Consider the following 132,051-nt stretch of genomic DNA (forward strand, 5'->3'; position numbering starts at 1 on the left):
TGTGTCTTTTCCTTTGCCACTGAATATAGCTCAGTCGGTAGAGCATGAGATGCTTAATTTCAGGGTTGTGGGTTTGATCCCCACATTGCAGGAGATTGGACTAGATGACTCTTGTGGTCTATGGACGTCTAATGGCCAAATACTTCATGTCACAAGTGTAACAAAGCCTTCATAAAGTCCCTCAGAGAGGCATGATCTGCATTATAAAGGACAAACTCTTATTCTGCCCATGGCTTCCCCTGTTACCCACTCACCCCTACCACTAATTTTATATCACCAGTGTGCTGGACTCCTGTTACTTTGGAATCTGCAACATTGTTGAAAGAATCACTCAAGTAATGCACTATGAAAACTCTCAATAAAGTCAGAATCCTATTGTTAGCATTTTATTTATACTGCAACTTGTTTCCTAGATTTCAGCTGTTGGTGTTAATTTTGTTTTTTGTTTTGTTTTAATGGAGGCGGAGTATTGGGAAATCAGAACAAAGAGCTAAACAAATGTCTAATCATTACAGCACTAGAATCATAGAATCATAGAGCTGGAAGAGACCACAAGGGCCATCGAGTCCAACCCCCTGCCAAGCAGGAAACACCATCAGAGCACTCCTGACATATGGTTGTCAAGCCTCTGCTTAAAGACCTCCAAAGAAGGAGACTCCACCACACTCCTTGGCAGCAAATTCCACTGTCGAACAGCCCTTACTGTCAGGAAGTTCTTCCTAATGTTTAGGTGGAATCTTCTTTCATGTAATTTGGATCCATTGCTCCGTGTCCGCTTCTCTGGAGCAGCAGAAAACAACCTTTCTCCCTCCTCTATGTGACATCCTTTTATATATTTGAACATGGCTATCATATCACCCCTTAACCTTATAAAATGCAAAAGGAGCAGATGGCTGCTCATTCTGGTGTGATGCTGATCTGTTTCAGATGGAACCAGTTCAAGGATCTGAATGAAGTTTCGTTTCCTCGTCATGAGACAGCATTATTTTCAGTTTCCTTTCTGTGTTCTGCAGCGAGGAAAACTGACACACTGTTGGGACCCTTGCGATATTGCTTTTGGTGTGGGATAATGCCATTGGTTAGATGCCTTTTTAAGTTTCGATTTCCCTGAACAGGAAAGGCGGAGCTGATGCTGACACAATAGAAACAAGAGCAGCAGGCAAGCAGCATTTCCCCCAGAGCAAGAGGTCAGAATCCTTCCACAGGACAGTCATACCTCGGGTTGCAGACGCTTCAGGTTGCGTTTTTTCAGGTTACGGACCTGCCGAAATCCGGAAGTACTGAAACGGGTTACTTCCGGGTTTTGGGGTTCACACATGCACAGAATCGCTACCCGCGTGTTCACAGACATGCCGCTGCAGATTGCCAACGTGCATCCCGCATGGATCATGTTCACAACCCAAGCATCCACAGTATAATCAGCCTGCAGGGTGGATTTCCATTTGGGGAGCGGGAAGGGAGAGCCTGGAAAGTAATGACTGGATTAAATGTCTGCAAGCAGAGGAGTCTCACTGGGTTGTAGGGGGAAGAGGGAATGTTGTTCACTGCCCCATTCAAGGGTAGCTAACGTGGTGTCCTCCAGAACCTGTTGGGTTACAGTTTCCATCATCCATAACGTTGTCCATGCTGGTTAGGAGTGGGATTGATGGGAGTTGTAGTCCAGCAACAACTGGAAGTCACCATGCTGGCTATTCTTGCAGAAGACCTACAGAAAGGACTAAACAGGGAAGAGCTGGTTTGTAGCATCCTGGCTGATACCTGGTCTGCTCTCCCAGCCAGCAGGTGTGTTTGTGTCTGTACAGATGTTTTTTGCCTGCATCACATTGTCTTGTGAGGTATCCGCCTGCTGGTATGAGAGTGTTCATGCTGATTGCAGTGTGGGCTATTATCTGATCACTGGCTGAGTGGACATGCCACACATACACATACACACACCAGGTCATGGGTTTGATCCCCACATCGGGCAAAAGATTTGTACATTGCAGGGAATTGGACTAGATGACTCTTGTGGTCCCTTGCAACTCTACGATTCCATCTCCTGTCAGGAGTGGAAAGATGAGAGCATAGTCATCTTATTATTTGCAGACTCTACTGACTCCAATTCGCTTTTGGACCCAATTCAAAATGCTGGCATCAAAACCCTGAACGGGTTGGAATTAAGCATATTTTAGGGACTGCGTCTATACATATGAATCCAATTATCCTTTATAATTATCAAGAGATGGCTTGACAACGGATTTGGACCTGTTGTAGTACATACAGGGCTTTTTCCGTGTTTGCTCCAAATATAGAACATGCTGTCTGCTCAAGGTTCCACATATCCTGAGCTTGTAGGCTATTAGATGTCAGTGAACAGCTTTTCTGGTTCTAGTGAGCTTTTAAGTATACTTCTTACTGAGAGCCAGAGAAGCACAGTAACTGAGTTGTTTCCAAGGCAGTTCTTGGTTCAATCTTGCCTGTGCCATTATTGATGGACGTCTAATGGCCAAATACTTCATGTCACAAGTGTAACAAAGCCCTGTCCCTCCATAAAGTCCCTCAGAGAGGCATGATTTGCATTATAAAGGACAAACTCTTATTCTGCCCATGGCTTCCCCTGTTACCCACTCGCCCCTACCACTAATTTTATGTCACCAGTGTGCTGGACTCCTGTTACTTTGGAATCTGCAACATTGTTGAAAGGATCACTCAAGTAATGCACTATTAAAACTCTCAATAAAGTCAGAATCCTGTTGTTAGCATTTTATTTATACTGCAACTTGTTTCCTAGATTTCAGCTGTTTGTGTTACGGTAATTTTGTTTTGTTTTTAATGGGAGCGGAGTATTGGAAAATCAGAACATAGTGCTAAACAAATGTGTAATCATTACAGCACTAGTGCATTATAAAATGCAAAAGGAGTAGATGGCTGCTCAGTCTAGTGTGATGCTGAGCAGTTTCAGATGCAACCAGTTCAGGGATCTGAATGAAGTTTCGTTTCCTCGTCATGAGACAGCATCATTTGCGGTTTCCTTTCTGTGTTCTACAGCGAGGAAAACTGACACACTGTTGGCACCCTTGCGAAATTGCTTTTGGTGTGGGATAATGCCATTGGTTAGATGCCTTTTTAAGTTGCGATTTCCCTGAACAGAAAAGGCGGAGCTGATGCTGACACAATAGAAACAAGAGCATCAGGAAAGCAGCATTTGCTCCCAGAGAAGAGGTAAGAATCCTTCCATAGAATAATCAGCCTGCAGGCAGGATTTCCATTTGGGGAACGGGAAGGGAGAGCCTGGAAAGTAATGACCTCACAGGGTGGATTAAATGTCTGCAAGCAGAGGAGTCTCACTGGGTAGGAGGGGGAAGAGGGAATGTTGTTCACTGCCCCATTCAAGGGTAGCTAGCGTGGTGTCCTCCAAAAGTTGTTGGGTTACAATTTCCATGCCAAATTGAATTCAGTGGTTTGGGAAACTTGTTTTTGGCATGTCAAAGCTAAATGCATTCTTAATTTACAAATAGATTCTTATGTGGCATTGAATTATATATTGCTAAATATTTGGGGGGGTCAGTATGGATGATACCCAGGGATCTCTTTGAAAGCTGCAGTCCAGTTTATGAGAACGTAACATCTATAAGGGGATGTGGGTGGTGCTGTGGGTTAAACCACAGAGCCTAGGACTTGCCAATCAGAAGTTTGGTGGTTTGAATCCCGTGACAGGGTGAGCTCCCTTTGCTCAGTCCCTGCTCCTGCAAACCCAGCAGTTCGAAAGCACGTCAAAGTGCAAGTAGATAAATAGGTACTGCTCTGGCAGGAAGGTAAACAGCATTTCTGTGTGCTGCTCTGGTTCACCAGAAGCGGCTTAGTCATGCTGGACACATGACCCAGAAGCAGTACACCGGCTCCCTCGGCCAATAAAGCGAGATGAGTGCCGCAACCCCAGAGTCGGCCATGACTGGACCTAATGGTCAGAGGTCCCTTTACCTTTAACATCTATAAAAGGAAACTTGCTGAACCAGTCAAACTACTTCCTTTGTCAAGGTAATTGCCCTAGCCAAATACCCATCATCTGCATCTTGAAGAGTGAGCACTGTTGCCATAGAGATGAATGGGTGAGCTTGTCCCCACCTCATCCTAGGAAGAGGAACAGTCAGCCAGAGGGTGCAGGGGGGCTGTGTGTGAGTGACCTGGAAGCTGGAGATGCTGTCTTGCTCTATGCTGACCTCTGCGTTGTGGCTTGAGGCTTCCCTGGAAACCTAATGGGGAAGCAAGAACTTGTTGAGGGCTAATGCTGCTCCAGTCCCTTCTTAGGTTGTGTGTAGAAAAGCAACTTAGGTTGTAAAGAAAACCATATAGACTAATGACAGCACAGGCTCTACAGAACTTCATTCTAAGGAAGCCAAACCCTGGGATACTGCAGGTACATGTGGACTCTCTTGCTGCTCAGGTATTGGGGTGCATGCAATAGTACAGTATTTCGGTTTTCAGGAATGGTGTAGCCCAATTCTGACTGGGTAGATCAGGGAGGTATGGCTAATGCTAGGAGCCTTGGATGGGGAGGGGGATAAGGATTGACACCAATGTAGAGTCAATAGCTAGGGATTTGCTTTGCAAATACTTAGGGCATCATGCAGTTCAGTGGCACCCTTTAACTTTTTTGTATGGATCGCTGAGTGTCTGACTCATTATTTTGAATGGGAGGCCAGTAAACTTACTACCAGTCTTCATGGTTCTTTAAAATATATCCCCCCAAAACCCCAAGAGATATGTAACAAGCTTATATATATTCAGTGGTACCTTGGGTTACATACACTTCAGGTTACATACGCTTAGGGTACAGACTCCGCTAACCCAGAAATAGTGCTTCAGGTTAAGAACTTTGCTTCAGGATGAGAACAGAAATTGTGCCGGTGGTGCGGCAGCAGCAGGAGGCCCCATTAGCTAAAGTGGTGCTTCAGGTTAAGAACAGTTTCAGGTTAAGTACGGGCCTCCAGAACGAATTAAGTACTTAACCCGAGGTACCAGTGTATTCTGTTTTAACTTTGCTATCATGGATCGTTTTCCAACGGGAAATACAAACCACTGAGTCTGGTGTGGGAGAAGGGGTGGCTCAGGCTTTAATAGTTCAAGAGCAATTTACTTCCACCAAAGATACCGGCCTTAGAATTTCTCTCAGAAGCAGCCTGCACATCAGAATAAAATCAAAATATTTTTTCTTCCTAAGACCAGGCAAACTGATTTTCCAATCTACGAAAATATTTTAATTCCGAGGGAGCAACATGTCGGTCAAATGTGAAACGGAAAATGACTCCTCTCCACTGAAGAGTAAACTTACAGAGGTACTATCAGAAATGCACAGCTATGAATCAACAACTGTAAGGGCAAATTATTTTTTAATTTCGTGGGATACCTCTTAAATACTATGATGCAGACCTCGATACCCCAATAAGGATTCTGGGTGCAAGGAAACCATTCATATTTAAGGTTTGAATCATCCCTCTTATAATGCTAGAGCCTGGGGCATGGGGTGGGAAGGTTATCCAATAAAGCTGAATTTTGGAAGATTCCGGGCAGACCAAAGGTAGTATTTCTTCAAACAACACATAGTTAATCTTTGGAGTTCACTCCCACAAGATGTGGTGATAGGTCACTAACTTGGATGGATTTGAAAGAGGATTAGACAAAATTTTGGAGGAACAGGCTATCTTGATGGCTAAGTTCTATCTCCACTGTCAGACGCAGTATGTCTCTGTATTCCAGATTCTGGGAATCACAAGCAGAGAGAGCACAGTTGCTCTCAAGTTATGCTTGCGAGTTTCCTATAGGCAACTGGTTGGCCACTATGAGAAGAAGATGCTGGACTAGCTGAGCCTTTGGCTTGCTCCAGCTTGCCTCTCCTTATAGTGATGCCCCTGATAAGGATGTGTAGGAAGTACCCATATATTATTGCAGGTATGTGCAAATATGAGCAGGTGGAAGGGACCTGAGAAGCTTACACTTAAGAAAACAGTTGCTGCTCCACATCACTAACATTTATTGGTAAAAATGGTTTATTGGACTTGATAACTAATTCTAGTTCTGGTCACAGGTGCCCTTTTGTTTTGTTTTTCTTTCAGAGTACAGGTGTCCTGAGCACCCAGTATGAAGAGAAAGTCCGTCCATGTATTGACCTTATTGATTCTCTGAGAACCCTCGGAGTGGAGAAGGACTTGGCATTGCCAGCAATTGCTGTGATTGGAGATCAAAGCTCAGGGAAAAGCTCAGTTCTGGAAGCTCTTTCTGGAGTCTCTCTTCCAAGGGGCAGTGGTGAGAATCCCCCACCCCCTGCTTTTCCTCTTTTTTCTCCATGAGTCAATGTGATGCAATCATCAACCTCTATATTAAGATTGTCTTCAGAGTCTATCCCACCATCTGGGGCTCCCACCATCTGGTGTAAAGGGAGGTGGTTCTAAATGCAACCTGAAAAAAGAGACAATGCATGTATTTTTGTAAACATAAGAAATATTTTTTAAAAATATTTATTTTTTTAAAGAGAGGGCTTTCTTGGTGGTGGCACCCAGTTTATGACATGCTTTTCCTTGGGGAGATTCACCTGGCAACTCTTTTGCTACTTTGGGAGGACTTTTTATTTTTTCTGAGCCCTTTAAGTAACTTTCATTCCCATGAAATTGGTTTAATACTTTTTATTAGTCTTTTTCATCAGTTAATAGTTTTATATTGCTTGGTATCTATCCTCCCCTTTTGGTTGCTATCTGTTATAGGTGTCTTGGGAAATATTTTGTAATGCACAGGATATTACTCTCCCTATGACTAAACAGCTTTCTTTCCCTTCCTTCCTTCCTTCCTTCCGTCCTTCCTTCCTTCCTTCTTTCTTTCTTTCTGCCATTTGAAGGATGCAAAGACCCAACTATACTGATCATGGCACTTTCTTTGTGTCTAAAGACTTCAGTAGTGTTGTAATGTTATGGGCTATGTCTGCTGTCGGTGGCAGTATGCCTCTGAATAGCAGTTACTGAGAATCACAAGTAGGGAGAGGGCTGTTACACGCAGGTTCTGCTTACAGTCTTCCCATGGGCATCTGGTAGGCCACTGTGAGCGCTGGATGCTGGATTAGATGGGCCTTTGGCCTGAGCCAACAGGGCTCTTGCATTCTAAGTGTTCTACCTGCTGATACAACCAGTCTTTCCTTGGCCCACCCATGTTTTGGTGACATTCAAGATAGAGTAGGGCTCCCTTTGCCCTTCCCTGTCATCTTCCATTCCTTCATGCTTGCTTTTTCACTTTACAGGTATTGTTACAAGATGCCCCTTAGAGCTCAAGCTGAAGAAAACACACAACACGAAGGAATGGAAAGGGAAAATTTCATATCTGAACACAGTGGAAGAAATGAATAGCTCGAGACAAGTGGAAGAACAAATCATTAGAGGTAACTGTCGCTGACAGTGCAATCCTATAGATGTTAACACAGAAGCACGTCTCACTGTTCAGGAGAGCTAGTTTGCACATCGATGCACATAGAATTGCTATCTAAATTACTTTTTTGTATATCCTCTAGTGGGCAGCCAAACAGATATTAAATTGTTACTAGGGTTGGGCTATACATAAGGAGTTTTTCTGTGATGGTTTTTAGTGTCTTCCTTTGCACCAAGCAGAAATTCCAAATGCTTGTCTTTGTAATTAGTTTCCTTTTATGCCTAGTCTATTATAGAAGAACACATTTCTGCTGAAGTGTTCACTTTTTGGTCTGTAGGAAGAGATTTTCCCACAATATTCCTGTACTGTTACAGTGGTACCTTGGGTTAAGAATTTAATTCGTTGTGGAGGTCCGTTCTTAACCCGAAACTGTTCTTAACCTGAGGTACCACTTTAGCTTATAGGGCCTCCCGCTGCTGCCGCGCGATTTCTGTTCTCATCCTGAAGCAAAGTTCTTAACCCGAGGTACTACTTCCGGGTTAGCGGAGTCTGTAACCTGAAGCATCTGTAACCTGAAGTGTCTGTAACCTGAGGTCACACTGTACTTTGTTTTTCCTCCTATAATACAGCCCAGAATGCAATGGCTGGCTCAGGATCAGGCATTAGCTCAGAATTAATTAGCCTGGAAATCAGCTCCTCAGATGTTCCGGACCTGACTCTGATTGACCTGCCAGGAATTGCAAGAGTGGCTGTGGGTGATCAGCCAAAAGACATTGGACAGCAGGTAAAAAGAAGATTGTTTTCAGAACTGGTAGGATCCTGAAAATGAATTGGGTGGATACAGCAAGGTATGGGAGTGCCCACATGCTAAAGGTATGATGCCATTGGAGGTAAGGCTTGCATCTACAAGGGAGAAGGGATTTTATTGGTGGTGCTCCAGTTATGGAATCCTAGGGGCAGAAGTGGGTGGCATGGTGGAGCACTGGTGCTCCTCTGACCTCCTGAGAGCTGCTTACAGGAAAGAGAGAGGTGAGGTGGTGGGGAGGTCAGGAAGGTTGAAACACACTAGCAAAACCAATCTGGCACTTCTGCTGGTGCACTTGCACTCTCCATCCAGGTAAGCATCAGTGACACAGTTGTCAGGAGCTTGGGTGAACACTGGCTGGAAGGCATGCCTCGTACCACCATTGATATATTTTTAAACATTTTCTACCACAGTTAAAAAAAATACTAGCAGTTTTTTATTTGCTGCTTGCTTTGTTTGCTTTATCTGTTGTTTTAATTTTTGTAATTGTTTGTAAATTGCATTGAAATCCTTGGTAGACATTGGAATATAAATAACACTGTAACACAGCAGTAGGAAACCTGATGTTGCTGGACTCAGACTCCCATCATCCCATGCTGGTTGGGGCTGATGGGTGTTAAAGTACAACAATGCTGATCACTTCCAATTCCTTGATTAGTTCAATACAGCAGTTATGTTAATAAATCCACTGCTTTGGCACAACAGATTCTTGTATTGTTCCAGTTTTGTACAAAATTTTGGTTGGCTGTATTTACTCATTTTATAAGGTGCCATATAACACAGCTCTTATTGTCTGAATTTTGTTACAGATAATAAAGTTAATTAAGAAGTATATTAACAAACAAGAAACCATCAATTTGGTAGTGGTGCCAAGTAATGTAGACATTGCAACAACGGAGGCACTGAAAATGGCTCAAGAAGTAGATCCCACGGGGGAGAGAACACTTGGTAAGTTAAATAAACACTTTAAAAAGTGATGGTGGTGTTTTTAACTACGGGGAGGACAAGTTATCACTGCAGGAATCCTACCACCCTGTTTGATTTGCGTCATTCAGAATTTTATTTAGAGGTCTTACTGTAGCCTATTCACTTCTTAACATTTTGCCAAGCATCATTTCGCCAAGCATCTAATCAGTTTTTACCATGATTTTGTGTTAGCCCTCAAATCAACCCTCTTTCTGCTGTATTTACTCAAATGGTGACTTATCAGCTGTATATTCTGTGAATATTCTAGACCTGCAGGCTGAATTCTTCTGGCTGATTCTGTTGCGGCTCTTTGCTGTTGTGAACTGCACATCTGTACAGAGAAATAGAAGAATATTGGGGGTTGGGTGGGAAGGATGGACTCAGCATCAAGCAGTGTGGTCCAGAATCGGTGTGGGTCAAGGGCAGCAATTGTGGGTCCAAAGGAGCAGAGGCTGGTAACATGGTCCAAGACCATAGGTCAGGCTCCAGACAGCAGGCATGCTGAGGCAGCAGAAATCTGCATATCAGGCACTGACAGATTACACAGACTGGGGAGCCAAACCCAATATAGTACTTGTATTGGGCCAGCTGCCTTCCTATTGGTTCCACAGCTCATCTGATTCAGCTGGTCTGGCATTCTGCAGTCTGTTTCAGCGACCATCAGACTGCCCAATAGTCAGAGATGGTAGGACTTGGAAGTCTGAATGGCAACAGGCTAGTGAAGCTGTTCTGAAATCTTCTTGTTTGAGTGTTCCATGTGAACATTCTAAAACTGTTTTGTGAGAAAGAAAATCGCCCCCCCCCCCAATAAATACTTGAGATATAGGAGAAGAAAATGGTCTGTCCTCTTAAGTCATCTTTGGTAGGCAGGCCTCAAACGCACATGCTCTCACTTTGAAGTCCTCTGTTTCCTAATCCCAAAAATGTGGACAGTCACCATAATTTCACAGTGGTAAGGAGGTTCAGAGACACACTTTTCCCATACAGGTCCCATGGGTTCAAAGGTGACTTGATTCAGAATATGTACTACCTTTTCTCAAAATAAACCACCTAAAATAAGATACTTTTCTTCCTATGCATCTATTATTTCACAGGCATCCTGACCAAGCCTGACTTGGTCGACAAGGGAACAGAGGTAGAGGTGGTCGACATAATCCGGAATCAAAGAGTCCCCCTGAGAAAAGGATATATGATCGTTAAGTGTCGTGGGCAAAGTGACATCAACGACAAAGTGACTTTGGGAGATGCAATTGAGAAAGAGAGAGAATTTTTCGAAGAGCACGATTTTTTCAGGTAGGCTTATTTTTAAAAAGAAAGAAAGAAAAATCCATTCGTTGTGGTCTTTGTTGGTTGAAATATAATGCCAAATTAAGTGAACGTATGCAACCAATGCAAGCATCTGTTGGACACTTCAGCCTGCAGTACTCCACACACTGAGTCTGATCACTCCAAAGATTGTTTAAACCAGCCCCATTTGATTGAATATTGGGGCCTGCCTGCCTGCCTGTTTATCTGGATTATACTTGTGTCATACTTTTAAATTTAATTACTCACTCTTGTTTCCTGCTAGATCTCTTTTGGAGGAAGGCAGAGCTACCATCCCACTTTTGGCAGAAAGGCTTACACAGGAGCTGATAGAGCACATTAGCGTAAGAGAATACTGATTCATTTGAATAACTAAATTTGTCAGTGCTTTGAAATAATTGTATTTACCTTGTCTTTGCTGGGAAGCATTTGCTCTGTATCTATTTTTAATGTCCACAAAAAACTTACATGTTTAGGAAAGCCTGTCCAAACATGTAAGTTAATATGTATTTTAATCTGTAATTTTAGTACATAATGTATATTTTTAATGATTGATTTTATTTATATTTCATTTTTTTTAAAGAAAAAGAAAAATTGTTTTCAATCTTTGACTTCTATTGACAATTTTTTGCTTTAAAAAAAGAGTGGGAAAATGGCTGGAGGGGAAAGAGTTAAATAGCACCTTCTGCTTTCAATTCAAGATTTATACTGTAAAAAAAATACCAGCAGAGGAAAACTACATGTCGTTGGACATGTGACATGTCATTTTTAGTCCCAGGGCACAACTATATGTTGTATGCAAATGCATGTATCAGAAGTCCAATGATCTCCATTTCTCTAAAGAAAAACTATATGTGTATTACACACACACACACACACACACACACATATCTTGGTTGTCTAAATACATTCTGATTATAGGGTTGTGAATAAGACCTTCTGGCATGCTTTGGTGTGTTCCAAATACAAAGAAGTTGGTGGCTTCTATGTTTCACCACCAGTGTTAAGCAGCTGCAATAGCATTTATCTCAGTCAAGTGTCAGATTCTGTGAATGATTCTGTGAATTCACTCTGAAGAGGTGTTGAAACATTCTGAGACTGAATACTTTCCTTCTTGGTGCATGTCTGTCTTTCAGAAAACATTGCCAACTTTGCAAAAACAAATTAAGGAAAAGCTAGAGGTAACAAATGCAGAGCTGAAAAAATGTGGTCAAGATGTGCCTGAAAACACAGAAGAGATGACTTTCCTCATACAGGTAAATAAATGTGGGGTTTCCAATTTTATTTCTGGAATGCCTGAAAATTTTTAATATGTGTGTTTCTCAGGAAGCTGAAAACGAAGTACCTAAATATCAGTATCTAATTTTGGTAGAAGAGGTTTAGGCCTTGAACTCTGGCAGACATTTCCAAGTTTCAATGCAATAATGTACATTTAAAAAGAATGTTGATAATGAAAGACCAAATAAACAACAACCATCCGGTGAAAAACAGAGGGTGGGGAGCATGTCCCTCTCCAGATGTTGCTGGACTCCTGACTAATGGTCAAGGGTGATGGGAGGTGATTTTGCATTAAAAGATTGGACAGCCATATGCTTCAATTGGACCAAAAGCATTGGTACAATACTAAGTTCCAAGGGCCATTATTATTATTATTATCATCATCATCGTCGTCATCACAGTGGTACCTCGGGCTACAAATGCTTCGGGTTACATACACTTCAGGTTACTCTGCTAACCCGGAGGTAGTACCTCGGGTTGCGAACTTTGCCCCAGGATGAGAACGGAAATCATGTGCTGGCAGCGCAGCGGCAGTGGGAGGCCCCATTAGCTAAAGTGGTGCTTCAGGTTAAGAACGGATCTCCGGAACGAATTAAGTTCGTAACCCGAGGTACCACTATATAATGAATTAATTGATTGATTAATTAATTAATTAATTTTCTATACCGCCCTATACCCGAAGGTCCCATCGTCATCAGCTATCCTTTCCCATCAATTATCTCTTTTATTACCTTGTGCATAGTGAATCTAAGTCTAGGCAGACAATAGTTAGGAGAGTTGAAAGTTATGTACATTGCAAAACAGGTAGAAAGTCATGTAATGACTCTGCTGTGGGCTTCTCTTTAAATATTATGCCTCCTTCACCCTATATCATCTATTTGAAGGATATACTTTACTTAAGATGAGGATTGGCTACTTGTTGAAAAGTAACATCAGGGAACCACTTTAAGATTGTAAAGCTTATTTGCATGTGATTTGGGAAGCATTCTCTTTGTGCTGGTTTAGGAATGGTACTATGGAATATGAAAGGTGGTGCCTATCCTGAACATGATCCACTTCTCTTTTATTATTGTACTCTGCTCACTTGTATAAGCCATAAAGCTTAAGCCATCAAGTTCAAAGCCTAACGGGTTGACTGTCTGTGTCTTCTGCTGTCCCTTCATCCCCCACCCCGGTCCTTTTAATGGCTTGACATGGCTCCAGCATTTTGGTTTCTTCATTCTTTCCACAATCTATTCTCATTTCAGAGAGAAATTATCCTCACCTCATCTCCTATCCTATGTAAAACCTCATTTGCATGTAATGCTTGGTGGCGAGTCTTGATGCTTTCTGGATAATCAATTCTTTTTCAAAAGATGTACATTGTAGCTGGACAGACTGAATTTATATATAAATATTATTTTATATATATATATATATATATATATATATATATATATATATATACTTTTTACAGAAAATCAAGCTTTTTAATCAAGACATCTTAAATAATGTACAAGGAGAGGATTTAATGGATTTGAAAGAAACAAGATTGTTCACAAAAGTGCGAAATATCTTTAATCAATGGCAAGAGGAGATCAACAGCAATGCACTAAATGGTAAACTGTTTCAAATTTCTTATTTTTTTCCCTGCAAGTGAACACCCAGTTTTAACCTGAATTCTCATGCAGGCTGGGTACACGTCAGAGTGATAGCGTGCATGTAGTTTGCACAGACCCATTTTTCCCATATGCACTTTTGTGCATGTTTGTTCACACATGAGCATTTTCAGTTGAACTCTGATCTCAGTATTTCCTAGCCACACTTGTGGGTGGGTGCGGTACTTAATGGGATATATGCACATTATGTGCTGTTGTCCCTATCATCTCTGAATTCCAGAAACCTGTGGTTCATTTTGGGCATTGTCACAGATATTTGTTTACCTGTGCATGCAGCCCATTTTTATTTTGCTTTTGAGATAGACGTCTTCCAATATCAAACTTGCAGAAAAGAGCAGGTTAAAAAAATGTGTGTTCTATAATTCATGGAGTAGCCATGATTATTAACTTCATCAGTACTGGAGCCTCGAAAGCTGAGGGTGATTACTTAATGCAATTTTTTCAATGTTGCAGTAACAGATACTATGAAAGATGAAGTTCACAGCTATGAAAATATATATCGTGGTAAAGAACTCCCAGGGTTTATTAATTACAAGACCTTTGAGACCATTGTCAGACGACAAATTATGATGCTGAAATCGCCAGCTGTTGAAATGTTGGCGGATGTAGCAGGTACGTTTTACAGTAGCAACATGGTTTCTGTTTCTAATATCTGGTTTATGTAAAGGATTTCATGTGTGATTTTAGGAATATAATTTAGTCTGGAATATATCATTTCTGAATGTTGTTGACGTACTGTTAATATAGAAATAGCAGTTTTAAAACAGAATAGTTTTTTAATTTTAATACACATAAGTATTGTGAATATTTTGATTGACAAATGCAGGGTAATCAAAACACTTTAAAAGTCACTTGCAGAAAAACAAATTATTCTCTGTTAAGAGCACTACCTTCTATAGTGCAATCTTATGCATGTCCACTCAAAAGTAAATGTCACTAAATTTTATACCAGGTAATTAGGTATAGAATCGCAGCCTAAATGTTTAATTGGCTTTGTGAAAGTCAGTAACAGCTCATAATTTATTTGCATACACAATTTAACCCAATGATCTTCATGACTTGTGTCCTTTTTTATATCTGCATATTGCTTAGCATATATTGGCCTTGAAAGGAAAGAATATATATATATATATATATGCTTTCGTAGATTTTCACGGGTACAGGAATGCAGGTTTTGGTGTCCTCGGGTGTCTTCCCGTGTAAAAGTTGGGGTGTCTAGGCGACGTTTCGACGAGGTCTCACTCGTCATCTTCAGGCTGGTGCTTTCGGCTTCTTGTTACTGGAACAGAGCAGGATCTCAGTGTTTGAGTTCCTATAAATACTGTTGAGGAGGTGTGGTGTATAGCCTCCAATGTTCTGGGCAGAGAGGAGGTTCCCAGGCTAGTGTGCCTTTTCTTCTTTTGTTCCTTAATTACACAGATAAATTACAGACACCATCCAGTAGCCAAACCAGGGTGGCACCTCCGGATGCTGCACCCCCCTGCAATCCCTACACAGATCTGGCTGGCACAGGCCACAAAACCACAGCTCGCCCCTATACACGAAGCCAAGCCAGAGCACAACCAAGTGCAGTACAGCCATCTTCTCAGAAAAACTCTTCACAAAGTTCAAGAGTTCAAGACACGAAGGCTTTAGCAACTAATCCACACCTAATGACCCACCTAAGTGGGATTCAGGAAATCACTCAAGAAATCACTCAAGATATCCCTCAAGTAATTAAGGAACAAAAGAAGAAAAGGCACACTAGCCTGGGAACCTCCTCTCTGCCCAGAACATTGGAGGCTATACACCACACCTCCTCAACAGTATTTATAGGAACTCAAACACTGAGATCCTGCTCTGTTCCAGTAACAAGAAGCCGAAAGCACCAGCCTGAAGATGACGAGTGAGACCTCGTCGAAACGTCGCCTAGACACCCCAACTTTTACACGGGAAGACACCCGAGGACACCAAAACCTGCATATATATATGCATATCATATATATATGTGAAAATCTACGAAAGCATATATATATATATATATATATGAGATTGAGCACAGTAATAATTGATTATTATGCCACAATAATTGATTATTATGCCACAATCTTACATGTCTTCTGTCAGTTGATCATTCTGATCCTAATTCTAACAAAATACTTCCTAGGAAGCAATTCCCATTAATATTGTTTACTTGATTTTCCCAGTCTCTCTGTCTTTCTCAGCATATTGTACACACACAAGCACTCTAATCTGCATGCATGCCTCTGAGTAGAAGGTTGGGTTAACGGTAGACACAATAGCAAGAGTGGTCATTCTTTTCTGACATGTTGCACAATTTAACTGATGTGAACACATGTGTGTGCAGGGGCGCTGACTTGCTCCCCACATGTGGGGTGGGGGCAGCAGGCCAGTCTTGCCCAGCAGTGGTGGGGGACGGCGGCCCCCTAACTATTGGGGGGGCTCAGCCTCCTGCCCATAAATAGTGTTGGCACCCCTATGTGTGTGTGTTGGTAGAGGTGAAGGTGTGTAAAGACACAAGCCCAGGGCCCCAGTTTTTTCCAACAATACACAGGACAGTATATTATTTACTTTGGCCAGTTGCTTAGGAATTTTAGCCACAATTTTTCTCTTAAGATTTTGTGCCTTTAAATGGTTCTCCCCGTTTTCTAGAACTTGTGTGGGAAAATTTTATTCAAACTGCCTCCCAACACTTTGGTGCTTTCTACAATCTTCTGAGAGCTGCTCAGGTAAGAAGTGATGTATTTAGTTATAACCATGATTGTTAGACAAAAGGCAGACATGGAACCCTCTAATGAATCCATACAACCAGGATGGCTCTAGTGTGCTTGCTGACAATCAGGGCTTTAAAGCACAGTTTCTCGTGATATCACTATGAAGTCAGGTGATTGACAGGTGGGCAGAAAATTTAGACCTGGCCCATCTTTCTGAAAAGGTCTCCCCCTGACTCCCACTTCAGATGATGAGTGTTTTATGTGAGCTCTGCCCCCAGGTATGTAAAGGTCCTGCCTTGATCCTAGATTTAAAAAATAAATAAATAGTTTGACTTAATTTTAACTACTTCCTTGCCCCACCTAATATATATGAAGGAGATGATATGATGCAGGGATGGGGCTACTCTGCTGACGAGAGCCCATGCGTCATGGACTGGTTGCTCAGAGGCCAGGGAGTGGTGGTGGGACAAGGATGAGCCATCAGAGGGAGAAGACTGAGGTGTCAGAAACTGAAGAGGGAACAGGGCATAGTGAGCTGGGAGAGTCTGTGGCAGAGGGAAGTCCAGAATCAGAGGCAGACGCTGAAGCAGGGGAGGAGGCCAAGAGGCAGAGATGAGTCTGGCTGGAGAAGGTGTCTCTCCTTCCTGCTGTGACAAACTCCCTTCCCTGCTTGTCTCCCAGAACCAGAAGAAGTATGAAAAGAGCCAAGGAGAGATTAGTGAGGTGTAGATGCAGTCTCTTGCTTGGGGGGAAAAAAAACCCTGGAGAGGGGGGGGGGACTTATCTGTGGGGAGGTGGGGACCTTCAGTCTCAGCAACTGCTTTATGGGGGCAAGACCTACCAGAGATGAGTTGCGCTTTTTAGGCCCGACGCTCCTTTGCAGATAGTGTGCTTGCTGCTAAAGACTTAACCCTAACTTGCACAGTATGATTTACTGCTGGCTCGCTCTTGACACAATGGTAGCTTTATATTTTTAAAGTGGAAATATTATCCACTGATATTTCTGTGCAAGATGGTATTCTGTGGTTCTCTCAAAATGTAACTGTTCTTCTACCATCAATTGTGGAGTTCTGACGAGGCCTGCTCGTCTTTTTGGAATGAGACAGTCTCTCACCAGGTTAGCTTGAAAGGATCTCACACACCAAGATGGATTTTGAAGGGATCTCGCACAGCCTCCAAAGCTGCTGCCCGCCTTTATTGTAGTGTTCAGCAAAATGATACAACAATGTATCAGAAGCAAACAAAGAAAGCACAGTACATCACGCCTCTCTCAGACCATGTTACGTGGACCAATCACTAAATAGCATGGACTGATCACGCGTTGTCCATGCTTTTAAGCAGCATCTTGCTTTGCCCTGTAAGAAACTTCTGCCCATGCGCTTATGCATAAGCAACCATTTTCCTACAGAGTTCATGCATTTCAAATATTTGTACCTTTCCCAGCTCGCATGGAAGTGCTTTGTAACACCCTACCTTATTTATCTACACAATGCTACCCATCAAGGCTTGCGGAAGGGTCCAGTTTTTAAAAATCTCTGATAACACCTTTGCCTGAGACACTGGAACTGTCATTCAGGGTGGTGGGTGAAATGGACTAATGACCTATATTGGTAAAGCAGTTTTAAGTGTTATTTTCTGAGCCTTACTGATTATACTTGGGAACACTGAGTGTAGGGGTTCTCATAATGAATTACTGTGGAACAACAAAAGATAATATCTTTTGTCATGCAGATCAATATTGAAGATATAAAACTGAAGCAAGAAGAGGCTGCGGTATCCATGATCAATACTCAGTTTAAAATGGAACAAATAGTGTACTCCCAGGACAGTATTTATAGTGAAGATTTAAGTGGTATTAGAACGAAAGGTGTTGAAAATGCATCTACAGGATCAGTTGTAGTTCCTGCAAAGCTATGCTCCATGGAGGAAATGACTTACCACTTGAACGCTTACTTCAAAGTGAGTTTCAACTTCTTTTTTTAACACCTCAATCTCCCATTACTACACGGAACAACTCTAGTAGTAAAATAAAGAAACAGAGTATCCAAAACTTTGATCTGAATAGTTTTTCTCCTGGGCTGATATAGCCTTCCACCACCTTCCCGCTCCTCTCTTAGGAGAGCTGAACTCAGTTTTAAAGTTTTTAATCTGTTGCTTTGGAGCAGCTTGCTCTTAACATAAATGTCACATAATAACCTAAATAAAGAAGTACTTACACATGCACATACATCAGGTTATCTCTTAGAGCTCTCATTGTAAAAAAAAAAAAAAAAAGTGGGTGGGGCATGGATATGATGAGAGAAATTATTTGCTCTATTGTCTGGGCCCAGAAAAAAGAGAACCAAACTAATTTGTGAAATAAATAAGGCCCCATTATCCCTCTCTGGATTGATTGTTAGTGGGAGGGATTTAAGCCTTCTTCCAGTGACCTATGTTTAAGTGGATGACCTGTTGTAATGATAGTCTTTTGATAATGCTACCTTCCTGGTTTTGTCTGTCTGTTAATCAGTCTAAAAACCCAAACATTTCTCTTATTCTGTTTGCAGAGCGCAGGAACCCGTCTTGGAACCCAAATTCCCATGATTATTCGGACATATGTTCTCCAGGATTATGCTGACAAATTACAAAATGCAATGCTGCAACTCTTGCAAAACAAAGATCAGTTTGACATTCTCCTTCAGGAGAGGTACGATACTTCCAATGTGAGGAACACTCTGAAGGAGAAGATCAAGCGTCTCACCAAAGCACGACAGCATTTAGCAAAATTCCCCATGTAATCAAGAGGTGTCTCTGTGTTAATTCCCTCTTCCAGTTGCAGAAGGAAGGGATCCTATTCATTGCTTGTGTATACAGTGGTACCTTGGTTCTCAAACGCTTTGGTACTCAAACAACTTGGAACCCAAATGCTGCAAACCCGGAAGTAAGTGTTCTGGTTTGCGAACTTTCTTCGGAAGCCAAACATGCTCCGTTTTGAGTGTTAGGCTGACTATCTGAGTGCTACACTTCCGATTTGAGTGTAGTGGTTAAGAGCGGTAGTCGCGTAATCTGGGTAACCGGGTTCGCGTCTCCGCTCCTCCACATGCAGCTGCTGGGTGACCTTGGGCCAGTCACAGTCTCTCAGCCCCACTCACCTCACAGAGTGTTTGTTGTGGGGGAGGAAGGGAAAGGAGAATGTGAGCCGCTTTGAGACTCCTTAAAGGGAGTGAAAGGCGGGATATCAAATCCAAACTCTTCTTCTTCTTCTTCTAATCTGGCCTTTGCTCATTCCTTGTGATTTTGTTTGTACAGGGGGATGGAAGTGGTTAATGTAGATTGACCAATGAGAAAGCTCAGAGGCGGAGCCTACCTGGCTTTGAGGCTCAGCCCAGGGGTTTTACCATTGGGAGATAGAGGAGTCAGAGTCAGACAAAGCCAGTAAAAGACGAACACAGCAGTTGTGACAGCTAGAGTGAGAGACAGGGATAGAACTGAGAGAGAAGAGTGTGACAGTGTGAGGTAGTGCCACATCTAGTTAAGGGCGCGCATTTCAGAAACCGTTCTGAATATATTTAAAACTTGCTCTTCAATAAACTTTAATCTTCGTTGTTGACTTTACAACCTGACTGAGACTCAGTATTTCACCGGAAGAAACCTGCTTAGTGGCAGCGGAAGAATAAAGCACTGGTGTACAGGTCAATACAGGGGTACCTCAGGTTAAGAACTTAATTCATCCTGGAGGTCCGTTCTTAACCTGAAACTGTTTTTAACCTGAAGCACCACTTTAGCTAATGGGGCCTCCTGCTGCTGCCGCAAAGTTCTTACTATTTGTGGATTAGCAGAGTCTGTAACCTGAAGCATTTGTAACCTGAAGCGTATGTAACCCAAGGTACCACTGTAGTCCGTGAAACGACCGGGGGCTCTGTATGAAAGCCACAACCGCACTGCTGTTTTGAGTGTTACGCTGAGGTCTGTCTGTTTCTGCTATTGATTTTGCATTTTTGTGGCTCTTTTTTGTGTGTGACTGTGTGGAACCCAGTTCAGCTACTGACTGATTGATTGATTGACTGCAGTACATTGTTTATTGCTTTCATTTTAGGGATCAATGGTCTCATTAAATAGTAAAATTCATGTTAAATTGCTATTTTAGGGGTTGTTTTTAAAAGTCTAAAACGGATTAATCCATTTTGCATTATTTTCTATGGGAAAGCACACCTTGCTTTTGGAAAGCTTTAGTTTTGGAACGGACTTCCGGAACAGATTAAGTTTGAAAACCAAGGTACCACTGTATAAACAACTTAAGCTTTCATACCACCACCACCATCCTAGTAATAACTGATTTAAAAAATGCTAAATTCTAGACTTATGGTGGAAAACCTTGTTCTCCTTTTAAAATAAAGTATTTGTTGCTGAACTGGTCTCAAATTATTGCTTTCCCTCGTATTCTTTGTTTGAGATTTTAATGCTGTTTTTTTCTCCAGGTGAATTATTACTGGTTATTTGGAGTGATTTCATGGTCTACACAATCCTTGCAATTAAAACATAGATGAATACTTTCCACCTTGAAAATGAGAGTCCACCTAAACCTAGGAATGTGCAATCAGATCAGGAGCATGCATTGTCTAGATCAGTGGATCCCCTTTTTTTTGGCCATTACGCACCTCAGCATCTCTAAAATCCTGGTGCCCCCCCCCCCCATGACATACATTCAAAAAGTAAACTCCTTTTCATGTGGAGGAAGCCTAAAAGGCCATTAACTGTTAATAATTCCTTCTCAAATTGCCACCCTGTGGGTCGTGTGCCCCACATTGGCAACCAGGGGTCTAGATGTATCATGGACAATGGGAACTTGCAATGGAATGTCTGACTTTGCGGCTTCAACACTATGCCAGCATTTTCTCTCACACTCTATTTTTCTTGACAACTGATAAAGGCTGTAATCTTATACACACCAATTTAGGAGTAAACCCAATTAAGTCCAAGGGACTTATTTCTGCGTAGATCAGGGGTCGGCAAACTAAGGCCTGGGGGCCGGGTACAGCCCACCGGGCTCGTTAATGCGGCCTGCGAACCATGCTGACCCTGCCACCCCATGCTAAACCGATGCGGCACAGAGGCCTCACCACGTGGGGACTAACTTCCGCAACACTGATGTGGCTTCAGATTGGCTGCAGGAAGCTCCTGCAGCCAATCCGAAGCTGCGGACACCTCTGGGCAACACCCCTTCCTTCCCGCTGAGACAGCCGCGTATGGTCAAAAGCCAAGCAGGAGGAAACGGTGGCGGCGGGGAGGCTGCCTCCACAGCCCAGGCCGTTGGAATGGGCTCTGCACCCCGCAGACCCCTGGTCGAACCAGAGGACATTACCACCGCACAAAACATGGCATCAGTGGCTGTGGCGTGACTGGCAGGGGGCTCCTTTCGGGAGAGGGGGTGCTTTTGGCAGAGGGTGGGTCCGTCCCCCAAGGTCTGAGGGACAGTGGACCAGCCCCCTCCTGAAAAGGTTTGCTGACCCCTGGCATAGACATTGCACTAGAAGAGTTCTGAAGAACATGAAATCTTATTTATTGGTTTGTTGCTAGATTGGCTAGTTCTAAATACATAGCCCACAACTGTCTCTATTTGCTCTCCTGCAAAACCAATCAGTGATTGGTTTGGAGCTATGGAGTTCCCCAGAGAATTTATTAGCTGGTTCTAATTAAGCTATTATACAACTTAGTTTTGTACTGAGTTTTCATCTCTCAACTGAACCAGCACAGGCTACTTGCTACCTGTTTTCTGAGCTTGTCTCTGGCTAAGTCAAAACCCAGCTTTGTCTGTTCTGCTAGGGAGTGGCTGTGGTCAACCAGAGACAACAGGATTCACACAGAAAACAGGTAGCTTGTGGTCTGCCAATTTGCCTTCCCACCCCCCAAAAATGGCCCAAAATACCCCTCACCCTACCTTGAGATAACTGCAAGCTGCATTGTTTTAAATGTTGCTGGCTATTAGATATGAGAGTTAATAGTTTCAGTTGGTTTAATTTAGCCCTTGCTTGGCTCCTTGGCTGAAATGGAATGATTTATGTACATTAAGACTCCTCAGAACCTTTTAAAAAGTATAATAATAATCCAAAAAACAACATTCAAGGACAATGTGGTGGTTAACAGTAGGAAGTGGAGCAAAGACCGAATGGAACAGTCAAAAGGACAGCCCTGTGTGGGGTTGAGAAAGTGGTATATGAAGCGTGTGTAAGAGTGAGAGGCAGAGAAACAGACTATTAAGGGATGTTGCAAGAGAGTGAACAATGACGTAGGGGTGTGTGAAATCAACTTCCCTAAATCAGTGGAGATCTGATTTCGCAAGCTTGATGTTAGCTTAGTGACTTTTTTATAGTGACTTACCATTGAAACTCTTTAATTGGAATGTCTGTAAATGTTTTAAGATGTGAAGAAGCCATAAGATCCAGGGCAGCACACAGATACAACATTTAAAAGCAAAAACACAGTAAAAAAGTTTTAAAACTGAACAGTCCAAGAATAATTACAATTAAAGAGTTATAAAAATGGTCTTCTATCCAATGATGGGGTTGGCAGGCACAGTATTCTCCAGCCACCAAATGCCTGGCTGAACAGGAATGTTTTCAACTTCCTCCTGAAAGTTAATAATGACAGAGACAAACATACCATACAAGCAGGTGGGTTCGGCCCAGTCAGCCAGCACAACCCCAACCATACCTACTCAAGCAAGTCCTATTGAATTCAGTGGGGCTTCTTCTCAGCTGTGTGGTGTTAGGATTGCAGTCTTAAGGAAACTGAATTTAGGTACCATTGGAATCAATGGGAAATATTGTCATGTCTTAAATCCCATGGATTTCAGTGGGAATGAAGTGCAGTGAAGTTGGGCCTGCAGCCAACTCCATGCATCGAACCCCCATTGCATCTCTGTAACTGATTTATTTTAAAAATGCGGATTTGTTAAATATGAACTATATGATGCTTGGATTGAACTGTATCACTATTTAGCAGGCTATCCGAGGCTTCCCCTGCTCTTATAGTCGGCCCCACTCGGGTGGAGTGAGGAAGCATCTCTGCAGTGTTTGTGGGTTTTTCTTCCATCTGAGGCTCTTCCAGCTCAAGCGCGCAAGATATTTCCTCATCCAGAGCCTACTGCACTTACGTTCGGCGGGGCCAGCTTTCCTGCACCCCAAACCTACAAAGAAGGCGGGGGGGGGGATAAGAAGGTAAAGATGCAGGGATCGGGCGTAAGGCCCGCTTCGTCCGGCATCCGGCCCCAAGGTGCCTTCTGGGAAGCTCGCCAGCAGGATCCGACCACAGCTGCGCCCTCCCCGCTGGCGATCCAGGGAACTTAGTTGCTACGCCGGGCACCATCCTCTCCGCTCCCCGCCCCTTCCCGCTTTCCTTTCTGCCCAGATTTTACTTTTAAGTTTCATTTCCCCAGATTTTGTCCCGGGGAAGAGGCGGGGCGAGGGATGCTGCTAAATTGCCGGCCCGGAGATCCAGAGGAGACTGGCTCGGAGTCGCTTCGGTGGACGCAACAGCCAGAGATCCGGCAGCGGGACAGATCGCCACCCAAGATCTCCGCTCCGTAAAGGTAACGTTTCCCCTCGACCCTTTCGACGCCTTGCTGTTAATCGAGTGATAGGCAAACAACCTTCTAGGAGAGATTTCATTTTATGCCGCAAGAGGGCGAGCGACGCTGGTTGCGGCTCCGCCTTCCCTCCTGGAAGAGCCGAAAGGTCTCGCTCGGTCCTTGGAGGCGCTTCAGCCTTTCCATTTAATGGGGCGAATAAAGGCTTCGTGGGGCGGGAGGGAGGGGCCATGTTCTCGGGCCCCTGGCTTGGGGAGGAAGGGCGGCGTTGATTGGCCCCCATTGCGCTCTGCCTTCGCGCCCCAGGACGCAGCAGGTGGGAAGCGTCCCGCCCGAAGTCCTGCTGGATACGGGGGTGGGAGGGTTAGTCTCGAGAAGTGAAGTTGGGATTAATAAAGGGGGCGTGGGATTTTGGTTAGGAGGCGCAGACCCTCGGATTCGTATTGCTTTTTATTGATGGGGGGAACTGCCCCCTTGGCTACGCCAGGGAAGGGGGCTCAGTTCCCTCAGGCAGGCACGCGAAGTGCCACAAAACAGCCTGAGGGACGCAGTCGGGTTGTCGTTCTTTCACGGTCCTGTAGCACCAGCCCAGAAGTGATGCTCCGCTCCGGGCTAGTCAGGCTGTCCGGTGTAGAGAGGCGGTGTTTTCTGAGGGAAGACTGCTGGCGCCCCTTGTGGCAGAAGCGAATAGCGCTGAAGCCCTTTTGTCACCTGATATGAACGCTCCTTGTAGTTTTGGGCGTTGGCTGGTTCTTGTTTGGAGCCGCGCTAAAAGGTTCCTGTTCCAGGCAGATGCAGAGCTTGATGCCCCCTTGGTGTGGGGAAGAGCTAAGGATGGAAGTGTCAGGTGTGGGTGAACGCTCCAGAATATTATTATTATAATTATTATTATCATTATCATTTCTGCTGTTGTTATTCATTTCTATTGTTAGGTTTATATACCACTCTTCATCAAAAGATCTCAGGGGGGTTCACTTTCAGGTGGCCCCCAGGCTTTTAAAGGTTCTCTAAAAGGGATGCAGGTGGCACTGTGGGTTAAACCACAGAGCCTAGGACTTGCCGATCAGAAGGTTGGCGGTTCGAATCCCCGTGACAGGGTGAGCTCCTGTTGTTTGGTCCCTGCTCCTGCCAACCTAGCAGTTCGAAAGCACAGCAAAGTGCAAGTAGATCCATAGGCACTGCTCCGGTGGGAAGGTAAATGGCGTTTCCGTGCGCTGCTCTGGTTCTCCAGAAGCGGCTCAGTCATGCTGGCCACATGACCCGGAAGCTGTACGCCGGCTCCCTCAGCCAATAAAGCAAGATGAGCGCTGCAACCCCAGAGTCGGTCACGACTGGACCTAATGGTCAGGGGTCCCTTTACCTTTAACCATGTTTTAATAGAAAGTAATAATCTGAGCAATCCTGCTTGTAGTTGTGTATAGGACCACAAACTAAATATAAAGCAGGAGATTTGCAATCAGGACCTCCCATGTTTGTCCCCACAGCTGCTGTAATGAAAACAATCAGATTAAAAACTGCAGCTTTAGGAAGAGGGTAAGATATTCTTTCCCACAGTTCTCTCAGTTAAAATCCCCCCTCCAGCAAAGTTGCTGTGTTTACCCCTGTAGGGCAGACAGCAGCCGTGTATGTAAAATTGGAGAAAGGGGCAGGGGGGAGGGGAATTAAAGCCCCTCCACCAGTGTCATGATCTTGATCTGATTCCCCTCTCCCTCCTACACACATGACTGGTTTTCTGTCTAAACATTTGTTTTCTAAAGCATGGGAGAACTTCCTTAGTGTAAGAATGGCACAAGAAAACCTGGGAACATTGCCATTTTATCAGATTTCGCTTACTGTAAATGGGAGGATGCATCACAGACAACAGATAAATGGGATAAAAATCGAATTTTATACAATGACCAGGAACAACAAAATATATTATACTATTCAGCTGCTTATCTTATGTTACTACAGTTACGTCATATGTGTTATGGATAATCATGCTGTGTTTTTGTTTTGTTTTTCAACTTTGAATTAAATGTTGCAGAAATCAGACCATAAGATAATCATTTGAAACACATGCCAGGACATCTTTTATTTTCCTGATACGTATGTCAGGAGAGTCAGCTTGCACCTTTGTGTCATAGACATTATGAACATGATACAAAGTGCAAAATATTTATACAGTAGCCGACAAAAAAAAACCCAGGCGCACGCGTTTATTCCTCAAACACACTGGAAAATGACAAAAGTTGGAAGAGGATTTTGGCAAGTTACTAAAATAGGGTTGCCTTTTAAATATCAGCTTGTCTAGCAGCTTTCTTTGCATTACATGGAAGTCTGCCATTACACATATTAGAGCATTTTTGCACAACTCTGTTCTTGTGGTTAGAGCAGAATATGAATCAAACACTTCCGTCCTTTGTTTCACACACAGTCAGCTGTCAATTATTTAGAAGTCTAGGCCTCATTGATTTCGTTAACATTTTTTTAAAGTGTGAGAGAACATCATCACTTAGCAATGAGCAAATTCTTGAGAGAACTGGCTAGGAAACAGAGTGAAAATGATGTATTGAGAAGAAGGTAGGAACCTGCCATCTAGTGGACAAAGATTGAATTATTGACATTGCCTTTAAAACCGTACACAAAATCTACAGTAGGACAATACAGTGGTACCTTGGTTCCCGAACGGCATAGTGGGCGAACAAATCGGCTCCCAAACGCCGCAAACCTGGAAGTAAGTGTTCCGGTTTGCAAATGTTTTTTGGAAGCTGAACATCCATTTCAGCTGTCGGCATTGTTTCTTGGGCCAATCAGCCAATCAGAAGCTGCGTCTTGGTTTTCGAACATTTTGGAAGTTGAGCGGACTTCCAAAATGGATTGAATTCAAGAACCATGGTACCACTGTACCTTTACTAAGCCTACCAGGTATTGGATATTCCCCTAAAGTGGATTTAGGATTTTTTTTTTCTTATTGGCCAACATGTTTATTTTTGCTTTTTCAAATACCAGGAGCTCTTTACACAAGTGGGTTCCCTGCCTTTTCTGCAGGGCACACAATGTGTGTGGTTTGTACAAAGAGGGTTCTAGAAGGTTTCTTCTCGTTGTGATCAAAGGTTTATTTCTATGTGAAAGAAACAGGAAGAAGGTTTTGGATGTTTGGGTTATTTCTCTGGGAATCTGAGTACAGCTGGTTTCAACTGGTTTTGTTGTTCGTTCTGTCAAGGTCATACTGACTAATATAGTAAGGCCAGGAGGAGCCTGGGTCTCACTCACTTTCACTTCTGCCTTTGTTCTAGTGTTCTGTTTCTTTATGCTGTAGTGTTAAGGTTTAGTCTTACAAAGTTTGTAAGTTTTGTTGTAAGTGCTGCAACTGGATTTTTATGGACTGTGCCAATCCCAATTGTTTTGGATTTGTGACCATTTATGCTCATTTGCTTTACCAGTAAAACTCTGCTGGATGATGTACAATTGCCCCTGGTCTGTTTTTTGGAAACTCTGCTGCACGTGTTTAAGTTTTTTCCTCCAGTGCTAATGCGACAGTGACCACCTGGTTGATACCCTCAGCCTTGGAGCAGGTGCTTCGTCACAATCTGAAATCCTGTGGGCGCTGGCCAGCTGACAAGAGTAGCAGTGAGTGAAGACAGGACTTCTTTGCTATCTTCTGCTACTTCAGAGTAGTGGTAGTGGTGGTAGTGAACACAGCTGGCTTTGAATTTCCATTTGTATTTATACTTTATGCTTATGGGTTAAGAGCCGAAACCTGGAAATTCTTCATTTGCATCTCTACTCCTTTCTTCTTCTTCTGATGCCTTAAAGACTTAATACATTTATTGTGGCATAAGCTTTCAAGGACTGCAGTCCTCTGTATCAGATACACAAAGTGCTGTCTTGACTAGGAGGACAGATAGCACTTCACACACCTGCTGTTGACTGCAGTCTGTGAAGCTTATGCCATAATACACTTATTTATTTATATTTATGGTGCAACAGGAACGCTTGTTGTTGCTGCAAAAGACTTAACATGCCTAGCCCTCAAGAAAAGGGAAAAATACATTATTGCAGACAGGCACATGGTGAGGAAAAAAAAATACACACGGTGGCATTTTTTTAAAAAAAATCCAATTTATTTAAATGAAAGGATATGGATATGCAAGCTTGCAAAAGCAGAACTTGTTTGCACAGGACTCTTCCTTTTGAACTTTCCCTTTTGTCTGGATCTGAGAGAGCAGAGTTTTATAGTTCTAGCCTTAGAGTTTTTTCATTCAGCTTGTATAGCATTCTGACCTTACCTGGAAGTAAACCCTATGGTATACAGTGGGACTTGCTTCCAAGTAAACCACATAGGATTGCACTGGAAGTGTATTAAATATTGAACCATTGTTGGATAAAGATATTATGCAGATTGACAGCTATCTTGCATTAAGATGGAATGTAAAATGCTGTGCAGATGTTTTCCTTTCCTTCTGCTTCTTTAGATAGTTAAGTTGAGAATAGTGGAGGCAAACATTCTAATGTATCTCCTGCTTCCAGATCTCCATAAACATGTGCCTGCGCCATTTTCACCCACCCACATCCACAGTTCCAATCCAGCCCCCATCACTGCTTTGAGCTTTTCTTATTCTTGACAAAATGTCTAATATCATTTCAGGAATCAATAAAAGAAAGTCCCAGATAACTAAATGTTGAAGTCCTCTTTCTGGCGTGAGTCTCCATCTGACCGGCGCACTCGGAAAATTAGGAGCAGGCGCTCTTCAGTTGAGGAGATGGATAACCCATGGAATCTGCAACGAAATGGGACTATAGGCACCATCCCATCACTGTTGCCAGAAGAAGCTAAATCTATACAATATTTTGCTACACCAAATGTATTTGCTCCATCAAAAATGGAAGGCTTTGTGTTCAGTCCCATAAAACAAGAGGATGTGGATCAACTGGGAAAACAAAACCAACCTAATAAAGTAAGTCTTTTGAGTTAATATGCACCTTGTTAGCACTGAAATACTGCAATTTAGAGCCAACTTTTTAGTCAAGGTTGTGCATTCTTGACACTAAACAAATCTAGGATTGTATGCCTCAGAAATCCAGATTACTGGCCAAGAAAATCTGAAATTATGTGGGTCTGCATAATTACTCTTATTTTCTGAAATTTATCCTGCTGCTTCTCCCTTGAGCCCTGCTTGTAACTAAAGTCATACCTTGGAAGCAGAACGCCTTGCAAGTCGAGCGTTTTGGCTCCCGAATGCTGCAAACCCAGTGAGTGTTCCGGTTTGCGAACATTCTTTGGAACCCAAACATCCAGTGCGGCCTCCGATTAGCTGCAGGAGCTCCCTTGGTTTCCAAATGTTTTGGAAGTCGAATGGACTTCCGGAACGGATCCTGTTCGACTTTCGAGGTATGACTGTACTGGATATCTTACTCAGCCACCCCTCTGGCTTTGGAGAGCTTAACAGGTGTTGCCCACACACTCTCAAGAGTATAGGCTCCTAGCCATAAGAGCCTGTGTGAGGGTTCAGGGAGCAGATGTTGGAACAGGACCCATTACAAGACTAGTAGGGGAAGGAAGGATGGATGGAGAGGGGAAACCACAAGGGAGGCCACTGTCTTCCTCTCTAGATGGCCAGTTGTCTTGAGTGAGAGGGAATCTTTCTCATGGGAACTAACCTGCCTGGTGTGTTGTCTTTTTCTGGAAGGAGACTGGTTATGAATCAACTATGTTAGTGATGTTTGAGAATGATAACGAACACAAATTCTGCTCATGGTCCTGTTGGAATATTCTAGTTGCTAGGCAATGGAAAATTTCTCCAGCAACAGGTGTCCTTATCAGGGAAGTCTGGGTCAGTGTAAATGACTACAGTCATACCTCAGAAGTCGAAAGGAATCTGTTCTGGAAGTCTGTTTGACTTCCAAAATGTTCTGAAACCAAAGTGTGGCTTCTAATTGGCTGCAGGAAGCTCCTGCAGCCAATCAGAAGCTGCGGAAACCCTGTCGGACGTTCGACTTCTAAAAATAGTTCGCAAACCAGAATACTCACTTCCGAGTTTATGGTGTTCGGGAGCCAAAAAATCCAAGATCTAAGCTGTTCAAAAACCAATGTTCAATTGTATGTGAATGAGTCAGCATTAGGTATCTGGCCTGATGGCTAAAAAGAGAAAAAGATTATGTTGCCTTATTTGCTTTGCTCATTAATGACCAGTGGAAAGTTTTGTAAATAACATATACTCTGAGAAACAGGACCAGATGATGTTTATTCCTGTAATGGGAATTTCACTAAGAGATAGCTGGAATGCTGCTGATGCTATAAAGAAGTAAAAGATGCAGAAAAGCCTTTCTGTAAAAAGGAACTCTTTTGCAGAAAGAAATGAAAACCCAAGAGTAAGATGCTCACACACCAAAAAGACGTGCCTAGCCTGGTCTAGAACCAATGCTACTTTTTGTGCATGTTCAGTGATCTTTTTGATCCAAGCTGCTCCTTTGAGTGTCACTCAGTGTTTGAAATACAATTCTGGCTTAGCTTTACATCTGACCCAAGGGCGGTTCTTTTGTTTCTTCATCGTAATTTGTTCGAATGAAACAAGCCCCCAGTTTAGACATAACTTCAGAGATTGTGTTTTGTGGTCCCATTTGCGCAAAGCAGGAGTTTTCTCCCTATTCAAAGCAAACCATTAACCACGGCTCAGATGATGTATGAATAGAGCCACATACTAAAATGGAAGTGAACTGTGTATTTGTGTGTTTTTAACCAGAAACCAGAAAACACCTTATTCAACCAATACGAGGAGAAGATCCGCCCTTGTATTGACCTCATTGATACCCTGAGAGCCCTCGGAGTGGAGAAGGACTTGGCATTGCCAGCAATTGCTGTGATTGGAGATCAAAGCTCAGGGAAAAGCTCAGTTCTGGAAGCTCTTTCTGGAGTCGCTCTTCCAAGGGGCAGTGGTGAGAAATCCCGCCGGCTTTTCCTTCTGGGAAGCTTTGAGGATGTGCAAGTTCAGAGATTTTTTAACTTCAGTGTTCCTACTTTATAAGAGGCATCTTTATTTTCTAAAGTTACCTTCTCTTTGGTGTCTTTGCCTGCATTATTTTAACATCTCAGAGGGTTGGATACACTTCAAAGAAAGCAATGTTACCAGTTAGAAGTCTCTCATTTATGAGAAACTAAATTGATTTTAAAAAAATCTTTTTGTAATATTATCGGGGGGGGGAGGGGAATGGCACTGTTCACCTATAAGGTTAAGTGCAAAGATTTTAAGATAGCTGCCTACATCTGCAGTATTGCTCAGATTATTTATGGAGGTCCATTTTAGGAGCTGATTTTGCCCTAGAACTAGGTGTCGTTTCATCATAATCCATGGGATTCTGCCTGTTTTTAGCAATCTTTAGGAAGTTTCTGTGAATCTGAATAACCTATACTTTTAATGAATTGGATTCTCTTCATGAACAGGCATTGTCACCAGATGTCCCTTAGAACTCAGGCTAAAAAAGCTGCAGCCTGGTGAAAAATGGAATGGGAAAATCAGTTACCTGGGAAAATATATGGAACTTGCAAATCCTTCAATGGTAGAAATAGAAATAAGAAAAGGTGAGTGTTGTGGTTTCCATTATAGTCAATAACAGATCATTATTTTCTTTCTTAATTTCCTTCTATTATAAATGAGAATATTTCTTCAACCAAATTCTATGTATAGTCCCAAAACCAGTGATGAGGTTTACCAGAAAATTTAGGGTAATTTTGCACTGGATTTTTTAAAATTAAAATAAGGTTTCTTATAAAATCTTATCCAATTTAGTGTATTTATTTTACTTTTATTTAGCAAACAAAGCTTAACACTTGATAACAATGAAGCTTCTCTCACGTTGTATTTGACATTGATTGTCACAAATGAACTTATGAACTCATCAAAAACACACTGGATTTTTTTCCATTCTACATTGCTGGCCAAATATCTTCGATGGCTAAAGTTTGCAAGATGTGGAGGCTAATGCATTGCTGAAATCAAATGATGGCTCTTACGTGGCTTCTATAGTATTCTTCTAACCTTTCCCAGCTTTCCCAATTGCTGTCCTCCAGCAGGTTGGGTTTTTTTTAGGTTGGGGGGGAGAGTCTTGTGGGCATTGTGGTGTCACAGATGCCCCATGAAGGGGTCCCAGGTCTGCAATGATTGGCAGCTGCTATTTAGAAGATTCAGGCAGAGATGTTTCCCCCACTCCTGTCTCCCTGGAGATGGTTCAGAGATTGAACCATGGGAAATTCTGTATGCAAAAAACAACAGCCCTTGAAAATAAAACTGCACCATTGGAAACCAGAATTAACTTTTACAAGAAAATTTATAACGGTTCCGTTAACACTGTTTGATAAACATAGCCATATTAACCTTTCCAGTCTCAGAACTTCATTAATTATAAGAAGATACAGTCATACCTCGGGTTGAAGTTGCTTCAGGTTGAGTGCTTTTGGGTTGTGCTCCGCAGCGACCCGGAAGTAACGTAACGCGCTACTTCTGGGTTTCGCCGCTCGCGCATGCGCAGACAGTCAAAATGACGTCACACGCATGCGCGGAAGTGGCGAATCGCGGCACGCGCAGTCACAGGTTGCATTCGCTTCCGGATGTGAACGGGGCTCCGGAACGGATCCCGTTCACATCCTGAGATACCACTGTACTGATTTTCTAAAGAGTTTTTCTTCCTTCCAAGTTTGGCACCTGTGTTGTATAACAAATGGTAGCCAGAAGAGGCTGCCAGTCCTATGACATGATATTCTGAAATGCTGATGTTAAACTTTTTCTTGTTTCTTCATTCCAGCTCAGAACATAATAGCTGGTGATGGAGTGGGCATTAGTGATAAACTAATTACCCTTGAAATTAGATCTCCTGAAGTTCCAGACTTGACTCTGATTGATCTGCCAGGGATTGCAAGAGTGGCTGTGGGTAATCAGCCAGTAAATATTGGAGATCAGGTAAAACACTAAATATCTTGGCCAAGATAAGTGTACTGCATTCCTTACTAGGTTTCTGCTCCTTTCCTGCTGCTTCTTGCAAGCTCCCAGTCCTGGTGCTTTCTGCCTACCCCCTAAACTGGCAACCCCAGTCCTCTTTCAGCCTTGCATCTTGCCCAGTATATTATCCTGCCTTGATTCCTGTACTAGCTTCAACTTGGCTTAGGTAACTTTCTATCAGACAGTGAAATAACTATACAGTAGCTCTAACAGCAGTTCTGTTTGTCTTCATTGCAGATCAAAAAGCTGATTAAAACATTTATTGATAAACAAGAGACAATAAATTTAGTGGTGGTTCCAAGTAATGTTGATATTGCCACAACAGAGGCGCTGAAAATGGCCCAGGAGGTGGATCCAAATGGAGAGAGAACTCTTGGTAAGGAGGCAAAATAATTCTCCTTAACTTTGATAATCTTGCACTGTTGAAATGAGTACATGCTTTTCAGATCCCAGAATGTCGGTATTTGTAGGTTGTTGTTGCTTTAAATGGTTCATGGTCACTGTTTGTTTAGTTCCTTAAATATTCTTTATTTATCTCACTAACCCACATGAAAACATGCGTTTCCTCTCTTCCTCATCATGAAGACAAGCAAAAGGTCCCCAATTCTATATAGGGAGTTTTGCTGGAGTGGCAGCTGGACTTTATTCAGCACTGGCAATGGGACAACATACTTCATCGTACCTGAAAGTTAGCTTAGGGAATTCAGGGGAAGTGGTGGTTTCTCTATAATGTTTCAGTTGGCCCTGGTTCAAAGACACAATATTTTGCTTAATTCAACTGCAAGAAAGTAGAACTCTTTGGCCTGCATGATGGTTTTTGAGCCCTTGATTTTGCCAATGCAGGCAAGATGATTTCTATACAAGTGTGAATAGTCCTTCAATTATGCGTCACCTTTGCCATTTTGTATTATGTTGGGTTTTTTCCTAATGTTTTTCCGTATTTCATCCCAAGGGATCGTGACAAAGCCTGACCTGATGGACAGAGGAACTGAGGGGACAGTTGTGAACATAGTGAGAAACCAAGTTATTCCCTTGAAAAAGGGATATATGATTGTGAAATGTCGTGGGCAGCAAGATATCCAGTCCAGCATGACCTTGGCCTCTGCACTCAAGGAAGAAAGAGCATTTTTCGAGAAACATAAATGCTTTAGGTACTCATGGACTGGAGAGTGATTTTTAAAACAATAGTATAATTACAGTTACTTAAACGGCCTCGGTCCTGTATACCTGAAGGAGCATCTCCACCCCCATCGTTCAGCCCGGACACTGAGGTCCAGCACCGAGGGCCTTCTGGCAGTTCCCTTATTGCGAGAAGTGAGGTTACATGGAACCAGACAAAGGGCCTTCTCGGTAGTGGTGCCTGCTCTGTGGAATGCCCTCCTATCAGATGTCAAGGAAATAAGCAGCTATCCTATTTTTAAAAGACATCTGAAGGCAGCCCTGTTTAGGGAAGCTTTTAATATTTAATGCTGTATTGTTTTTAATACTCGATTGGGAGCCACCCAGAGTGGCTGGAGAAACTCAGCCAGATGGGCGGGGTATAAATTATTATTATTATTATTATTATTATTATTATTAATTTATAAACCACACTTTTCACAAGAAGCAAAGTAATATTGTGTAAAACGTAATGCAACACTAAAAACATCAGTGAGTTTAACTTCAATTGTTAGCATCAGATTTTCTAGTAAACATTTTCTTTGTTCCCATACAGTATCCTTCTACAGGAAAAAAAGGCCACAGTCCCCTTACTAGCCGAGAAACTGACAAGCGAGCTTGTGGAACACATTTCCGTAAGTTAGCAAAATGACACTTTAAAAACACCGAAACATCAACCCCAAAGTTTGTTTCTTTACTCATTACAAGTTTTTTCCCCCCAGCACCATATACGTCCTTTCTTTCTTTCTTTTTTTCTTTTTAGAAATCTTTGCCCACTTTAGAAGAGCAAATAAGATTTCAACTCCAAAAAACATATACTGAAATGCAGAGATATGGCAAAGCTGTGCCAAAAACCGATGGCGAGAAACAATATTTTTTAGCAGAGGTAAGTATACTGATGAAGACTCACGCTAAACTTTTCTAGTCTTAATAGTGTTATGCAGACAACATATGTCAGTGTAAGAGTATGTGAGCCTTGGAGGCATCCAGAACCAGCAGCCAATGTAAGATAAGTCATGAACCTGTCTTTGCTGTAAATCAAAGATGCTTTTTGTCATTTGAGTTTCTGACCTATCTCACTCTGTGTACAACACATTTAGCTACTTTTCTGTTCTGCCTACTGGAAAGCTATGTAAAGAGTTCATAAGGAGGAGAAAACGTAGCATAGTTATACACCAACAAAAACTGAAGTTAGTTTGTAACTCTATTCCCACTTACCTGGGAAGAAGCTTGATTGAACTCAGTGGTACTTCCTTCATAATGGTTGCCCATTTGCATTCTTACATACTTTGTCTCTTACATATTCTCAATTATTTTCTGGGATGAATACTTCCAGTGATTACATTCAACTAATCTTAGGCCTCCAGTTTATTAATTAGTCATCCTGATTTGCTTGCACAAAGTTTACATGGTGGTTAGATGTTGTCTAGTCTTCGCTGAGCAGTCATTCAGATTTGTTGGTTGTTTATCCCACACTTTTGGGGCATTTTCCCATCACTATCCAAAGTGGATTGTGCTTTAATTCACTTTCATTGCACAAACATAAATTTCCAGTATTCTGTTTACTTTATCCCACAAAATACTGACAATCTGGAGTCAACTAAGACATACGCATTCTTTCTAATATGAGCCATTCAGTTCCAAAATGATTACATTGCTCATAGCTTTATGGAGGCAAGTTCTGGAACAAATTTTGGATGCTTTTTTAAAAAAGATTGGATGTGTTTGTCTGCTTGGACACATTGCCAGTCAATTTGCTTGATCATTTTAACATTATGGACTTGCTGTCTGAGTTGAATTGATGTCTGCAACATAATTATTTATGTATTTCATAAAATTTATATACTGCTTGATTGTAGGGGGGGTACTCAAATTAGTTTACAAAAAGATAACAAAAAAAATCTCTAAAAAAAAGTGCACCATAATTAAAAACATACAAAAAGTTAAAGCCACAATAGAATAGACTAAAATAAATTAAAACTCATCAGAGCAGGACTTTCTAAATATTGCTAACATTGCAACAAAAATAATCACTCATTTTCATTGCTGAAAAAACACTTTGTTCAGATTTGAAACATGCACAAAACAAATTGTCTTTATAATCAACAAACCTCATTGCATCTCTTTAAATTGTTTGCTTTCACAGAAAATCGAGCACTTTATTGCAGATGTTGGAAGCACAGTACAAGGAGAAGAAAGTGTGTCTGAAAATGAAGCCAGACTGTTTACCAAAGTTCGTAAAGAATTTCAGAAATGGGGCGAAGGAGTTGCTAGTAGTGGCTTTAAAAGTAAGTACAGACTGTTAGGATATTTCCGTTCTACCTTAAAAGAGAGCAGGCTTTGTGAGTCACAGAGTCTGCGTATTTCCTGTTCACAGAAAGTTTCTGTTTGTGAATAGCTTTCGATTTCTCTCTGTGCCTGAGACATCGAAGCAGGCAGTCATGTTTTCTCTTTGTTCTGAGCAACGCTGAATAAAGTTGTAAATATACTCTCCTGAGTGCATCTTTCGCTGTACAAACTCTGCTGATAGAGCGTGCACCAGCTCTGGAATGTGGCAAGCTATTTCTGAAGCTCGTGTCGCTAATTGAGTGATACTGTATCTACGGGAGATCGATGGATCGTCCGGAATCGACGTGGGGTCATGATGGCTTTTGTCTCCCTGGCAGTATCCCAACACAGACTACTCTGTGTCTAGAATAGCTCCTGTTTTAATAGCATCACATGTCCCTTCTAAACTGAGTCTCCAGGATTAGAAATGGCTACCTTAAAATAAAAAGGTGTGTGCATTTAAAAGAAATGCTGTACAAAGAACTTTGTTTTGAGGTAAGATGTTAAGTCCAGCTTATCCTTGTCTGGAGATTTTATCAACCTTAAATGGAAGGGGCGATGGAGTAACAGACATGATTAGGTTTAAGCAGGATGCATCCTAAGATTTTGTGTTATCAGGCACCTGGGAGAAGCAGTGGATGATCTTTGGTTGCTTTTAAACCAACTGCGAAGGGAAAGTCCAATGCTGTAAAGAGAAATATTGCATAGGAACCGGAAATGTAAGAACCATGAACCTGGGTAAGTTGGATGTGGTCAAAAATGAGATGGCAAGAATAAATATTGACATCCTGGGCATCAGTGAACTAAAATGGACAGGAATGGGCGAATTCAGTTCGGATGACTATCATATCTACTACTGTGGGCAAGAAACCCGTAAAAGAAATGGAGTGGCCCTCATAGTCAACAAAAGAGTGGCAAAAGCTGTACTGGGATGCAATCCCAAAAATGATAGAATGATCTCGATACGAATCCAAAGCAGACCTTTTAACATCACAGTAATCCAAGTTTATGCACCAACTACTGGTGCTGAAGAAACTGAAATTGACCAATTTTATGAAGACTTAAAACACCTTATAGAAGTGACACCGAAGAAGGATGTTCTTCTCATTATAGGGGACTGGAATGCTAAAGTAGGGAATCGAGATAAAAGGAACAACTGGCAAGTTTGGCCTTGGAGATCAAAACGAAGCAGAGCAAAGGCTAATAGAGTACTGTCAAGAGAACAAGCTGGTCATCACAAACACTCTTTTCCAACAACACAGGAGTCGACTCTACACATGGACATCACCAGATGGGCAGTATCAAAATCAGATTGATTATATTCTCTGCAGCCAAAGATGGAGAAGCTCTATACAGTCAGCAAAAACAAGACCTGGAGCTGACTGTGGCTCAGATCATCAGCTTCTTATAGCAAAATTCAAGCTCAAACTGAAGAAAGTAGGAAAAACCACTGGGCCGGTAAGGTACAATCTAAACCAAATCCCTTATGAATACACAGTGGAAGTGAGGAACAGGTTTACGGATTTAGATTTGCTGGACAGAGTGCCTGAAGAACTATGGATGGAGGCTCGCAACATTATACAGGAGGCAGCAACGAAAACCATCCCAATGAAAAAGAAATGCAAGAAAGCAAAGTGGCTGTCCAATGAGGCCTTACAAATAGCGGGAGAGAGAAGGCAAGCAAAATGTGAGGGAGATAGTGAAAGATACAGGAAATTGAATGCAGATTTCCAAAAAATAGCAAGGAGAGACAAGAAGGCCTTCTTAAATGAGCAATGCAAAGAAATAGAGGAAAACAACAGAATGGGAAGAACCAGAGATCTGTTCAAGAAAATTGGAGATAAAAAGGAATATTTCGTACAAAGATTACCATAATAAAAGACAGAAGTGGTAAGGACCTAACAGAAGCAGAAGACATCAAGAAGAGGTGGCAAGAATACACAGAGGAATTATACCAGAAAGATACGGATGGCTTGTACACCCCAGGTAGTGTGGTTGCTGACCTTGAGCCAAACATCCTGGACAGTGAAGTCAAATGGGCCTTAGAAAGCACTGCAAATAACAAGGCCAGTGGAAGTGATGGTATTCCAGCTGAACTATTTAAAATTTTAAAAGATGATGCTGTTAAGGTGCTACACTCAATATGCCAGCAAGTTTGGAAAACTCAGCAGTGGCCAGAGGATTGGAGAAGATCAGTCTACATCCCAATCCCAAAGAAGGGCAGTGCCAAAGAATGCTCCAACTACCGCACAATTTCACTCATTTCACATGCTAGCAAGGTTATGCTTAAAATTCTACAAGACAGGCTTAAGCAGTATGTGGACCGAGAACTCCCAGAAGTGCAAGCTGGATTTCAAAAGGGCAGAGGAACCAGAGACCAAATTGCAAACATGCGCTGGATTATGGAGAAAGCTAGAGAGTTCCAGAAAGACATCTACTTCTGCTTCATTGACTGTGCAAAAGCCTTTGATTGTGTCGACCACAGCAAACTATGGCAAGTTCTTAAAGAAATGGGAGTGCCTGATCACCTCATCTGTCTCCTGAGAAATCTCTATGTGGGACAAGAACTGGATATGGAGCAACTGATTGGTTCAACATTGGGAAAGGAGTACGACAAGGCTGTATATTGTCTCCCTACTTATTTAACTTATATGCAGAATTCATCATGCAAAAGGCTGGGCTGGATGAATCCCAACCCGGAATTAAGATTGCCGGAAGAAATATCAACAACCTCAGATATGCAGATGACACAACCTTGATGGCAGAAAGTGAGGAGGAATTAAAGAACCTTTTAATGAGGGTGAAAGAGAAGAGTGCAAAATATGGTCTGAAGCTCAACATCAAAAAAAAGAAGATCATGGCCACTGGTCCCATCACCTCCTGGCAAATAGAAGGGGAAGAAATGGAGGCAGTGAGAGATTTTACTTTCTTGGGCTCCATGATCACTGCAGATGGTGACAGCAGCCACGAGATTAAAAGACACCTGCTTCTTGGGAGGAAGGCAGTGGCAAACCTAGACAGCGTCTTAAAAAGCAGAGACATCACCTTGCCAACAAAGGTCCGTATAGTAAAAGCTATGGTTTTCCCAGTAGTGATGTATGGAAGTGAAAGCTGGACCATAAAGAAGGCTGATCGCCAAAGAATTGATGCTTTTGAATTATGGTGCTGGAGGAGACTCTTGAGAGTCCCATGGACTGCAAGAAGATCCAACCTTTCCATTCTGAAGGAAATCAGACCAGAGTGCTCACTGGAAGGACAGATCCTGAAGCTGAGGCTCCAATACTTTGGCCACCTCATGAGAAGACTCCCTGGAAAAGACCCTGATGTTGGGGAAGATTGGGGGCACAAGGAGAAGGGGACGACAGAGGACGAGATGGTTGGATAGTGTTCTCGAAGCTACCAGCATGAGTTTGACTAAACTGCGGGAGGCAGTGGAAGACAGAAGTGCCTGGTGTGCTCTGGTCCATGGGGTCACAAAGAGTCGGACACGACTAAACGACTAAACAACAACAATAACAACAAACCAACTTCAAGGCTCCTAGTTCTATTAAAAACACATTGAATAGGAAGAAACCTTTCAACCTCTATTTGGAACACCTTAATAAAATACGTTACTGATGCTGAATTTTGTTGCTGGACAACAAATCCCTTCACCTCTGACTATTGACCATGCTAGCTGAAAATTAACAGTGGAGAGCACTGTGTTAGATAGGGACCCCTGACAGTTAAGTCCAGTCACAAACAACTCTGGGGTTGCGGCGCTCATCTTGCTTTACTGGCTGAGGGAGCTGACATTTGTCCGCAGACAGTTTTTCTGGGTCATGACTAAGCCACTTCTGGCAAAACCAGAGCAGCGCACGGAAATGCCGTTTACCTTCCCGCTGGAGAGGTACCTATTTATCTACTTGCAGTTTGACATGCTTTCGAACTGCTAGGTTGGCAGGAGCTGGGACCCCTGTGCTGATTTGGGGACTTCTGTAATGAAAAATGATGGTGTAAATTAAACAAACCTAAACCTATCCTGATTCCAACTAATGGTTCCCGGGGTGATTTACTGAGCTTTTTGTAAATCCGTGACAGGTTTTGGGGGTTTTAAAAAAATGTTCTTCTTCCTGCAGTTCAAGAATCCCTACTCCCCGAGAAGTGGAAATTTGAAAATCAGTATCGTGGCAGAGAGCTTCCTGGATTTCTCAATTACAAGACGTTTGAGATGATTACAAGGAAATATATCACCAATCTAGAAATACCAGCTGTTGATATTCTAACTAGAGTTACAGGCAAGTCCATTTATTAAATTTAGATTTCTGGCTACTGGGACAGTGTAAGTTGTTTTAAATCATTTTAAATGTTGCAGTTGTACCCGCCATAGGACTTTAGGGTGAAAGGTGTGTAATAAAGGAGATTGATTATACATAACATAAAAATATGAAAGGGGTTTTCAAATACTATCTATATATAATAAAAGCACATGCAATGTAAGTGATTTTGCTTGAGCTGTGAAACCTCCAACATTTATATTTTTGTAAAAGGGCTGTAGGAAAAAATGAATGGAATTGTTAATGGTTTGGGTGTGTGCAACATTTTTACCAAAATACATGTGAGAAAGCAAGAAATTATTTTTCTACACAGATTCTGATCATTTGGTGTATTCTCTCCCCCCCCCCTTTCAGAAATAGTGCGTCAAGGTTTTGTGGCGATTGCTAAAAGCCATTTTGAAGGATTTCATAATCTTCATTCGGAAGCCAAGGTAAGAACAACATGATGCAGATTTAAACTCTCTTGGATGTGTGGAGCTGCTGGCAGGCAGAGGATGCTTTCCTGAGCTCCCCATTCATAATCTAAACATGATCATCAGAAAGGAGTGTCCCTGCCTGAAACCATCCTACCATCTGCTGTTAGCCAGCCATGATTACATGTAATGATGGGCTAAACTATGGTTTTATTTTCGGGAAAATTATTGGAATTTGTCCCTTTTCTAAAGAAAAAGCAGCTGTGGAGCCCACATGCCCTGGGACTCATCACCAGTTTCCCGCTGAAGATTAGTCCCCTCCTTAGCAGTAAACAGTATGGAGGACAGAGTGCATCCCTCACCCAGTGGAAGAACACATTCTGGGTTGCTCACCCATGATTGCTTATTTTTCTTCAAAATAAACATGAGCAGATTTTAAAAAGTTACGATAATGTAACATTCAGTTGGCCCCAGGTACTGTCATAGTGGGACAATCCCCATTTGTTTTGTTTCTCTTATTTGTTGCGGATAGTTTCTTTTCTTTTCTTTTCTTTCTTTCTTTCTTTCTTTCTTTCTTTCTTTCTTTCTTTCTTTCTTTTTTTTTTTTTGGATCACATCTATTGTATTCCAGCATCATGCTAAACTACAGTTCAGTGAAACATGAATGATCCTCACTACCTCCAAGGCTGCTTTTGAGCAGCTGGGAGGATGAGTTCATAGTATTTCATTTTTCAGCCATCCCTACTTTCCCTGTGCTAATAACTTGCTTTACCCATTATTGATACCAGCTAGTGCCCAGTAATGCTTTGTTGGATATGGGCCCTAATTTCTGTGTAACTTGATATCAGCTTGCTGCTTCTTGTGATCTCTTGAACCATTGTTCAGAGGTTAGAATAAGTCTGCTATTTTCTGTCTTGTTTATTTCATCTCATTTATCTCACTCTATCTTGGATTGTGCCATCTAACATGTGCCATCTTCTGGGCCTCTTGGCCTGTGCCATTCAACTCACCGGGTCAGGATGGGACCAGGTTCCCCCCTACCCCCCCCCTCCTGATCATGAATTGCTTGCTGCTGTAATGAAAAAAGTTGTGCCCTAATTATTATCCACACACTGGTCTAGTCTGTGTCACTCCTTTGGTCCTTGGTGTGTGTCAAAATTGTGCATATACCACATGTTTGCATTTCTTCTTCTGCATCATTTTCCTTTTAATCTAGCTCTGCTGTTTGTAGAAACTGGATGGGCAGTGCTGAAAAAAATTTCAAAAGCTGCAGGAGGGGTGGAAGTTTAGTTTTTCGCAAGCAGCTATCAAAAGCAACAGAACTTGTATGCAGTGAAGCAGAGTATTTCAGAGTATGAAATAAATTCAGTTCACAGAACCGGGTTTCTCTTGGTGCCCTACTCCCCCTGAAATGGTCAAATGTTAGGCACATAGACGCTTCCATTTGTTGTACAGTGGTACCTCAGGTTAAGAACTTAATTTGTTCTGGAGGTCTGTTCTTAACCTGAAACTGTTCTTAACCTGAGGTACCACTTTAGCTAATGGGGCCTCCCGCTGCTGCGCTTCTGTTCTCATCCTGAAGTAAAGTTCTTAACCCGAGGTACTATTTCTGGGTTAGCGGAGTCTGTACCCTGAAGCGTCTGTAACCTGAAGCGTCTGTAACTCGAGGTACCACTGTAGTCTTTTACACTGGAGGAGAGGTTGCAGAATGAGTGGATTTAGGGAGCTTGAGTGCAATGTGTGGTAAAGGAAGGCAGTTTGAGATTAAAGGTCATGGGGAGTATGTGTGGGAGTGTTATGTCCAGTATCTCCATATGGAATAGTCAGGTGTGATTCCTTCTATGCTACATCACTGGGAATGTCTGTTATTTTTGCCTTTCACAGAATAGAATTGAAAGTATTATAGAGAAACAAGCAAAGGAAGCTGAAGCTATAGTCAAGATCCAATTTGCAATGGAGAAGACCTTATTCTGTCAGGACAGTCACTACCAGTTATGCTTAAGAGCTGTCAAGGAAGCTGCAAGAGGGGGGGAAACCCTAGCGATAGCTGAAGAAGGCACTGCAATCGCTGAAACAGCTTTTCATTTGGAGGCATACTTCACGGTGAGTTACATGGCATTCCTGAACATATTTACTCAGAAGTAAGTCGTGTTGAATTTGATGGGTCTTACTCCCAGGATCGCAGCCTCAAGTCACCAATATCATTTGTACCCGTTTGACTTTGATTATAATTGCTAACAATATTGCATAGCAAATCAGGTTGAACTGAGAGTTCATGATCACATTCATTCCAAGATACTCCTGGTTTATCATGAGCCTCATTTATAAATATGCTATTAAGTCAAAGGCTCCCACAAGGCGTGGGGACCGCATGGCATCTTCAGTGCTGTGAGGTTATAATGCTAGCCTTCCTTGCCTGGCCCCCATGAGGCTCAGATGCCATTGTCGCCACCCAATGTTTTATCTCCAGCAGTGGATATATTTTGCTCAGTCGCAATTTTTCTCCCCTGCCATTATTCCACACTTATTTCGCCCCTCAAGCAAGACAGTGCTGGGTGACTGCCCAAGTCTATCATTCTTTACCACTGCTCATTCAGAAACAGAATTACCAACATGTGGAAGTTACTAATTGCAGTGCATGCATCTTTTTTTCATTTCAGACTGTAATCAAACGTCTCTCCTCCCAAATCCCCCTCATTATCCAGTACTTCATCCTCAATAAATATGAAAACAGGCTGAAGAATGAAATGATGCTGCTCCTGAGTCAAAGGGAGAATTTGAGCCTTCTGATCCAGGAGCGCACAGATGCTGCTGAACAGAGGCAGTTCTTGTCTGACCGCATTGATCGTCTGGTTCAAGCTCGGGACCACTTAGCAAGATTACTTGGCTAAAAACGTGTGCTTCTGCTGCTGCTGCTTCTGGAAGGCTAGTGCGCTAGACAGCTATTTGGTAGATTACATCTCTGTTACTAAAAGATGTGGTTCGTCACTTGCAATTCGTGAAGCACCTGGAAGAACTTTGCTTACTCGCAAACAAGCCTTAGTGCCCTGCTATGTCTTATATGTTAAACTTCTCAAGGACAAACTGCCTCTCAGCCACTTTGACTTAGATGCCATCAGTTTGAATTGTTCAGGATAATGGAAGGGGGGAGCAATATATGCAGTATTTTTTAGTTTTTTTAAAGGAGTGTGCGTACTCATAAATTGATAAAAGTGGCAGCACAAAATGGTTGTAATGGGCAGCAAAAAACAGTGCTGTGTGGCTGAGGACTGTCACCCAAAAAGTGTTTATGCTTTTCAGCTCCATCAGAGGCAGATTTAGATTAGCTCAACCAGTTCCCCGCGCAGGGACCAAGGGGGTGCCTTCCCAAAGCCAGTAAGCGCTGGGGAGGCGGCATGAGGCTGATAGGGTTGTGGAGTCCTCCTGCCTCCTTCCCAGAAGCCTTTGGGAAGGGGGGGCAAGTCACATTTTGAGCTATTATTTTTACAAGATTGCCATGCTCTTCATGCAAAGAATAGCAACCACTTATCACATATCTGCTCTTGTGTGTGGGAGATAGGTGCATTAATTTCTGAATAGGGGATATCATGCAGTTTTATTGAAATCTATTGTGGCCAGAGCACTTGGAATGGGATGCAGCCTTGAAGCTGCTTGTTCATCTGCTAATTGTGTCCTTTTTTGCTGTTTTTGTCCTTCTCATGAGTATTTTATGGGGACTGCATCTTGTTTATTTCTGAATGTGCCTTGGGGGCCAAAAAATATGGGGCAGGGAAGATTACTTCGGATTCACTAAGCTGCTGTGGCTTCTGCATGGAAAGTACTGGAGGTGGGTGGTGCTTGTGGGTTGCAGTTTGTTTTCCGTGCAATGTCTGTATGAAGCCATGTAGGAATTTGGGTGACATTGAACTCTTGCACACACCAGTTGGTCAGCTCCATCTCCTTAGTCAGAAGATCACTAATGATCCTTTGTGACCCACTCTTGCCTTTTTGGCAGCAGGCACACACTTTTATTTTACCAGTGCTTCTTAAATGGTAGCGGAATTTGGTGTTCATGTGTAGGGCAGTAGTGTCTGCAGTTGGCTCTGTTGTATTTTTTTATTGTACAATAAAAGGGGGAGAAACTACATTTTATGCGTCTTGCCTGGTTCTGTCATAATTCTCAAGCACCACCGTCAGGAACTCTTCAATTTTTTCCCACAGGCTTCAAAATAAGTGCTATGTTTAAGATGCTTTTTAAAAAAGCATTTTAATCTTTCCTTCTGCCACAGGCTCCTTTATAGTCACCATTAGCCATTCTCTGTGGCTGATGGGAAATATGTGAGGGGGTCACAACCAGAATGTAACATCCTAATTCATGTCATGCTAAAGATCCAAAACAAGATTTCAAGTATGAATATAGTCAGTCATACCTTGGATCCCAAACAAATCTGCTTCCAAAAGTGAGTGTTTCAGTTTTCAAAAGTCAAACATTCAATGGGGCTTCCGATTGGCTGCTGGGAAGCTCCTGCAGCCAATCTGAAGCCGAGCTTTGGTTTCCAAATGTTTTGGAAGTCAAATGGAGCTCCAGAACGGATTCCATTCAACTTCCAAGGTATGACTGTAGTATCTTCAATAGACAACATTTTTGAGTAATGGAAAACATCTGCAGTTAATCTTCCTTAATTTACATTTTCAGGGAAAGTGGCCATACAAATGCTGTCTCATTCCCATCAGCTTCATCCAGCAAGGACAGTGTGAAAAGGATGTTTGAAGCCCAAATATTCTCCAGTTGTAGGTGCCCATTTTTGCTAATGGTCCTACTATCACAAGAAACACAAGAAATATTAATTAGCCAAAAGGTTAAGAGAGTAAAAAAATTATTTATTTGTACATAAGATACATGTTGTATTTCAATTTCGAAGTAGAGAAATATTTGCTACTTAAAATAGCGGCACAACTATTTAACAATTCAGCAAGATTTATATTCATAGTATTATCAGTATGTCTCCTTTAAATAATGATTTGAGTGGCTCATTACTACCCAACTTTATCGGCAAACCCTGAAATGAAAGTTGCTGCGGTAACAGGCACATTTTTTAAAATAAAAAAAGTGCAATTCAATAGCAGCAGTTTAGTAATTTCAGTCCATGAGAATCAGAAGAAATCCCCAGTTTGCCAGATTTTATTGCTGTTACACATTCCATATTTAAGTTTATTTCTGAATTCATTATTAAAATTGTAAATCTTAATTGTAAAAAATCCCTGCTTAATAGATAAATGTTGCTGCTCTCTTACAAAATGAGGTAGCTGTAAGATTAAGTGGTTACTTTTCCATTAGCATGTGGGTTAATAGCAGCAAACCGCATGTAATAAATATTCACGAGAGCGTATTTAGGCTTTCTCAGCAAAGAGATTGGGGAAAACTGTTGAATTGTTCCCTAGCTACTGTCTGCAGGCTCTAAACATGAGTAAGCACATAAGTAAACAACATATCCAGTTGGTTGTTTACTGAGGCTCAGTAGCAGTTTTATCCTTTCTGCATCAGATACGACCTGGGAATATTCTAACAAAATAAAATTCAAGGTTTTCCCATTTTCTGAACCAAACTCTAATTTTGATATCTGAAGGAGGGGAGGAATTCAGTATAAACCTGAACATAGACCTGATTTCAGAATCAATATAATACCTAGACAAAGGAAGTAAAGGTACCTGACCAGGAGATAATGGAAAAGTATTATTCATCTCTCAGTAGTACTGGAGTATTGGAGAAGGTCTCTTCATATGTTACAGTAAGACATTTATCCTCAATCTTGAAAAACTGGGCTAGCCAGCAGCCCAGATATTCACAGATAATAATATATTAAAAGTTAAAATAAAACCAATAAAATAAACAAGATGCTGTGCTATTCCAAAGACAGCAGTAACAGCAATTTATAAATATGATTTATAATGAAGCTAAAAAAAAAAACTGGCTGGGAATCCTCCAAAATGAAGAAAAGTTTAGCAACTTGATAAGGGAGTGATAGTGACCAGGGGCACCTACACTGAAGGAAAGAGAATCTTGTTCAACCTACGCCGCTTGATATTAAGACATTCACAGTGCAAATGGCCCCAAATACTTTGCAAGCATTCAGAATTATCAAATGTTTAGGTCCTAAGAGTCGCTTAGTACAGGAATGATGAAGACCAAGAAAGCCATTGGAAGCAATCAGATACATCAGGGGCACCATTCATTCCATGGAGGGCAGGGGGGTATGGCTGAATATCATCATCTGTTCGCCTGTTAGGAAAAACACAAGTTTCAGCAACCTCAATCCAAAGTATTGAATTTATGAATTTATTAATGTTTACGTGAACTTTTAACGCAATCAGTTGTTCAAGGTAAGAAACAAGTGGTGTCACTGAATTCTTGACTGCCCCCTGCTCCCACAAGATCAGGGATCTTGACTCACATTCTCTTCATCCCTGCATGCAAGATCATGAGTAAACCATAGCAGGGCTGGCAAGTCTTTCTATGGAACTATAAATTTTCAGGACGTGGCAACCTGCAAATGACCGAAGGTGGCAGCCAAAGGGTGTGCCTGAATACACCTTGTAATTCCTACCGCAGAGACAAAAGACAGTTGCAGGAGAACTGTATCTGTGTCTTGACTGACTAAACATCCCCCCCCCCCACAAAAAGTTTCCTTGATGGGAGATAACACATTTGGAACCATATTGTGCCTTGAGAGCCAAGTGCAACAGAAGTGGCCAAATGGCATTCCAGAGTGGACAAGCCAGTGCACACACTACACGTCTGCTCTCTCCTGCCTTCCCCTTTGGTCCCTGTGCCACTGCTGTCGCCACCATCAATTACTTCTCTCACAAAAACCAAGGAGGGGTACATTTTAGCCCCCAGATGCTATTAGTTATGCAATTTCTTACATGAGGTCCTGGGAAAGATTACAACAATTTAAAATTATATCAGCTAAAACCATTTGCACGCAGAAGAATAGGGTGGCTCCTAAAATAGCTTTCCAGTATGAAAGGCCAGGAGTGAGCTACATCTACAGCATATGGGAAACTGTAATGAAGGTGCCATATACGCCTCTAGAGGGACTAAATTCCACAGCTTAGGGGCTGCCACAAAATGCCCTCTTTGGGGCTGCTATCACCTGAACGTTGGTAGGGAGGAGCTCTCTTAGTAACAGAGGGTCTAAGGAATGGGCAGCTCCCACCATCCCAGACTAAAATCCATGTTCCCTGTGCCTGATGAAAGTTAATAGTCAGCAGAGCAACAGGTTTTCAACCCCTGTCCATGGCTGGATCTAGACACATCAAAAACACTTTCTTTAGGGGGGGCCACTAGGTGGCGCGTTGGAAGATGGCCGACAATAACATCTCTCTGACCCATACGAGGTATTAAGGGGCTGCTATGGGAAGTAGGCAGCCTTCCTACCCCCCCAAGGGTATGGGGGGGGCTGCCCTGCCAGCGGTGTTCATAATGCACCCCCTGATCCGAGAGACGGGGGTGTGGAACACTTGGCAAAAGCCCTCGATGGAATCAGATCTTCCCGACGCCGATTCCAATTAGCGCGTGCTGGTTGCTTCAGCCTGGAATTATAATTGGACTAATTGGCAATAACGGATCAGAAGAAGGCTGAAGCACATATATCAAGTAAGGCTCGAGATAAGGACTGCTGACTAATGCATCTCTGTGATCGGGAGTGACGGATGGATAAGTAAATCTCTTGATGAATTACCACCATGAGAACGTAAGGCTGGAACGAAGGGGGGGGTGGAGGAAAAAACTCTCTTAAATTCCTTTGCATGATATGACTACAATAATCCTCCACCCTAGAAAGAAATAAGATCGTCGCGTTTTAAAAAAACATAAACAGAACTTTAAAACTGTGTGGGGGAAATGACTACAATACGAGAAGATTGAAAGGCGAGAAGGAGGAAAATTCCTATGACGCAGTTAAAAAAACATGGCGTCTCGCAAAGACAGGCTGGCAGGAGAACAGACGAGGGGGAAGAGATTCAGGGCTTTGAAAAAGAAAGAAGGCTGGAATGCAAGTTTGACCTGACAGAGCCCCTGATAATGTCTGATTTATTGTGCTAGCCTGAGGAAAAATAATGGACCGACCGAAGACTAACAGAGGTCGTTCCTGAATAATTTGAGCTTGGAAGAGCACAAAACCCACACAGAGACGCCAAATCTTCAATCTGTTTGTGAAAACCATCAGAGATCGCAAAGAAAGGAATAAATGATAACAAGAAGAGAAAGAAGGTAATAAAGATCTATCCGATTCGAACTGGATGGAACTGTTTAATAAAAGCAGCAAATAAGTGATGTCTGGAGTCATCTGGAATTTTGGACTCGTGCTGAGCTTGATGTATGGGTACCCCCCAAAAATTTTAAAATTTGGCTGTATAATTTGGAATTAATGTGATTTGAACAATGTGATGTGATTGGCCTGTTAATAAAAATTATTTCAAAAAACAAAAAAAACAAAAACACTTTCTTTAATGTAGGGTTTCCCAAACTTGGGTAACTAGCTGGTTTTGGAGTACAATTCCCATCATCAATGACCATTGGGTCCTGCTAGCTAGGGATGATGGGAGCTGTAGTCTAAAAACAGCTGTAGACTCAAGTTTGGGAAACCCTGCCTAATGTGTATATAGATAGTTAAGATAGATAGCAGGGCAAGGTTGGAGCTACTGGGTAAAAACCAGGCAACTCTGCGGAGCACATGGAGTCACCTAGCTTTCCCCAATCATATTGGGTGGAGCAGGCTAGAGATAACAGTGGTACCTCGGGTTAAGTACTTAATTCGTTCCAGAGGTCTGTTCTTAACCTGAAACTGTTCTTAAGCTGAAGCACCACTTTAGCTAACGGGGCCTCCTGCTGCCGCTGCACAATTTCTGTTCTCATCCTGAAGCAAAGTTCTTAACCTGAGGCAATATTTCTGGGTTAGTCTGTAACCTGAAGCATATGTAACCTGAAGCGTATGTAACCCGAGGTACCACTGTAATTGTTTGGAGCAAACATGTCATTCCAGCCCGACACAATGTGGAGGAGGACCAAGTTTTCATTTCCCTTTTAAGAAAATGTTTAAACAAATTTGTCTATATAGAGCCAGTTCCCTGACTTCCATCTCTTGGCCGTGCTCCAGTATGATTGAAGCACATTTGATACACACACACCAAACACCTTTGTCAACGCAGACAGAATTCTCTGGCCTTACAAATGAGCCAGGCCCCTCTCCACTTGTGGCAACCTGGACCTGCAATCCCTGCTTTGCTCCTCTGGTTGCCAAGCAGCAGCTTGGCTGGCAGAAAAGGGCAGGGAAGGCTTCCACTCCCCACCCCATCCTCTTGTCTATCAGCCCAGCGGCCATTTCATCATTACTGCAATGTATCTGACAACCACTAAAACCCACCTCGGAAAGTGCTATCAAAATATTTCAGAGAAAGTTACCTGCATATTTCTGTAAATCCAGTCTGCAAACACTGTCATGTTACCATAAACTCCAGGTCTGAATCTACTAGCACAGCCTGTTCCCCAACTTGTGTCACCCAATAACCACCACAAAGCTTTCTTCTGAGTTACCAATGGACCACCACTGTCGCCCTAAAACAAGAGAGGAAACACATTCTACAGTTATACCCTATAAGTCACACGCAGAGTTTTCTATAGGAAAATTGTAATCATTTTCATTGCAACCCACAGTAAAGTTACTGCTGCTTTTAAAGCCTTTGTTCAACTACTGCAGAATGAAACTTCTTGCCTACTAATGAAGAGATCCATTGTGACTATATTAGATGGGTTTTACAGCATTTGCATTGGCAACGTGCCATATATGAGCTACTTGTTTTGACCTGAAAAGGCTCTGACTGTCTAGACCCTGTATACCTAATTTATCTCCTTGTGTTTGCTCAAACACTAGAAGCCAGGTGAGGAGCCCTGCTTAAAATTCCATTCATTTTACATAACTCCACTTGAGGAAGTCCCTGGAACCAACTCCTTTCTGGCTTCTCTTCTCCTACAACTTTCTCAATTGCCCATTACGTAGCTAAGAAATTTTGGTACCTGAATTTACTTCTACTTATCCCTTTCTCCTTCCTATCCCTCTTCCATTACATATTTTGCTTTTGAGCTTGTAAGCCTAAGGGCAGGACCTGTGCAATTTTCTTAACCGCTGTATGCTACCTAGAATCATCATCTGCTATAATAGTCTCCTCAGTGGTGGCACCAATGTTGTCTGGCAGGGAGCCCTATGCCTACAACGTCTGGCTAATACTAACTTTGCTGAAAGTAAGCAGCCCTTTAATAGTTATTGAATGGTTTTCAGAAGTTCTGTTTAGCTTTTAGGTAGGGAAAACATGTAGGAATAGGAAAATTGGAGGGGGTTGAGAGAGGTCACCCTCCGTCTGTAAAGGAGGATCACCAAGGAAATGAGAAATGCTTTATTTTAAATCAGTCAAACGTGTTTTTCCAATGAACTAATCACTATTATTTATTTGTATTAACATTTCTATGGTCACTTATCAATAAACACAATGGAAGACAGAAAAACTACCTCCTTTCCATAAACTCAACCAATAGTATTAGTATTATTAAAATGTGTAAATCGCCCTATACCCACAGGTCTCAGGGTGGTATTGCAGGCCAGATGTAAAACACTTTAAAAGCCTGGGTAAAGCACTGGGAAGACACTAATGAAAGTTCCATGGTGAGTCTCTCTGTGCCAAGATGAAACAACCAAGGCCCTGGGAGCCACCCACCTCACTTCACTTGTTGAAGGCAGCCAAAGCAGAACCTGTGAAGGTGCTCTAAAGGTGTGGTGAGGTATATGTGGGAAAAGGCAATCTCTCAGGTAACCTGCTCCTAAGCCATTTAGGGCTTCATATGGCTAAACTAGCACTGTGTCTTATTGACCACAAGAGGTCATGCTAGAATCTAAGCACTGCTTTCTCACTTTAAATAGACATTACCTGACAAGAATCCACCTTTCCTTCTATGTATCCAGCACAGAACATGGTAGGCAAAATGAGTCCATTATAGATATACCTATCATTACATATAGCTGAGTCTATCAGAGGTACCATTGCTGCATTCAGTTCTTTTGAAGTGTTACCTAAGGTGGAAAAATAGGTGCAAAAACAGCATATTAAGAGCCACTCAAATACAAGCTACTAAAACTTTCAGCTGCAGAATGTTGACATAAAGGCAATGGACTCTGCAGTAAAAATGCAGTTCAATGGATTGACAAAGCACTGCAACTTGTCTCCAAATGTCTTTTTAAAAGCTGAATTAAACAAGACATTTCATATAGATAAAACAAACTATTATCTGTTCCCCACATTCCTGAGCAGCAAGAAACCCCAGGGGAAGTGCATAACTGCATTTTACTTCCTTTGGGGGGAGAACTCACTGGAGACTTATGCAGCATTATAATATTTAGATTTACAAATACAGTCGTACCTTGGAAGCTGAACAGAATCCGTTCCGGAAGTCCGTTCGACTTCCAAAATGTTCGATAACCAAGGCGCGGCTTCCGATTGACTGCAGGAGCTTCCTGCACACAATCAGAAGCCACGTCAGACTTCCAGCTTCTAAAAAACATTCGCAAACCGGAACACTAACTTCTGGGTTTGCGGCTTCGACTCACAAGGCACCCGGCTTCCAAGGTATGACTGTAGCAGCAGCAGTGCTGAAAACAGATCCTGACACAAACTCTTCAGCATCTTGTGATGCCTTCCAGTTTTCAGCTAACTCTGACTCTCCTTCTGAGTCTCAGACTGCAACCTTTGTTGCTTTCCCCCAAATTTGGCACCTGAGATGTTGCTGAAGTGTAACTCTCACCTTCTCCAGCCAGAATGGCCAAGAGTCAGTGAGCATGTAGGCTATATGTAGTGCAGCAACAACTGTCTGTCACTTTCCTCAAAACATCTGGTGCCTTTTTCCATTTAGAACAAAACATAGGCAAATTGCTTCAAAAAGATTCATAGCAACAACAAACATGTATAGGACATATATAAGGTGATATTGAGCTAACAATCTAGTTCCAACATAAAGAGTGACTTTTAACTGGGTCACTTTAGTTAATTTGTTGCAACCAAGCCAGATACTTTAATATTTTTATAGCAGCAATTCCAAAGTGCCACAACATATATTTAAAGGAAAGCCCAGACTTTGATAGAAACCGATTTTACCTCTCTGGAATTTTGCTCCCCATCCAGATATCCAACATTGTTGTTCAGGCTGAAACATCATTCCAGGGTTGGGCAAACAAACTGGACTTATAAACTCTATGAGGCAAGAACATATTGCTAATCAGTAACTGTGCAGAAATGAGAATTTGATAGAGAGTTGCCAGAACAGCACTCTCAGCCCTTCCAACATGGAAGGTTGGGGGCTTTCATAGTACCTGATTTCTACTAGCACTCTAATTTCCTTGAGGAAATGAGCATTTTTGTTGATAAAAGTCACTGTATGGGAGCCATCAAGGCAAGAAACCTTTACCCACCAAAAACACACTTTTTGGCAGAAGTCTAGATGTGACTACGGTTGGAGACAAATTAAGAGTAATAAAAGCAGCAACTCGCCTTACTTAATACTACATTTTTCAATAGATGAATAAATGATTAAGTTTAGTTAATTGGATTATGCTGAAAATATAAAAAATAAATGTAAGGAACCACAGAAAGGGGGGAGTTGAGTTTCGAAATGTTAACATGATTGCAAAATTACTGAAATGTATAAAATTGAAAATAACTTTAAAAATAAAAAACAACAACTATATTTCCCCCACCATCCCCCAAACATGGAGGTTTGGGGGTGGAAGAGAGAAAGGAAATAAAAACTGACACTGCAGGTGTTTACATTATTTGGGGCACTGTGGATTTTCAACAGTATTTTGCATAGAATGCGGGGGGGGGGGGGGGCAACACAAGCACAGGAAGCTCCCTGATGTAAAGATTTGCACTCTGACACATGGAGGACAATGGGGCCACTGGTGCCATCGGGGGGGGGGAAGCTGGGTGTATGGGCACCCACAAAAATTATATTGTGGGTGCCGGGCAGTCATGTTGCACACGTGTGAGCTGCTCAGTCTCCACCTACCACAGCCTTACCTCGCTGGCTCTCTGACACTGTGGTGGCCTCCTCCACAAAGACCCTTCACCGTGGGCCTCTGCTGCAGTTCACTGTGGCCAAAGGCGTGTTTATGGGGTGCATCTGCGGCAGGCCTCAGTGGAGGCTGTTGCAGCACCAGAGAGCCAGCGGTGGTGGAAGAAGAAGAAGAAGAAGAAGAAGAAGAAGAAGAAGAAGAAGAAGAAGAAGAAGAAGAAGAAGAGTAGTAGTAGTAGTAGTAGTAGTAGTAGTTTGGATTTGATATCCCGCTTTATCACTACCTGAAGGAGTCTCAAAGCGGCTAACATTCTCCTTTTCCTTCCTCCCCCACAACAAACACTCTGTGAGGTGAGTGGGGCTGAGAGACTTCAGAGAAGTGTGACTAGCCCAAGGTCACCCAGCAGCTGCATGTGGAGGAGCGGGGACGCGAACCCAGTTCCCCAGATTACGAGCCTACCCCTCTTAACCACTACCACTACACCACACTGGAGAGTGGTAGTGGGTGGAGGCCCAGCTGCACACACTCCGCTGCCCCCACCCTGCTGATGCCACGACCACAGAGGCCTTGTGGCAAAGGCGGAGGCCCTGGCCCTGTCACCACAGCAGCGGTGGGTGAAGGCCAAGCTGTGTGCATGATGTGACACTTGCTTCTGAATAGGCAAAAATCTTGCAAACTTACATTTAGTGCTTCGGTATAGTGGATTGGACTGGCTTGTTGCTACATTTTGAAATGTAAACATTTAGCTATTGCTGCTTTAAGTATAGAAGTTAAACTTTAATTGTAGAAAGATGAACAGATTCTCCAATTTTCTATTAGGTTATCATCATAGACTCACATCTTTCATTTTAATCATTTTCAATGGCAGATCCTGGGGTCTTAAATTTTAGCAGTGCCCTGTGCAAACACCGAAATTTAGCACTCCCTGCCTGCTCTGCCTTCCATTCTACATGATAGTTGCAGCACCCCTGAGGCTCTGCATCCAGTGCAGCTGAACTGGTCGTGCTCCCCTAAATCTGCCTCTGTTGTTTTGCACTGATCTGGTTCAATTAGTTTGATGCAATGTTGATTTTGTTAGCTGCACTGAGCAGGTAATAGAAAGATAACATATACATGCATATATACACAGGTAAATAGATAGGTACCATCTAAAGGTAGATGAGACTGTAACTTCATAAGGGCAACATCATTATTTTTAGTAGTTGAATCATAGTTTGGATGAGAAATTATTTTGGATACTCTGTAGCCCTTATGAGGACGCATTTCTTGCTGTGTCATGATCCCAGGATAAACTGTCCAGTCAAATGGATGAGAATATGCCCTAGAAAACAAAATGAAGGCTAACAATTATGATTTATTCTCAAGCATGATTCATGTTGCTGCAGCATCAACATCTAATATGCTAAGGTCTACTGTCAAGAAGGTAACATTCCTGGTTACAACCCTATATACCATATTTTTTGCCCTATAGGATGCACTTTCCCCCCTCCAAAAATGAAGGGGAAATCTGTGTGTGTCTATGGGGCTAATACAGGCTTTCGCTGAAGCTTGGAGAGCGAAAGGGGTCGGTGCGCACCGCAGGGCTCCCTAGGCTGCAGATAGCAGCCTGCCGCCTGGCGCGCAGGGCGCCCTGAAGCAGAGCGCCCCTCGCGCCAGGCAGACATCCGCAGCGTGGGGAGCCCTGTGGGAGTTCCCGCAGGGCTCCCTAGGCTGCGGATAGCAGCCTGCTGCATGGAGCACTGGGCACGCTGAAGCAGAGCGCCCTGCGCTTCGGGCAGACATCGGCCAACCCCACAAGCTCAGGGGATAGCAGGGAGGCGGAGCGCCGCCATACCGCTGTTCCCCAACCTGGTTGGGGGGGGGATAAAGGAAAAAATTGTTTCCTTTATTTCCCCCCCCCAAAAAAAAAACTAGGTGCGTCCTATGGGATGGAGCGTCCTATGGGACGGAAAATACGGTAGATAGCAAAAAGCCATGTGTAGATACCAGGGATTAAGCCTTTTCTGTCAGTGTGTCTGCATTTGTTAGGACCTAGCAAAGAGGAAGAGAAAGGAGCAAAAAAAACCCTCAAGAACATTTGACCAAAAGGAGGAGAGTTCTCCGTAGCACACCAAACAGACACAATGCAGTCTAGGCGTTCCTTGAAAATTATTTCAAAAGGGCTAAAAATAAGTGCCAGATCCTACATCTATTCTGTTTAAAAATTGAAGGACAAAAATGGTTCCTAATAGTAAAAGTTTTAGTAACCAGAGCAATTACACATACAAAAAACAAAATCCCAAGGGACACATAATTTGGGAGAAATTGTTTGAGACTTACCCATCTACACAGTGAGCTGCAGTTACTATCCATTCAGGAGTGATAATGGACCCTCCACATAGATGAATCCTCTGTATATGAAGGCTGACTTGCCATGGCCACTCACCAGGGGAGGCAGCAGTTCCACCCACAATTCTGCTTCGAGGATTCCAAACTTTACTGGAATTGCCACACGCTTTGTGAAAAATAGAGGAAACATAAGTAAAACATTCATAAGTAAACTATTCATAACATAAGTCACAGGATGTTTCCTGCCACCATTTATGACTCTCTCATGACAACAATCCTGCCCTTCCTTTTAGGAGTTACCATAGCCATGTTGCCTACGGTCAGATTTACAGTCACTTAATATCAGTTCCTCAGAAATCAGGATCTCTATTTTATATTAATTCTTATTCATGATAACGGTGGCTTTATAACAATAGAACCCAGAATCTCCAAATGAAATAAGGTAAATGTATTTGGCCAATTTAATCATACTCCAGCCATATCAACATAAATTCATTTACTTATTTACTAGGATTCTTACAAGTCAGGCACAAGACAGAAAAGTTTAATTCAAATAAAAACAGAAAAAGTTAGCTAAAAACTAAACAGCATTGCAACACTTACCTATACATCTCAGAGACACCATCTGTCGCGATGGACACTGATCGCTGTAACACAAATAGTATATATGTATTTGTATTATGTATGAAGAAGGAGGCTTCAACTTCACATGAACCTATACTCTACAAGAGTGTGGGGGCAATCATGCCACCAGATCTGCACACATTTTCTCATGTAAATCAGGAGCCTCCCTTCTGGCAGGGTACCAACTGGGCAGGAAGAATCTAGACAATCAGCTCCACACGTACACCACATGTTCAAAACATATTGAAGTGGCTTCTACACTAATAGACTCTACAAGGGTAAAAGACGGTATCAATCGTTAATTTACACAAATGTATGGTCCTTCTACTCGGGCATTGTAGGGTGCTCCTCACAGCTCACCCCCCCATATCCCCCCCCCCATTCACAGCAGAATAACCATTGCTGAAAGTAATTACCCAGCTCTTAATGGTGGAATTCCAAGGCATATTCTCACACTGAAGGAGAGAGACTGGCACAACAATTGCTGCAAGCCACTGGGTACTGGGCACAGCTTTAAAATTTTGCAGTGGAGGGGAGAAAATTTCCAGGTTGGCATATTAAAGATCTGCTTCATTACATGTCCCACAATTTAAAGCAGCCTCCACATTTCAACTGCTAATCTGGACATGAATAGAAGTCAGTTGAGTACAACTCAAGGGCAGTATTCTTGAACTACAAACATTTGTCTTCTATATGCACAGAACAGGACTTGGTAAAATATGTTTGATGAGTTCAAATTCTATTAAATATGCTTAACATCTTCAATTTCTATTAAGTAGAAGCTAGAGGCAGGGAACTTAACAGGGGCTTAAAACATAATAATTGTTTATGTCAACAATCATTAAGTTCACCCCTACGACAACAGTTGTACATTATAATGGCTCTGGGTGTCAAACACTTAAAAGTAGGCAAAAATTATAAAAGTATCACCTGTTATACAGTTTTTTATGCAAGTCTGTGTCCACAGCACTTTTATTCAACCTCATAAAGCCCCTAGAGTCAGCGCTGAGTGGTAATGCATTGCTCCTGAAATATGTGTCCCTGTCAAAGATAGAAGTGAACATTCAAACATGTGCGCTTAACTATTTCAGCATGCATACACACAACACAATCAGCTTAAGCATTAATTATTTTTTTAATGCCACTAGATATGAACTCCCTCTTCACCAGCTTTGAGCACTAACCAACAGTATCTGTTGCATTAGAGAGTTTTGCATTATGATGATTTTGGGAGCCATATCTATTTTCCCTGCACTTACATGAAACATTGTAAAGCTTGTTGAAAGATCTGGCACAGTGTGGAATTCAATTTTTGTTCCTCCTATCACCATTACTACACTCACTGCTATAATAAAAGTATTACTGCAAATATCAGTAATCAAGATACATGCAGCAGTGTTAGAAACAGAGAAGTGAAAGCTAGGAGCTAAATGGCACCTTAAACCTAAGTTATAGGTGAAACACCAGAATGTTTAGGCACACTTTTTAATAACAATAAAAAGCTGATAAGGATGGAACTGTAGCTGAAATATTATGTTCATTTTTCACATGGTCTAGTCCTTCCCCTCATTATATGGAAATTATTGCAGTCAAATTATTTCAGTCTATATTTGCTATAATTAAAATATCACTATACTTACGAGTTATATCCCAAATCCTCACAGGCAGTCTTTCCATGTTCATCATTCCAATCATCAGAGCAAACACGGTACCATTTTTTGCTTTTAGATGAATAAACTTCCAGGAGAAAATCTGGTCCATAAAGCCTAACTAAAGCAAAAATAAATTTTCTGATGACATAAAAGTCTCAGAACCATCAAATTTCAATAAGGAGATTGCCTGGCTGTCACATATATAGCAGTTGCTGCAACTCTGATGTTCCCTTTCTGCAAAAAGAAGCCAGGTGTTGCTAAAGGGTAGGTGGGAATTGCTGATAAGATTACAAACACTGGGAGGGGCCTCTGTGTGGATGTCTGTAGTAATTATCCAAACAGTTTTCAATTTCTCTTCCTTCCACTGCAGCCAGTCTACCATCAGCTCCAACTTGTGGCTGATTACTTGGGAGATGACAAAATAAGTTTGTTGTTCTAGGATCACAAGCCATGGGCCAGCCATGGCCCTAGTATTCCCCTTACTGTACTTCTGTGCTTACTGTGCCAGGGGAATTTCAGCACAGGGGAAACCTCACCATAATTGAAGCAATGACTGCAGGTCAATGGCCAGTGTCCTGTGCGAGAAATCTTGAATGTCTCCAACAACTGCTACATAGAATCTAGCCGTAGATAATATTGGCTACCATTGACTATAGGCTGCCTAAAGAGGAGGAGCTTTCAATTATTTATTTATTTTTAAAAAATAATTCACTGAATGCACTTACCACAACGATTTTCATCTTCGCCATTAGGGCAATCTTTTACTCCATTGCACCACTGAGATGGTGACACACAAACTCCCAGAGTGCCACACCGTATCTTGGAGCCAGAACAACTGTCTGTCACTGTAAAGAAACAAATCAGATTTAGGAATCTACTTCACTGGCAACAAAAAGAGCACCATGCTTCATGAGCAAAAGCATTTCAAATATGGGTGGGGAGAAAAGGAAGCAGGATGGACTAATGCTATCAGACGTTTGTGGCCATGACCATACATGTATGGTCCATAATTTATGGTCCATGTATGATCTGGGAGACCTGGGCTCAAATCCCCACTCAGTCATGATGCTCATTGTGTGACCTTGGGCCAGTCACAGTCTCTCAGCCTACCTAACCTACTTCACAGGCAAACATGTTGCAAGATATTTTAAGCTTCTATAAACACAAACAGATCCTTACCGAAAAACCAGATGAGAACACATGCAATTGCAGCTCCTATTAGCAGTATTGCAATGGCTAGAATGAGTAACAATATTTTCCTGAGTCCTGAAAATATATAGAGAGAAAACTATCATGAGTTGTAAGACTAGACAGTCTATTCCTAACCTACAGGTACATACCAGTTTAAAGAAAAGCAGCCCACCAAAAAAAAAAAAATCCATAATAATATTCTCCCTGCTACCCTCACCCCCCGCAAGGTACAACAATGGAAGTACAGTGGTGCCTCGAGTTACATATGCTTCAGGTTACATACACTTCAGGTTACAGACTCCACTAACCCAGAAATAGTGCCTCGGGTTAAGAACTTTGCTTCAGGATGAGAACAGAAATCGAGCAGCAGCGGCACAGTGGCAGCAGGAGGCCCCATTAGCTAAAGTGGTGCTTCAGGTTAAGAACAGTTTCAGGTTAAGAATGGACCTCTGGAACAAATTAAGTACTTAACCCGAGGTACCACTGTACAACCATGTGAACAATGTTTAAACATATGAACAAATACAAAGAGGCTTTTTTGGAAACCTATACAACAGGTCTAATTACAGAAAATCTTGCTTTTTAAAAAAAATTAAAAATAAAGCAAAGCTTACTTGGCGTGCAGATTTTTGTAGACTTTGGTTGTGCTATTGTTGGCACTGGAGTTGACTCATGAGTTGAAACTCTGGGGACGTAATGTGGCACTGATGGAGGATAATACGGAGGTGGATATTGTGGATACATGTTATAGCCACCGAAGTATCTATGAGAAGCTGCATTTTCTGGCTGATAGGCAAAATTTTCATAATACGGAGGTGGCCTCTAAAAATCAGAAATAATCAGGTGCAACAAAATCAGCACATGAATAAACAAATATTGTTTAGAAAGCACTGGAATACCAACATCTCTCACTTTGTAATAGTTCACTTAAGTGTCTATTTATTTGTTGCAATAGCTGTTGTCATTTGTCATCAGATTAATTTATCGCTGGTCCTTCTCCCTAACATCCCAGGGCAGGTTGCACCAATTTAAAACACAACATTAAAAACAGTTCTTAAAACCCAAGAAAGTCTTTAATTATTTTAAAAAAACCCAGTTTAAAACAACTTAATTTCATATCATTTATTATATTTCTAAATTTTTTTTTTAAAAAAGGTTAAAATAACTTATTTAATTTCATTATCATTTATTATATTTCTATGCTGCTTTTCACTCACATGAATCACAAAGTGGCTCACAAACAATGAAAAACAACAATATAATAGAACATCACAAATAAAACATAAACCATACAGAATAATTAACAAAGCATCAGTAAAACAATCACAAATCATCAGTAAATTTCATATATCTATAAACCAAGACCTTGCATTTTAGATAACTTAAAATGGCAGACAGCCACTATGTATGAAAGCTGAGCTTGGCTGCTGCCACCTGTTCACCCATGGAGCATGTCTGAAGGCCTGGTGGAATATGCTGAGGGACGCTGCCTGCTGCTAAATCAGTGATAGCAGCAGAGAAAACATGTGATGGTCCCCATGACTGCCACAAGCAGTGCTGGGTCTGCCCTGGCTACTATGTTCACTGTCAATTGTCAAACCCAATGTTGATGATTTCAGCAGCATTTCCACCGGCACCCAAGGGCTGCCTTATGTAGTGGCTACCCACAAATGATGTTTTCTACTGTGCTGCATTGATAAGGTTCCAATGCTTCTAGCATTCTATAAACATTTTGGCACTATAGCAGAACAAAGTCTGTTACAAATCCAGCCCGCTTCTTAGGCTTCCACTAGATTCACCATAGGATGTGTGCTGTTGCTATCTGGCAAGCGTGAAAGCACAGCTAGGGCAGGGGTGGGACAGGGTGGAGCTATCATGTCAACAGCTGCACAATGTTACCCACCATATTCCCAGGTCCTAGTTGGGGGAGGAAGGGTGGAGGTCCACAATGTCCCAACAAGGGTTCTGACAGGCTTTTCACAGGCAGGCTCATGGGTCGCTGCTGTGCTGAGCTAAACGAGGCCCCATCAAACACAGTTTTTTATTTGGCTAGCAAAACCAGGCCAAATTATGGACCTGTCCCCACTTGCTAGAAGAATTGAGATGAACTTTAGATGAGCAAGCACCAGCAACTGTTTGCACCATTAAAGTTCAAAATGCTTTTTGGCAGATTTACACGCAATACTTTCCTGTTGGTTTTCCAACTACCATAATATCGTTTAAAAAAAGATCAGATCCTAGATTTAAGACAAAAGTGTGATGTGGAGACGTTATTTTCAATAAGCATAAATTAAGGTTCATTTGTAATAAGATTTGCCATCTCTTTTTTTCTGAAAACACTTTTACAAATCACCACAAATGGCATGCTATCTTTGAAAGATATTCACTTACTGAATCAGACTCCATCTTGATTTTCAGCAATTCGTCTTTTGCAAGTTTCAGACAAACCTATAAACAGAGAAAATTACTTTCTCAATTATAAGATGCACTAAAGTTTTGAAGCAAGTAACTGTGGTTACAATCCACAGACACAGACACGCACACACACACTCACTCTGTCTGGGAGTAAGTCCTACTGAACTCAATAAGGCTTACATCTCAGTAGACATTACAGGATGGTACTGCAATGCCTTACAATTCACTCCTGCAGAGGACACTCACACTTTACCCATCAATCCAACTTTGTTATACTGTAATAATAAAGTATTGAGGCAGCCTCTTTCAAATGTCCATTAATTGTCCATTATTATGTTTTTATATTTGCTGGAAGCCACCTAAAGTGGTTGGGTGGGGTATGAATTATTAATTATATTTGTTGCTGTTGTTGTTGTGATCATTATTATTATTTCTGCCAGCAACCTGCTTCTAGCTTCCAGCTCTTACACACCTCAACTCTGGCTTTTGTCCGTCTAACAACCAGTTATAGCAGGCCCCTACCCATCTGCTCTCTGGCACAGAGCCACTTCCTCTGTTACCTTAACAACTCATATTTAGGTGGCCATTACCAAGAAGGTGGTCTGGCTAGTTCAACAACTGAATCCTTGCTGATTCAGGAAATATAAATTATACAGCCTAAAAGGCAAAACTCACGCCATTCCTTTTGTTAAATGGGTGAAATTCCAACGCCTTGAACAAATAACACTTTAAGAACATAGCCATAATTTATTTGCCATGAACACCAGTTGGTTAGTCATCTGTGTATGTGTTCCTGCTCTTTCACTATGCTTGTGGGTTTTTTTGACAGCCATTCAAATGTAACAACAAATTCACTCTTACCTTGAGCATGCATGATATACTACGACAGGACAGACTATAGCCCAAAGGAACCAAACATCTCCCCTCCAAAATTTGCCCCAAGTGCAGCACTGGTTTAAGTATGCTCCTGGACTGGCCCCTTTTAACAGACACCTACCTACCCATGTGCATGATACCGAGAAGCACACATACCTTTTTGTGGGGGGGAGTCTACAATTCAAAGATATCTGTTTCCAGCCTTAATTATTTTTATTAAATTGCAAGGAGGATCTGTCATAAAATGCTGTGCTGTGAAGTTCTTCTGTTCAGGTTCCCTAACCAATCATGCCATTTTCCAGAATCCTCTATCCCATCTTTTCCCCAGCAGTTTTCAATTTCTCTTCCTTCCACTGCAGCCAGTCTACCATCAGCTCTAGCCTCCAGCTGATTCCCCCCCCCCCACATATATAGAAAAAAGATTCCCCACCACTAGTGTATAGAACAGGGGTCTGCAACCTTTAAGACAAAAAGAGCCACTTGGACCCGTTTCCGAAGAAGAAAAAACTGGGAACCGCAAAAATCGTCATTATAAAACTTTTTTCCCCACTTTTTTAGATTATTTATTTGACCCCTCAGAATTACTCCTCCTCATAGAAATAAACATTAAATTAACAAGTTACCTTTTTGTGTGTGTGTGTGTTCTTCACTCCCCTTCAAAACAGTGACCAGCGTACATGCCCCTTACAATGTAGCGGGCGGGTGGGAAGGTGACATCGGGATGGTGCGTGACTAACGCACGCACCGCCCCATGCGACGTCACAGCCAGGACAGCACCCGCCACAGTGGGGAGTGTCGGGGCGCACAATGCCCCTCCTCCCCTCGCTAGTATCCGCCCTGGAGCCGCATCAAAGGTGTAAAAGAGCCACTTGCGGCTCCGGAGCCGCGGGTTGCAGACCCCTGGTATAGAATCACAGCAATCACAGCATATCAATCAAAACTGATTTTAGGCTTAAATCCTACCTACTTCTGCATTGCTAGTTTGAATTTAACCCCATGTATTCTTCCCATGTCAACTATGTTGCACTAAAGGAGAGAAAAAGTAACACAATGCAAACTTTCTGTTTCCTACAAAAACCAGTAAACAAGCTGGGAAAGCTTCTCAACTTACAGTGTACACAAGCTTATTATTTATCACGGATACATTCATCACCAAGTTTGTTTGTTGAGATCTTTCTAGATACTTCCCTTTTGAGTCAGCAACATGTATTCAGGTCAGTAATTTATAGTTCTAACTATCTAGCTTCAATTTACAAAAGAACATACAAGGAAGTATAAATTAAAGCCAAACCAGTGAAATGATTACGTGGCACAAGATTACATGCCTGGAAGTAAAAATCAAAATAACACTAGTACCACCTTTAAATTACTCAGTAATGATCCTTTTCCAGTCATGCAGCTTTTAAATTCATATAGTGAACACACCAGGGAAATTCCAATACTGTACTACAACTATTCCACCAAAGACTTGGACTACATACAATTCTCAAAGTCACCATAGAGCCTTTTCAAGCTGCAGCAAGATTGTTCCAGATTAAGAGAGGAGAGCCAAAATGGTTCATGTACCGTAAAAAAGCATTGCAGATATAATCCCTGGTAAACCCATGTAAGTCTGGGAAAGGCTCCTATCCTGCCTGAAACCTTGGAGAGCTGCTACCAAATGGTCTCTTATAGCTTCTGTGAGAAAGAAGGCATACATAGAGCAAGGAAGAGCAGGCACTCTTGGCAGACAATAGCTTTGTTAGTCTAGAGTTAAATAAAGTACCTGTCCTTGTGGAAGTTAAAAGGAGCAGGAAAAGCATTGAAAGAGGAGTTTGCTGAAGCAACTGAAATAGCAGGTGGGTGTCCATCACTAGAATTATTGTAGTATTTATTGTTATATATTCAATTTATTACACGTTCTTCGCCATCAGGTCCCAAAATGAGTTACGATAATTTAAAACTCAGTATTAAAAACAGGAATATATGCAAAGCTGATGCTGGCAACTTCCAATAACTTTTAAAAAATAATATCACATCCCAAGCTTGTTCTCAAACAGCACACAGCTGGGTTTCCTGCAACTCTGATGAAGAACCTAACCATTACCAGCACACAATATCAAGAAATCCACACTATACCATCATGTACTCTCATTACTAGGTAGCAAGACAAAGGTAAAATATTCTGTATTTATTTAACAAAAAAGACAGTTCTATTTGCTGGCAATTGTACATTTCTGGCTCATCTGACCAAGTGGTATCAGTTACGTTGAAATCAAATACCCAAAAGATGTCTCAGTTCAAGGCTAGGTTACCCTGGACCAGAAATGTTATGAACTCAGTGCTCACTTAGCGTATCATGCCTCCCCAGTTGGTGCATCAACCATTCTTAGTAGCAGATAACATGGTGTGGCAGGTCATATGGTCTGAACTTATTTCAATCAGAAGAAAACCACTTTCTTTAGCACCCTTCTCAGAAGAACTAGATTTTTCCCATCAAGTACTTACAGCTAGACAGAGCATGTATCCCAACAGTTTTTACATCATTTTCAAGGGGGGGGGGTGGAGAGCTCATTGAATCAGATAGCCATTAACCTGCTGTAGCACAGAGATCTCTTTTTTTCATTTAAGGTATTGTTTAGCACACTCACCTTCATGCTTTCCAAAAGTGCTTTTTGAAGCAATATTCTATTTAGATATGAGGCTGTGTGGCTATAACATGCCATTCAGGCAGGGGCAGGGCTTTAAACATCACGTACCAGCACAGGGATGTGGAAGTGTTCCAAATAATGCTAACTTATAAAAGGACTTTTAAGGCAGTTTTCTGGTGGCCAGTAGAAGGCTCAGGAATTAAATTAAAGGGAACTCTTCATGGATGAATTGGTATAACAGGAAAGCTTTCATGCAGAATAGAAACAGCATCTATCACCTGATTTGTTCTTCGTAGATATACACCACAGTATGAAAGGTGTGCATATGAAGAATGTACTGCTTGCTTATTTTGCACTGAAAAGGTTCAACACTGAGTGTCATTAGTAAAAAGTCAGGACAAATATTTAGCACAACTACATCTCCAATTCATATATGAAAATTAGCAACTTTATTAGGTTGCTGCAGAGAGGGAACATTTTCAAAATTATACATTATCTTGAGTATGACTGAATCCATTTGTTTAAAGTTCTATGGTGAAATTTACATGGACTGATGTAATATGGAAATTCATTTGTACCTTTGAAACCCAAAGACCTGCAATTTTATGTTTGTTTGCATGAGAAGTTTTAACATCACAACCAGTTGCACCTGAATGCTTGGAAAATTCATAACACAATAGATGCAATGTTACATTTAATTTACTGTGAGTTACGCTACATATGATAATTTAACAGAATGTCAAACTTATTTTGAATGCATAATTGGAACATTAAGGAAAAACTAGTCTAACATTTGGAATATCAGTAGTTAATAAATGTCTGGGGTTGAAAAAAATAATAGCTAATATTAACAGAATCTGAGGAACCTTTCATTATTATATAAATATTTTATTTTAAAGTGTTTATAAACCACTTAATAATTTTAAAATCTCTTAAGCATTGAATGAATGGCATGCTCCTATATTGGACAGATAATTAAAATTAGAATCCTTTATTTTTTGCTGTAGGAGGGACGCGGGTGGCGCTGTGGGTAAAACCTCAGCGCCTAGGACTTGCCAATCACATGGTCGGCGGTTCGAATCCCCACGGCGGGGTGCGCTCCTGTTGTTCGGTCCCAGCGCCTGCCAACCTAGCAGTTTGAAAGCACCCCCGGGTGCAAGTAGATAAATAGGAACCGCTTACTAGCGGGAAGGTAAACGGCGTTTCCGTGTGCTGCTCTGGTGCCGGTTAGCCAGAGCAGCGTCGTCACGCTGGCCACGTGACCCAGAAGTGTTTGCGGACAGCGCTGGCTCCCGGCCTATAGAGTGAGATGAGCGCACAACCCTAGAGTCTGGCAAGACTGGCCCATACAGGCAGGGGTACCTTTACCTTTACTATTTTTTGCTGTTGACACATTATGCTACAAATAGAGATGATACATGTATAAGCTACTTAGGTTTATTTTAACGAAGCAAAGAAACAGCTTTTTTCAACCTCTCTTTTTTGGCTTGAGAGAGAAGTCATTTCCCCTCTATAGAATTTCCACCATGCAGTCTAACCATGTTTATTCACCACAGTCTCCAAGTTCAATGGAGCTTACTCCCAGGTAAGCATGCATGGCACTGCAGTCTCAATTGTAACTGTACTGTCTCTCCACCTTAATTAATAATATCTGGGACACCCGTTTCCCTTGAAGCATAATTTATAAAGCACCAGATGTCACATAGTAGCAGGAAGACAATAAAATAAAATATTTTGTTACATGTGCTACTGGTAGGTAGGATATCATAAAGTCTGCTCCATAGTTTCCATCTGCTTCTTAGTACTTCAAAACTGGAGATTTAGGTTCTCTTACACATATCACACTTCAGAAGGATACAAAACCATGAGGACAGCATATCTGTGTTATGTGTACATTAACTGCACACATGGTTTTCCTGCCCTCGTTGTTATTATACAGTATACCCAGTATACCCAGGGGATACTTTTAAACTTCTCTGATGTCACTTTGTGTCAACAATGCTGACACCCCACTCAACTGTCATTTTCAAAGCACATAGCAAAATATTTTTGAACTTGCATTGTATCGGCTACTGAAGATCACTCAGTTAACACCAATTCAGCATACGATTGTTCCTAATACAGGCAACTTTAGTGACGGAGTGCTATTAACAAACAAGGATTATAAGCAAGTATTCTAAGTGTTTCGTATGCCTTATGTTCAATAGGCATTTGCTGTAAACCTGCCCTCCTGGTAGGTCAGTCTCATCCCAACACAGACCCACTGCAGATGAGGAGCTGAGCTGGAGTCTGCACAGAGCTTTAATAAGGCAACTTAGTGCAATCCTAACCATGTCTACTCAAAAGTAAGTCCGACTGAATTCAATGGGGATTACTCTGCAGGTAAGTGGGGTTAGGATTGTAGTGCATTTAGTGAATGGCAATTCCCCAACTCTTCATCTTTAGCCTATAGCACTATAGTGGTTCAACTGCAGAAGCAAGAAAGATTAAAATAAACTTAGAAATAGAATGTATTCTACAGAAAAAGAGAAACCATTTCAATAATGAAGTTCCTGGAACAGGACCATAGAATACAAAGGTAGTATTAAGGCGTCTGTGTCTTTAAATGCTGCTATGGTGAGCAGATGTTTAAAGGCTGAAATTCTTCCCAGGCTGAAAATTCAGATAGGAAAAAAGTTCCACCTGAAGCAATTTTGCTTATCACATAGTTGCTGGTAGGAAAACAACCCTGCCAGACAAAGCTGGTAACCCTATCAGGCAGAAGGAACTGCTTATTCATAAAGTGCTTTCAGCCTTTGAAGGCAGAGGAAAACCCCATCTCACCCAAGAAATTTGCTTCCAGGGAAACCTAAACTACAGTACAGCCTTTCCCTTTATCACGTCCTTTTCCCCTTAGTACTTAAAACAAAGGAACAATCCCACATCCCTTAGAAACAGCACAATATGAGAAAACAAAAAAAGGACCAATAAGACAATTCTGCACATGAATTTCTGTTCCTGCTCAAATAGCTGAAGTACATCGTTCAAAGCCTCAGCAAAAATGGCCTTTAAAAACTCTTGAGCTCCCCACCACCACCACCTCCCACAATAGAATGGACAGCCCAATCCTCAAACAATTTAGGATGATGCTTCAAACCACTTTAGACATGCAGAACCCTGAACTCATGTGTAACTACTGCAGCTTAGTTTCTCAATCTGCCTGTGACAGTGCAGTATAAGTCAAGAACATAATTTTCATTTTATTTCCTTCACTGCCGGCAGAACAGTTTAAAGATAGCATTTTAAGCTGAGGACAGTAACCTTTGTTCCACTAAGGTCAGTGTAACTCAACCCATTTAGATGCAAATATGTGCTGGTTTGGGTAGTTTGCAGAACTGGAAATGAGGCCCATAAAAACTGCCCAAATGTGATCTCTAATCTACAAGGAAGGAGCACACAAATTATAGATTTGGACCATGTGATAGTTTTGCATAGCCAGTAACTACCAAACAGATACTTTAAAAAGCAGCAATTAAGAGAACTCAGATTAATGGGCATTTCATTTCACATACCCAGCTACCCTGAAGTAATGACACACACCTTCAGTTTGTAAGCTTTCCTCCTCAAATCAGCACAAAGTCTCATATGTAGATATGGTTGCACAATGTTGTTTTTCAAAATCACTGCTTCCACAGAACAAGCGAACTTCTCTCATATTTACCACCACTTTGAGGACACTACAGCTGCTGGGTTACTCCATATTTAGTGCCTAATGTGTGCAAGGTGCTACTGCACAAAAAAGGAAGTGTCATGGATCTACCCAGGGCCCATTAATCAAGCTCAAATCAGCTGCTACATCCCACTTAAGAGCCATCTAGGAACCACATGTATAAGTAGTTCTGATTTTTTCACTGGAAGATTGAGCTAAAAATGTAGTGTTGTAATCAAGTATGTGAGACTGGGGCCACAAACTCCCACTTAGCCTTTAAGCTGTCTGGGTGACCTTGGGCAGTCACCATCTCTCAGCCTAACCAAACTTAGGTGGATGTTGTGAGGGTAAAATGGATAGAGTGTTAACCAAATATGGTGGCCTGGGCTCCTTGAGGAAAGGATCTAATAAAAAGGGAATTATCAACAACAAAAATAGCTCAGATGAAATTCTGTTGTATAATAAGTTTCCAGACTCTATGGAAAAGTGCTGGACAGAAGATGGAGCAGGATCTGCTCCAGGCAGCTTGGAGGATTTGGTGAGGATTTCATACTTCCTGTTTAACAAAGGCACCAGCAAAGTTACCCCCCACAATTCTTCTGCTAAAATAAAGTGTGGGTGGGTGTGTGGAATAAATGTAAGATCTGTGTGTGGAATAAATGAACTCAGATCTACTCCTGGGCCTCGGAATTCTTTAACTTGTACACTTTTCGTACCTGATTCTAGGTAGTGGATCCCAGGCGGATCCTGCAAGTATTGAGGCCACCCATGCCTGCTTAGAAAGAGATCCTATCGATGCACACCTTTAACAGCCTCTGCAGATCACTTTTATCCATCCTATGATGGGAAACGTCCCGGTAAGGCTGGATACAACGTAAGTCATTTTTAGAATATAGAATATCACCCACACGACCGAAATCTCTGTAGTCCAAACCGACGTCTTAACAATAAGGAACCAGCAGGTGTTTCGGCAGAGGTATGGTGCCAAGGTCATTCAGATCAAACATACAGGAAACACCACCACCACGTCCTGACTTTTAAAATAAACTGGTGATATGGCCAAGCTTCCACGCCTATGTCTCCCACCCCGCTTCCGCCTCCACTCCATTACCTTTTTTTAAGCCCCCCTACCCCGATTTTGGTTTGAAAAGAATCCGGATTTGTGCATAAAGGGAACGACCGCCTCTCCCAGTGGGGTTTCTGTGCGTTTTCTCGCCACAGAAACGGCAACGAATGGAAGCCAACGAAACACCCTTCCAATTAACAGCTTACAGTTTAATAAGCATATGCTTCTATAAAAGAGGGGGGCACTTCCGCGTACTAAAAACAAAAAACAGGCGGGCTCGGCCGTCCTCGCGAATCGGTCCCTCCGCCTCAACGCCTCGCCCCAACCCGCGTCTCCCTCGCGCAGAGAACTAAAACTCTCGCGCTCACCTGAGGCGACGGGCTGCGCCTTCTCCGGGCTCCCCGATGCTCAGCTTCAGCCCAGGCGCAGCAGGGCGGCTTTTTCCTTCGCCCAGGGACACGCTATTCCGCCTTCCTCCCTTTCTCCGCGCCACTCCCGCCGCGCGCTCGTCTCCCGCGAGGTGAAAGAACAGCAAAAGTCAGGGCGCGGATGAGAGAGAGGGAGAGAGGGAGAGCTGCGCGGACTTGGCGAGGGAGACCTTCGTTCCACCGCTTCGGGAGAGCGGCCTGGCGGCGAGGGGAAGAGGCGTCCGTTTCCTATAGGCTCGCTGCTCTCTCGCTTTATCACTTCATCCTCAGAGGCGGGATTGACGGGCTATTATTCACCTGCAGGAGCGGAGGGAGGGAGCGAGGCGGGCAGTCGCCAGCGCCGCCAGAGGTGTCACTCTCTGTGGCAATGCCTGCCTTGCCGGAGAGGGGGTGGGGCTTAGGCGGCAACCCTCTGCCCCGTCGCCTGAGAGGAAACCCCCGAAGACGGCGGCTCCTTCCCGCATACCTGGGAGGCTCGTCAGCCGCGAAATCTCGATCCGCAGGCCAAGAAGCGAGCCCCACTGAGCTCCGGGAGGCTTACTTCCGAGTAAGCGTGGTTGCGTGAGGCGTCTCCGGGGAGGGAGAATTCCAGCGGCAATCAACAGGTTAAAGCATATTGGCTCCTTCAAAAGAAGATGTTTGCAAAGAAAAAAAGAATTATTAGTTTTTAGTTCTCGAGTTGGCAGTGAATTAATGAACCAATATTGACAGTCTTGCAGGGCTGGCCCTACCAATAGACAAGTGAGGCAATGTTTTTGGGTGGCAGATGGGGGAGGGCAGCAGCAGCCCTTCCCATTCTTCACCAGCTGCCCTGCCGTTTCTCTCTGTTGGCCATTAGACCTATGTGTGCCACAGTTCTGCCAGGCACAGAGGTGCCAATCCCCTGGGCACCCAAGCACTCACAAAAGTCTCCATGAAGGGGCCAGAAACCCACAAATTTCAGTGCCAGGGCCATGCATGCTGCATGGCACCTATGGCCCCAGCACCCACAGCCGTGGGGCCAAGCTGGCAATCCTGGCCCGATACTCCCTAAACTAGCCTGTTGGCCTCAGGTGCACTGAAGGACCCTATCCTATTGCCATTATTTAAGTAAGATCCAACTGTTCAGCCAGCTTGTGTGCACGTAATGGGGGTGGGGGTGTCACTGTGTCCTTTGCCACAGGCAGCAAAATGTCTTGGGTTGGCCCTGTAGTCTAATATCATTGGCAACATCATCATATTTTCCAAATCATATTACTGCTTACATCAGAGATGAGGAGCCTCTGGGTCTCCAAATGTTGCTGGGCTCCACCTCACATTGGCCCCAGCCAACATGGTCAATGGTCAGAGATGATGGAAGGTGGAGTCTAGCAACAACTGGAGGGCATATTCATGCATAATTACAATACTTTTAAAAAAGATTTTTAAAAAACCTGGTACATGTATTAAAATATTTTTAAAAAACTGGTACAGGTATTATTTCTCATAGACACTTTCCACAAAGTGCTCACACTGTGTTTCATGGATTCTATGAATTTTTCCTTGGGAGTAAAGCTGCAATCCAAACCTCACTTACCTGGGAGCAGCACAGCAAGCCCCATTGAATTAAACAAGACTTACTTTTGAGTAAATATTGTTGAGCTTGCAAAGTTTGTCCCATTTGACTCAGTAGGATTGGGCTGCTTCATGCCTAGAATAAATAGGTTGGGAGTTATAGGCACAATGAATAATGATTATTTCTAGTCCATTAAAGAGTAAGAAGATAGCAACATCCCCAAATCCCTTTTTACTTTCCGCAGGCCTCTTTTTGTGTTGTTCAACAGCTATGCGTTGGCAGCGGTTGGAAAGATGTAAATCACATTGGGGACATCAAAGTGACATAGTTTAAACTAGGAACAAACTTATATTTCCTCTCACATGGCTGGGTGTGGTGTGTAAGAGTATGATAGCCTCATGCTCTTATTTCCAAACAGGAATGGGAGGAAATAATGAGATCACCTTAAAAAATACAAGTAAGTCAAGCAAAAACGTGCAGAGAGGAAACTTGCCTTTGGTGTCATTCACAAAACACTCATGACTATGTAGGTGCAATGAAGTAAACATAGAAACTAACACTCCAGACCTATGCATCTTTTATCCATAGGATGCCCATTCGTTTCAGTGGAACTTAGTTTTGGGTGGGGGTGGTTATGCCAGAGGAGAGCAGTTTTTAGACCTTTTGGATCACTCTTGATTTTTACTAGAACCCCAAAACCTACCAACTAGCACATGGTGCAAAAGGCATACGTTAGAATTAAAGATTCAGGTAGGTAGCCGTGTTGGTCTGAGGCAGTCGAAATAAATAAATAAAAATTAAAAAATTGTCCAGCAGCACCTTAGAGACCAACCATGTTTGTTCTGGGTATAAGCTTTCATGTGCATGCACACGGAAGCTTAAAGGGTCTGGTGACTTCTGTTTCAGTGCATCTGAAGAAGTGTGCATGCACATGAAAACTTATTATACCCAGAACAAACTGCACACTTCTTCAGATACACTGAAACAGAAGTCACCAGACCCTTAAGGTTCTGGAGAAGTGTGCATGCACACGAAAGCTTATACCTAGAACAAACTTAGTTGGTCTCTAAGGTGCTAATGAACAATTTTTTATTATTTATTCATTTCATTAGAATTAAAGTACAGGTTGCCGCCCCTGAGCCTAGGGATTTGTTTTCAGGACCAGAACTGATGTGAACTTACATCATGGCCCACCTGCCACATTTGGACCACTGGGTGAGAGGGAGGTTCCAGCTGCCCACCACTGACCTACAGTGAATCCTAAACTTGTTGATTCAAAAACAGGGCTAGCCTTACTGTTGGGGAGAGTACTGTGGCTACATCAGCCAGCTAATGTCAAATGTCATAACAAGGCAGCCCATGGTTAGTAATTATTGCTGTATTTGTATTGTCTGGGAGGAGGAAGTGCACTTGTAAGGTTTTCTGTTACAGATGCCATCATAAGTTGGCGAGACTTAGATAATGGGCATTTTGATTCGGGGTTTGGGTAGGGGATACCATCTACTAAGATAGCAAAATGCTTTTGACCTGCCATGATTAGAAGCAAGTCCTGCCTTGTTCACTGTACTGAACTAAAAACTCTCAAATGTTTTAGATATTTTTTTCTCAAGGAAGTAACAAGTTGGAAGTCAGCCTTGATTAATACCAACAATTGTTGGCATATTTTAAAATGATCATAAATATTTGAGTGTAACCTGAGCCAGCAACCTACATTGAAATTGGTCAATATATCATATCAATTTTGATCCTTGAATAATGTAAGGCTTTAAAATGGAATAGCTGCTAGCTGCTCTAAATATTTCTTCTATGTTTCAGTTAGGCTGCAATCCCCCTAAACACACAATGATGCAATCCATAAGCAAATCCTAATGAATTCAGTGGGGCTTACTCCCAGGTAAGTAAGGTTAGTACTGCAACATTAAATAGGAAGTGGATGCCATCAAATACAGCTAGAAGTAAAGATACGTATTCCCACTTAGGACTGCAGTCTTAAACCCGCTTTTATTCAAAAGACTTTAGGGTTCCGATGTTCCATCTACAGACATACAAACACCTGTTTAAAAACACAGGATTAATCCTGGAGGTAAAAAGCAATTAACATTCTAATGTATGTTTTAATAATCTTTCCCTCAGGTTACTTTTTCCCCACACCCTTAAGAGCTCTTGCTCTCATTGTTTGGGCTTGCCCCATATGCTTAACCCAGCATATTAGGACAGTGAACAGGTGTTCTAGCATATTCACTTACCTTATTGAACTCAATGAAGCTTACCTCTGAGCTGACAAATATAGGAATGTCCTGGAAATATGAGTCTGCACAGTAGTCATCCTTAAACACAGTAGTTTATATGGATGATCATATATTGACTGTAAAAGACAGGTCACTATGGCAGTGGGTAAAATACATGTAATACACATACAGGAAAGCAAAGCTAGTAGCACCTAGTTTTAGGTGTACATTCAGTCTGGTTTTTAAAACTTGAACATCTCATTTCTTTTTTAAAATCACTGCCACCACCAATCACTACCTACTACCCATTGTATGATATTCATATAGCACTTTTGACCAGCAAAATGGTATGTCATATCATAAACCACAATATTCTTACCATTTTACAGACAGAGAATCAAGGCCACTGGGATTGCCAAGTATATGGCTTCTTTACTTAAGAGTTTCATAGAAAGGGGAATATTGCATATGCTGTGGCATTTTTCATGGCTTGTTCATGGTTTCTAGGATCACCCAGCCTGAGAGAGCTCTTGCCCTTTAAAAGTTTCACTGTATTTGTGTGAAGATGAAGGAAATAAAGAGCACCCTGGTGATCAAAAGCACCACAGAGATTATAGGCAGTGCTAGAAAATGTTTAGTATGCAATATACGGTTGTTGTTGTTTAGTCGTTCAGTTGTGTCCGACTCTTCGTGACCCCATGGACCAGAGCACGCCAGGCACTTCTGTCTTCCACTGCCACCCGCAGTTTGGTCAGATTCATGTTTGTAGCTTCGAGAACACTGTCTAACCATCTCGTCCTAGGTCGTCCCCTTCTCCTTGTGCCCTCCATCTTTCCCAACATCAGGGTCTTTTCCAGGGAGTCTTCTCTTCTCATGAGGTGGCCAAAGTATTGGAGCCTCAGCTTCAGGATCTGTCCTTCCAGTGAGCACTCAGGGCTGATTTCCTTAAGAATGGATGCGTTTGATCTTCTTGCAGTCCATGGGACTCTCAAGAGTCTCCTCCAGCACCATAATTCAAAAGCGTCAATTCTTCGGCGATCAGCCTTCTTTATGGTCCAGCTCTCACTTCCATACATCACTACTGGGAAAACCATAGCTTTTACTATACGGACCTTTGTTGGCAAGGTGATGTCTCTACTTTTTAAAATGCTGTCTAGGTTTGCCATTGCTTTCCTCCCAAGAAGCAGGCGTCTCTTAATTTCGTAATTTTAATTAAATGAAAATAGGATGTTTATGTTTTAACCAGTTGAGACATGGTTTTTATTTACATTATATAGCATCTCCATATGCTAATACGGTAGCAGTTGCACAATTAATGTCACCTGCTGTTTGGCTATAATTAAATAGCCAATAAGGGACTTGTTTTAGCAGGCATGAAAATCTCTGCAGAGTTTCCGAGATGCTGCTTCTCCTGGGATCTAGCAGGGCTCATTCCCGTCATGTTCACAATTTCAATTGCAGCATTGTTGAAGTCGTGCATTGCTTTTTTAATTAGTAACCTTTTGCTCAAGCTCTACTATTCTGCTGCCTTAATAACGTTTCCTGTTGGATGTTTTACTGCTATCTCAAACAATATTATGATGAGTTTCAGAGAGAAAAAATTCTTTATTTATCAACTGTGGTCTCTCTTCCCCACCCCCACCCCAGCACTTTCACTTCATTGAAGATATCCTGTGCAACATTCAAAGTTACATACAGGAGGCCTCTCAAGTTTTGGGCTGCAGAATGAAATCACCCCATTTTGCCATTAATGAAAGCTCTGTTACAGGAAGCATCACTGTGATATTTATAGTTCCTTTCCTTGTGCCTTTCATATTCAAATGCTTAACAATGCTTTGCTTAGTTACAGTGCATCGCTTACACAGTCTTTATTTGCTTTAGAAACTTATCCATCTCAAGTAAATCCCTTTCACCCAAAAGCAAGTCTATTTCTGATTAATGATCTCACCAACAAAACAAAACAAACAGTACCAACTACTGATGGTAAGACAAAAGCAGTGTTGGACAAAGGTAGCCCAAGAGCATATAAATTCTCATCTAACCCCCAGTTTCATTGGAATTTTGTCACTGATATGGTCTACCAGGTTTGTTTCACATTGAGTACAATGAGCTGTAAATCTAGTTCAACTGGTCATTTAATGGCATTTGTACCCACAGCAGCAGCTTTTGATAAATAATAGAATGTTTGCTGTTGGCCTTATACAAACATTTAAATTTGTCTACAGCTTGAGTTACTGGAAAGGAAAGGCTTTAGGTTAGCTCAGTGGCACAACATCTGCTTTGCATGCAGTTCTCTGGTTGAAGCTGTCTACTTGAAGGGCTGCCCAATCCATTTCCAGTTAAAAGATAAACAAGGGAGCGCAAAGGCATTAAAACTGCCCACCAGCAGTTAGTACCTGATCATATGGTCATAGCCTTCCCCTTTATGGTGAGATGCATTACATTTAAATTCTGGTAATTATTTCTAAATATGGATCTATACCTATAAATTAGGAAATGCAACTTTTGCCCTCTTTTGGGGAAGGATGCATTTACTCTCCCCACCCCATGCATAAGTGGGCATCCTAGGAGAGGGTTAATAGAGACTGAAGTCCTGTTGCAGACTGCCTCAAGTATCCTGGCAAAGGTGTCAAGTATCTCTTTTGTTAGGGAAATTGCGGGCAAATGGCCCACAATATTCCTCTGCAGTAAGGGAAAGCCTTCTCATTGTCTTTTCACTTACAAATCCTGTCTTAAGGCCACATTTGTGTATGAGTAGGGTGAGCCTGTGACCTGCATTCAGGAACTAAAGTACTGTTGTTTAGTCCTTTAATCCTGTCTGACTCTTCATGACCCCATGGACCAGAGCACGCCAGGCACTCCTGTGTTCCACTGCCACCCGCAGTTTGGTCAAACTCATGTTCGTAGCTTCGAGAACACTGTCCAACCTTCTCGTCCTCTGTCGTCCCCTTCTCCTTGTGCCCTCCATCTTTCCCAACATCAGGGTCTTTTCCAGGGAGTCTTCTCTTCTCATGAGGTGGCCAAAGTATTGGAGCCTCAGCTTCAGGATCTGTCCTTCCAGTGAGCACTCACGGCTGATTTCCTTAAGAATGGATAGCTTTGATCTTCTTGCAGTCCATGGGACTCTCAAGAGTCTCCTCCAACACCATAATTCAAAAGCATCCATTCTTCAACGATCAGCCTTCTTTATGGTCCAGCTCTCACTTCCATACATCACTACTGGGAAGACCATAGCTTTAACTATATGGACCTTTGTCGGCATAGTGATGTCTCTGCTTTTTAAGATGCTGTCTAGGTTTGTCATTGCTTTTCTCCCAAGAAGCAGGCATCTTTTAATTTCGTGACTGCTGTCACCATCTGCAGTGATCATGGAGCCGCACTTTCTGCCATCAAGGTTGTGTCATCTGCATATCTGAGGTTGTTGATATTTCGTCCAGCAATCTTAATTCCAGCTTGGAGCATTAACCATCACAAAAGAATAGCCAGGCTGCCCAGGTAATGCAATCAGTGACCATTATCAGGTATTCTGAGACAGGATTTCTGCTGTAGATGTATGATGATTTTGGGGTGTTCTTTGGCTAAGGGGGTTTAGACAATATCATAAGTCTTTAAAAGTTCCTGCACTATTTTGTTTAAGATCTCTCCCTCCTTGGAAGGAGGGGAGGGAACTCTGATGCAACAGAAAAAATGAATATCTGCCTTGCTTTCCACTGGATCCAGTCTCCATCCATTTTTTCTCTGACCGATCATGGACTTTGGGGACTCAGAGCCCCATGGGGAGCTGGGCAGCAAAAGCCAAACCCCAATTTTTACATCAAGACACAGAGAGGACAGAGTTTGTAAGTTACAGAACTGGCATAGCTGTCAACTTTTCCCTTTTCTTGCGAGGAATCCTATTCGGAACAAGGGAATTTCCCTTAAAAAAAGGGAAACGTTGGCAGCTATGAGAATTGGGGTTGGAGCAGCTGCTTCTCTGGAGATCTGATATAGAAGCACTGGCCTCTGCTTATCTTTTGAAGTGTTCAAAGCTGTAAACCTGCACCTATATTCAGCTTGTATATTTGTAAATAAACTCAAATATAATAAAAGACTGTGTGCATCCAGTTACCTCCTTTCAGTGGGACCCACCCCAGGCAAGTTATGCATTTCTTGAACAAAGTTGAGTTAGCATAACATCTTTTTCTAGGGACAAGTTCACTGATAGTAGGGATGTGACAGTGGCAGGGGAAACAACATGACCCGATGTGTGCCGACTGAATTAGAAGAACTAGATGATTATTACAGCTCATCCCATGGCATCATACTGTTGCTCATGATTAAAAACACACACACACCTTTAAATGGGGATAATAATGACCTGCAACTCTAATCTATCCATGTTTACTTAGAAGTAAGTCCCATTGTGTTCAAAGGGCTTTACTCCCAAGTAAGCATGCACTCTGTGCGCTGCTCTGGTTCACCAGAAGTGGCTTAGTCATGCTGGCCACATGACCCGGAAGCTGTACGCCAGCTAGTAAAGCGAGATGAGCGCTGCAACCGCAGAGTCGTCCACAACTGGACCTAATGGTCAGGGGTCCCTTTACCTTTAAGCATGCATAGCACTGTAGCCTATGCTATGCTATTGTGGATTGGGGGACTCTTAGATAAGATAGCCTCAGCTGACCCTGTTAACAGGGAAGAAACAAGCTCTGCAAATCCAGAATGTGCTCATGTAGTCTATGAGGGGGTTTTTTGGTTGCTCAATGAAAACAAATAATGATTGTACTTTGGGTGCAGCGGGTCCTTAGGTATCCAACAAATGCCTCAGCTTGCCATTCCCTGAAGGCAACTCTGTATATTGCTTCTCCTACAGTTGCTGGAACAAACCACTATGAAAATCATCAGGCAATAATATCAACACAAAATTTGTATATGCCCCCATATTCAGAAAGCTCCAGTAAAGTCTAGGCTGCTCCTATACCACATCTGCATCTTTCCCCAGTTTAGATCCCCCAATTCAGACGCCAGTTTCAGAGGAGCAATATTGTGAGGACAACAACAGAAAAAAGAGGGTTAACACCCCCCTCCCACTGCAACCCTGACAATTATCAGCTCCCTCCCCAGAGGCTGCTATTTGAATTTTTGGCGCCACCCACTTTTGCCTCTGCCCCCACCCTCTGCTGATAAGTGGTCCCTTGAAGGTTGCCCAAAAGGTTTGGAAAATGTCCCTTTCCCCAAATAAAGATAAATGAAAAGAGAGAGTGTTGAGAGTACACACCATGATGGCTATCACCACTAGAGTTAAAGAACTAAATATGGCGGGAAATTGGGGAACATATAATCAATTATTAAGGGAGGAACAGGGACAACCAAAGTTGAAAACATATGTGGAAATAAAGCATTATATCACAGACTGGCTTCAATATCATCAATTAAGCAACATCTTTCACTCGGATAAAAAATGAGGATTTGGAAAAGAAGATTGTTATTACAAAAATTTTTAATAGGAAGTAATAAAAATTATTATCAAAAGTTTATGATTTATTATTGAAATGGAGTTTAAAAGATGAACAAGTAAAAGAAGTACAGATTAAATGGGCAAAGGACATCAGGTATGTACCGTATTTTTCGCTCTACAGGACGCACCGGACCATAGGACGCACCTTATTTTAGAGGGGGAGAACAAGAAAAAAAATTCTCCCCCTCTCTGCTCAGCGCCCCTTCAGCGAAGCGGCAGGAGAAACGGAGCCCCTTCCATTTCTCCTCCTGCTTGGCTGAAGGGGCGCTGCGTAGCTCTCCCTCTCTACTGAAGCCAGGAGAGTCTTGCTCTCCCAGCTTCAGCGAAAGGAACCTGAAGCCTGTGGTGCGCTGCGGGAACTCGCGCTGTGCTCCGAAGGCTTCAGGCGGCTCTCCCTGAAGTCTGGAGAGCGAGAGGGGGCGCTGCACATCTCTCCCTCTCTGCTGAAGCCAGGAGAGTCTTGCTCTCCCGGCCTCAGCGAAAAGAACCTGAAGCCCGCGGAGCGCAGCAGGAATTCGTGCTGCGCTCCAAAGGCTTCAGGCGGCTCTCCCTGAAGTCTGGAGAGCAATAGGGGTCGGTGCGCAGCGACCCCTCTCGCTCTCCAGGCTTCAGCGAAAGCAACACGAAGCCTCCGGAGCGTGGAGGGAGTGCTCCCTCTGTGCTTCGGAGGCTTTGCGTTGCTATCGCTGAAGCCAAGGAGCCTACATTCGCACCATAGGACGCACACACATTTCCCCTTAATTTTTGGAGGGGAAAAAGTGTGTCCTATAGAGCAAAAAATACGGTAATACAACTGGAGCAGTGGGAAAGGCTGTTAAAGAATGATATAAAATTTACTGCATGCTATACTACAAAAGCAAACATAATGAAAATGTTTTACAGATGGCATATGACCCCAGTAAAACTTGCCAAAATATACAAATCAAACTCCAATCTATGCTGGAAATCTGAGGAGGCAGAGGGCACATTGATACATCTATGGTGGGGCTGTGGAAAAGTTAAAAAAAATGGGGTATAATACATGAGGAAATAAAAAAAGATGCTCAGATTTACTTTAGAGAAAAAACCAGAGGTATATCTACTGAGTATAATAGGTAAAGAAATACCTCAAGATAGGAAAACATTATTTTTATACGTGACTGCCACAGCAAGGTTACTTCTCACGAAAAATTGGAAAGGAAAATATATACCCACAAAGGAGGAATGGATACACAAATTAGCTGAGTTTATAGAATTGGCAAAACTAACTGCAGTAATAAGGTACCAATCAAATCAGAAATTAAGACTACAATGGAAATTGTTTGAAGATTATATGTCCAAAAACTGCTCAAAAAATAATATGTTAATATGTTTGGATTAATGCTTGTAAAGCCGAGTAAGAATAAATAATGGTAAGTTAAGAGAGTTAAGAAACAAAGATATAAATTGCAATGTGAAATACAATAATACTGTACAAAAGAAAGCAAATGTTGGTGGAAGGAAGTCACAAGGGTGTTTTAATGTTTGTAACTGGTGTTAGTAGTGTTATAAGAATTTTAAGGTCTTATATATATATATAAAATAGATGTTCATAAATGTACCAAGCAAACACATAAAAATATGTAAACCACATGTCTGAAACCCACAGAAAAGTCCTGAAACCATTTTCTCTCTCCCAAAATGACCTCAAATATTTCTCTGCAAGGTGGAAGGAAATGGGAAATCTTCTCATTGTCTCTTTCACAAATCCTGTATCAAGGGCACATTTAAGATATGAATAGGGTGTGAACCTGTGACCTGGATTCAGGAATTGAGTAACAAAAGAGTGGCCAGGATGCCCAGGTAATCCAATCAAGCAACCTAGCAGACAAGAGGAAAAAACAGACAAGAGAAAAAAACGATGCACTCAGATTTCTGCTGTAGTCCACCCCTTCTGTGATATATGTATGATGCATTGGGGGAGGTGGACCTGGGATACACCCCTTCTGTGATGTATGTATGATGTTTCTGGGGGTGGTCTGGAGTTTGAGGGTGGGCAATTTCAAAGTCTATGTAAGGGCTTGCACACCTTTGTCCGGGGTCCCTGCCCACCCCTCCTGTGGGGGGGGGCACCCTGTTGCAACAGCTTTAATAAAGATCATGCTTACTAGCTGCTTTGCTTCTCAATATTCCCTGGTTGGTCTCTGTTATTTTCTCCTACTGATAGAGAACCTACAAAAGGACTCTATATGGGCTCTTGGGTACCCCATAAGGGAAAAGGAGCAGTTTTTTCGCATAACAGTAGTGTATGTGAAATATTTACGTTTACCTGTTTGCATATTTAAAAAAGGGGGGGGAAGAGAGTGAACAAAAGTGCAGCCCAATAGATCCTTGGATGGGAATAAGTACCATTGAACTCAGTTGTGGTTGTGTTTCCTCCTTAGTAGATGTGTTTGGATTTGCACTGCAACTGAAACAATTCAAAAGAAAATGTTGCTCTAGTGTGGTCTCTTTGTTTTTCTCCCATTACCTCTGCTTGTTTATTCAGTCCTGTAGTTGGGTAATATTAGACTCTGGACTTCATGTCCTTAGGGGTGTTTGTCCTCTTTAGGTGGAAAAATCTATTACGTCACTCACTCCAAAATGTGGTAAGCCAGCCCTGGTGCTTTGGGGGCCTTCCTGGTCGTACGGCTAAGTGGAACCCTGGATGTCTGCCCCCAAGTCCTGCCCTGAAGACACAGCACTGCAATTTATTGATTGTTCTTTAGGCTTGTTCACGTTTTACTGTTTTAAAAAAATGCAATATCTTGTTCCTGTAATAACTAATACTTTCTCAGATAAATAACAACTTCCTTCAGTCACTCCTAGTCCCCAGTCACCAACATAGAGGGATTTTGTTTTCCAAGATGACTTACATTTCATTATCATGATAGTAATCTTATACAATCCACCTTAAGGCAATAGTACAACTTCTTCTATAGGGGTAAAAGCTCTCATTGATGTCTGCTCCTGCATAGGAAAAAAGAAACTATTCTAAAAAAAATATAGGTGAATCATTTGCAAATCAATGCTGCAGGTGGGGCAGTGCACCCACTGGGACCATCTGGCTATGAGCTTAATTTTCGTCCATACAGCTTCCAGGACTGCTGCTTCCTATTTTGCCAACATATATTGTTGAAAATTATTTTCCTGCTTGACTACTAAGGTCATCTTGGCTTACGTGTTTAGTTGTCTATTACCCACAATCATTCTTTTCTCTCCAGGCTCATTATGTCAACAGCAACTTTGTATGGCTCAGTTACAGTATCCTAGGAGATGTACAGTATATGCTTTAGCCAGTACTTGCCTACAGTTCCTTTTCTTCCCCCACACGCAGTAGATAGGTCAGAATCCTGGAGTCAGCCAAAAGGTTGGAGAGCACCCAAGAGGAAAGTGCATGTGCAGAGTATTTGTTGATCTAGGCCAGGAAAAATAGACCAAAGCAGTGCTTGCACTAGGAAATGTCAAGCGACAAGCATAGCTGCATGCGGAGAGCAAAGAACTAGGCACAATTTCAGCGCTCCGTCTCGCTGTTCTGGCATCTGGGGCAGCCCGTGAAGCCTCTGCAGGGCAGCGGGATGAAGGCACCCTGCTGCCCTGCGGAGGCTTTGCACAGCAAAGCCCGAAGCTAGAACAGCGAGACGGAACGCTGCGCAGTGCTCCCTCTCCCTGTTCTGGCTTCTGGCTTAGCCGCGCAGCCTACATTCACTCCATAAGACGCACACACATTTTCCCTTACTTTTTAGGAGGGAAAAAGTGCGTCTTATAGAGTGGAAAATACGGTAAATAGCTTTTTCTCTACCAGTCTAGCTGAGTCCTCTGTCCTTTAATTTCAATCTGCATACTGGACTTCTCCACTCATTTCAATTTTAGAGTAGGGGACCAGTGGCCTGCCAGTTATTGTCAAACTACAACTCCCATCATCCCTGATTATTGTCAAAACTATTTACAAAAACAATATAAACTTGTACAGTGCAATATAAAATTGTATGTATAAAACCAATTTAAAAACAAAACAGAAAACCCAGTCACACACACACATATATCAGCATCATTTTTGTGGATGTGGAGAAAATATGTGAAACATGCCTTTCCCCTTTACTGCCTACAGATGTATCTAAATCTTTCAGTTTAACAGTGCTTCACAGCAGGCATATGTTCCACAAAGAGTGTTTTCCTGAACTTAGCACAGATTTGTCGGTACACTTCTGTAACATCTGCAGTGCTAAACACAGAGGTCCAGGCAGTGCTATCTTGGAGATGAAAAAATAATAATCTTTGGCATGTTGAAAGATTATATTTTTTTATGTGTGACTGCTTTAATGTGGCTCAGTGAAGCAGTGCTTCATTGTCATTATGCTACACACTGTGTGCATATGTGTATGTAACTTTGGCTGTGGGTGTAGTTAGAAGAAAAATAAGTTTTTGGGGGGGGACACAATGAATGTTCCTTTACGGCTCAGGCATACTGCCCGACACGTTAAGCACTAATATCTACCAGGTATGCCCGAAACATGAGTGTCATTTTGGAGAAAGAGACACACCCTTCCAGTTGGTTGATCATGAGACTCTTAATCTCAGGGACTAGATGACCCTCGTGGTCCATCCCAGTTCTACAATTCTATGATTCTCTCCTCCCCAACCCAACAAATATCTTAGGATAGGCCTTGAAATCTGTAAGCCACTGGGACAGAAGAAGCGGGTTTCAGAATGACACAGAAAAACTGCAGTGCAACAGGCTGGAAGAGAATCAAAGGCTGAAGGTATGGGGTATGAGAAGAGATACCTCTCTCTAGAGATCTGGTGTGGAATTTGCTGCTCTCAGATGTGCCTAGCCGTCCATCTCAACCTATGCTTAAACCCAAATATCACAAAGAACACCACAAGTCTCTAGTGATTTAGAGGAAGCCAAGCCCAGGTGAGGACTGCCTCCCCAACTTCACACCACTTGAGGAAGCAGGGAGGATGTAACTGCATCTAAGCCTGCAACAATGTCACAATTACTTTGTTTGTATTTCAAGGCATACCTTTCAAGCTAGAGCTGCTGGAAACTGGTAACACGCTCTTCCTCGTGTTGTTTACAGTGCCAACAGAGCTAACAAGATAGCATTCCCTTCACTTGAGGCCCTGCAGAGCGATAAATCAAAGGATTCATGTGAGAGAAAAGAGGCAGTTATGCTAAAAAACAATTGAGCAAGACCAGAGCTGAAAGGGAAGTAGAGTGGCGGGGAATGCTGCATACCCAGGCGTCTTACGGAGAACCTGATTCACGAGATTGCCATGGATCACCACAAGGGATTCACGTTTCATGCCTGTGTGAGCCACGGGCAAGCTGTGGCACTTCCTGTCTTAATTTACGGCCTGCCAGAGGTTTGCTCTCAACCCAGTTGCCCAGTATACGGTTTCAAAGCTGCACAGCATGGACAGACTTGCTGGCGGGTGACTCTTCTGGAGAGGTCAAGCCATTCACTCTCCTTCTCTGGCTACCTTGTTTTTTCACATAATGTGTGGAAAGGAGAGTACAATGGAACAACACTGTCTTCACCCTGCCGAACTACAAAACCCTGAAATTTGGGGTCCCTTCCAAACTGGGGCCAAGGTTTAGCAGTTATTTTGCTGCATTTTGCAGTGCTCCCCAGAAAACTGAGCAATTTATACATAATCAAACCAGGGTTTGTTTAGGATTGCTACCTGCAAACCTTTAAATTCCACAGTGAACTGAGTGAGGAGATGAGTTTTCTTGCCTGTATTCCTCCCCCACCTGCAGTGTGGCACACCTGGTGTCCTGCTCACTATAGCAGAGGGAGGAGGGACAGAGCAGGCAGGAGAAACGGCAGCTGCCTCATCTCTGGATTCAGTAGGGATTTGAAGGTCATCCTGCACAACTTGTGACCCACTGAGTTGAAAGCATCATACCAATCATCTATGGCTGTCCATATAGAAGGGTGTGATCATATGTAACGTTGTTGTCTGCCTGGGACTGCCAAACCTGGGGGCAGAGAAGTTATCAAGTACCAGGCAGGTCACAGTCTTAGGATTCAGTTTTAAAGATGCATTACATGTTCCTTAAATCAACATGAACCCATGCTACTGAAATGTGCTCCACTCTAACAGTCTATTCACTCCAGAAAGCTGAGGCCACTTCTACACTGTGATACCGCTTTAACAGAGCTATAATTTGAGGAGTGGTTTAACAATTAAGGGATTCTCACAACTCCCACCACCCTCAACAGACTACAGTTTCCCAGATTATTTGGGGGAAAGCCATGTCTGAATGTGAGGAGGAAAGAAGCCCTCAACCCATGAAATTAATGACTGACAGAATCTAGATAATATTGGCATCTTGAAGAGAAAATAAAAGTTGCAGAGGAATTCCTCCATTAGCCTATGCTAACCAGATGGCTAGCTAAGCGCAGAGCCATTACAAAACAATGGAGTACCATTAAGGGCCACTGGCAATGCAAAAGAACTGTCTCTCTCCCCTCCACCCCCCAGTGGACAGAGACAGAAGAATTGACAGGTTGCCAAGGCGATGGTGGGAGTGTGGTGTCTGAGGCACTTTCCCCCCTTTTAAAAATCTACGGGTGTGTTGGGAGGAAGAAGGAGAGCAAAGGTCAGACCTCCATGAGTTGCTGGGTGGGACAGAACTCCATGTGGCCCTGGCTGGAGGAGGCTGCAGGTTAAAACAAAGGTAAAGGTGCCCTGGACGATTAAGTTCAGTCAAAGGCGAATATGGGGCATGATGCTCATCTCGCTTTAAGGCCAAGAGCCCGCATTTGTCCATAGTCAGCTTTCCGGGCCATGTGGCCAGCATGACTAAACTGCCTCTGGCGCAACAGAACACCGTGACAGAAACCAGAGTGCACAGAAATGCCGTTTTCCTTCCCGCTGCAGTGGTACCTATTTATCTACTTGCACTGGCATGCTTTCAAACTGCTAGGTTGGCAGGAGCTCGGACAGAGCAACAGGAGCTCACTCCATTGCGGGGATTTGAACCGCCTACCTTCCAATTGGCAAGCCCAAGAGGCTCAGTGGTTTAGACCAGGAACCATGACTGACTGCTGCTTTGGCCCCAAGCTTGCTGAAGCTATGAGAGGGGCACTGAGAGGCAGACTTCCAAGTGTAAATATGTGTTAATAAACCATATTTGGCAGAAAGTGAGGAGGAATTAAAGAACCTTTTAATGAGAGTGAAAGAGGAGAGCGCAAAATATGGTCTGAAGCTCAACATCAAAAAAACTAAGATCATGGCCACTGGTCCCATCACCTCCTGGCAAATAGAAGGAGAAAAAATGGAGGCAGTAAGAGATTTTACTTTATGGGTTCCATGATCACTCCAGATGGTGACAGCAGTCACAAAATTAAAAAACACCTGCTTCTTGAGAGAAAAGCAATGACAAACCTAGACAGCATCTTAAAAAGCAGAGGCATCACCTTGCCGACAAAGGTCCATATAGTTAAAGCTATGGTCTTCCCAGTAGTGATGTATGGAAGTGAGAGCTGGACCATAAAGAAGGCTAATCGCTGAAGAATTGATGCTTTTGAATTATGGTGCTGGAGGAGACTCTTGAGAGTCCCATGGACTGCAAGAAGATCAAACCTCTCCATTCTGAAGGAAATCAGCTCTGAGTGCTCACTGGAAGGACAGATCGTGAAGCTGAGGCTTCAATACTTTGGCCACCTCATGAGAAGAGAAGACTCCCTGGAAAAGACCCTGATGTTGGGAAAGATTGAGGGCACAAGGAGAAGGGGGTGACAGAGGATGAGAAGGTTGGACAGTGTTCTTAAAGCTAAGAATATTAGTTTGACCAAACTGTGGGAGGCAGTGGAAGACAGAAGTGCCTGGCGTGCTCTGGTCCATGGGGTCACGAAGAGTCAGACACGACTAAACGGCTAAACAACAACAGCAACAACAACAAGAACAAAACCATATTTCTTAAACCTCTTCTGTGCCTCAATACTGCCAATGTAAACACAACCACTTGCCTGAAACCCATGGAATCTCACACCACTCATGGGGTAGCATGTAACTGCACAGTGCGGATATGGCCTAAGAGACTCCCTATTTCTCTACCAAAAATTTACACAGCTATAAAAGGCTGGCTGCGGTGTATGTGTGGAAGAGCTGGGAAGGGGAGAATTGGCAGGCACAGAACAAATTAAGAACTTCTCACTTCCTTGTACCACCTTTCCCCAACTCACCTGCCTGCTATTTTGGCAGAGAACCAAGGGCAAAGATCACACGCTGTTCCACCTTGAGAAATGTGTTGCACAGGGGAATAGAAAATTTGTGCCACACACAGATCTTCTGCACTCAGACTTCATTCTGTTCTGATTTATAGCTGATTTAAAGGGATTTAGTTTCACAGTGGAATGTAAACAAGGAAGCTTTCTTGGTTACTTCAAGGAATGGTGAAAACCATATTTGATTAAAGATTACAGAGACTAGGTTTTTGATCTTATGTGAAAATGGAAGGTTGACCTTCTTGACTGAACTTGAAAGGAGAAAGGAAGCCAAACTCTGAGCAATATTATTTCCTTTTGGTCATACGACTGCTCAGCCGCTGCATATTTTAACTTTTAATATTCAGCAGTGACTACTCACCTAACAAGTAAACCTTAACAGTAAGCGACAGGTCACATGCTTATGTTAAGCAACATGTTAACCTTTAAGGAAGAAGTAAGATTGCACAGTCATTGTGTGATAAAATAAACACTATATTACATCCATCTTGGCCACACTGGCTGGAGCTGATGGGGTCCAAAACATTCCAGGACGATAAAGTCTCAGTAATTAGGAAAACAGACAACTCCTTCCTTCCTTGTCTTTTTCCCCAGACTAAAAATGTTGTTCCAAATGTTGCGGATCCACTCACAGCGCCTCTCACAGTGGGCAAAGGCAAAGGCACAATAGGTGTAAACAAACTAGACAAGACGTTATGGGATTTAAAATTGGGAGGCTTTGGCTCAGGCACTGCATGTATACCCATGATCAGAGACGTATGAAGGAGGGGACGGGGGGGGGGCAGTTCACCCCAGGTGCCACCCTGGGAGGTGACAAGATAGCCCGTTGCCTCCCCCCATCTGTAGAGCGGCTGAGGGTACAGACTGCCATTCAAGCGCCATCCGTACAGGTGCCACGCATACGCAGTGCTGTATACGCATACGCAGTCCATACGGGTGCTGCTGGGCAGTGTGCCCCGCCCCTCGGTGCCCCGCCACAGATGCCAGAGAGGGTTTATCTGCCGCTGCCGATAATCAGCCAAGGGCTGAAGCTTAAGCAGGGTCGTACCTGGGACTGAGGCCTCCTCCAGACAAGGATCTACTGAAGTGGCTGCTGTTAGAAGCTCTACAGCCTGTCTGCCCCAAATCTGGCTTCTGGACAGAGACTTCCACTGAGACCCTTCCAATGAAAACCCTTCTGCTTGATGCTGGGGGGGGGTGTGCACTACTTCACACCAGCCCGGTATTGAACTAAGGATTCTACCCTAATGCCCTATCCACCAAAAGTTGTGACTTTTGCTAAATGTGTCTGCAGGCATATTCCTTCCAGGATCCAAATACGGCAGCTATTGTTAAACTATAGCACAATTTACACTGGGCTCAAGGAAGCAAACAAGGTTAGCAAACAAGTTAAACAACAGCATAGAGGAAAGGTGGGTGGGCTGCTCTTCAGCAGACTGTGGTACTATGCTCAGGTGCGGCCTTTTATTTCCAGGTGGTGGACCAGAGTGAGAACTTCCCCACTTTGGTCTGACCACTGCCCAGGCTCCACCCCCCAACTTGTTCCTGATAGGGCAATTCCAATTTGTGGATTGTGGCCTATCTTGCTGTCCATAGCAGCAGGCCATGGGATGAACCAATGCAAACTGACTTTAACACTGAAAGGTGTTATGTTAAAGTGTTGTGTAATTGAAGCTCACAGCCTTTCAAAAGGAACAAAACACAATTAACCACAAAATGAAATCACTGTGTCCGTTGACTGACAGCAGAGCAATAGGAAAAGTATTGACGTTCTATCATTGTGTCACTTAGCAGCACCAAGTTAACTATTATGCCCTTAGGTTATCTTCCATACTTGGCGAGCTGTGTGGCTATTATGACCTTGGAAAGATCTGGGGCATCTATTAGAAACACACAGGCTGGATCTAAACACAGCAAAGAAATGCATGGTAAACTGAAACAGGGAAAACAGGTAGAGAGTCCACAGTGCCATCTGGTGGCACAATGTTATACTGCATATGCAACACATATAAGTCTTTTTTTCTTTACCAATCTAGCTGAGTCCACAGTGAGGGTGAGTAAGGATAATCAATATGAGAGAAGCTATCTGAGGTTCTCAGTATCATTTTCCACTATTATATACTTACAATGGCTGTGTACTCACCATCCATTTAAAGCACATGGCCTCCCTCAAAGAATCCTGGGAACTGTAGTTTATCTCCCATAAAACTACAGTTCCCAGCACCCATAACAAACTACAGTTCCTAAGATTCTTTAGAGGAAATCATGTGCTTTAAATGGATGGTGTGTGCATAGCTTGACTGTTTATAAATTCTTGTCTTTATTGTATGCAGTCCTAGAATCCATTGGATGAATGGTGGCCTAGGAATAAATAAATTTGCAGAGATTATACTTGCTAATAATCTGTAAACTGCCTTGTGTCCCATCAGGGATGATGATGATGATAATGACAACAACAACAACAACAACAACAACAACAACAACTGCAGCATAATCATCTGTGTTCATTAGGAAGTGAATCCACATGATCAGGCATAGGCAAACTCTGGCCCTCCAGATGTTTTGAGACTACAATTCCCATCATCCCTGACCGCTAGTCCTGTTAGCTAGGGATGATGGGATTGTAGTTCCAAAACATCTGGAGGGCCGGAGTTTGCCTATGCCTGCACATGATGTTCTAAGGGACTTAAGGTAAAGGTACCCCTGCCCGTATGGGCCAGTCATGTCCGACTCTAGGGTTGTGCGCCCATCTCAGCACTGTCCGGAGACACTTCCGGGTCACGTAGCCAGTGTGACGAAGCTGCTCTGGAGAGCCAGCACCAACGCAGCACACGGAAATGCCGTTTACCTTCCCACTATAAAGCAGTACCTATTTATCTACTTGCACTTAGGGGTGCTTTCGAACTGCTCAGTGGGCTGGAGCTGGGGCCAAACGACAGGAGCTCACCCCGCCGACCCCGCGATCGGCAAGCCCTAGGCGCTGAGGTTTTACCCACAGCGCCACCCGTGTCCCTAAGGGGACTTACTCCCAAGTAAATAGTATTAGAATTGCAAATTCAAATGCATTAACTATTGCATGTCCATCAGTACTGATAGATCAAGTCCAGTCTATGACTACTACTACTACTACTTTATATATGCCTCATCTTATACTTAAAAGTCTGAAGGGGACTTACACAGGAAGTGACATTTCCTTAAGAAACAGGAAGAGGCATTCCCCTCTTCCTGATTCCTGATCCCGCAGATTACGGGATAATAATTGGCAGATGTGGAGATGGCAATATAGCTGAGGCGTGGTGCCATAGCTATCAAGCGTCCCTTATTTGGAGGGACAGTCCCTTATCCCAGTGCCATGTCCCGCTGCTGTCCCTTATTGATGGTTGTCCCTTAAATTTCCTGGGTTTCAAAGGAAGCAGCTCCTCTCCCTCCCTCCCTGCCGGCCAGGGAGAAGGGAGGCTCCAACTGTATTGCTTGGCTGCCCGGCCCACCCCCCTCCGGCCTCCTCTCACTAGCCTCAGCCCCTGGGAGCCCCTCCCCACCGGGACTGGGGGGAGCCTCGGGCCCTTCTGTCTCTATCCTCCTTGTGGCCGCTGAACTGAGCGTCTCTGCCTGGGGCCTCCCCTCTGCCCGTCGCCGCCCCTCCCGCTAGGCCGTACTGCGGATGTGCCGCCGAAGGACCCGAATGAGATGGGCAGCCTGGCATAGCCTATGAATTGCTGAGGAGCCTTGAGAGGAGAGCGAGGGCAACCACAGAGAAAGCAGTTCAGAGAGAGGAGGAGGAAGAGGAGGCGACGGAGGCGGAGGCACGGGCAGGTGTTCCAAGGGCTACAAGGGAAGGACCGCAAGCGCTTCTCCCATAGATTTGTAGTGGTAGACCACCATAGATGGTCTGATCTGCGGGTTTACGTTGGGCGCTATTCCCCCCCCCCTCCCGCCCCACCTGATAGAATTGAGAGCTGCAGATGGAGCACGAGAGAAAAGATACAGAACTGCAGCAGCATCTTCGTAGCTTGGACTTCGTTTTGCATGAAAAGTGGTTGCTGCTTGTAGTTATTTAATTGCAGTGTTTCATCGGCTGGTGTCTTGAGCAGCAACCTCTGGAAATGAAGGGCTAAAAACCGGCGCTGCTTTCCCAAATTATCTGGTCCCTTTTAACTCCGTATTTCAGCTGGTTGACTGAAATCCCTTATTTTGGCTGCTGGTCCCTTATTTTCAAATCTGTAAGTTGACAGCTATGCGTGGTGCCCAGAGAATGACTTGCTGAAGGCAGTGAGCTCTGATATTGTACAAGCCTAGTGGAGAGACAGGCAACCCAAGGGTCCCAAAACATATTGAGTGACTGGGCTGGGTATTTCGCGGAATGCAAACAATCTCAGTGCAAACAATCTCAGTGCATTCCTACAGCTATTTGGAAAAGGCGTTACTGAGCAGCTTATGGATGCTACTCAATAAACAAACGTTTCTTTTTTTTTCTTTTTTTTTAGTGTTTAAATAGCTTTATTTCTTAATTTACATAATGCATATATTTATATTTAATTCTTCTTCTTATACTCTGAGATCCATAATCAACTTCATTGCTCTTTAAAATATAAAATAGCCATTTTTCGTCTTATTTGTTTTTGTTTTGCTTCTGAAAGAAAATCAGAAAACTGGTTCGAGTCCTGCCTTGTATAACAAGAAAACGTACGTCACATTTCCATCCCTTTCACCATTTGCCAAAGCGATTGTTTTTAAGTGTCTCTTTACAAGGAAAGAAAGACGGGGGGGGGGGGGGTGGGGAAAGGACGGAGCAATTGACAAAAGCCCGGCTGTGAGAGGCAGGGTGAAAGGTGGAACATTTGAGGAGATGCGGGGAGATGATGAGGGTGGAGGTCAAGATTATTTTCCCATCTTGCGTGGTGATGCTTCGGCCTGATTTATGCTCTGAGAGCGCACCTTTTTCTTAATGTTCTTCTGTGGCTGAAAACGTTTCTTATTTTGATATTTGTGGTCTGCAGAATTTCACTAGGTTCCCTAATTCCTAACACCAGTGCTTTTTTCTTTTCTTAAAAAAATGTTTAGGGGTACTCTCATTTTCCTTCTCATATTGAAATACTGCCCCTCAACAAAGCCAAACTAAGATTCACAAAATGTTTAGGGGTATGCATACCCCTGTGTTCCCCCAGAAAAAAGCACTTCCTAACACCCATATTAGCATTTCACATGCACACTAGAGGGCACCTGAAGCTAAACAATCTAATGTTGCCAGACTTTGCTTTGGTCAATAGAATTATTGCATTAATGCTTTTTAATTCAAATTTTGTTCCCCCTTTTGTTTGTTCTCAGCTGCGATCCTCATCTTAATACTGTCGCTTCACGAATGCAGAAAACAATAAACGTATCATAAAGCAGGTGTCAGACTAAAGTATGATATTCAGAAGAGAATCCAGAGTGCGGCTTAATCTTTAAAGTATCCTGTTGACCCCAAAGGCTTGCTTCGATTGCATGTAATGAATTCAAGGCTGTGCACAAGTCAGGATAGATACAAGATAGCTATGGACTGCAGCACTGGGAGTGCCCTGGATCAATAATAATAATAATAATAATAATAATAATAATAATAATAATAATTTATGTATTTATTTATATCCCGTCCATCTGGCTGGGCTTCCCCAGTCACTCTGGGCGGCTTCCAACAAAACATTAAAATACAGTAATCCATCAAACTTTAAAAGCTTCCCTAAACAGGAGTATGTACACAGCCCAAGTCTTAACATGGAGACTTTATTACCCACATTAGAAAATAGTATTCAAATCATTTATCTAATTGGATTTTTTAAATTATTCCATGAAGAACCTTGTTGAAAACATAACACATGGGGATCTCCATTACTTAGGAGTGCTGTGTTGCCAAGTTAAAATAGGTAAGTGGAACCTGCAACAGTATTTTTAAGTGGGGAGAGCTCCTGTTCAGTGTTCTAGCCAGCCAGCCACATCTTCTTCCGGGGTGCTCAATTCTCTCCCCTCTTCGTTTTTCCATGCCTTTCTCCCAGACAGACTCTCAGCCACTGAGCAAGTTCAGTCCTAACTGGGCTGTTTTGGTTTCCTCTCCCCATCTCCCCCTCCCCTACTTCTGTAAACCTTGGAACTAAGAACCCAGAACATGGGAAGCTGCCTTATTCTGAGTCAGCCCATTGATTCATCTAGCTCCATACTGTCTGCACTGGCTGGCAGTATCTCCTCAGGACTATAGACAGGTGACATTACCAGTCTTTCCTGTAGATGGCAGGGATCGAACCTGGGATGTTCTGCATGCAGAGCAGATGCTTTGCCCCTGAGCCCTTCCCCCTGTCTCTGCAGGTGCCCCCTGAGCACGCCCAGGCTGCTGTCTTAAGTCTCAATGGCTTTGTTTTGGCTACATAGCCCATCACAAACTCAGCACCTGAATTTGCTATTAGTGTACACAATATTTATACAAATGAAAGTTTTATATTAAAAGATCAGTATAACATACTGTGGAGGGCAAGTGAGAATCCATAATCTGGAAGGATTATGGTAGGGAAACAGCTAGACAAAAGAAACCATTCAGACAAGAAGCATAATCTAGTAAGAGTACAAAGTACTGATGAGAGTTGCCTTTCTCCATAATGTCCCCAAGCAGGTTACAATATAAAAACAGAAGATGAAAATCAGTTCAGACAATTTGCAGTGAAATTAAGAGTATGGGTCATAAGAACATATCTTTCATGTGTCAAGGGTAAACAGGTGCATCTCCAGTATATGATGAAAGCCATATGACGTAGGTGTCAGACACACCTCACCCCACTCTTACAAGATGTATATTTACATAACAACATGGATAAGGCAGTGTTAGGCACATAGGAGGGAAGGGTGCTGTCTGGCAGTGCAAGGCCTGGGTGAGTCAGAGGCAATCTGGGCGCCCATCTTACTCCTGCATCAAATAAGAGCCACAGAAATTTATTCCTGGTGCCTGCCACACACAATGCTACTTATTATCTGGGTCCCTGAGCAGAGGCTTGAGGTAATGGCATGCTACTCATGGATGTCTAAATCCAGAATGCGTCATTTGTCACTGAATCTGTACTTGCTATCATGCACTCTCATACAGTATTGCAAACAGCAAAAGAGGGTTTTGGGAATGAAATGAAACAGAAGCATCAGGAACAAAGCACAGGGGAGTAGTGCTAGGCAGCAGGTCAGGAGGTGGGTGCTAGTTCTTAGCAGCTTAACTGAGCATCCTTTTTCTCTCAACCTATGTTCCCTGTCAGGTCTATCTTTGCAGTGCATCACTTCTCCTTATGAAATCATACTTTCCACTAAGTCTAAGATACTGTATATACTTTTAAATGATATCTGCTCTGGTCTTGGCTGTGGGTTTTCCCATTTTTCACAGACTGTGAAACATATGAGCAAAGCTGCGATTCACATTATTCATTCATTCCTAGATGTATATATGAAGATGTACAAGGCATCTTATAGCCACAGAATCAGATATCAACTGGATTAAAAATGTAATTGCTATTCCCAACAGACACACAGTTTAGATATGTGGAACACCTTCAAATTATTTCAGATTAGTGCTTATATCATTAACCACCACCACCTACATTCTGAAAATGATGTGCTACTGATGGGAAAACAAACTTGAGTTTTTCAGACTGAGGGCCTTTCACACTTCTGTTTGTCTCACATTTTCTTAGATTTTGCATCAGATCAGTAGCACTGGTCTGAAAACTTTTCATTTATATCACAATGCAGAAACATGAAAAACTGCTTTTTGCTGCTGTAGCAGAACAAGCAAAAAAACCCGAATTGAAATTTGTTCCCCTTTTGAGCCAATCCTTTTTTGGGCTCCTGAATGGGAAAAAGAACAAACACTTTCCTTATGGCACAATGTGTGGATGCTTCTCTTTCACCTCCACTCCTTCTGTCCCTACCCATGCATGGAGTAAAATTTGCCAGTGGTCTTCAGAGTCCATTTTTGTTGTTGTTGTTTATCTATTACAGGCATCCCCAAACTTGGCCCTCCAGATGTTTTTGGGACTACAACTCCCATCATCCCTACTAACAGGACCAGTGATCAGGGATGATGGGAATTGTAGTCCCAAAACATCTGGAGGGCCAAGTTTGGGTGTGCCTGACCTATTAGATTATCTGTGGTAAGGGTCAATCTAGATTAAATGGGAGGGCAGGGAATACATGCAGGTATTTTAACACAAATTACAGCATGTGGATATTGCAAAGAGCCCAATCCCATGGTCTATGCTCATCTGGAAACACACACACACACAGCCCCATCCATTTTACATTCAACAAAATGAGTTTGCATCAACATATTCATCTGAGTGACATGCAGCACATCGCCTTCTCTTATATCCAGCTAGTATAGTCATGGTCATACCGGTGGTGGTAGTATTGTGTGTCAGTGTTAAGACTTAAAAATTATTATTAAAGAGAAAACCAGTTTATTAAGAGTAACTCTAAAAACTGGAAGCAAAAAACAACAACAGATTGTCTCTAAGGGCAAAGGCAGCCAATGTTGGAAAAGCCAGTGTAGCAAATGGCCAGGGATGATGGGAACTGTAGTTCAACAGCACCCAGAGGACCCCTCGTTGTCTACCCCTGGTAAAGCAAACCTATTTGTTGAATTATAATTGCACAATTGCAAACAAGCTACCCTTAAAAAAAATCAGGAAATCAACAATGGTCAAAATGAATGGAAAACTGCATGAAATGTGATTATGGTTCAATTGTGGAACTTTACTCCATGGGACTAACACACCACTAGGTGTCCTCTGTTAGCCATTCTTGTCCCGCAGAGTAGTCTTGTCATAGCGAATGTGATGCTGCTGTTGGTCTGGTTTCAGACAGGGTGTTGCTTGGGACTGACTGGTTTGGGGTTAAGGCAGGATTACAGTTAAAGTCAATCATGGCAGCCAACAACAAACTATATTTTCCTAGTGTGAAATGCAAGCCTCTAGGATACAAAGGGAATGATGAGCCTGAGCAATGCAAATCTCTTAATGTCTGATACCTCCAACAATATTGTATAATATAACAACCATATCCAACTTGTAAATCTACCTCATCTGATAACACACACCTCACATATGTGTGAAATGCAATGGACAAGAGCAGGGAGGCACTCACCCTGCCTTGAATTCTACCTCTTCCTTTTAATGGCAATTTACCTTTACATTCCGGATCCTTCCTTCAGGAAGCACCTTTACTAGGGCTTCTCAAGCCCCAGGTCACCTACTTGCTTTCGGGAAAGGGGGGGGGAAACACACTCTCCAAATCAGTTGCAGTTGAAGAAATTTGTTGTGATTTAAACTAGTTATTTATTCAGATCAGGACTGGCCCAAGACATTTGGCACTTGAGACAAACCACAAAATGGCGCTGTTGCTCCCTGCCAAGGAAGAAGGGGTGATTGAAGACCTACATCAGGAACAAGGGTGGAATAAAGATCTACATTGGGAATGGGGTGGGGTTCTTACCCAACAGTTGAAGTGGCAATCAAAGGCCATGGGTAGAAAGGGACCCACTCTCATTCATGCCAGGTGGGAACAGAGCCCAGGAGACCCCAAAGGGCAGCTGCCATCATTTTTTCCCTAGGGGGTGAGAGGAGGCCAGCAGCACCTGTTATACACAGAGAGGCTGCTATAGAGGCAGCATGGGGTAAGACTACCAAAGAGGCAACAGGTCCAGTCTTCAACGAGTGTGGCACAGCTATCGCTGCCATTGCGCCAGCAGCAGCAGTGGGCAACACATTCCTTGGAGGTTGGATCTGCTGCTCCTGTGGATCTTGCCACCCAAGGCTGTTGCCTCACCTTGCCTCATTTGTGGGCTGGCCCTGACTCAGATGCCATTTTCCCAAACCTTAGATGGCCCAACTCATTGACTTCACAGCGACTTCAAACCGAAGTGCAGCTATTCTTCAAAATTCACAATTCTTGGAATTTTGTAGTGCAATTCTGCAACAAAAACCTCTAAAATTGTTAATGTTGGGGAGAAATGTGCATAAAATAGCATATATTCATGAAAATACACAAATGCGTCATATTATTCTACGATGTTAAATGGCTTGTAAAAATATGCAAATTTGGTAAAATCACATGCAAATACACACATTAAAATACTGACAATTTTTTGGGTGAGGATTCTTTATTATCACACACACACACTCACACACACACAACCATTCACAACCTTATGCAGAAATATGGCAAACTGAACTTCATTTGGGAAAAAATACAAACTGAGTGAAAATGAAATTGACAGATTTGTCAATTCCTTCTTCATAGGATTTTACCGCCTCTCTGGGACAGAAACTCAGCGACCTCTGCCTCACATTTTTCTGCAAACCCACAATTCTATAGAATCATAGCATGAAGTATGGTCTCTTAATTAACAACGTTTTCACATACAGTGGTACCTCGGGTTACAGACGCTTCAGGTTACAGACGCATCAGGTTACAGACTCTGCTAACCTAGAAATAGTACCTTGGGTTAAGAACTTTGCTTCATGATGAGAACAGAAATCGTGCGGCAGCAGCGGGAGGCCCCATTAGCTAAAGTGGTACCTCAGATTAAGAACAGTTTCAGGTTAAGAACGGACCTCCAGAACGAATTAAGTTCTTAACCCGAGGTACCACTGTATTCAACAAAAGTGGGATATGGAAAGAGTTCTGAAGGACATCAACCTGAATGTTTGCATTGAAGTTGCTCCAGGTTTTACACAGTGAGGAAAATGGGCTAGAAATTTCCCTTGAACTCTAGTGACATTTCATTGGAACTATGACTCAGCCATGCAGTTGCAAATAAAATGTTTTGAGTGAAATATACAATGTGACATTAGATGGCAATGGTAAGTCTTATGGAAAATTCAATGTATTTTTTTTTAAAGCTTTTTAACAAAAGCATTTTCAGAATTTTTTTTATATGTGTGTAGATTCCACCTATAATAAGTTCAGTAAAAAAGGGGGAGGAAATGTTTGCTACAAACTCAGAAGTTTTGCTTTTATTCTATAAAAGTCTATCCCTGTTCAAGATTATGTTTATATTCATTTTATATAAAGACAAATCAATCTGGATTTTTGGAAGGATATTTGTGGTTTAGGCAGCAATTTTGACCCCCACCTACCTGCAATTTACTTCTGATGTTAGGTTTGCAGTACTAGTTAGAGTACTAGCTGGTTCACTTTTGGAAGCAACCAAGCCTTCAGTCGTTTATCCACATATTTTCCAAATGATACAGATCCCCTAGCTCTGCAAATCAGAGCTGGAATCCTTGTAAGGTAGGCTTCTTATCAAGATACATGTGGTGAATCCTGCTTCTAGTGCGGATTAATATCTTCCATTCCTCCACCCTTTAGAGATACAGGCAACTGAAAGAACAACAAAATCCCCAAGTTAGCAAAACAGACCTTAGGGGAAAAAATCTCAATGCAGCTTTCTTTCTAGTTTGGGGAGAAATACTGCTCAGGTTGGCACTTGTTTTAGCTAAAGGGGTTCATTTCTTCTATTTGTTGTGGTGTCAATTCATGATGATAGTATCATAGTGAATTCAAGCTTTCGCATATCCCCCACCCAACTCTGGATGGTGAGATCTGCAAGCCCATCCCACACCGAGTGGTTATACATCTGAGTGTGAGAAAGAAGTAGAATCTCTGCCTTGGACACTATGGAGATATATGGAGACAAGGCATGTGAAGCACTTCTGTTCCTTGTTCCCTCTGCATCTCCACCAGGCCTACACCCAATCGGGTAAGTTCATTCATCTGGGTTGCTTATTATGGGGAAGCAGCCATGGATACGTGATGGCGATTGGCCCCAGTTCCAATCCCTGCCATCTCCTGGTATGTCTGAGGGGGCCCTTCTGCTTGAATCCCTAGAGAGCCACTGCCACTCAGTATTGAACTGGATGGAACAATGGGCTGACTAAGAAGTTGGGGTCACATTTAGATACCAACACCAATTGCCACCAGAAATGGAGAAGAACGTGCAGCAGTACATGTCATATTGACCACATGAAGAGCAAAAATGGAAAGAAAAAAGAGTCAAGCCCCAAAACTGTCCTTAAAAATGTAGGGAACTCAGTGAATTGCCCACCACATTTTGGGGAAAACCTTTTTCAGAGGCACAGAAAGTCAACTTGTTGGATCATTCCAGTAGAGTATGTAACTATTTTGTTGAAGTTCCACACATTTTTTCAGGACTATACTGAGGCTTGCCTCTTTCTCTTTTTCCTCATTCTGAAGTTTTTGCGGCTGTCCTCTTTCCTTTCACAGGCAAGAAGAAACCATTCTGCAGGAAGAACTTCTCGCTTCATCCATGTGATCAAGGTTAATGAACAGAATAGGCTCAACAAGAGTGCAGAACCAAAGACAAGATCGGAGGTCACTGCATCAGGGACGAGCTGAAATGTAAAGCAACTCCAGGCAATAAATGAATAAAGTCTTCTTACCAGAATAAAGGATGTACATTTAGAAAATCTGCATATGTTTTCTAATTTTGGATAACTTGCCAACAGGGACAAAAAATGAACAGGGACTAGGGACAGATTAAACATAGTGACAAGACATAGAGAACAGGAGTCACAGGAACAGAATGACAATACTGCAGTCTATTTTATTTTATTTTATTTAATAAAATCTATGCTGCTTTTTACCCAAGGGCCCAGGGTGGTCTACAGTCTAAAAACTCACTTCTGATTAGCTACATCAGGATTGTACTGTGAGCTATGTAAGTCAATGAAGACTTGACGTTTGGCAGTTCTGCAGATTTCCTTTGACCTCTGAGATCTTTTACTAGGAGAGCAATCCACATGTTTTCTGTCTTTCTATGCAGTTATGAGAGCCCTTTATTGCTGTTTATCGCAAAGTGAAATCCAAGGTCCACCGGATGTTGGTAATAGATTATGTAACTGCACAGCAGTCTCTAGGCATAATAGTTGCAGAGGTGTTGAAAAGCTGCCAACTCTCGATTTTCAAAATACTGGAAAGTATGTTGGACTTCCTTATATCAAATTCATTCAAAGGGAGTTGGGTATTTTTGATCATTGGAATTTATGTTGTATTTATGCATTGCTGTTAGTCTTCTGGCTGCTTAGTTACAAAAAGAAAATACATTTAAAGAAATAAAAACGCAAACTGCACGTTTCAAAGGATAAACCCTGTATTTATTAACAAAGCACATATAATAGGTTTCCATTCGGATGATGTGTACCTGCTTTGGGGGGTGGTTGCGGCAGTAAATACCCGTGTCCCAATCTAGGAAATAAGATTGTTGCACAGAAGCAAGCAGGGAGCACACTCTAAGATCAGTGGCTGTAGCACATGTGACATGGTGTACAAAAGAGCACCTGGAAACTGACTGAAGTTTCCCTCCACTTTCAGATCTGTAGATACTAAGTCAGAAAAGGGCTCCATCTGTGGCCATTCTCACATTATTAGCCTACAAGGATGTGTTTGCAAAGCTGTGATGTAAGAAGCATTCCTCAGTCCCATTCTGTTAGGCAGCCCTTTGTTCTTTCCTCCATCCACCCACGGCCTTCCTTGTTTAATGAGTGTCAAAATGAGCACTCCCACTGCTTTAAGCAACTATTTACATATAATTCCACCCAACCTCAAACAAATCTTACTGTACCTTGATGCAAGATTCAGAATTTGTTTTTTTCCTCATACAGACATGATCAGGCTTAATGTCTCATTCAGAAGGTCTCAAAATGCAGACTATATGTGGAAAAAGGAGAGCCCTTTGAAAGCTGGAACATCTGTTCAGAAAATCAATAAAGATATTGGTGATGAGAGGGGGGCTGTTCTTGTTATCCTAAACATGGTACAATCGTGTCTGTGGAGTGTTGTGTGAGGCACAAGGTTTTGCCAGTGGGAGAGTTGAACCCCTTTTCTTTTGACCTCCAAGAAGAGGTCCTCTAAACTTCTCCCTTGCTTTGCATAACCACTGGAGAGTTCTGCAGCCATTGGATGTGCAATATGCAAACCCCACTTGCTGAGATAGTCCCGCCTAGTTAGTCTTCCTTTATTTGCTCCTGTTAAGAACACAACAGCCCTCTCTGCATCCATCCATCATGATGGCATCAGGCTGTTTATATGCTGTCCCTCTTTCAATACTCCTTGCACTTCAAAAACTTTCAGCAGAGATATACTGCTTCATTTCCAGTCAGTCCACTACCTGTAGTTTCTGAAACTTTTCATACTACAAATGTTGTTGTTTTTTGGAGGGAGGTAGCCCTACTTTTGTTATGCTATAATGCAAGAGTGCCCCCCAACATACTAATGTTGGGGGTGTGTGCACTGTGGAGCAGAAAGCTATGTCAACTGTCCAGTATAAATGTACCACTAATGCACTATAACTGTGTCAATGTGTTAATGACATGTTTGCAAGAAACCACCAGGTTGGAGAAGAGCCCAGCCCAAGGAAATCAAAGGTCCAGGACAAGTTTCAGTTGTAGGAAGAGAAGAAATGGAAACCCGGTGTGGAAATGGAAACTCATGCCTTCAATGAAGAAATAGATAGGATTTGTGAAGAAAGTGATTTTGACAGGTGGGTGGGACAACACACCTGTCAACCATGTGACAGGTCCTGTGTAATATCATGTGACAGATGGGTGGACCCATCTGCAAGTCAACTTTGGCCTGTGAGGTTGGATCCTGATATGGGTCTGCCCTGTGGAGTCAAAAAGGTTCCCCACTTGTGACTGACATCAAAACCTTCAGTCCTGCCTTTCCTCTTGACAGAGCCTGGAAGGCCATGCCATGGGTGCAATGGTGGCTTTATGCCACCATCCATGTCTTGGGCTTCCACAAACTTAAATGGGATAGAAAAGCAATTCTATCCATGATTCCCTGCACAGCGGGCCTGAGCTGGGGACAGGAACCCTTTGGCCAATTGTCACAAACGAACCATACAAATAATCAAACCTGCCCATGACCACTCCTGAGAAAGCTGGTTTTCCTGCCTTTCCCATTGCATTCCTATCCCTCCAATTAGCTAAGTACTGCGGACCCCCTGTTTTTTGAAAGTCAACCCATGCCCCCCTACTTTTGAATATATTGGTATCTCTATGGTACTGTTACCCACGTGGGTGGCGCTGTGGGTAAAAGCCTCAGCGCCTAGAGCTTGCCGATTGAAAGGTTGGCGGTTCAAATCCCCGTGGCGGGGTGCGCTCCAGTTGTTCCGTCCCAGCACCTGCCAACCTAGCAGTTCAAAAGCACCCCCGGGTGCAAGTAGATAAATAGGGACCGCTTACTAGCGGGAAGGTAAATGGTGTTTCCGTGTGCGGCTCTGGCTCGCCAGAGCAGCGATGTCACGCTGGCCACGTGACCCGGAAGTGTCTCCGGACAGCGCTGGCCCCCGGCCTCTTGAGTGAGATGGGCGTACAACCCTAGAGTCTGTCAAGACTGGCCCGTACGGGCAGGGGTACCTTTACCTTTTGTAGAGTGAGTTTCCTGGATCCCTGTGTATGCCTGAAACGGGATGCTTTCCCCCCCCTTGATATGGTCTGTGTCTGCCTGTTCCCTGGTATATCTCAGAGACACTGCGTAAGTGAAAAGTGCCTCACTCTGTGCCTTCCGTGCCCGTCCCTGGCACGGAAAGATCCCTAAGCTTAGCTGATGTCATGACCCCCTAATCTAACTATAAACTTCCCATGTTTATTACCACAGACTAGAAGAATGTTAAGTGCACTCTGTATAATCCCTGCGTAAGACACCCCTATCTATCTTAGGTAGCTATCTCTGGTTGTGATGTTCTGTGCTCTCTCTCTCTGATGCGTATGTTCTATGTATGTAACATGTGCAATGCCTGAACGTTGTACCCACGTTATTCACGCTGTTGGCTGCATCCAATCAGCAGTCACCATGGATGGGGCAATTGAGCCCAATATACAATAAAAGGGACTCTCTTAGCCTCCTGCTACGAGATGCCTCCCGGATATGATATCCCACCACGTCGTCTGTCGTTTTTATTCAACCCAACATCTGGTGACCCCGACGTGATCGTGATCCATCTCCTCACTCGAAGCGCGCTAACAACTCGTGAGTACAATGGGGAAGAATTTGACAAAGTTGCAGAGAGAGCATGCCAAGGAACTGCATTACTTAGTCAAGCAGAGAGTGGTGGGTGTTCATATTAGTTTAAAAGATGTTGAAAAATTAATATGTGAAGTGTCCTGCAGATGTTCTTGGTTAGCAGAGACTGGATCTCTGGAACCAGCAACGTGGCAGAAGATCGGGTCCTCCCTCTTTAAAGAACCCAGGGCTCCGATTCATTGTTTGCTCACTTGGAAAAAATGCATGGAGGCTGTCTCCGATTTAGGACTAGACCCAGATTTGGGTCTGGACCTGTATCAGGACTGTCAGGCATCTCCGACAGCCCCTGCCATTTCAACCACAGCAGACAATCCCCCCCCATATCCAAACTGCTTACCTCCCCCACTTGCACCCCCCCCGGCCGGCCAAACGCCCCAGCAAACTCAATTCCAACCCCCCCTTTCACCTCAGCATGAAGGCACCCCATCCGCTCTCCCTCCTCCTCCTCCTTCCATGCCTTCCCTCCCTCCTCCTCCTCCTTCCATGCTTTCCCTCCCTCCCCCTCCTCCTTCCATGCTTTCCCTTCCTCCCCCTCCTCCTCCTCCCCCCCCTCCTCTCCCATTTTCGCCTGGAAATGCTCCTGCCCCCATAGGAGCTGTGCGTGCAGCTGTCTCGCAGGCACGGCAACAAGGTGATCTCTCTTTAGAAGAACAAACAAATTGGCCAGGAGATTTGCCATCTGCATTTCCAATTACCCAAGGTACTAACGGAATCCTCCATGAGCACTTGCCTTATTCTGTAATAAGAGATTTAAGGCGGGCAGTTGCTGATTCTGGGCTGAAATCTTCCTATGTGCTAGGAATGTTGGAGGCAATATCAACTTCTTATACTATGCTACCTCAGGATTGGAAGGATCTGATGCGTATGCTTTTAACTCCAGCTCAGTATGTGGTTTTTGAAAGTGAATTTAAGCATAGTGCTATGTCTATGGCTGATGTTAACCATACAGCCAACCAACTTTTCGGCGCTGGCACTTATGAGACCATAACGGTGCAGGCTGCGCTGACAAATGTACATTTCAGTCGCACTGCCACCTGCGTGCTACGTGCCTTCAAAAAGATCCCTGTCTCAGGCCAGCCCATGTCCTCCTTTGTGAACATAAAACAACAGCATTCAGAGCCTTACCATCAATTCATAGATCGCTTGAAAGAAGCAATCACCAGGCAGATTGATAACACCACGGCTCAAAATGAACTAACTAAAAAATTGGCTTTTGAAAATGCAAACACAGACTGCAAAACTGCCTTGCAGTCCGTTATACGCCGCTTTAAATATGATCTGGCTGATATGATTAAAGCTTGTTCAGAAGTAGGTAGCCAAAGCCATGCTATGTCCCTGCTCGCTACTGCGCTTCAATCTAATAACAGGCCCACAGGCAATTGCTTTAACTGCAAACGCCCAGGCCATTTTGCTAAACAATGCAGGGCCCCTGGCGGGGGGGCCCACAAAAATGCTGATACTAACAACAAGGCTAGACCTTCCAAAAAATGCCCTAAGTGTGGAAAAGGCTACCATTGGGCAAACCAATGCAGGAGTTCGGGAAACTCCCAGGAGGCCCTGCTCTCGGGCCAGGAGAATTAGAGAGCCCACTGTCCTTAGCTTCTGCTACAGAAAGCTTTTCTAAAGCTACACCATCTGATACTACTATTGCAAAATTTTCTAAAGAAAAATCCTCTGACTTCACCATTGACTTAATCAATCAGGAAGACAAAGAGACTGTTTTACCTGGTGAAGTTGTGCTTATGCCCACCCAACTGGCGGGCCCCCTGCCCTCTAAGGTCGCAGGTATTATTTTACCCAAGCTTTCTGCGTCCAAGGAAGGCATCATGGTTATCCCAGCAGTATTAGCCCCAGATTATGTGGGCACTGTCATGGTTCAACTTTGGAGCCACATGCCCATGCAGCTGAAAAAGGGTGACACTTGGGCGCATTTGGTGATGCTCCCAGCCCACCCCTCTGTTTCAATGATGGATAGTAATTTGCACCAGCTCTCTTCTTTTTCTCCACAGCTTTTAGCGGTTGTAGAGAGAATCAATAAGCAGAAACTTCTTCGTAAGTATAAAATCAATGGTAAAATTCTGGAAGGTTTGATTGACACAGGAGCAGACGTTTCTGTCATTTCCACCAGTTGCTGGGACCCTACGTGGCCCCTCGAGTCCTCTTCCGCTGTGTGGGGTGTAGGAGGCACTCAAACCTCCGCAAAGAGTGTACACTGGCTGCCTGTCTCTCTGCCCAATAGCTCTGCTATTATTGCTCATATTCAACCGTGCATTTTGAATATTCATCTGAATCTCTGGGGCAGAGACCTTTTGCAACAATTAAACGCTACCATTCAATTAAATGAGTAAATTTTCACTTCCACTAACCTGGAAGTCTACTGCCCCCGTGTGGGTAGAACAATGGCCACTAACTGGAGAAAAGTTGCTTGCCTTAAAGCATTTGGTTAATGAACAGCTACAAGCTGATCACATTGAACCTTCTAATAGCCCCTACAATTCCCCCGTCTTCGTCATAAAAAAGAAGAGTGGGAAATGGAGATTTCTACAGGATTTAAGGAAAATTAATGAAATCATTGAACCTATGGGGCCTTTGCAGTGTGGTCTGCCCAATCCAAATATGATCCCACATTCCTATCAATTGGCAATTATAGATTTGCAAGATTGCTTCTTCTCCATTCCACTCCAGGAAAAAGATCGTAAACTGTTCGCTTTCACTGTCCCAGTGCTAAATAACAGCCAACCCACGGAACGATATCAATGGAAAGTCCTACCACAAGGAATGTTAAATTCTCCCACTATGTGCCAATACTATGTTAATCAGGCACTCCAGCCCTTTCGCCGGTTATATCCGCATCTGACGGTCGTGCATTATACGGACGATCTTCTTTTGGCTGGGGTCCAACTCCCCCCTAACTGGAAACATGATATAACAGCCTGCTTGTCAGAGTATGGTTTAAAAATTGCCCCAGAAAAGGTACAAGAAACTTCGCCTTTTCACTATTTGGGACACAAAATGATAGCTGGGTACTCAATCCCCATAGTTCCTGAGCTCAAAGTGCCAAAAGTATTTAAATATGTTCAATTGCAACAATTATTAGGCAACATTAACTGGATAAGACCATATTTTAAAATCCCTCTCGAGGTTCTGAGACCGTTGTTTTTAGCCTTAAAAGGCCATCAGTCTCCTGGAGAACAGATTGTTTTGAACCCCCAGCAGCAAAAAACTATAACCCAGTTGAAGGAAATAATGCGGATTCATTGGGTTGATAGAGCAATTCCTAATGTTCCGCCAGAATTAATAGTAATGACAGATGGTGTCCAACCATTTGCAGCCCTTACTCAATCAGCAGAACAAAAGGTTCACATCATTGAATGGTTGTATTTACAGCACACACCTAAAAACACTGTCACCCCCTTACTGGATCTCCTTGCTCAAATCATCAGCAAGGGAAGGCGTCGCTGCAAAAGTTTATTTGGTATTGATTGCCAGAGGCTTATTATTCCCCTGCCCATGGACCAATGGGATAATGCTTTCTCCACTAGCATGACACTCCAATGTGCTCTGGCTGATTATATAGGGACAATGGACTGTCATATTCCGGCAGACCCTCGCCTGCAAATGAGCAAACAATTCTCTTTATCCTTCACATCCATTCTGTCCCGAGTGCCTTTAGACGAAGGGCTAACGGTCTTCACGGACGGAGCCCCCACAAGGGGGGTGGTTGCTTGGCAACAGAATGATCAATGGCATAGCCTCTACACTCTTCCACAGAAATCAGCACAACGTTCTGAGCTGGCTGCTGCCGTAAAAGCCCTACATCACTTTACCTCAGTGCCATTTAATCTGGTTGTTGATAGCCTTTATGTTGCTAACGTCATAACTCGCCTAGAGGGCAGCTACGTAAGCCCACTCCTAGATGACAATCTTCTGAGCCTGTTTCTGTCTTTACAATTGCTGCTCTCTAAACGATCCCACCCATTATTTGTGGTACATATACGATCTCACCAGCCCTTTCCAGGCTTTATCACAGATGGTAATGCAAAGGCAGACTCCCTCCTGAGAGTATTGCCTGTATCACCCATAGAAAGCCATGCATTCCACCACCAAAATGCGAAAGCTCTCAGCCGAGAGTTCAAAATTCCATTAGAGACTGCTCGTGCAATCATACAACAATGTCCACAGTGCTCTAATCAAATTGGCCACCCCAGCCCTGGCGTTAACCCACGCGGGCTTGAATCAAATTCTCTGTGGCAGACGGATGTCACTCACTTTGCCCCTTTCTCACCTTGGAAATTTATTCATGTCAGTATCGACACATATTCTGGCTTTATTTGGGCCACCCCTCAAAGGGGAGAACAAGTCAAACATGCTTGCAACCACCTTGTGCGTGCCATGGCAGTCATGGGCAAGCCTCAGACTTTAAAAACTGACAATGCCCCTGCTTATTGTTCTAAATCCTTTGCTCAGTTTTGTGAAACTTGGAATATCCGCCATTTATTCGGCATCCCCTACAATTCTCAAGGCCAAGCAATTGTTGAACGTGCCAATCGCACCTTGAAAACTGCCTTAATTCGGCAGGAAAAGAAGGCCGGAGTCCCCGCCTCCCTTTCCGAAAAGGAAGGCTGGCTAGCTAGTGTTCTCTTTACGCTAAACCATTTGAATATTTCCATACAGGACCATCAATCGTGCACGCGACTGCAAAAGCATTTTCAGCAGAAAGAGATACTTCCAGCCCCCCTGGTCCGCTATAAGAAACTGCCATCCAACGACTGGAGCGAACCAGTTAAGCTGATTACCTGGGGTAAGGGCTACGCAGCTGTGCAAACCCCACAAGGCCCTCGCTGGGTGCCATCGCGCTGCATTCGTCTGTACCATGGCTTGGCATCTGACCCAGGACAATCCTCTTCCACACTTCGCCCAACAACTCCAGATCGCCCAGGAGATGCCCACGCCCACCCCCCCCAGGAAACGTAAGCGCGGAAATCGTAATGGACCAGTGACGTGGGGCCAAATCAAATCACTCTCCTCTCAAGCTGAACAACTCATGAAGGACAAAAAGCTAGAATCAACCCCCGATAACGTGCTTCTCTGCCTTATTTCCTGCCTTAATATGAATTCCATGTTTGTTCTCATTTTCTGCCTCTCCCTTTTTCCCCTCTCAGCCACCGCCCCCATTGGCGGTACAACAACAACAACATCAAATGTATGGGAATCCTTTGCAAGGACCCTCAATGTTTCTTCCTTTTGTTTATCACAGCAGGTATCTGTGGGTGAAATTCTTGGCTCTTGCCTTATTCCTGTGTGCCATGACCCATCTGATATACAAAATGACACCTGGTTTTACACAACCCTACCTCAAAACGACTCCCTGCGTACTCTTGGCTACTCAGGTTATCATAATTGGGGTAACCAGGTGCGCAAGCGCCCCCCCATGGCCGTGGACCTGTTAACCCCGTACGTTGCGACATATAACATGACATGCGCACGTATGGTGAACTGCACTAAGAATAACTGTGTAAGAATGAGCAAGGATAACTTTAACTGCTCTTCTTATGTAAATATTTCCTATGTATATAAATACACTGAGTTGCCTGCAGGATGGTTCTGGTCCTGCCCAGGTTACACATTCAATTACATTCCAGCAAACATTACCCATGGAACTCCCTGCTGCTTGAGTCGGTTGTCCATCATTTTACCAAAGAAACAACATCTATCCCGCCCTAGACATCGCCGCTCTGTTGAATTGACTAATGATTGTGATGATTCTGTTTCTCTTCCCAGCAGATCTGAATATATTTCTCTAGCCGTATCCCTTCTAGGTGTTCCAGGCTTGGCGGTACGGAACAGCCAGAACATTAATGCACTGGCCTGTTCTGCAGCGAAAATTATTAATTTCACCTCAAACGCTCTCCACCTGCTAAATACAGAACAGAGCGAGATACAACACGGACTGCTGCAAAATCGCGCAGCTATCGACTACCTCCTTATGCTTCATCATTATGGCTGTGAACAAGTGGATGCGATGTGCTGTTTCAATATTTCTGACAATTCTAAGGCCGTCAGAAATCAAATCTCTCACCTGCAAAACCTCACTCACCACATTAAGCAGGACGTTGGATTCTCCAGCCTCTGGGATTCACTCACCCAGTGGCTCACCAACTGGCTGCCGAACTTAGACTGGCTTCGCAAACTCTTTCAATACGCTATTGTTATTATATGCATTTTAATTTTGTTATGCTGCTTCATTCAATGCATTCCTAGTCTCATACGTCTCTGCACTCAACTCTTCTCCCCCCCTCTACCTCCACAGAAACTCATTGCCGCCCACTTTACTAAGTGGCAACAACAACCGTAACTCTTGGAGGTAAATAGAAGCAAACTTATTTTGGGCAGGCGTCGGCAAACCACGTATCCCGAAATACTTTTGGTTTTTCTATCTTACCTCCACTAGTGAAACAAATACTTTCTATATAATAAAAGAAAGGGGGAGATGTAGAGTGAGTTTCCTGGATCCCTGTGTATGCCTGAAACGGGATGCTTTCCCCCCCCTTGATATGGTCTGTGTCTGCCTGTTCCCTGGTATATCTCAGAGACACTGCGTAAGTGAAAAGTGCCTCACTCTGTGCCTTCCGTGCCCGTCCCTGGCACGGAAAGATCCCTAAGCTTAGCTGATGTCATGACCCCCTAATCTAACTATAAACTTCCCATGTTTATTACCACAGACTAGAAGAATGTTAAGTGCACTCTGTATAATCCCTGCGTAAGACACCCCTATCTATCTTAGGTAGCTATCTCTGGTTGTGATGTTCTGTGCTCTCTCTCTCTGATGCGTATGTTCTATGTATGTAACATGTGCAATGCCTGAACGTTGTACCCACGTTATTCACGCTGTTGGCTGCATCCAATCAGCAGTCACCATGGATGGGGCAATTGAGCCCAATATACAATAAAAGGGACTCTCTTAGCCTCCTGCTACGAGATGCCTCCCGGATATGATATCCCACCACGTCGTCTGTCGTTTTTATTCAACCCAACACCTTTTATGGTACTTTTTGCTATGAGAATGGTGCCATGGATCCCCTAATTGGAGCCATTTATTAGGAACCACTGCTCTAAGGAGTAGCCACCTACTGATTTAAAATACTGAGAAATTATTCATGTTTGAAGGCTGGTAAAATCATCTACAGGTAGTGTGTGATTTCATATTGACCTTTTACCCAAGAAACTGGTTTGATCAAGATGTTACTGTGTGCAGTGGAACGTAGGAAAGGTGCTTTATGCCAACTCAGCCCACTGATCCATCTAGCTCTGCACTGTCTACACTGCCTGACAGTGGCTCCTCAAGGTTTCAGTCCCTTCCAGCCCTACCTGTTTCATGCATGTCAACCTAGGCTTGATAAAATTACTTTCTTCTTAGAGTTGTTGCATGCATAATGCTTTGACAAGCCATTTACCTAGCTTTTAGAGATGTGAGTGCTTTCTTTGCCACCGTAGACTCCTGTATTGCTTCTTAAATATGTGGAAATAGCCTTTGGGGCACTGTATAATGGGGCATCAACTATGATCAGCTTATTTTTGCCAATATGAACTGAGTGAAAGCCATTGCTTGACAGTCATTACAGCTATCTGTGAAAAACTCCATTCCTGACAAGTCTGCTCAGAGCTTGTTTAGCGTCCCTGAGAGAGCTAAATATCTCCCAGTCTAGACCTTGGATTTGAGAGCTTTAGTTATGCCTATGCATAAATCTGCCATCTAGCTGTGCACCTTCCAACTCCCTAGAAAACAATGCCTGCCTTGATCCTTGTTCACCATTACCTGATTGGTTTCCCAATGTCTGTGACCCTGCCCACTCCTATTCAATAAAGTCATCATCTGCACATGCAGTCATCTGCACATGTGCAATGAATGTCCAAATGTACACACCTCAGCTTAACCATGGCTTACATTTTTTAATTGACTGAAAGCTGGTTTGAGGGAAAGTGCATCAATCAGCAGTATTTCTCAAGAAACTACAGCAGGCATAGGCAAACTCAGCCCTCCAGATGTTTTGGGACTACAACTGCCATCATCCCTGACCACTGGTCCTGTTAGCCAGGGATGATGGGAGTTGTAGTCCCAAAACATCTGGAGGGCCAAGTTTGCCTATGCCTGAACTACAGGATACATATAGATTGTGTCTAAAATAGCATGGCCTCAGCTTGAAACACCAATGTATACAACCCAACGGAGCCGATGCATACAACCCAAGTGATTACTGTTTGATTATCATGAATGAATTGTTTATTTATTGTTTAAGGTCTTCATTGTAAAGTAATTTGATAAACATCACCATCAGTGCTCTTATTTATGGATTCACATTTACTGCAGTGACCCATTTTTAGTGAGACAATAATGAGCCACAATCAACCTCAGCACTGTTCCAGACTGCTGTTTTATTGCAGTGGTATTTTGCAACATGTTCCCAATGCAAAAATGCTGCATTAGTGGTGCATTTGTTCTGCTTTAGTTTATTCTGTGAATCTTCCCCATTGCCACCACATTATTGCTGTCTGGAAGGGGCTACAGCACAGCAAAAATGCGTCAGAAATAAAACATAATATTTGTGGTATAAAGAGTTTTTGGATTTCAGCAGGATATGCACTGAGTGGAAAGGAAGCAGAATGACTTCCTCCAAAACTGTTGCAGAGGCAAACAGTATTTAAGGCATGTAACTGTCCCAATAGAATCATGAGCACAAATAATAATAAATGCACAATAAAAATGACATACGAAGGGGCCCTCAGACTCCTCTGTTAGCTGCAAGGAGAACTATCCATTTTTCCTTAGCAACAGCTTGTTGTTTTATTTGAACAGATGAACTGGTCTGGTTTGCATGGAATGCTAAGCAAAAAGCCACCTGCCATTCTAAGCCAAGGTTTGGCTTAGTGTGCCATCCAAACCAGTCCACTATCATTAATGCTAACCATGGTTTGTATGAAGCAAGCCAACTACGAGAGCCAGTGTACTGGTTAAGAGTGGTAGACTCGGAATATGGTGAACCGGGTTCGCGTCTCCGCTCCTCCACATGCAGCTGCTGGGTGACCTTGGGCTAGTCACACTTCTCTGAAGTCTCTCAGACTCGCTCACCTCACAGGGTGTTTGTTGTGGGTGAGGAAGGGAAAGGAGAATGTTAGCTGCTTTGAGACTCCTTCTTTTAATGATAAAGCAGGATATTAAAAAAAATAATAAAAAAATTAAAAACTATGGTTTTAAAAGAAACTCATAATTTACAGTTGTAATTTCCTCCTACTCAGCCCTCCAAACAAACTGTTAAGGCAACAGTAAAAGAAATAGGAATAATAAATAGAGTGTTAACATGATGATTTATTTATTTATATCTTTTCCACAGAACCGGTACTCAAGGTGGCACACAAAACTTAAACACAGATAAAACACAGATAGCTAAAAACATATAAAAGAGCTTAAAAGTAGTTAAACTATAATAGAATTAAAATGATGAAAAAGAGAAAGATAATACCCTTGTTACCTGTTTCATCAATATGTGTCAGGGGCCAATGCAAATTAAACAGTGAGACAACTCCTTAAACACACACACACACAGCCTAATGTATAATACAGATGGAGGCAGATTTTTAAAGTCATTACTCAGCTCTTATTCAGACAGAATTCCCTTTGACTTGAATGGAAGCTCTTTCTTGTGTAAAACCTTGACTAAAGCTTTCCGAGGTGTGATGCAATAATATTGTTTTATCAGGCTTTGTGTCGGATAATTGTTTGTGACTGTAAATGTGAGTCGGGCCTAGTACTTTGCTGAGTAACGATAATGTCATATGTGAACCTTCCTCACAGAGCTCCAGTGTAATTACATCTAATGGAATATGTTTTAAAGAAATTCCCTGAAATATTAACAGCTGGGGTGCTGAAGTAAGACTGTTTTTATTACAACCTCAGATTCAAGAAAGTTGTGGATTCTCTGGAAGCCTCAGGGGCAAGTCTTTACCTTCATTGGCAAAACAAGGGGTCAGCAGTGAAGCAATCAGTTAGCACATGGCAATTATACATCAGTACACAGCAGAGGGATGTTGGGGCTCGCCTTGTTCACACACCATGCTAAATCAAACCATGGCTTAGCGTGAATGAGAAAATGCCTGCTTCCCAGAGAGAAGGTGGTGGCTGTAGTGATCTTCCCCTGCACTATCCAGGTTGGCTAAGCCATGGTTTGTAAACATTGTTTGGTTTGGAGAACTGTATCACACAATTCAGCCAAGTGTGAATTTTGAAGAATGGCTGTGTTTTCGTTCTCATATTGTTTCAGAAGGTGTGAATTTGACGGATTTGGCTTTAAATGCAAATTGAATCACAGTCGGCCACCATCCCTGCCTGTAACACAGGTGTAACTGTTGGACTGAGACAAGGTGGGTGCAGTTTGAAATCTCTACTCAGTCACAAAGCGTATCAAGTGACTTTGGCTAGATACTAACCTACCTCACAGAATTGCAGGCACACCAGCTCTCTTGATATTTGTTTGAAGGCGGGCCAGTGTGTGCATGGCGTCACACACACAACACACTCAATCAGCACACACTGCCATTTTTGTGAGCACAGAGCTTATGGATTCATGTGGGCTCAGCATGCTGCACGGGAATGGAAATATCCACTTGAAGTTTAGAGAAGGTTAGACTTTCTGTTCCTCCAACACTGCTGCCCTGATCCAAATCAGAAATAAAAATACACTGGTCCAAATAATTTTGAATCACTGTAGAGCCACACATTTGCCCGCAATTTTCTGTTCATAGCAGTGGGCACGACATAGCTGCTGCGGGAAGGGAAATTTCTTATTTCTCTCTCTCTCTCTCTCTCTCTCTCTCTCTCTGTGTGTGTGTGTGTGTGTGTGTGTGTGTGTAGATATATATCAGCATTTCTGGTCACTGTCATGTAAGCAAGGTGGTCAATGACAATGACTGGCAAGGTTCCTTAATATTTTTTTTAAATAGCATTATAGCACTATAACACTACAGTGTTATGGTATGCAGCTAATATTTTAATATTAAATAAATGATGGCTAGAAAAGTGTTTTAGTGCTAATTAAAGACTGGGTTTTTTAAAAAAAGAAATGGGCTCATAAATTTAAGCCTACTGCAATAGGTTCACCTGCCTAAGACATCACTGCCCACATCAAAATCCTGCCCTTTTAGAAACCCAGAGGACTAGTGCTACTCCTACATTCTTCTGGGTGTTTATGGTGGAAACCAGTCTTCTTGGAAAGAAGGAAAGGAAAGAACAAGAAGGAAAATACAGAGTGGCAATGGCTGTGCCATGTGGATGCCTTGTGAAAAGTGAGTGAACGAAGCATGGCAATTCCACACTAAACTTCTAGTGTGGAAGCAGCTTAGAAATAGAGTCAGCTCCAGGTCAGAAATAGGGTCAGAAATAGGAAATAGGGTCAGCTCCAGATTTGTCAGGCTGTTGGCAAAACACCATCTAGTGTGGATCCCCATATCAACAAGCTTGGCAGTGGCAGTGGGCAGCAGCCAGTGCTGCTATCTTAGTGTTTAGTGGCTCCACAGTGCTCCACCACAGTGACACATAGGGTATTGTGGGAAAATTAACATGCAGCTTCTCAGAGCCAGCCAGATAAGTCTGCTGCTTGAGAAGCAAGCAGGTGGGAGGTGCAGGCAGGCATCCAGCAGAGCTGGGCCTTGTAGGAGTGCTTGGGCCCTCACAGCTGTCAAAGGGCTGCTGGGTGATGAGGCTCAACCAACATAGAAGCTGTGCCTTTAGCACTGATCACTGACGCTTTTGCTTTGGTGAAGAGAGCGAGGCACACAGATCAACAGAAAAGGGAGGAAGAAGAGTCACAGACACCTCAGCGTTTTGAAATCAAGGTGTAGATCTGGGGTGGGGAACATTTTTCTGCCTGAAGGCCACATTCCTTTGGGGTCATATCCCAGCAGTGGGCAGGACAACGGATGCTTTGGAAGATTTTACACCGACCCACACATCTCCATCCTCCACCTAGACAAGCATGAGACATGAACACTGTTCAATAATAATAATAATAATAAATTTTATTTATACCCCGCCCTCCCCAGCCAAGACCGGGCTCAGGGCGGCTAACACCAAGTATAAAAACAATTGATTTAAATACAACTTAAAAACAAGATTAAAATACAAGGACACCTTCCAGTCAGCAAAAGTACTCAAGGAGGGTTTGAAGTAAGCTTACTAGGGGCACAACGTTGGGAGGTTTCTGAGGGCCTGACATGGAGCTCTGAAGGGCCACACATGGTCCCTGCACCTGGGAACCCTTGTTCTGTCAATTTTCACCAGGTGGTAGAGACCAAAGAGCTTTGGTAAGCTTCCCTTTGAACACCAGTGTTGTTGCTGTATGTTCCCAGGATTATAGACTTATAGCACATAAACCAGCTAGTTATTTGCCTACCTTTTGGAATAACAATAAGTCTCCAGTAATATTTGCATATTTATGTCAGGCTCTTATTGGGAAATTTCAGTCTCGGAAAAGCTGCCTATTAGTTGAAATGCAGTTATTAAAAAGGTATATGTGGAAGAAGTTCAGTGTCTCGTCACTCCACCCAACCTGGCATCTGATATCGTTCTTAAGAATGCATCATGGCATGATGAACATTAATATAATACCAAACATTACGAAACCACAATTACATCACCCCGCACTCATTCAAAATTCACTATATCAAGCACATGAGCCTACTTGATCAAAGGACTACAGGAGAGCAAAGGTAAACTGACTGCCATCTCACTGTCTGTTGTTGAGATGGAGCAATACGATAAATTTTATGGGATACACCAGGATTAAAAACCTACCAGGTTGTGATCTAATTAGCTGTAATTTATCTTAGTTTAGTTGAAACATAGTTCACTAGCCTTATAATGCAACAAGTGCTTAATGGACATTTTTTTGTAAGGAGTCTCAGATCTCTGCCATAGAGGGGAAAGTTTCCAATGTTTCACCTTTTCTGTGTCTACACCTACCAAGCCAAGCCTCACATAGCATTAAGAACTTAAGAGCACTGCTAGATCAGGCCAAAGATCCTTCTAGCTCAGCATTTTGTTCTCCCTGTGGTCAACTAGATGCCTATGGAGAACCCACATGTGCAGAACCTGAGTGAAACAGCACTCTCCCCTCGTAAACACACTCTCCCCTTGTAAATTCTGATTTACCCGATATAGGGATAGTCAGATAAATTGGGATGGGGTGGGCTCTGAAACATTCCACTTGAAGTCACAGGCTATTTCTTTGGGTGTTTTGAGTGGATGGGTCAACTCTCACTGTCAGCTACTTCCCCTTTTATACTTACTAGGTGTGCACCTGAACAGTATGTATGATGATTGATAGACAGACAGACCCCCTCAGATTTGCACAAAACCAGAAAAATGCACAAGCAAACCACATAAAAAATATCCACACCAGATGCTGCGTAGCAACCTTAATCTGAAAAGTGTGCATTTGAAATTTACAATTGTTTTCATTTATTTGCTGTGCTCTGCAATGGAAGAGCTTAGCATTATATACATATTTTCCTTTTGATCCCTCAGATTTGCACAAAACCAGAAAACTGCACAAGCTAACAGCATTAAAACATTGTGTGCCGAAAATTTACAATTGCCTGACTTGGCGCTTTTGCACACTTCCTCGATGGTATGTAGGTATGTATGTACATTTTAAAAGTGCACATGCAGCCCTCTGCATGCATGCCCTGTCACTAGTTAATCAGCATAAACAGAACCAGCAAATTAGAAGGCAGGGCAAACGCAAATGGGAAGACCTACTTGTATGAATGGGGAAGACCAAAGTCGCTGCACTTATAAAATGCAAACATTTGTGGATGTGGACTACTGTGGCTTAATTCAAATGGGTAAAACCTGGATTAATAGCTAAATAATGCTTAGATGTGGACAAGCCCTCAAAATATTATGGCCAGTAGTCATTTATAGCCTTATCCTTCATGATATTGTCTAATCTTCTTTTAACGTAATCCAGGTTGTTGACCATCACAACATCTTGTGGGAGCTGACTCCATAGGTTCATTATTAGGCACTATCACTGTTTTTTATACAGTTTTGTTCTCTCTTTCCACCTTAAGTATGTTTATGCAGAAGCTAATTCCACTCAGTTCAATGTAACTTTCATAAATGTCTTCAGGTTTAAGCCCTCTAAGCAGGGACTAGTGTCTGAACAGCAGACACTATAGCTCATCCGGGTTTAAAAAAAGGAGGGGAGGGATTAATTTATTCTGAATTGCAAATGCGGATCTCCTGTATCAATAACATCTTTGGCTGGCACATGCATAAGGTGTTTTGTGTGTCTTGGATTAGTATAACTCTCTGTATTGCACCCATAACATGTGTAACATTCACTTAAAGCACCTTGCAACAGCAAAACATCATCCGTCAACATCTGCCAGTACCCAACTTCTGTTCCAAGTCACAAGAAGAGATTTCAAAATATCAGCCCACAGAAATGAAAAACCAAGAACATATCACATATCACAAATATTGTGCCTTCACAGCCAACATCAGGTTTTCGTTTCCTTTATTTTTAAAATTACCACAGCATGTGGGCAGGAAGGCTGCAACACTTATTTCTCCAGCCACAAACCCTGTAACAATCTCTCCTTTCCCACCATTCCTCTGAGTGGTGATGACGACAATTGCCTACTGACACATTGTACATATTACATTTAAAAAAAAATACCCTGATATAACTTTCAACAATGCATTTAGTGTCATGTCTAGTTTGACCATGTTCTAGGTAAGAAGGTAAAGGACCCCTGGACAGTTAAGTCCAGTCAAAAGCAACTATGGGGTGCGGCACTCATCTCATTTTCAGGCCAAGAGAGCCGGCATTTGTCCACAGACAGCTTTCCAGGTCATGTGGCCAGCATGACTAAATAGCTTCTGGTGCAACGGGACACCGTGATTATTACCACAGGGACGGGAAAACTGGAGCCTTCCAGGTATTGTTGTACTACAACTCCCATCATCCTTGACCATTGACTGTACTGGCTTGGACTTATGGGTGTTGGAGTCCAGCAGCAACAGCAGGGCCCCACCTTCCCCGGCCCTGTGTCACCAGGTGTTGGTGGTTCCTGCTTTGGGAAACAAAGGTAAATATGTAACACATCCAACAGTTCCTGCTCTGGCACCTATTTTATTTCCCTAGTGTTATAAGAATTCTAAGGTCTCAAATGTAATTTAAATGTTTATAAATGTACAAGGCAAACCCATACATAAGTATATAAACCACATGTCAGAAATAGTACAGGAGAGCAATCTTGAAGCCATTTTGACTCTCCCAGTGACCTCAAATATTCCTCTGCTGTAAGGGAGGAAAATGGGGAAAGCCTTCCCATTGTCTTTTGCTTGCAAATCCTGTCTTTAAGGGTGTATTTGTGTATGAATAGGGTGAGCCTGTGACCTGGATTTAGGAACTAAAGTATTTACCATCACAAAAGAATGGTTGGGCTGCTCAGGTAAAGCAATCAGTGACCATTATTAGGTATCTTGGCAGACAGGATTTCTGCTTCAGGTAGGATTTCTGCTGTAGACCACCTCCTTCTGTGATGTATGCATGAAGTTTTGGGGGGTGGGTCTTGGGCTACAGGGTGGGCAATTTCAAAAGTCTATATAAGGGCTAGCGCACCATTGTTCAGGGTTCTTTCCTCCCTCAATGTGTGTGGTGAGTGAGGACCCTGTTGCAACAGTTTAATAAAGATCAGGCTTACTAGCTGCTTTGCTTCTCAATATTCTCTGGTTGGCCTCTTGTCATTTTCTCCTACCAATAGTGAACCCACTTAAGGACTCTGTATGTGCTCTTGGATACCCCATAAGGGAAAAGGAGCAGGTTTTTTTCTTATAGTACCTAGCATACATTTCCCCCCCATCGCCCCAGCTCTTTCCTTTTTGCTGAACTCTCAGTTGCATTATATCCCTTGTACATGCCAATTGGAATTATAACATTTGTCTATGGCAACTAGCCCACATCCAGCTATGCAGGTTTTCTTAATCGCAAAGAAGGCAATTAAATACCTTTGCATCACAAGAGACATTCCTTTCTTTCAAATGGTTACTGATTTTTATTTTATTTTAAATCCTTTAACAAGGCAAGAGATGAGCTGAGATACCGAGGAGCTGAATTAGGATATTTTAAGAGGTTATGATAAGATAGGGAGTGGAGGAGACAGACTGTCTTCCAAAAGGGTTTGCTTAATTTAATATTTAAAAATGCTTAATGTAATATGTTGAAATATACAGTCATTTTTCACTGGCAAGATTTTTTTAAAAAACAACTTGCCACTGCAGATTTCAACATATTGTATAAAGTGTCCTTTAAAAACAAGTTAAAGTTACCGTATTTTTCACCCTATAGGGCACACTGGCCCATAGGACGCACCTTGTTTTTTTTGGGGGGGGGATGAATAAAAAAAAATTATTCCCCCCCCCCCAGCCACGGGGCTGGGGCGGGGGAAGCCCAAGCTTCCTCCGACCCCAGCACACAGAACAGGTCGCTGCCCACAAGCCTTGCAAGCCCGCGGGAACTGCCCCGGGCGCGCAAGGCTTGCGGACACGTGCACAAAGCACGGGGCATCCTCCAGAGGGCTCCCCATGCTTCGGGCTGCAGGCTCCCACCTACAAGCCTTGCAAGCCTGGCGGGAACTCCCGCCGGGCGCGCAAGGCTTGCAGATAGCTTCCTGAAGCCTGGAGAGCGAGAGGGGTCGGTGCGCACCGACACCTCTCGCTCTCCAGGCTTCAGCGAAAGCCTGCATTCGCCCCATAGGACGCACACACATTTCCCCTTCATTTTTGGAGGGGGAAAAGTGCGTCCTATAGGGCGAAAAATACGGTACTTTCATTTTAAAAGAGCTGCTTTTCCTTTCAACTGCACTTGAAACAAATGCTAATTTAAAATTATGTCCGTTAAGCAATCTTCATTTCAAGTAAGTAAAGGGGGGCTACTTGCTCAGCTATGAGGGGAATATAGAATATATAGAATATAGAAATATATTCTATATAGAATATAGAAAATGTATTTATTTTAGCATTAAACATTTTCTAGAGCACCTTTAAACTGCAGAGCCCTGAACCATCTTTCTTTCACTCATCCTGAGAACCAGGTGACGTTAGATTGCTTCTGTTTTACAAAGAGTGTATTGAAGTGTGAGGCTTAGTGACCCTGAGCAAGGTAGACTTTGAACTGAACACAGACAAATATACACCCACACAGATGGCTTAAAATGCCATATCTTACCTTCCACTATTTATACTAGCACCTAGACTGTTGCTCCTGTGAAAGAGAAAGTGGAGAAGACAACTTTGAGAACTGGCTGGCAAAAGCAGGCTTCACATTCGCATGACAAGCCCAGGTAAGAGAAAGGACCAGTGTGAAAACATGCCTCAGCTTCTGGAGAGTGTAAGTCCTGCACCAGCCTTCAGGTGCCCTCTAGATCACAGCCTTCCAAACTTTTCATGTTGGTGACACACTTTTTCGACATGCATCATTTCATGACACAGTAATTCAGTTTTACTAGAAGAAGAAGAGTTTGAATTAAACTAACCCCTTTCCAGCCCCGGGAGGAGCGTGGGGAGCATTTGTGCGACTCACCTACACACTGCAGCCAACACACTAATGTGTCATGACACACAGTTGGGAAAGCTCTGCTCTAGGTGCTTTGGATTACAAATTCCATCAAGCCATGCTGGCTGGGCCTGATAGGACTTGTAGCCCAGAAAATCTGGAGGGCACTGGTTGGAGAAGCCTATCCTACATTCTGGATGAGTGGCATCACCAACCTTTGGAGACCCATTGGCTCACACAGCATAGGCCACAAACTCTTCTACTGGGTACAACAGAATGCTTTTCTCAAGCCTGATTACAGCAGGGGAAGGGATCCTGCAAGCTCCAGAGAAAGGCCTCTGCTGCCACACATGTGAGAGCCAGTGTGGTGTAGTGGTTAAAAGCAGTAGACTCATAATCTGGGGAACCAGGTTCACGCTCCTCCACATGCAGCTGCTGGGTGATCTTGGGCTAGTCACACTTCTCTGAAGTCTCTCAGCTCCACTCACCTCACAGAGTGTTTGTTGTGGGGGAGGAAGGGAAAGGAGAATGTTAGCCTCTTTGAGACTCCTTCGGGTAGTGATAAAGCAGGATATCAAATCCAAACTCCTCCTCCTCCTCCTCCTCCTCCTCCTCCTTCTTCTTCAGGCACCAGCTCGCCACTGAACTCCCTCTGACCATCAGTGGGTACCTGCCAGGCACGTCACAGAGAGGCAAGGAACCCAAGCGACCGCTGCCTGGAGAATGCTGCTGCAGCTTCTCCAGCCCACCCATATCTTCTCTGCAGCAGCACTTTTGCCATCCAATCTCTCTCATTCTGTGCCATCCCCATCATAGGCTATCAAGGGGTGGAGGGATAACGAGGGAGCTGCTATAAACCTAAGCTGGCTGAAACAAGGTAGCCAGTGGCAGCAGTTTCCCATGCAGGCAAGGAAGAAGAGCAGTAGCAACAGGTGCCACCTCTGCTAGGCCCTCTGAACTAATGCCTGAAGAAGGCTACTTGTTGACTTATTTGTTGTGTAGGGAATAGTTCTGTTCTGCATTACTCTGTTCTTATGAGACAAGGTCATATGTGTTGGCTGGGACAGGAAGCAGAGATGAATAGTTGTGTAAGCACTGGTTGCACCTCCTCTCGTTCTCGTACATTTACCCTTTGGTCTCCAGGAAGCCAGCTTGGACCTTCTAATGCTTTCCATTAAACTGTGCAAGTAATTCATTAAAATTTACAGCAAGAAGAAATGGGGAAAGAATCTGTAGGCTGGGAAATGGCTGAGCCTGTAGAGTGTAGTAATTTTACATGTGACCCCAATTGTGGCTCTTAATTTGTTCAATCTGCAAAGTGATAGTAGTGGGGTGTGTTGGGGTAATATACTTTGAGGCTGAAAAGGGTTCGGGTCAGTGCCTATCGCATCTCCAGCCACTGCTTTGGCGTTCTGTCCAACATCCATTCGACTACATAATCCATTGTGCTTGCTTTTACCTGAACCTGCCTGCAGGAGCCGTCTGTGGTTTCTAAACTTAATAGAGCAAGATTTTAAATTTTACACTAGCTTTTCTTTACACATTGAAGACCCAGAAAGCAGTAGTAACAAGATCAAAGGCCCCAACCCAGCTAAAACTAGCTGTGACTTACTTAGGAGTAACCCTCATTAACTACGATGGGACTCCTTTCTGAGTAAACGCCCTTGGTATTAGGCTGCCTCCCCAGCTGAAACCACTGCAGCCAAGATAGTTGTGGCGAACATTGTCCCATTACTTTCAACAAGACTTGCATTTTTGCCCTCTGAAGGTTGACGCCAATCAATTCAATGGGACTTGCTTTTCAGCAACCTAAATAGGCCTAGGCTTCAGGCCCTCAGTAACAGTAGCTGGATTGAGGCAATGCCTATTTCATCACATGTTGAGTGGTCCGAGTCTGTTTTTTAATATTCAGGATTAAGATTTCCAAAAGAAGAATGTCATCACATACAAATACATCCATCATCTGTGGCTTTGCACCATTGTATTTGTGTGCACATTAGATTAACAGATTTCATGCTGGGTTAATGCAAGTTAACCCTATAGCTTATGGTAGGTCATCAGTCAGACCCTTAGTACTAAAGATTTCACCTGATCCATTGCAGAATAACATTGCATGGAACCCTACCTGTCCAAGTCAAGCTGGGAGAAATTAGTTAATGAGTCCACTCAAAGCAATTTCAAAAAAGCTGACTGTGTGTGCATATATGCTAGCCTTCCTCAATCTGGTAGCCTCTATATATGTTGGGCTACATCTCCCACCAGCCCCAGCTGGCATAGGGAGTTGTAGTCCAACATATCTGAAGGGCACCAAGATGGCGGAGGCTGGCATATGTGAAATGGACAAAGGATATATTGAAGAGATTTCCACACTGTCTTTTAGGGCCACGTCTTTGCAAAGCAGTTTCCAATATCTAAAACACAAAACATTAAAATAAGAACCAATTAAAATACCACAAGACACCTAAAACACCATAGAACAGTAGAGTCAAGCAACAGTACAATGATCAATAACAAGAAAAACCAGCACAACAATTAAAAAATAATAATAATTCAAACTATTTCTAGCCAATGTAGAACCAGTTTAAAACAGCAGCACCCGATACCTAAGGGAAAGTGACTCGAAACAATGTGATTCATATCATAAACCAGCATATCTACTAAACCATTAAGATACGTGGTATGGTGTGTGGGAGGGAATCTCTGTGCAGACTCCTGCCCCCCAGAATCAGGTCAGTGGGTGGAGCTCTTGCCCATCTGACTTACACCCATCTCTCCTCATCTGGTGTCTTTTGCTCAGGCAAGCAGGAGGGCATCAGGAAAAATGCCCAGTGCTGGGAAGGTAGCTCTTGGTTTTGTCTCTGCAAAAGTAGGCTGCATAGAGAGACACCATATCAGGGCTGAGGGAATATTTGGCAATCTAAAAAAACTGCTGTGGCCTCCACTGTAATTTGTTTTAACTGGTTTTAATATTATATTTTTTAATTGGTGTAATTGTTTTTCTGTCAAATGGGATAATAATACAGTGGAACCTTGGTTGTTGAATGTAATTGGTTCCAGAATACTGTTCGACTTCCAAAACATTCTATAACTGAGAAGCAATTGCTGTTTGGCAAAATCCATTGAAAAAATGGAGAAAGGCGCATCAGAAGCCATTCAACTTTCGAGGAGTGTTCAAAAATGCAAGCATTCACTTCCAGTTTTGAAAGCAAAAACATTCCACTTCTGAAGCATTCAACAACCAAGGTTTCACTGTAATAATAACAATAATAATAATCCCATTTGACAAGAAAAACAATTCACACAAAACAGGCAAAACTGCTACACAAACACCCCAAAACAAATAAAACCCAGACAAAAAAGGCACTTCCATCTAAAAATCAACTAAAGCCAAGAAACTAAAAAACCCAACTGGGATGGGCAAGTGGCCTTTGCAGGTACCAAGAAGTTGATGGAGGTTCCAGCACTAGACTCGTTTCATGAATTTATGAGGATAGGGAACCACCATCTCTGCATAAAGTTCACACAGAGACTGACAATATAGTTTAAACTGCTAGTTAGTTACTGCAATCGGCATGCCACTGTGTGACAGGGGTGTTGGTAGATACTTAAAGGACCTGAACCACAGGTCCGTGGAACCAATTTGCATAAAATCATGACACGCTCATTTATATGCATAGACGCCCCTTGGGAAATTAAGATGGTGGGTGGCAGGAGTCTCACCAGTAGTGAACCCAGCCACCCTATAAGTGGTAACATTTTATTTTAAAGGGGAGGGGAAGGAACTCTAATACCCAGTGCAAAATACAGAAGGCCTAAACCCCAACAATACCCAGTACTGTACTGTTTAAGCTGTGAGGTCACATACAAACTGGGTGCATGCATGACTCAAACCCAACAGTTGTGTTTCATGCCCTTCCATGTAGAAACTCACCTTGAAACAATCTTTGTGCAGAGTGTGAGGACTGCCCATGTGGGTTTTGGTTTATTACATGGGCACTAGCTGCACACCTGCAACCAATTATAACTGCCCAGTGCAATTGTTATGTATTTCATAGAACTGTAGAGTTGGAGTGGATGCCAACGGTCATCTAGTCCAACCCCCTGTAATGCAGGAATCACAACTAAAGAATCCACAACAGGCGGCAACAATGTGCAGGATGATTGTGACATTCAATTATTAAAAGAAACATCATTTCACACATGAATGCTGCATTCCATTGAGCAGGCCTGGCTTGTGCTTGGCCAAGGGTATGGAGATCCTAAGTGGCTGGTAGCAGTAACTGGAACAGCACACATTCTATCAAATGTGCTCATTTTATCAAACGTGCTGATATTAAATTGCTTTGGGCCTTGGACACCAGATTTTCATTATGAAGTCACTGTTATAACACCCTCCAAGTCAACATGCAGGGGTGCTACCAATAACTGGGGTTTAGCCCACCTCAGACCTCTGGCATATGGACATCAACACATAAAGCCATTCCTGCCAGGGACACATTCTCCTCTGTCTCCATTTCTCTAAATAAATAACACAAATAAAAAACATACTCATCCACACTGCAAAGCACACGTGTTTATACAGGCACCCACTCTCTCAACCAATATAGGAAAAATATGTTGACAAGAAAGGAAGGAAAGTTGGTTCCACAGCGTCATTCTGACCAGGTTTAAGCTGAAGCTAGTGTCCAAAGCAATGTTAAATTCTTTAACTTCAGAGCACTGCTAAGCACCAGAGAATCTTCTTATTTCTCAGATCAAGCCAATTTGATGGCATTTGTTTTCTTCTGCCTTTCCTCTTGGAGTGCTTCCAAACAGAAAGGGTTTGCAAAACCCGGATAGCTCAGCTGGTTAGAGTAACACATGCTTAATTCAGTGTGCCTCTCATCCTTAATCCACAAGGAGACTGTGACAATTGGCGCATTGCCAGGCCAAAGAGCAGGATCAGTGTAGATGAACCAAAGTGATTACACAAGCACTGACAGCACCAAACTCCCTTGCACTAGATGGAGCCTCTTGCTAGAGGTACTTTTAGAAACGCACTGCATTTCTTGTTTAGAGCTGCAAGCACTGGAGAAGCAGCCACTGGGAGCAGGGGTGAGAAACCTAATCTTGCTGGCAGATCAGATCCTACCTCTTGTGGGTCAAATTTGACAGGTGGGCAGGGCTGTCCACCTGTCAATCACCCAACATCACAATGGCATCAAGTGACAATCATTGAGACTTCAAAGTACCAAGCAGGGCTTTGAAGAGTCACTAATAAGCAGGCTTGAAGTCCTGCCTATCAGCTGTTGGGTGGTGGCCTGTATTCTGTAGGGATTGGCTGAGCAATGGTTCAGAGTTATCCACGTTTAAGCTTTACAGTAAAGTTGTTGTTTAAATTCTTGATGCAGGATCTATCTGGGCAGTCTGCAACATCGCCTCTTCTACAAAAAGTAAGAACAACCAATTATATGTCTTCACAGCTTTTGTGGACATAAATCATGTTGTTTTCAGCAAGAGCAACTTTCGCTCCATGTCCTCAACCCAGCTTTAGTCACACATAAGGAGGAGTGGCACGTGACTGGGAGCAATGAGGGTGTGTATAGGTACAGGTTCCTCCAACAATTATTTATTTGCTGGATTTTTATAATGCTTTTCCTCCAAGGTACTCAAGGTGGCACAGATGATTCTCTCTCTTTGCATTTTATCCCCACACAACCACCCTGTGAGGTAGCTTAGATGGAGAAATAGTGACAGACCCAAGGGCACCTAGCTAGCTTTGCCAATGAGTGGGAAATCGAAACCCATTCCCATTTCATTTCCAGAGATATTCTACCAAATGCACAGCACATACATACAAGGGGATTTAATGGTGTTGTGCATCCAAATCTCATCCACAGGCATGTACATGTGGATGCATTATCAATGTGTTTCTGCATTTGCATTCAATCTGTGCATGCATACATTGTATGCAGATGTCCCTTGCTAAACTGGGGCAAATGTGTTTAAGAACCTACTATCAGTCAAAGTCTGACCAAACTGACTTGGTCTGACCAAACTGCGGGAGGCAGTGGAAGACAGAAGTGCCTGGCGTGCTCTGGTCCATGGAGTCACGAAGAGTCGGACACGACTAAACAACAACAACAATCAGTCAAAAATGAACATCTCTAGAAAGCAAGGGTTGAGGGCAGCTCTATTATGCAGATAGCTTGTGGCAGCACCTGGCCTTGCGGTTAGCATTGTTCCCCATTGCAGAGAAGAAAACATCAGTTCCTCCCTTAAGGAACACAACAGGGCGATATGGAGGGGTGGAAGGAAAGGGCAACAACTTTTTGCAAGACATCAGCGCTCATCGGTTGTGCGGCATGCCCTGACTTGCCTCGCAAAACAAGCCGAGTAACTTTGCTGTACGATGCTCAAATACATCAAAGAGCACAGCACACTCATGAAGAGTCAGGAAACCAATTTTGTGATAAAAGCTTAGATATACTTTAAGCCTACCACCACCTGCTGTTTCTAGATGTGTGCCTGCATCACACAGATTGGGTTGTATGAAAGGGTTACTACTGAAGAGACAGCCTAGGAAGCCATTGTTCCCTGGCACATGCGCAGGCACAAGCCAAGGCTTGCCCTGTGTGCTGGACTGGGAGTGGAGATGGCTGGTCGGGCACTCCCTTTGCCAAGGCTTGCCTCAAACACCCAGCACGTGGCATGAACACAGAGCTGCACCCAGCACTGCCTGCAGCTGATCTTTAGGGACTGGCAGGTGATCTTGTGCCATGGATCCAGTTAGGTGATAAGTACATTATCCAGGCGTTGGGTGTGAATGAATATTAGAAGGTTAGGCTGCTCAGTTATTATGATAGGAGCTCACGTGTCTTGAGACTGACAAGGAATAAGGTGTGCATTCCATGCACTTGGGACACCAGTACCTCCAGCAGACCATGCATGGTGGTGCTCACACCCCACTGATCAGCTGTCTTCCCCCAACAGACGACATTAGAGATAGGGTGGTGGTAGATACAGGATCATCTGGAAAGACTGATAGTTCTGCAATCCAAAGCAGCTTAGAGAACCTCCAGAAGTTTCCCAGAAGCAGCTTTCAGTATTATACACAAAATTGCTCCACTGAGGTCAATGCCTGTTGATGGTCAGATAGAATTTTTCTTCAACCCAAAGCCAATGATTTCTTCAACCCAAAGCCTCTGGCACTTGGGCCAGATTTTATAGAAATCTGAATGGTTACTAATGCATACACATGTTCATGTGGACAGAGTATTCGTCCAAGTCTGCCAGCATTGCACCACTGTAGGACAATAGGGAAGCAGTCTCAGTGGCGACAGCTTAAGCTGAGGAGTTTCCTTCTCCTTGAGATGCTCCAAAGCATGCTGAGCTGGAATGCCTTCCAGTAATGTTGGGATACATTTTAATATGATATGATCATTTAGATTGGCTTTTGGTAGACACAAATATATTTATGTATGCTACCACAGCTGCGAGGATGCTTTTAGCCCAGAAATGGAAGCAGCAGGAACTTCCAACATTGGAAGAATGGCAAACTAAAATGATGGAATATGCAGAACTGGCAAAGCTGACAGGGAAGATCTGAAACCAGCACAACAAAGCTGTTTGAAAAGGACTGTAGTAAATTTATACAATATATGAGAGAACATTGTAAACATTTGAAAACATTTGTAGGTTTGAGTTAAAAATATTTTGTAATGTCAATTCTTGGAACTACTTTACAAACATTAAGGTAAATTTTATAAGTAAAGAAAGAAGGTAAATAGGTTGATATAGAAATGCTAAGTTGTAAGTGAATATTTATGAAAGCCAGGGAGTGGGGGGGGGGGGGAGTTGAGACTCAGGTCGAACAAAGTTACTGGTGATGTTATGATTTTAATGGATTGTGATTATGGCAAAAAAAAGTAAACTCAATAAAAATTATTATTTTAAAAAAAAGGATTGGCTTTTAGTAGCATGGGTTATGCTGGTATGGGAAGATAATTTTACTTTATGGGATTCATTTGAATCTACTAAGTGCCAGAGTATGGTCTGAAGGCACATAATGCAGCCACCTTGTTGAAGCTAAGCAGGTCTGGGGGTGATTAAGGCCTGGTGGGAGGCCACTTGGTGTTCTCCATGAATACTACCTTGGTGGAATAAAGGTGGAACATGAATGTATTGCTGCACATGTATTACTAGACCCACATTTTTTAAGCAGCCACATTGCTTAAAAAATGTGGGTCTAGTAGACCCAAACTGAGTTGCACAACTCAAATTGATTTTGATTTTTTTTTAAATATATTTTGAGAATACCAAAGATTGAGAGCACAGATATTGTGAAGGTAGAGTGTTGTAGTAAGTTCGCTGTTCGGCTGTAGCTAATGCAACACCCACCCCCCCAGCCCTTTTATCAGAAGTCAAGACCCTAGAGGACTAACAATGAGTTCAAAAATATACTTAAGTGGATACCAAAAATGCAAATTCATGGACAAATTGTGCTGATCTGTCGTGGAACAACCCCATTGAAGAAGATGACAGTAGTTACCCAGAACTCGTTGCTGGTTGTGAGGGGGGCCCTATCACAAGCTTCAGTGCCCCAAATGTCCTGAACCCCTGGCCTACCTGGCAGCAAAAGTCAGTATACCAAGTCCAAAGGCCAGGAAATGCAGCCCAGAATCAATTCAAGTAGCCAAGTCTGAAGTCCCACAGTCAGGATACAGTGCAGAGTCAAACCCAAAGCACAGTCTAGGAGGATCCAAATCAAGGTCCATCAACATAAGCAGTTGAGCAGACACAACCCCTCAACTCTGTTTTGCTTTTGCACTTTGCATGCTGATTACAGCACCTGGGCTTGATAAGTCATGTGACCTTCACCTGTTCTGAGTCTACTCCAGCTGAGGAATCACACCCCTCCTCCCAGAGCTAACTAGCCCCACCTGGCCAGCTAGGGAGCTGTGGGTCCTTGCCTGCCTCAGCTTCCTAGAGTGCACCTCCTGCTGCTCCTTACGTCTCAGAGCCCACTGTGTTTGTGGGGACTGGGGCTCCTCTGGCTCTGGCGATGGGTTCTGCTCCTCTGTCTCCTGTGCACTGACCTCCATCCCCTTGCCATCCTCCTGCACCCTGTGAGTACTTCATTCCCCACCCCCTGCTTGCCCTAGTCCTGGCTACACCCCTTGCCGGGACCCTCTTCCTCCTCTCTGTTGTCCTGCCAGTTCATGACACCGAAGATTTTGGCCCACCATTGACTGTACCCATGTCTAGGTGCTATACTTTAAGAAATATTTGTTGTATTGTTTATTTAGATCCCACCTTTCCTCAAAGAAGTTCAAGGTCGCATACGTGGCTCTCCCCAGGTGGGTTAGGCTGAGAGGCAATGACTGTTCCAAACTCATCTAGTGAGTTTCATGACTGAGTGGGGATTTTAATCCCAGGTCCTAGCTGAGCACTCTGCCCACTCTACCACACACTGGGCAAATCTGGGCTATATATTTAATCCCAGGGTAGTTTAATAATCAATCCCTTTTCCTACAAAACTCACGGAATTGTATTTCTGTGAGGGGAACAGGGAATCTCCTAACAGCTCTCAGCATCCTCAACAAACTACAGGGGCCAGGATTCTTTGGGGAAAGCTGTGATGGTTAAAGTGGTCTCATAGTGCTTTAAATGCATAGTATGGATGTGGCCTTAGACAAATTAGACCAGGTGCAGAGAAAGACAGCAAAAATGGTCTGAGGTATGGAAGACCCATCCTCTGAGGAAATAAATTGGTATTTTTAGTCAGGAGAAAACCAGAGGCACATTAGCACTCTTCAAATACCCTGGAAGGCTTTTACAAAGAAGGAGGCAGAAGACTTGTTTTTTGCTATCTCTGAGGCAGGACTGGATCTAATGGGCTTCAGTAAAGATGGTAAAATCATAGAATGGTAGAGTTGGAAGGGACCACGAGGGTCATCTAGTCCAATTCCCTGCAATGGA

At 43.0% G+C, this 132,051-nt stretch overlaps 3 protein-coding genes and 1 long non-coding RNA gene across 7 annotated transcripts; 3 read left to right on the plus strand and 1 right to left on the minus strand.

Annotated features, from left to right (window-relative positions):
* Positions 1-901: 901 nt before the first annotated feature.
* Positions 902-19,127, plus strand: LOC310676690 (interferon-induced GTP-binding protein Mx1-like). Its single transcript, XM_083438802.1, has 14 exons — positions 902-4,423; positions 5,206-5,315; positions 6,093-6,282; positions 7,265-7,402; positions 8,019-8,173; positions 9,004-9,142; positions 10,255-10,453; positions 10,731-10,809; positions 11,602-11,721; positions 13,200-13,341; positions 13,855-14,013; positions 16,054-16,130; positions 17,847-18,074; positions 18,662-19,127. Exons 2-14 carry the CDS (start codon positions 5,256-5,258, stop codon positions 18,890-18,892), a joined length of 1,917 nt encoding a protein of 638 aa, XP_083294928.1. The 5' UTR covers positions 902-4,423; positions 5,206-5,255; the 3' UTR covers positions 18,893-19,127.
* Positions 19,128-19,241: 114 nt separating this feature from the next.
* On the plus strand, positions 19,242-20,516 carry LOC310676692. The gene is made up of 2 exons (XR_014510678.1): positions 19,242-20,117; positions 20,242-20,516. It is a non-coding gene; the product is annotated as an uncharacterized lncRNA (long non-coding RNA).
* A 2,789-nt stretch (positions 20,517-23,305) lies between these two features.
* LOC310676680 (interferon-induced GTP-binding protein Mx2-like) lies at positions 23,306-44,995 on the plus strand. Of its 2 annotated transcripts, none has more exons than XM_083438774.1 (14): positions 23,306-23,682; positions 28,310-28,619; positions 30,405-30,597; positions 31,103-31,240; positions 32,461-32,615; positions 32,892-33,030; positions 33,607-33,805; positions 34,369-34,447; positions 34,576-34,698; positions 35,959-36,100; positions 40,259-40,417; positions 40,811-40,887; positions 42,754-42,972; positions 43,530-44,995. In XM_083438774.1, exons 2-14 carry the CDS (start codon positions 28,341-28,343, stop codon positions 43,758-43,760), a joined length of 2,133 nt encoding a protein of 710 aa, XP_083294900.1. In that variant the 5' UTR covers positions 23,306-23,682; positions 28,310-28,340; the 3' UTR covers positions 43,761-44,995. The 2 variants fall into 2 exon arrangements, with proteins under 2 accessions (XP_083294900.1, XP_083294901.1); XM_083438775.1 differs by lacking the exon at positions 23,306-23,682 and adding an exon at positions 24,407-24,528.
* A 713-nt stretch (positions 44,996-45,708) lies between these two features.
* TMPRSS2 (transmembrane serine protease 2) lies at positions 45,709-71,233 on the minus strand. Of its 3 annotated transcripts, XM_083438782.1 has the most exons (14): positions 70,805-71,233; positions 62,153-62,209; positions 60,376-60,583; positions 59,750-59,836; positions 59,296-59,415; positions 58,559-58,688; positions 57,849-57,959; positions 56,898-56,941; positions 56,286-56,460; positions 55,112-55,287; positions 53,050-53,145; positions 51,829-51,971; positions 50,312-50,464; positions 45,709-47,128 (listed from the first exon to the last, which is right to left on the minus strand). In XM_083438782.1, the coding sequence occupies exons 2-14, from the start codon at positions 62,165-62,167 to the stop codon at positions 47,117-47,119; spliced, it is 1,470 nt and encodes a 489-aa protein (XP_083294908.1). In that variant the 5' UTR covers positions 62,168-62,209; positions 70,805-71,233; the 3' UTR covers positions 45,709-47,116. The 3 variants fall into 3 exon arrangements, with proteins under 3 accessions (XP_083294908.1, XP_083294906.1, XP_083294907.1); XM_083438780.1 differs by lacking the exon at positions 45,709-47,128 and having other exon boundaries at positions 49,863-50,464; positions 70,805-71,196; XM_083438781.1 differs by lacking the exon at positions 45,709-47,128 and having other exon boundaries at positions 49,863-50,464; positions 70,815-71,174.
* Positions 71,234-132,051: the final 60,818 nt, after the last annotated feature.

The sequence above is a fragment of the Podarcis tiliguerta genome (genome assembly GCF_965153285.1).
Source record: "Podarcis tiliguerta genome assembly, chromosome: 4".
Taxonomy (NCBI): domain Eukaryota; kingdom Metazoa; phylum Chordata; class Lepidosauria; order Squamata; family Lacertidae; genus Podarcis; species Podarcis tiliguerta.

Excerpts from the sequence above, each read along its gene's own strand:
- LOC310676680 (XM_083438774.1), top strand. The coding sequence starts at position 28,341 with ATGTTGAAGTCCTCTTTCTGGCGTGAGTCTCCATCTGACCGGCGCACT. Across the intron at positions 31,241-32,460 it reads AGAAATAGAAATAAGAAAAG|CTCAGAACATAATAGCTGGT; the intron begins GTGAGTGTTGTG and ends TCTTCATTCCAG. Across the intron at positions 32,616-32,891 it reads CAGTAAATATTGGAGATCAG|ATCAAAAAGCTGATTAAAAC; the intron begins GTAAAACACTAA and ends TCTTCATTGCAG.
- TMPRSS2 (XM_083438780.1), bottom strand. Across the intron at positions 59,837-60,375 it reads TACAAAAATCTGCACGCCAA|GACTCAGGAAAATATTGTTA; the intron begins GTAAGCTTTGCT and ends ATATATTTTCAG. Across the intron at positions 51,972-53,049 it reads GGGAGCAAAATTCCAGAGAG|GTAACACTTCAAAAGAACTG; the intron begins GTAAAATCGGTT and ends TTTCCACCTTAG.
- LOC310676690 (XM_083438802.1), top strand. The coding sequence starts at position 5,256 with ATGTCGGTCAAATGTGAAACGGAAAATGACTCCTCTCCACTGAAGAGT. Across the intron at positions 10,810-11,601 it reads AGCTGATAGAGCACATTAGC|AAAACATTGCCAACTTTGCA; the intron begins GTAAGAGAATAC and ends TCTGTCTTTCAG. Across the intron at positions 16,131-17,846 it reads ATCTTCTGAGAGCTGCTCAG|ATCAATATTGAAGATATAAA; the intron begins GTAAGAAGTGAT and ends TTTGTCATGCAG.